Raw genomic sequence first — 144,179 nt, 5'->3', positions numbered from 1 at the left:
TTTTATTGGATGGTGGTTGCTAGAATGGGAATATTTCCTCATGAGTGTAACACTACACTCAGATGAGAAGCAGTGTATGACTTCCTTCTAGCCTTCTCAAGATGGTAGACTAAACTCATTCTGTGTCTCCACTTTTTCAGTTCATGTTCAGTCTTCAACCAAAGCACCTGCATTCCATTATCACCAGTCCACCGAACCCAGTTCTGCCAAGGCCACCAATGACCTCTTAATTTCCAAATCATTCTCTGAGATGGAAGAATGAGACTAAGAAAATAAAAGTGCAATTCCTTGAGTATTTCCCAATACTCATCTTAACAAATCTCCCTGTGGCTGTTGACACTTCCCTCTTCTGGAAACCCTCTCATTCTTGGTTTCTGAGGTTTTCACTCTTCATTATCCCTCTGCCTCTCTGGTCATTCCATTTGTATCTCTTTTGTGGAATTTTCTTTATCTGCCTGTGTCTTAAATATTGGTACACCTCACTCAGCCTGCACATTTTCTTTGAGTGATGGAGAAAGAATTGTTTGAACCTGGAAGATGGAGGTTTCAGTGAGTCAAGATCCCATCACTACACTCCAGCCAGGCCAACAAGAGCAAAAGTCCATCTCAAAAAAGATTAAATTGAAAAAAAAAAAAAAGGGTGAGGCCGGGCGTAGTGGCTCACGCCTGTAATCCCTGCACTTTGGGAGGCCGAGGGCAGGCGGATCACTAGGTCAGGAGCTCGAGACCAGGCTGGCCAACACAGTGAAACCCCATCTCTATTAAAAATATCTCTGGTGTTAATTGCCACTGGCAGGCTAAAGATACTTAAATCTTTACCTCTTGTTCAGATCTGGTACTTGAGTCTCAGGCTCAACATCCAACTTCCAGACAGACGTCTCCACCTAAATATTCGTCAACATTTTATACTCAATACGTCCATAATGGAAGTGATTAATCCCTCCCTGACTTCCAACCCTGCTCTTCCTCTTGCTCTCCCTGTTGCTATTTGCTGCTTGCGATAGGAAGCCTCTGAGAGAGTCCCCAGTGAATCCCTTGTGCAATCCGCCCCCGCTACTGCCTGCCACTGTTGAGTGTGAGCTGGACCTAGTTCCTTGCTTCTAACAAATACAGACCTTATTCCAGTTCCATCAATTTCAGCTCCAGGATTGAATCAAGGATCCCACACTGCTTCCTCATTCTCCTCCACATAATCTGTGGCAGTCCCTCATGTTTTTCTTGTCTTTAATGTTCTTGACAGAGTACTGGTCAGTTATGTTTTAGAATGTTCCTCAATATGAATTTGTCTCATGTTTTCAACATTATTCCTTTTGGGAAAGAATATTACCTAAGTAATGTTTTCTCTTTCTCAGTATATATCAGAGGGTAAATTAATCATGCCTTGACTCTAGTGGTGTTAGCCTTGATCATTGGCTAATGTGGTATCTGCAAGGATTTTTCTCTCTAAACTTCTTCTTATTCTCCTTGAAATTAATGAAGATAGTTTGAGATTGTGGTAGTATTTTCAAACTTTTGCTCAATGATTTTAGCATCTCTCTTATTTAGTGGATCTTACTGCTGTGTTTACATAGTAATAACTTTGTACGTCCTTCATATCTTCTACATTTGTTAATTGGAATTTTTCTGTAGGGAAGAGCTGTCCCTTCTCCCTATACATTTATTTATTTGGATTATTTATAAGTGTAGAATTCAGGATATTTATTGTATTCTATTGGTTATCATCCAATATTATCATTATATATTTCATTGCTCAAATTGTTACATGTTTGGCCATCAGGAACTCCTATGTCCTTAGGACATGCCCTTGTTCTTTTTTTGAGCGCTTTCTTGTTTTCTGGTACCACAAGATGTTCCAGTCTCCTCTTTTATTTTCTCTTTCCCAATTCTAGAATCAACCACTTTTTCAAGGAGCTCTGCTTTCTTTCTTTTTTTTTTTTTTTACTTGGAGAATAAGTATTTATAAACTAAGATTCTGCCAGTAGGTATGCTCATGGCTACTGGGGTATCATTACTCTCAGGCCCTCTCAGTGGACAAGCTAAGAAATACGTGTATGAATACTAACCCACACATACACACATCTATACTTATTTCTAAATCTATTTGTGTGTGTGTATATATGTGTGTGTGTTTGTGTATATATATATATAAAATCACGAGTGCATATTGATACCTCTGATTCCAATCCAACATCATGACATTCATTCCGTGCTTCCCCTTTATTTAACTGTAACTTCTTTCTCCAACAGTGAGAAACCTGGCTCTCATTATCTACAATACATTCACTTATTTAATAATGTACATAAAAGGTAGTTAAACAGTTACTAATCTTTACGTATGAGAAGCAAATTTCCAGATAACAGTATTTATATACAGTTCTTTTTCTCTTTAGTCTCACAGTGTCCAGTCAACATATTATTTTCACACATTCACTTCAGTGTGATTATGAATTAATTTGTCACACATTAGGTTCATTTGTTATTGATTACATTCCATTTTGGGTTTATCCCACTTCCTGGTTGATTGTAAGTGTTTATTGGGGAAAAAGTATGTATGTGAAACATTACTATGGGTCTAAGAGTCAAAACTATATTAAAAATACACTCAGAAACATGTTTCTTCCTCTTCCTGTCTACTAATCTATCCATATTCACTTCTTCCCATATTTTTCCCACCAACTTCTGTAGGTAACCAGTCTCTAGTCTCTGATTTATCTTTCCTGAATTTCTTTTGCACACATGTGCAGATACATGTGTATTTTCTTATGCCTTTACATCTAGTTCTTTCTCATATGAAAGGTAACATGCTATATGTGCCCTTTTGTGCTTTTCCTTCTCATGGAATAGTATGTCCTGGAAATCATTCCATATCAGCTCATGGAGATCTTCCTCATTCTATTTTACAGGAGCATAGTCCTCCATTGTGTAGGTGTGCTAGAATTTCTTCAGCCACTCCTCCAAAGTGTTGAAATTTAAGTTGCCTCCAATATTTCTCAGTTACAAACAATGTTACAATAAATAACTTTGGTATATATATTTTTGTATTTGGGGAAGTATATAGTCACGGTGGATCCTCACAGTGGGATTTCTGGGTCAAAAAACAAGTGCAAATATAATTTTGTTAGGTATGAACAACTTGCCTTTTATGAGTGGTACCGGGGCACATTCTTACCAGCAATTTGTGAGCTAGTATTTGTGCCCTCACAGCATCACTAGCTGAATGTGTTGACATGCTATTTAATTTTTCCCAGTCTGATAGTGACAAATTGTACCTCAGTATTTATCTCTAATTATAAGTGAATTTGAATAAGTTTTTCACGTATTTGAGGGCTATATATTTGTGTGTCTGTTCATATCTTTTTCTAATAGGTCTAGGTCCTTCTTCTCTCCATTTCTCAATCTCTGTATGTATGTCATGAATATAAAGTTTGTCAGTTGTTTTGGTTTTGTTTAGGATGTGTGTTTTTTAGTATTGAAAGGGTTTTAAAATTTTTTATGTAGTCAGATTTCTCAATCTTTACTTTTATTGATCTTGGACTTTGAGTAATGGTCAGAGAGTCTTTCCCTACACCTTCTACAAGGTAAAAAAGGAATTTACCCATGTTTTCTTCGCATTCTTAAATGCTTTCTTTATTCACATTTAAATCCATAACCCTTCTTGAGTTATTCTTGTGTATGGTATGATATATGGATTTAATTTTTATCTCCTTTCAAATGGCCACCCATTTATCCAGCACCATTTATTTAAAAGCCCTGGCTGGATGGCACCTAATAAACTAACTTTTAAATCTACAACAATAAGGAAAAGAAAGGAAATCATGCCCTAGAGTACATGCCGGGGAGGGATACTTTATAATGATTTTTAAAAGCCAATTTATCAAGAATACATAACAATCTTAAATGGGTATCAACTGCAGTGCATTTCTTGACTTCTTTTCTAATCTAACAAAAGTGCTATGGCTCTCATTTAACACAAGAGTTGGGCTGGAAAACTCATTTCTTTATTTGCTCTTCTGGAATTGTTTTTCATTTCAACCCACAGAGTCAGAGGCATATCACAGAGCTTCCAGCCACATCTACAGTAACATCTTGACATCCATGACATACTTTAGGTCCTTAGAAAACAGCTGGCTATAGTATTCATTTAATTCTTCCAGCTGTTAGTTTTTCTCTTTTGCCTTTGGCTTTTTAAAATTTTACCAATTCATTTCCATTCTCCAAGAAAAGCTTCAGACACCAAAAACCTCAATTTGTTTTAAAGGGAGTGGTTCTGGGATAGGACTTTTTATTGTGAAAGACTGAAAACACAAAGCAAAGCAGCTCCTGGCTACGTTATATAAGTGATTCAATTCCAAGTTTGTCCTGTGTACTTCTCTGCCTCCCACCCTGCAAAACATTGAGAGATGAATCATTTAATTTCATAAACACTTGGTGTTAATTACTGGATGATGAATTTTGCTATAAGTAGGATCAGTTTGACATTTAGGAAAGGCTGCACAATCCAGCTTTTAAGATGTGCATGAGGTAGGTACATTAAGTAGCTAGAATTCATACCAAAAGATTTATCCATACCTCTGAGCTGCTGAAATCAGTGAGTCAGCCAGAGTCTTCACTTCGTGTTTATGAAATGTCTTTCCTCCAGGGAGTTCTCCTCACATTCATTATCTCATTAATCATCCAACTGTTTCCCCTGGAGAAAGAAAAGTGGGGAAACATACGTTCTATTAGCTCTTTTGTTCCCAGGAGGAAACATAGAGGCTTAGAGAGAACAAATAACTTCCTCATCTGTAAAATGAGTCCTCTGGCCCACTCCATGTCTTTTGCCCTAGGTGCTTGGTAAGGATGAAAGATTTGAGAAAAGCTTTACTTCTTAGGAAAAAATAATTACATTTGGCTAGTCAGGCAAATTATTAGAGGTTGTACCACTATAACTTGAGTGAGAATTTTAATACAAATGAATATATATGGTACAAGAACCTATTGCTCTTTTGTGGCTCCTGATGTTTATTTTTCTGGTATATCATGGTTATGATCCCAAATAATGAGGCTTCTGTAATTTAGTCACCATTCGAAGGTATTGACATGCTTATTATACACATGAAGGAATGGAATTAATTAACATTTTGGGGATACCAGCTTTTCACACAAAATTTTATTTATTCTTGAGAACAACCAAAAAAAGAAAGCATTATTATCCTTATCTTAGAAGTAAAGATACAGAAGAAACTTACCAGGGATATCCCAGCCAGTAAATAGCAGAGCTGGCATTTGAATCCAGATCTTTTGATTTTTAAGTATATGTTTTCTCTAATATATAAAGCATTCACCAGAAATGACGTGTTTCATCTTAATTCGAGTAGATTCCAACATTTTAAATGATGTAATTCACAAAATGGGCATGCGTCTGTATTTGTTGTTTTAAAAATACTGTGCTTCTAGATAAGACAGGAGCATAATCTTTGCAACCACAAGCAGTGACTCTGCCTGGCAACTATAAAAGCACCTTAACCTCATGATCTGAATTCAGTAAACCTGGGTACACATCAGGCTACTTGCTGTTTGACCATGTTAAATCTCTGTCTTAGTTTGTTTGGGCTGCTATAACAAAATGTCTTAGACTGGGTAATTTAAACAGATATCTATTTCTCACAGTTCTACAGACTGCGAAGTTCAAAATCATGGCGATGGCATATGGCTGCTCTCTGCTTCCAAGGTGGTGCCCCATTACTGGATCCTCCTGCATCCTCCTGCATCCACCTGATGGTGCCCTGTTGCTGCATAAGAGGATGCTGTGCCCTCACATGGTGGAAGGGATGGAAGGGATGAGAGAGAGAGGCAGCTCCTTTGCACCTTTTATAAGAGCGCAAATCCCATCACTCCACCTTCATAATTTAATAACTTCCTGAAGGCCCCACCTCTTAAGACTATTACATTGGTGATTAAGTTTCAACATACGAATTTTGGGGACACATTCAGACCATAGCATTCTCTAAACTTAGTTTGTATTTCTCTAATTTGTGAATAATAATAGTTACCTCAGAGGTTGTTGTGAGGATTAAATGAAATAAAGTTTATAGAGTTTTTAGCATAATTAGTGGCACATAGCTCTAAATTAATAAATACTATTACAGTTAATAAATAAATAAATTATACCCTTGGTTATTTTAAGCAAAGAACATACAAGAGTAATTCACAACATAAATGCAAATGGACAATTAATATCCAATAAATTATGTTCAATTACAAGAGCAATAAAACATATCAGGAATAAAGCAGGTCAACATTTTTCACTCAAAATATTGGTAAGATAAAATAAAAAATAATATCCAGTACTCATAGGGAGTGAGGAGCTGGCACTCTTTAGACTGCTAGTAAAGATTGTAAATCTATAAAATCTTTTTAGATGGCAACTTGGCAATATGTATCGAAAGTTTTAGAATGCCCACATATTCTTTGATTGAGGAATTTCACCCAGAGGAATTCATCCTGAGGAATATCAAGAACACTATAATAAATGTACAAAGGATTTCATGACAAAAATTGTATGCATATTAGAAGTTGGAAATGATCTTAATGTTCAGCAATGAGGAATTGATTAAATATATTATGGTACGTAAATACTGTTAAATGTTTGGGGTTACAAAAAGAGAGACTTATTCAATTTGTCTCCAGTAAGTCAGTACCTATTGGAACTATAAATGCACAAAAAGAAGTTGAGAATCTTATCTACAGGATCATGCTTCATGGAACCAAAAACAATTCCCAGAAGAAGTGCAAGTGCAACCATCCATGAAGACCTCCCAAAGGCTACAATGAAATTCAGAGAATTTGAGTTATTCAGAACCCAGCAGCTTAGAAAACCAGAGTATCTGTTCTCCTGTCATCACTCTGAATTTGTTCATCCTGACTGCATCATGACTCAGCTCTACCTAATTACTCCTACTCTACCTACTAACCAACTATATCCTCCCCTGTGCTGTAAGATTTAGCTTCTAATAATCATAATTTTCTCTTACTTGTAGCATCTACTGCTTTATTTTCCTCCTGCCAACCTTTTCCATGAGGGTATTCTATCTTCTGCTCCCATTATCACTGACTAAATCCTTGTATAATATAAATTCTCAAAGGAATATGATCTTTTTGTATTAATTGCTGATATGGTTTGGCTCCGCATTCCCACCCAAATCTCATCTCATTGTAATCCCCACATGTCAGGGGAGAGGCCTGGTGGGAGGTGATTGAATCATGGGGGTGGACTTCTGTCTTGCTGTTCTTGTGATAGTGAGTGAGTTCTCACGAGATCTGGTTGTTTGAAAGTGTGTGGCACTTCCCCTTTGCTCCTGCTCTCTCTTTCTCTTGCTCCACTATGGTAACATGTGCTTGCTTCCCCTTCGCCCTTCTCACATTATAGTAAGTTTCTGAGGCCTCTCAGACATGCTTCCCATTAAGCTTGAGAAACTGAGTCAATTAAACCTCTTTTCTTCATAAATTACCCAGTCTTAGGCAGTTCTTTATAGGAGTGTGAAAACAGACTAAGACAACTGCCATCATCACTGACTGGGCAAGCTTTTGTGACAGTGGTCTCATAGGTCATAAGTCACTGGAACATTTACACGTTGACTGCCCTTGGAAAGGTAGAAGTTGAAAACAAGCCACATGGGGAATATAAGCGTGATTTTCTCGGCTTGCACTTTGTCAGCCCACACAGGAGATCAGATAATTTCTTTTTCTTTTTTTTTTTTTTTTTGAAACAGTCTCGCTCTGTCACCAGGCTGGAGTGCAGTGGTTCAATCTTGGATCACTGCAACTTCCGCCTCCTGGTTTCAAGTGATTCTCCCAGTTTCAAGCGATTCTCCTGCCTCAGCCTCCTGAGTAGCTGGGGCTACAGGCATGTGCCACCACGCCCAGCTAAATTTTGTATTTTTACAAACAAATACAAAAATTTTACACGGGGTTTCAACATGTTGTCCAGGATGGTCTCGATCTCTTTACTTCGTGATCTGCCCACCTCGGCCTCCCAAAGTGCTGGGAATACAGGCGTGAACCACTGCACCTGGCCCTCAGAGAATTTCATTTTTAAAAAATCAGAATGTTTAGGTTTTCTTGAAAATCTCAAGATCTACCAACACTTACTCTTTATTCCTGGATGACACAGCTATTGGCAAAAGCTAAGTATTGGCCAGCCCCTTAAGACAGGGCACGTTCTAATTCTTTGCAGTCTACAACAAACTCCCTGTTGTCTCTTACATCTACCAACTAACTTCAGTTATGTTAGGTGCTGGCCTGTATTGACCCTTGAGTTTGCAAACCCTGAGTTAAGGACCCTCCTCTGCTTCAATCATTTGGGACCAGAATGGTAACATCAGGTGACGAGAAGCGGCTCTCTATTTATAAGAAACAATATGGCCTTGCTTCCTCTGCAGAAAGCCATGGACATAAAACCTCAGAAAGGAGCTGTGGGTACTGCAAGCATTCTGACACTTGGCCTACCAATTACATAAACAGGACAAATGCATATATTTTTATAAATAGCAATATATATAATATTTACTTACAAATAGATATAGTCACAATATATTGTGGGAAAAAAGTTCAAATCAATAAGATTATATCTCACTTTGTTAAAAAGTAAATAAATAAATTTGAATACAGGCATTGCTTCTTATTGGAATCTAATCCTTTCCTGGTTTAATAGTTGGATAATACATAAGGAGACAGTGGCAGAATAAACTATATGTATATTCTATTATTTGAAATGGGAAAAAGCATACTCTGTTTTAAGCCCATCCAAGAACCCCCAAAATATTCCAAAGTTTAAACCCTCTTATGCACCTACAGAGTAACAATTCCAAGAATTTTTGCATAAATATACTGTACAAAATATCAACTACATAATTATTTCATACTTAATGGGCTTTTTAGTGGGTATGTTTTTATGTAATATGCAACAATACAACAGAATATCTAATAGAAATTAGTTTTCCTTATGTACTACAGCAGGCATAATTTTTAATATAAAATAAAAACTGCTGTGTGTTTTAAAGTTATGTCATAAATACAAATAGCATTTAGCTAAATAAAATAAACAAACATGGAAATTTTACAAAATGATTACTAACCAAATAAAGAGAGGCTTAGAGAGAGGGAGATGGAGATTGCAGGCAGGCAGATGTTAATATTGCTCAGTGGGTATGAAGCAGAATAGGAATGAGCTGGCAGAGAGTGAGTGGAGCATCAAATGCCTGTGGTTCACCTATTTTCAAGTCCAAGGATCTTATGGATGCTCATCTCTTTTTGGCACTTGAGACACTAGAGGTGGATGACTATGAACCATTACCTGTAATGGCAGATAAAGTTATGGACCAAAACAAAACAAACTTTGCAAGAGGAATTATTTTATCTGCATAATTTCATGTTTCCTAAAGACCCAGCAATGAGCATTTATTGCTCCTCTTCTTTCCCTTCCTGGGCCCTAGAATGAGCAACTAGTTGAACAAGTTTCGTGGTCACACATTAAGTTCTTTGTACCATCCACTTCACTAAATCTAGCCTTCTTCAGAAGATTTAGGATTTTTGCTTTGCGTTAATCACTTCCCTGAAACCTTGGAAGTCAGCAACATATTGCGGTACTAGTTTCTCCCATAGACCATTCATTGTTTGTTATGATACATGCCAAACCCAGTTGATAAATGTGAAGACCTTCTGAATGTCAAAACTCTTCTATAAATTCTGTGCTGAGGCAGTGTTGCCTGCATCATCACACCATATATCAGCATGTAAGTGCCACATACTGCATCACCATCTGCAAACAATATGCCTTGAAGGCTGCAGTGACTCAGGTCCAGAGGCTACAATAATGGCATCATGCTGGAAGGCAAAAAGCCCATTGCGATATTATCTCCATAATTGTCAATCCTAGAAGGACATCTGGGAGCTTAGTCTATTATCAAAAGAGCCTTCTTTGCAAGTTTTCCATCCGTGTGTATTCTGATGAATAGAGACAGTTAGCTCCTCATGTAATCACTGAAGGCTGCCTTGGTCATCCTATCTTTACGAGCTGAATATTACATAGCAGGCAATTCACTCTCTCTTAGCCCCTAAAAGGCACTGGGGCTTTTGAAGTGATACACAAGCAGAGGTTTTAGCTTAACTTCACATTCACTTAAAAGTAGCGTTAGACTACTTTGGATGCTTTATTTTCTGGCATTTTTGTCTCCTTTTCTGCAGTGAACATACAAGATGGCATACGTTTCCAAAGTAGATCAATTTCATCAACATTAAAAATTTGATGTGCAGTTCAATCACCTTTGCCAATAGTGTTCAGCGATTCACGGGCTCATACTTCTTCACAGGCTTTTCCGCATTCTTAGAAGACATTTTCATATAATAATGTGGGGATCTGATGCGATAATGCACTACATGTTGAAACTGCAAGCACAAGAGTCAACGTTATCAAAAGAAGAGCTGAGAATCTACTGCAGCAACTCTATTTTCTCCCCAGAATGTGGGCACAAATCAAACAGTCTTACTGCTGTAACAGTGCAGATTTGTTATAACAAATTTTCCTTTCAGATAGTGATTTTAAGAAAAAAATTTTATAAGCCCTTAAAACAAATATTTGGATAGTCAGATTCAGATGGCAAGGGATGTCCATTACAGTATAAGGAGAATATAAAAGGACATAAATCAAGGTTAATAGTAACCATCCCTGAAAGTTGGGACAGAATCATTTTAATAATTTTTCTTTTGGTTCCTCAATGTTTCTAGTCTATCTAAAATGAATAGCTATCAGTTTTAGAGTTTAAATGGAGAATATAGATACATTGCTAGATTGACCTGCCATCTAGCTAGACTAACACAGTATTTCATGCCTACATTGTTTTGGGCCTCAAAGAGAAAAGCTCTTCAGCAATATTTCCTATACACTTATACTACAAGATTTCAGTAAAGATCTAATAGGATATTACATGGGATTCTTTTTCCATCATTTAAGAAGGCAAAGGAGGTGTCAGAAAACTAACTTTTTAATCTTTAGCTCAACACCACATCAACGATGTAAGAGGCCATTATAGAAAAGGCCTTTGTAGAAGAGGCCAAGAAAGAAAATTAGGAGAATATGCTCTCACATTTTCCCTCCTTCTTCCACTGAACAGGAAGAAAGATGTTTCCCTTTTACCTCAAGCTTAAAGAAAAAGGCTTTCAGGAGAACATTTAGAGAGCTTGATAAGGGTTTCCTGGAATGTTTAGGGCACTGGTGTCTGACATACCCTGGAGGATTTACCCCCTGAGATAGGAGAACCCAGAAAGAGGCAAGGCTGGAGAAGGCTCTCCCTACACTTGCACCAATAGAGAGGCACGGCTCTGGCAGTTAAGTAAGGTATTTCCTATCCCTGACTTCTTCTGTCTTCTCCAAGTCAGGGGAATCTGAGACATGGTGGTGGAAGGTAAGGGTGTAGCAAGGAAGGAGAGACAGAAAATGGTAAGAACTGGAAAGAAGCAAGAGGCCTTCTTTACCACCACAGGCTTCCAACTCAGCCAGGGGAAGGAGAAAGGTTTCACTTCACATGAAGTACGGTCTTGATGATCTCAGTGGACTGAACAGAATGATAGCTACAAGGAGATTATTCCAGTGACTGAAAGTGAATGGAAACAGTGGTTTTTGTTTTGTTTTGTTTTTTGTTTTTTGTAGTTTTTTTGTTTGTTTGTTTGTTTAATAAGAAAACTGGGGCTGATTGCAGTGGCTCAAGCCTGTAATCCCAGCACTTTGGGAGGCCGAGGCAGGTGGATCACCTGAAGTCACGAGTTTGAGACCAGCCTGGCCAATATAGCAAAATCCCATCTCTATAAAAAATAATAATAATAAAATTAGCTGGGCATGGTGGCGGGTGCCTGTAATCCCAGCTACTCGGGAGACTGAGGCAGGAGAGTTGCTTGAACCCAGGAGGCAGAGGTTGCGTTGAGCTGAGATCGTGCCATTGCACTCCAGCCTGGGCAAAAAGAGTGAAACTTTGCCTTGAAACAAACAAACAAAAAAAACAACAAAACAAAACAAAACAGAAAAAGAGTAAGAAAACTGGGAGATTAAGTTTCACAAAAAGAGTGGGGAAAATCCAACAGCATTAAATGGTTAGTGATTGTGGTGTGGGAAGTGGAAGAATAAAGTTGCTTATAATCCTACCTTATGGAGTTCTGCTTGTTCATATTACTAAAACTCCTATATGCATCATATTGCTATCTTCACTGTAAAGAAGTTATGAAGAACATCATTCTCTACATTTCACATATGTGCTTTACTAGAACCCACAGGAAGTAATTTGCCCAAGTCTTTTTCCAGCAATAGTTCTCCATAGCAAACTGCTTTTATGCTTTGTGCAATGTGAATTAATGAACTTGATCTGCTGGCTGTGGAAACGGTTTTGGTCAGCTGTTAGATGCTCAGAATAAAATGTGTAGTACATTCCTAACAAATGCACCGGACACTCTGAAGTAACTTTGGGTCCCAATCTCAATCCTAGCTTCATCCTACCATTCCTACTCTTTTTCTCATTGTTCTTATTTATCTTTTTGTGTAGTATGTATTTATGTAAGCCATCTCAAATTTTTTCTGTACTATGGCAGGGCAATAAATACATTTATCACAAATGCCTATAGACATAGCTTAAAATAATTTGCACTAAAATTAATCTTGAACATAATTTAACTTTGTTCTGGTGATTATTAAGATGGTTTGGGATCTTGCTTTGCCTTAAAGACATCAATATGAGCATCCATTTTTCTTGTGCTGTAAGTGTTATTAAGCTGATAGAGGACTCCAATTAACAATGGTGGACCTGATAACAAAGTTTTCTCTGTGTTATTAGCCTGGGGTGGGTGGGAGGTGACTAATAAGGTTCCAAAATCATTTCCTTTAATGTGTAGGTATTTCTAAGTAAATATTCATCTATGTCTAAGCCATTTAATTTTAAAGAAGCAAATGCAGTTTATACCTGACAATGCTATTTGTACACATTTAAGATTATATACACACACACACATATATATACACACACACACACACATACATACATATACATATCAATTTGACTATTTAGGATGTGGACCAAATAGGGTTTCTAATTCAAACTGCAGTTTAAGCACAAATGATTACCCAATAATTTCAAGAAGTGTGAAGAAATAAAACAGTAGAAGTGGACAAAAGGGGACACATCAGTAGGCAAGAGGTTTGAACACATTTCTAAGAGACGGGAAGAAGATGGAAGCCTACTGAACGACGAAAGCAGATGAGAAGGCAAGGACCAAGAATTCAGGAAGGAAGGAAGGAAGGGAGGAAAGAAGGGAGGAAGGAAGGAAGGAAGGAAGGAAGGAAGGAAGGAAGGAAGGAAGGAAGGAAGGAAGGGAGGGAGGGAGGGAGGGAGGGAGGGAGGGAGGGAGGGAGGGAGGGAGGAAGGAAGCTGTCAACACTGATTGCAGAAAAGCTCCAAGTTCAGGGTCAGAGGTAGAGAGGAGGGCAAAGGCAGCTGAAAAGAAGGGGTTAATTAAAATTCTACTACACAAACAGGTGAAGGGAGGAAGGTATAATAAATAGCAGGGTAAAGAACTGTACATGAAAGTCATGCCCAAAAACCATGGAGACTAAAATGTGACATGATTTTGAGCAATTGAAGGGAAAATTAATAAAAAATAAAAATTAATTAGAACTGGATGCAAGGATCATTTGGCTTTGACTGGTGCCAAAATTGAAACATTGAACTTATAATCCTAAGGCATTAATTGTCTCTATAATGAACAATATTCACTTAGTTGTAATAATGTAAATATCGTATATTAATTTTCAGCTTTTGAATGAACCTACAAACCAAACCTGGGAAACTTAAAAATGTTACATAGCAGAATGTAATTGTTATCAGGAGACACAGGGTGAAAGGGGAAAGGTGAAGTGGAGGCAAGGCTAGGGGCTCTAATGGCCTTCTCTATGGGGAGCAGCAAAGCATAATCATGACTGCACAGATAATAGAGCCATCCCAGTTCCACCTCTTAACTAATAACCTTGAACAAGTTTCATAACTACTCTGTGCCTCATTTTCCATGTCTGAAAATGAGGATAATAATTTGTATTTCAGAAGTCTGATATGAGGAGAAAATGAATTTATTGTATGTAAAGTGTTTAGAACTGTACCTGGTGTACAGTAAGCACTCAAATGTTCAATATTATCTAACACCATTAATATTTATGAGATGCAGCCTCACTTAGTAAATCTAAAAAATAATAACAATTGTTGTATATTGGGAAGTGGGAGGGGAGGAAGGGAGGGGATATAGTTTAAATAGACTAAACACTTTTCAGCTTCTCAGAAGTTCGGCTAATAAGTGACATCTAAAGCTGACAGCTGAAGAAATAGCAGTGTTTCGTATTTCAAGTTAGAAACTCTTAAACCAGAAATAATTACAAGCATTTATTATTTTTTCTAATTAAATAAATAATTACACAATCATTCTTTTTAAAATAAAGTTATCATACATTTGGCAATCCTATGAATGCCGAAACCCCCAAAGCCAAACAAATCAAGCTGAATCTATTCTTTCACGAGAGAATTCAGTCTGCCAGCTTTAGTTGGAAGTGAAAAGTAATCTATGAGCCTACAGTATTTTCCCAAGTCTTTGCTGCACTTTCCAGGGTGATAGCAATGCCACACCTCTTGGCAGTGAGACTCCAACCTCGGGGAAGTATAATATTGGTGCCGTATGTCAGTTTCAAGCTGCACTAAAATTCTACTGGCCCTCGACCCAATTTCATATGGCTCGTGTGTCTGCTTTCCTGGCTACAGCTTGTGGGGGCAGCTTGTGTGGAAGGCTAAGACACTCTCTCTAAGAGATGGCTACACAGGTTATCAGTTTTCACACTTGTTGAAGGCAGGTGATCAGTGAAGGATTATTACCACCTGAGGAATAAGACAGCTCTTTGGACCCTTCTGGTCTCTCAGAGCTGACACCTTTTTCATCTCTTTGCCCGACACTCCTCCATACGATGATAATAATCTGTATTCTTCCTAAGGCACATGTTACAGGAAGATGTTAGATTAACACCTTCTGGAGGGACTAAAACCGCAACGATGTTTAAGCATACATTGAAGGTGGTTATTCTTCATTTTAGTGATAAACTTGGTTCACTTTTTCCTGTATACAGCTTTGCAATAGATAGTGAAACAATGTCAACAGGTATTGATCACCTACTATTTGTCAGGTTCCGTATTAGGAGTTGACAATCTAGTCTAACAGATAAATCAGACAAAAATGTAATGGAATGTAATACATTCTATGATGATCATAAACACAGGGTGCTCTTGGAACACACAGGAGGGAACCAACTCAGCCTGGGAAGAAGCGTAGAGCATCAAGTAAGGCTTGCAAATAAGGAGAAAATAGTAAGCAAAAAAGGAGAGGAAGGTCACTCTAGGTAGAGGGTACAGCACAGATAAAGAGCTGGGAAGGGTTTGTATGGACAAGTCCTACTTTCAGGGAGGTAGAAAAGGGCCAGATAATAAAGGGAGGGCTTCTATGATGTGCTAAGGAGAGTATGTTTTTCTGAAGGTCTCTAAAAGGGACATCAAAACACTTCAAGCAGAAAAATAATAAAATCACTTTGTTTTAAGAACATTATTGTGGCTATAAAAAGTGGCTAGCAGAAGGAAGGCAGGACGATCAGTTGGAAGGTAAATCAGACATGTATTATGGGCCGCTTTAAACCCTCTCAGCCCCACCTCTTCCTACTGGAGCCACTGCTGGAAGGTGTGCCACCACGTCTCACTCCTGTCCCAGGAATTTCTGAGGCTTTGGAGCATCCGTACCTCTGGGCATTAATGCCAGTACAATCCGGAATTGCCAGGGACTTACTATTATTGGACCGCTCTTGAACAACTGGGCTGGAAGCTGAGTGATCAATGCTTCTCCCTTTCACACACCAGATGAAAAGTTCCCACAGGACTCAGCAACACTGGGTTGTGGTAGTGGCCAACCCGATATAGCAAAACTGTGTTGGCATTCCTTCTGTCTGTTTCTTCACTTCAACTCCTCAGGATAAACAATCTCCAAATAAACCTAACACAAGTCTTTGTTCCAGATTCTGCTTTTGTGGAACCCAGTTTAAGAATGAAGGTTACCAGATAAATCCAGGATAAAGTCATGTGTACATGAAATAAGGTGTGGTAATGAAAATGGAGATAAGGAAATGGATTATTCATTCACAAAATCTTTTACGATGTGGAATCAACACCTTGGCTATGAGGAATAAGGAAGAAAGATAAGCCCAGGCCTAGGAGAATTCTCAGGTATCTGACTCAGGTGGTACAGCAGATGGGGATACCATTTATAGAAAGCCATACAGAAACAAAATAGCCGGGCATGGTGGTTCGCGCCTGTAATCCTAGCACTTTGGTAGGTCAAGGCAGGAGGCATTACTTGAACCCAGGAGTTCAAGACCAACCTGGGCAATATAGTGAGACCCTGTCTCCATAAAAATAATAATAATAATTTTTTTAAAGGAGAATGGTATTGAAGAAATGAAGGAAGAGTGTTCGTCTCTTGGATTTGTAGGAGTTCTTTCTATATCCTAGATACAAGTTTTTTATAGGGTATGTGGGTCTTTGAATCCACATTTTAAACCAAGGGGATGATATCCTGTGGCAGTTTTACACACATATACATACATGGCGTAAATGTGTAATATGCAAAGAAATGAAGAGGAAAGATGGACATTTGGGGAGCATCTGCCTGACAGGGGTGAGCAAAAGATTTTGTGAAATACACTGAGTTGTGGCTCAATATGCAGGAAAAAAGTGGTGACAGTGGATTAGACCGGGTTCTCTAGAGAGATGACCAATAGGATGAATGGAGGGAGGGATGGATGAATACCTAGAGAGAGAGGAGAGAGAGAGAAAGAAAGAGAGAGAGAGACTTAGGGGAATTGGCAGTCTGCAAACTGGAGACCCCGGAATTTCCGTAGTGTGGCTCAATTCAGTCCAAGTTCTATAGCTTTAGAACCATGGAAGCTGATGGTGTAATTCTCAGTCCAAGATCAAAGGTCTGAAACCCAGGAGGTGGTGACGAGGAAGAAGGGGGTACTGGTGTAGGTCTCGTAGTCCAAAGGCTCGAGCTCTGATGACCAAGGGCAGAAGAGTGTGTACCAGCTCTGAGAGAGGGAGACCAAATAATCTCTTTGTTCTATCAGGGCTCTTAGCCTACACACATTGAGGGTGGATCTCCTATACTCAGTCCACTGACTCAAATGCCAATGGCCCCTGGAAACACCCTCTCACACACCTAATAGCAATGCTTTGCTGGTTCTTTAGATATTCCTTAATTCAGTCAAGTTGACACCTAAAATTAGCCATCACACAGAGGACCCAAAGGAAAAAAGAGGCCAGAAGGGGTGGCTCACTCCTGTAATCCCAGCACACTGGGAGGCCAAGGCAAGTGGATCACTTGAGCCCAGAAGCTCGAGGCCAGCCAGGGTAACACGGCAAAACCCTGTGTCTACAAAAAAAAATACAAAATATATCCGGATGTGGTGGCATGCTCCTGTAATTCCCACTACTCCTGAGACTGAGGTGGGAGAATTGCTTGAACCCAGAAAGTTGAGGCTGAAGTAAGCCAAGGTCGCGTCACTGCACTTTAGCCTGGGCGAGACAGCGAGACTGTTTCAAGAAAAAAGGAGAAACATGTTTTAGAAAAGGAGGGGATGGCTTACAAGACAGAACCAGAGGGTCCAATAGACGAGAACTGAAAAGTGTTTATTAGATTTGACAACAGGAAGTCATTGGTAACTCTGGAAAACTCGTTTTCATGGAGAAGTAAATACAGAAGTCAAATAGCAGTGGATTATAGCGTAATGGGGGACCAATAAAGATAGGCAGAAGCAACAACAACATAAGATTCTCTGCTCCCCACACTGGAGATGGATGGATGGATGGATAGATGGATGGATGGATAGATAGATAGATAGATAGATAGATAGATAGATAGATAGATAGATAGATAGATAACCTGTTCATCATTTTAAAACTCAGACAATAGAGGAAAGAAGAAAGATTTTTAAAAATCACCCTTGGTGCCATTCATTGATAACAACTGCTACAATTTTGGTCTATCTCCCTTTAGACTTTCTCTTATTTATATGCATTACTTTTAGCAAAAATGTCACCGTATTCTATATACCACTTTATAATCTGTTTTCTTTGTGTAACAATAGGTAATGAACATCTTTCCAGGTCTATAAATCTTTATTTACAATATCATTTGTAATGGCTGTGTAGATGCCATGGCATGAATGTATCACAACTTAAATAACCAATTCCCTGTTAAAGGACGTAAAACATTTTTGTATTGACTACTCTGCAATACAACTACATACATTTGTCTATTTGCATAGGAATCAGTTTCTAGGAGATTGACTGGATTAAAGGATATGTTTGTTTCATTGAAAGATTCTGATAAAATGATGCACCAGAATGTTTATAGCCCAAGCATTCTGTAAAAGCATACCTTTGACAATGCTGCATCATTCTTTTTGTTATCTGCCTATGTGATTTTTAAAATGGCATCTTACTTTTTTGTATTTGCTTGTTTACTCGTAATGTTGAAGGTCCTCATATATTTATTGGTAGCTCTTGATGAATTGCCTGCTAATGACTTGTCCATTCATCATATTTATATCTTGATACAACAGCTTTATGTATTAAATATGACATTTGACTTTGACTGTTAGAGATGTTACCAATATTTTCCAGCTCTTCATTTGCCTTTTGATTTTGTTTAGGGCACTTTACAGCACTTTTGTTTTGTTAGTTTTTTCATTATGAAAAATAGGTATGTTCAAAAAAAACTAAATCTTATTTTTTTTTCATCCAATTTTAAGCCCTGGGGCTAATCAGTATCAACTGAAATATATTTTGGTATTTTCAAAAATACATGAAAAGTTATCTATTTTGTATATTCAGAGATATCTTTTTTCACTTATGGCCTTTGATGCCATGCTTAGAAAAGCTCCCCAAAACTATATAAATATTTGCCTTTGTTTCTTTCTTATATTTTTAGTGTTTACATTAAAAATTTTAATCTATCTAGAATTTATCCTGGTATTTGATGAGACATATGGATCTAAGTTATTTTTCCCCAGAGGGTTGGCTAATTGAGCCTCATTTATCAATACTATAGTTTTCTTTCCAAAATGATTTGAAGTAAACCTTTGTCATAAATTGAATTTTTGTATATTATTAAGTCTCTTTCTAAACTTTCTATTCTATTCCGTTAATTTGTTTGTTTTGGTGCCAGTACCATAATGTTCTAAGTATTGCCACTTTGAATTTTTAACAATAAGAACACTAATTAACATTTACATGCCGGGTGCGGTGGCTCATGCCTGTAATCCCAGCACTTTGGGAGGCCACGGCGGGTGGATCACGTGAGGTCGGGAGTTCGATACCAGCCTGACCAATATGGAGAAACCCCGTCTCTACTAAAAATACAAAATTAGCCGGGCGTGCTGGCACATGCCTGTAATCCCAGCTGCTAGGGAGGCTGAGGCAGGAGAGTCATCTGAACCTGGGAAGTGGAGGTTGCAGTGAGCCGAGATCTCGCCATTGCACTCCAGCCTGGGCAACAAGAGCAAAACTCCGACTCAAAAAAAAAAAAAAAAAAAAAAACTCTTACAAATAAGAATAACAATTACATTATTACTACATACCAATGTGCGATGTACCATATTAAATACTTTAAATAGATCATCTCTTTCACTTCTCATAGTATACAATGATATAAGCAACTATTAGTATCATCTCCAGTTCATTTTTTAAAAAATTATAATAATGATAAATAATTTATTAACCACTAGCTGGGTATCAGGCACTGTTCTAAGTGGAATTTTCACAGTCCACCTATGAAGGAGGCACTATTATTACCTCCAGTTTGTAGACAAAACTGATATAAAAAGAGGTGAAGCAACTTTTCCAAAGTCACCCAGTTATCAATGGATGAAGCTGGAATTCAATCCCAGGCAGCCTTATTTCAACCCAACCTATGCTACTCTGCTAAAAAATTTTACATGATAATAAAAGTAAATTTTATTATTTTTAACATTTAAAAGTAAATTTTATAAGACTTCATTACACATTATTTCACTGGAATTTTGTTGGTTCTTTCCTCGCAAATAATTTTATAAGATCCCTTGGTACTGGCTGTGTGCAGTGGCTCATGTCTGTAACCCCAGCACTCTGGGAGGCCGAGAAGGGCAGATTGCTTGAGTCCAGGAGTTCAAGACCACTCTGGGCAACTGGAGTGAGATTCTGTCTCAAATTTAAAAAAAAAAAAAAAAAAAAGAGTTTTTTTGGGGGGCCTGGGGGCGCATTCTATCACCCGGGCTGGAGTGCAGTGGTGCAATCTCAGCTCACTACAGCCTCGACCTCCCTGACTCAGGCAATTCTTCCGCCTCAGCCTCCTGAATAGCTGGGACTACAGGTGCACCACCACACCCGACTAATTTTTGTATTTTTGTAGAGACAGGGTATCTCCATGTTGCCCAGGCTGGTCTTGAACTCGTCAGCTCACATGATATCCCCACTTTGACCTCCAAAGTCCCAGGATTACAGGTGTGCGCCATGGCACCAAGCCAAGTATTTTCAATATATATGCCCTTTGCCATACAACTTGAAAATTTTTTATGGTCTTTTGAGTATATGAAATTTTTCACCATATAAAAACAAGCTATTTTTTATGAAGTTAAGCACGTCTATCTTGACGTTTTTTGCTTCTGAGTTTTTCTAACACATCAAGGTTACAAAATATTTTCCTAAATTTCATTCTATATTTTATACTTTTATATTTTAAAACTGAATTTATTTTCAAAATGATATGAACTGTAGATATAATTTTGTTTTTTTCCAGATGGAGAGCCCATTATGCCAGCATATTTATAAATAAACTATCCTTAGCCATCAAATTAAAATGCACTCCTACCATTTATTAGTTTCTCATAACACTCTGATCTTTCTTCTGAATAGTTTTATATCGTTTACTAACCTAGTTGTCCATTACCATTGCAGTACTAAGTGGATTTAACTATGGTAGCTTTCAGGTGTTGATACCTGAGAAGGCAAGTCTTCCCTCATTAAGTTAGAAAAGAATTTTGACCGGTCTCAGCTATTTTCCCCTATAAACCTTAGAATCATTTCAACCTATTAAAAAAAAAAAAAGGTGGAAAAGTCAAAAAATAAGATTATAAGTGGAAATGCAGTCAATTTATATATTAATTTGGGGAAAACTATTTTAAATATTAGGTATTCCCATCTAGGATAAATAATTCTCTACAGTCATTAAAGATTGATTCTCGACCTTTAATGAAGGTTTCCATAGTACCTGTATCCTTTCATTAAATTTATCCCAAGGGACAAGTCATATACTTTAGAACTATTGTAAAAATGTTTTTTTAATTTTTAAATGTTTAAGTTTTTTTCTTCAAATGCTAACTGGATATTTCTATGTTGAAGGAAAGCTTTTGATTTTTGTATATTTATTGTGTAACCAGTCGAATATTAATTCAATGAGATTTTTAGCAAGTCTCTGAAATGTATAGCCACATTATCGGCAAAGAATAACATTATTGCTTATTCTTTTTAAAATATATATATTAATTATTTAATTTCCTTGCATTATTGGACTTAGCTAAAATTTAAAAAACCAAATAGTTGTGGTGATGGAGGGTAAATTTAACGTTTTCTTAATCTAATGCAATGGTGTTGATATTTTATTATGTACTATGCTATCTGTTCATTGTTATAAAAAGTCTTTATCATGTTTAGGTGATTTTCTTCTATTGCTGTTTTATTTGGGTGATATTTTTTCTTTTAAAAAGTTCGAGTTCGAGATTTTTCAAAAGTACTTGGGCATGTATTCATTTCCTTGCCCTTCCTCGTATTCCTTCTGTGGGGTGTTGAGGTAAGAGTGAGAGTTCTGCAGCCATTTCAGATGCTGAGAGGGAAATTGTCTGTTAAGAATGGCAAAGCAGCCCTAGCAGCCCTGGACCACCCACCTCTAATTTGTGAAAGAAATATGCCCGGCACGGGCGTGGTGGCTCACGCCTGTAATCCCAGCACTTTGGGAGGCCGAGGCGGGTGGATCACGAGATCAGAAGTTCCAGACCAGCCTGGCCAAGATGGTGAAACCCCGTCTCTACTAAAACTACAAACAAACAAACAAAAAATTAGCCGGGCGTGGTGGCGGCCGTCTGTAATCCCAGCTACTCGAGAGGCTCAGGCAAGGAATTGCTTGAACCCAGGAGTCGGAGATTGCAATGAGCCGAAATGGCGCCACGGCACTCCAGCCTGGGCGATAGAGTGAGACTCCATCTGAAAAAAAGAAGAAAAGAAATAAACTTTTATTGTATTTTTTAAAAATTCTACTTTGAAATATATAATACACGCAACTTAAAATATATAATACACACAACTTAAAATATAAAGTGCACAGTTATGAGAATAACAAAATAAACAGCCGCTTGTTAACTACCCTTGGCTTTTTGCTCTATGCGGTGAATTTTAAAATCAGCTAGTTTCATAAATTAAAATTTTTATTGAAGATATATAATCGATTTGGGAGATTTCCTATCTAAGAATCCTCCATTTACTTCGATCTCATTTAATGTGTTCTAAGAAGGTTTTAATCTTCTCCATAAAAGTCTTGCAAATTTTCCGTTAGAATTATTTCTAGCATTTCATATTTTTCATTGCTATTGTCCATTGTAATGGTTGCCTTTTTTTTTTTTGTTACAGCTTCTGATTTTTTCTGGGGTATAGAAATATAATTTTTACTTATTAACTTGTTTCTAGAAACTTGCTAAACTTATTAATGGCATCACTGGACTTACCAGGATGCTGTGACACCCCGGGAGCGCTACTCAGAAGAGCAGAAGGCCTACTTTTCCACTCTGCCTGCCCGAGGATTGGCCCTGTGTGGCTTGGCTCAGCCCTCAGAGAAGCCTCGCTCTCCATACCCTGACTTTCCCTTCACCACACTCACCCTCAAGAAGCCTCAAAAGCCCAGCAGAGCCCACGACCTCTCCACCTGGATCCCCTGTCCCTTGATTTCTTCCCTGTGGGACCCCAATTTATGGTGGTACTTGATAGGCCTTTGGCAAAGCAAGAGGTTTTATTTTGGGTACAAGATGACTATTTTTGATAACATAGTAGAGATCTTCCATGAAGATAACAAGGCTCAAGGAAGTTAGGTTTGGACAAGACAAAAGCCCAGGAAGATCTAGAATTCTCATCTGCCTTCGAATATGGGACTCTTACATGTGTTACTATTTCTATGCAGTGCCCCAAGATGCTAATCGTTATACGGCCTCAAGGGCAAACATCCCCTAAAGAATATTTACCTCATAGGGTTCTTGCGGAGCTTGAATTAACACAGGTAAAACATTTGGGAAAAAACAAAGTTTGATTATAACATAGTGTGTTAGTCCATTCTAATATTGATATAAATTTCTGACTTTCCAGTTTCAGGCTTTTTTTTTTTTTGAGTCCCACTCTGTCGCCCAGGTTGGAGTGCAGTGGCACAATCTTGCCTCACTTCAATCTCTGCCTCCCGGGTTCAAGTGATTATCATGCCTCAGCCTCCCGAGTAGCTGGAATTACAGGCCTGCACCACCATGCCTGGCTAATTTTTGTATTTTTGTATTTTTAGTAGAGATGGGGTTTCACCATGTTGGTCAGGCTGGTCTCGAAATCCTGACCTCAGGTCATCTACCCACCTTGGCCTCCCAAAATGCTGAGATTACAGGTGTTAGCCACCACAACTGGCCGGTTTCAGGCCTTTATATATAGTACCAACAATGAACATTCTTATACATGGATCCTAGTATTCATATTTCTAAATGTATCTGGCATGAATATCAAGGATTAGAATTGTTGGGTTTCAAAGTATGCATATCTTAAACTTTATTGATTAATGTCCAAGTGTTTTATACATAACTTAGTTATACAATTTACACTTCTACCAACAGCGTCTTCTTGTCTTGTAAAAGAAGAAATTTCTCTTTGCTTTTCATTGTGCTAAGCCACGATGGTGCACGTGCAATGGAATCTGATTTGCAATCCTGCATTATGGATTAGATTGAACATTTTAAAATAAGTTTTTTAGCCTTTTGGATTTCCTCACTTTTGTTGTTGTTCTTGTTGTTGTTGTTGTTGACAGAGTTGCACTCTGTGGCCCGGGGCACTATCTTGGCTCACTGTGAACTTCACCTCATGGGTTCAAGCAGTTCTCCTGCCTCAGCCTCTTGAGTAGCTGGGACTACAGGCACGTGCCACCACCTCTGGCTAATTTTTGTATTTTTGGTAGAGATGGGGTTTCACCATGTTGGCCAGGCTGGTCTTGAACTCCTGGCCTCAAGTGATCCACCTGCCTCAGCCTCCCAAAGTGCTGGGATTACAAGTGTCAGCTGCCCAAATCCTTGGACAGGCAGAGTGAGGATTCCTTCACTTACAAAGTACTTGTTTTTCTACAGGAATGTCTGATTTTTTTTTTTTTTTTTTTTTTTTTTTTTAGATTTTTATATAGTCTGGATATGAGTCCTTTTGTCAGTTACATGTATTGTGAACATCTACTCTGTGACTTTGTCTTTTAATGATGTCTTTTCATGACTGGAAAGTCACATACATCTTAATTTTAATGTAGACATCAATCATTCCTTCTATAATTAACTTTTGGAAAAATGTGTAAGTAATCTTTTCTAACCCCAGACAGATTAAGGTACTCTCCTATGTTATCTAGTAAAATCTTCATAGTTTTACCTTTCATATTTAGGTCTATAATTCTCTTTTAATTCAAATCTGCATAAAATGTGAAGAACAGATTTTCTTTCTTTTTTAAAATAAAGATACCAATTTTTGGCTGAGTGCTGAGACCAAGGACTAAAGCTGGGAGACTGAAAAAATGCAGACCACTGGGGCACTGTTCATTTCTCCAGCTCAGATCCACTGTTGCACCAGGGGTCTAATCAGGCCTGTGTCTGCCTCCTTCTTGAATAGTCCAGAGAATTCATCTAAACAGCCTTCCTACAGCAGCTCCCAACTCCAGGTGGCCAGACAGGAGTTCCAGACCACTGTTGTTGTCTCCTGGGACATTGACACAGCAACCAAGTTTATCGGTGCTGAGGCAGCCACAGTTGGTGTGGCTGGTTCAGTGGCTGGCATTGGAATTGTGTTTGGCAGCTTGATCATTGGCTATGCCAGGAACCCGTCTCTCAGGCAGTAGCTCTTCTCCTATGCCATTCTGGGTTTTACCCTGTCTGAGGCCATGGGGGGGCTCTTCTGTTTGATGGTCACCTTCCACATCCTCTTCACCATGTGAAGCTCCATGGGAGCCACCTGTGCATCCCTGCTGCTACGACTCCATGCCATTCCTGATGCTGGGGTCTGCTAAGCTTTTACCATTAAACACAAAGTTTCTTTAAAAAAAAAAAAGATACCAGTTTTTCTCAGCACCATTTATTGCATAGGCTATTTTTCACCCACTATTTTACAATGATAATGATGTCGGTTTGGGGGTTTCAAGTATGATCTACTAATTCATTTGTATTCACTACACCAAGACTTCCACCACTGCACTGTTTTGATTACTACCGCTCTATAATAAACTTTGTATCTGATAAAACAGATCCTTTCACTTCTGTAACCGTACTCATTATTCTTGACCCTTTGTATTTCCATATATATTTTAGAAACAATTAGTCATGTTTTATACACACACACACAGAGACACACACACAACACACACATAGCCTGTTGGTATTTTTATTTGCCTTATTTGAATTTGTTCAGTTTGGGGAAAACTGGTATTTTTCAACACTGAGGCATCCAATCCTTACAATCATATCAATTAAGGTCTTCTTTAATTATTGTAAATAAAGTTCCACAGTCTTCTCTGTAGAGATTTTGTATATCTTTTATTAGACTTATTGTTAAGTATTTCAATGGTTTTAATGCTATTGTAACAAGTATCTTTTAGGAAAAAGAATTTTTACTTCTTTGTGGCTGGTATCTATTTGTATATTGATTTTGTTTCAGAATTACTCTAAGTTTTCTCCAGATTATTTATAATTTTCTAACCAAGCAATCATATCATCTCTGAATAATAAGAGTATTGGTTTTCTTCCTTTCTAATTCTCATGCCGTATCTTTTTCTTGCAATACTGCACTGCTTGAGACTGCAGCAAAATGTTGATTGAAGGTGGTAGAACAAGTACTCTTTTCTCCTTCCTGATCTCAAAGGAGATGTTGCCATTTTTTATCATTAGATATGTGTGTTATAGTATTTTTGTAGATAACCTTTATTAGAATAAGGATGTCCCTTTCTATTCCTAGTTTGCAAAGAGGTTTTATTATAATGGATGTTGAATTTATCATATTTTTTTCTGTGACCATTGAGATAATGTAATTTTTTCCTTTATTAAGTATGAAAATATACTGATGAATTATCTAAAGTTAAATAACCTTGCATTCCTAGCATAAGCCCAACTTGGTCATGATATATAATTCTTATTAAATAAGATTTTGTTAATATTTTACTTTGAAATTTTGCATGTATTTTCACAAATAAGATTAGCCTTTCTTAAAATGTCTGAAGTTATCCAGAATTCAAAAAATGAGTTGGGAAGTATTCCTTTTCACTAGGCTCTGTAAGAATTTGTAAGATTAATTCTTTATTAAATATTTGATAGAATTCACCAGTGAAGCCATCTAGGCCTGATGGCTTCTTTTTAGAAATGATTCTTTTTTTTTTTTTTCAGACAGAGTCTCGCTCTGTCACACAGGCTGGAGCACAGTGGCAGTCTTGGCTCACTGCAACCTCGGCTTCCAGGTTCAAGTGATTCTCATGCCTCAGCCTCTCAAGTAGCTGGAATTACAGGTGCTGCCACCATGCCCAGCTAATTTTTTTATTTTTAGTAGAGATGGGGTTTTACCATGATGGCCAGCCAGGCTGGTCTTGAACTCCTGACCTCAAGTGATCCACCCACCTTGGCCTCCCAAAGTTCTGGGATTACAGGCATAAGCCCCTGCAGCTGGCCTTAGGAATGATTTTAAATGTGGATTATATTTCTTGGGTGTTTACAGGAACATTTAATTTTTCTATTTCTATTTCATTAAGTTGTGTTTTTCTAGAAATTTGTTTGCATTGTACTACTCTGTTGCAGTAATGAGTCCCCATTTGTGCGCATCTTCCAGCATCCACACCTCTGGATGGTAGTATCTTCCCACATTAACTTTAGTTTCAGCTATGCAATTTGTTTTGGTCAATGAGAGACAACAGGAAAAATAACATAAGCAGAGATTTTAAAACTATTTGCTTTTTTGAACCCTAGAAGTGCTACCATGTGAACAATGCTGCACTGGACTACCGATGATGACACATGCCTCCACCACTCTAACCAAATGCCAGGAAGCCTGTGATACCCTGAGTAATGATTCTCCAAATATGTTGACATCCAAGCCCAGGCACCTACGAATATGGTAGATGGTGAAAGGAACTTTGTAGATGTGATTGTTATGGGTCTTGCAATGGGGAAATTATCCTGGATTATCCAGGTGGGCCTGATGTAGTCACCAGTGTCCTTATAGTAAGAGGGAGGCAGTAAGAGATTTGTCTGCAGAGGAGGTGTGGTATGACAGAAGTAGAGATTGGAATGATACAGTCACAAACCAAGGAATACCAGCAGCCTCCAAAAGTTGAAACAGGCAAGGAACAAATTCTCCCCTAGGACCTCCAGAAAGAACAAGCCCTCTTGATAGGTTGACTTTGGTGAGTCAGACTCATGATTTTGGACTTCTTATCTCCAAACTACAAGAGAATAAATTTGTGTTTAAGCCTCTACACTCAGTAATTTGTTACAGCAGTAATAAGAAACTAAATAGGTTTTGGTATCAAATGTGGAGTGTTGCTGTAACAAATACTTAAAAATGTGGGGGTGACTTTTGAATTGGTCAGCGGGAAGAGGCTAAAAGAATTACAAAAAGCAAAATGGAAAAGCCAGTATGTATTCCAGTATTGCAAGTATATGAGGTAATGCATGTTAACTACCTTCATTTAGCCATTCCACGATGTATACACATTTCAAAACATCATTTTGTAAACTGTAAATATATACAATTTTTATTTGTCAATTAAAAAAATAAGCAAAAACTAAAATATCCTGGGGGAAAGCCTAGATTGCCTTGAATAAACTGTTACTAGAAATACAAATGTTAACAACTCTGCTAGTGAGCACTCAGAAGAAAGTGAGGATACTGTAGAGAGGGCCCACATGATGTCAGAATACCTGCATTATCAAAAACAGACTGCCGGCAGGAATACATTAAGTGCGTGCTGGGGAGAAATGAGGAATTGGAAACTAAAGGAAGCCTAAAACAATCAGGATTCAGTCAGAGGACCCTATTCAAGCCTCCTGAAATCCTTGTGAAGAGATCAGGCATGTGACTCAGCTTCGTCATCAGAAGCCAGGAATAGAGATGGGATTATCCAGAAAAGACATGTGAAAGGTCTCTTGTCTAATGGAGCAAATTGTGTGCCAGTTTACAAGGATTCTGAGAATGTTATACTAGCAGAAACACTTGCAGCTTAGACCAAATGAAAAGAGAAAACAAAACAAAACAAAAAAAACAGTGTTAGACTCCGAAAATTCTATAAGCAAGAAACGGACTGATAAAATCATTTAACTGCAAACTTGTGCTATGCTTCACGAAAATGTAACGATGATTCACAGTGCATCCTTAGGTGCCTAACAAAAACTTATCTAAGGATGTTCCTTGTCTTATCAAATTATGGAAAGTCACTTCGCACAATACATATTCTGAGGTCATTAATATGATCTCTTCCTAGCCTCTGCTTAGGCAGGATCCTAACACATTTATAAGCACAATTTTTGACCAACTGAAGTGGTCCCTTTATGTTGATCATGTAACTGTCTACATCTTCCTGGCAAAACTCTTACTATATATACTCATTATATTCCTATAATTTTTATGTGTACATTTATAAATTACTAAGTTCACTAAGAATAATAGAATCAAAAAAGCCATAATGGGACTTTTAAAATGTCAACCATAATATGCTTACAAGGAACTCTTAAAAAAGTGGAAAGACAAAATACCAAGCATTCAATGGTCAGCTTTGATTGATGTCTAGGCCTCAAAACAAAACACCAATCCCAAAATAGCCTCTTTCAAAGTAAGCCAAAATAGTTTATTCAAACTCAAACCTGCTGAAACTTTTTACGTTTTAACGTTTTATTGTTACCTATAGTCACCCTATTGTGCTGCTGAACAATAGATCTTTTTCTTTCTATCTAACTGTATCTTTGTACCCATTGACCAACCCCTCTTTATACCTTCTTCCCCACTACCCTTCCTAGCCTCTGGTAACCATCATTCTACTCTATCTCCATGAGTTCAACTTTTAATTTTTAGCTCCCACATACGAGTGAGAACATGCAATATTAGCCTTTTTGTGCCTAGTTTATTTGACTTAACATGTCCTCCAGTTCCATCCATGTGGTTGCAAATGAGTTTTATTCTTTTTCACAGCTGAATAGTACTCCATTGTGTATATGTACCACATTTTCTTTATCCATTCATCTGTTGATGGACACTTAGGTTGATTCCGTATCTTGGCTATTGTGAATAGTGCTACAGTAAACATGGGAGTGCAGACATCTCTTTGATAATTTTCTTTCTTTTAAATATATATCCAGCAATGGGATTGCTGGATCATATGGTAGTTCCATTTTTAGCTTTTTTGAGGAACTTTTATACTGTTCTCCATAGTGGTTGTACATACATTCCCACCAACAATGTACAAGGGTTACCCTTTATGTTCTCAAAGAAGCATCCCTTAGTGCTTGTTCTTTTTATAAAAGCTATTTTTACTGTGGTGAGATGATATCTCATTGTAGTTTTGATTCACATTTCTTTGATTAGTGATGTTGAGCATTTATTCATATACATGTTGGCCATTTGTATGTCTTCTTTTTAAAAATGTCTATTTAAATCTTTCACCTATTTTAAAATTGGATTCTTTTTTCTATTGAATTACTTAAGCTCATTATATATTCTGGTTATTAATTCCTGGCAGACGGGTAGTTTGCAGATATTTTTCCATTCTGTGACTGGCTCTTCACTTTGTTGATTGTTTCCTTTGCTGTAAAGATGTCTTTTAGCTTGATGTGATCCCATTTGTCCATTTTTGGTGGAGGGTCTCGCCTCAGTGTTGATGGCTGCTGACTGATCAGGTTGATGGTTTGCTGCAGGTTCGGTGGTAGCGGCAATTTCTTAAAATAAGGCAACAATGAAGTTGGCCACAGTAATTGACTTCCTCTCATGAAAGATTTCTCTGTAGCATGCAGTGCTGTTGATAGCATTTTACCCCTAGAAGAACTTTCAAAGCTGGGGTCAGCCCTCTCAATTCCTGCCTCTGCATTATCAACTAAGTTTCTGTAATATTCTAAATCCTTTGTCATTTCAACAATGTTCACAGCATCTTCACCAGGAGTAGATTCCATCTCAAGAAACCACTCAAGAGTCTCATAAGTGGGCTCAAAATAGTCAACCATGCTATAAAAAGATGTGCTGTCATTTGGGCTTTGTTATTCCATTTATAGAACACAAGCAAAGTCTATGTAGCATAATCTTAATGGCCCTAGGATTTTCAGAATGGTCAATGAACACAGCTTCAAGTTACCAGCTGTATTAGCTCCTAACAAAAGAGTCAGCCTATCTTGGAAGCACTGAAGACAAGCATTGACGTCTGTCTAGCTATGGAAGTCTTAGACTGACTGGGCGAGGTGGCTCACACCTGTAATCCCAGCACTTTGGGAGACCGTGGGCAGATAACCTCAGGTCAGGAGTTTGAGACCAGCCTGGATAATATGGTGAAACCCCATCTCTACTAAAAATACAAAAAATTAGCAGGGCGTGGTGGGGCGTGCCTGTAATCCCAGTTACTTGGGAGGCCGAGGCAGGGGAATTGCTTGAACCCAGGAGGCAGAGGTTGCTGTGAGCCAAGATCGCACCATTGCACTCCAGCTTGGGCAACGAGCAAAACTCCATCTCAAAGAAAAAAAAAAAAAAAAGAAAGTCTTAGATAGCGTTTTCTTCCAACAGAAGGCTGTTTCGTCTACATTGAAAATGTTACTAAGCATAGCCATCTTCTTCAGTTATCTTAGCCAGCTCTTCTAGATAACTTGCTGCAGCTTCCCTATCAGCATTTGCTGCTTCACACTGCACTTTTGTTTTGGAGACCATTTCTTTCCTTATGAACCAACCTCTACTAGCTTCAAGCTTCTGCAACTTCCTTCTCTCTCTCAGCCTTCATAGGATTGAAAGAGTTAAGGACTTACTCTGGATTAGGCTTTGGCTTAAAAGACCGTTGTGGCTAGTTTGATCTTCTCTCTAGACCATTCAAACTTTCTTCGGATCAGCAATAAGTCTGTTTCGCTTTCTTATTATTCACATGTTCAATGGAATAGCACTTGTAATTTCCTTCAGTAACTCTTTTTGCATTCACAGCTTGGCTAACTATAGCACAAGGGGCCTTGTTTCAGTCTATCTCTGCTTTCAACATGCCTCCTTCACTAAGTTTAGTAATTCCTAGCTTTTGATTTTTTAGACGCCATTGTAAGATTAATTATTAATTAGCCTATTTTCAATACTATGTCTCAGGAATTAGGGAGATCCAAGCAGAGGGAGAGATTGGGGAACAGTTGTTCAGTGGAGCAGTTGTTCAGTGGAGCAGTCAGAACACACACAATTACTGATAAAGTTTTCAGTCTTAGATGGGTACGGTTTGTGGTGCCCTGGAACAATTGCAATAATAACATCAAAGATGACTGACCACAGATCACCAAAATGGGTATAATAATGAAAAGTATAAAATATTGCAAGAAATACAAAAATGTGACACAGACACATAAGGTGAACACATGCTTTTGGAAACATTGTACTAATAGACTTGCTCAATGCAGCATTGCTACAAATCTCCAGTCTGTCAAAAGCACAGTATCTGCTAAGTGCAATAAAACAAAATATGCCCATGTCTACCAAAATTATATATTGATCTTTTGACCTAGTAATCCCACACGTATTTTTTTTTTTTTTGCAAAATATGCTGACAGAAATACAAAACGACCTATTCATAAAACTTGCAGCATCATTGTGGTGGTAGAACACTAGAAACATCAATAGGGGATTGGGTGAATAAAATAGAGTCTACTCACAGTGGAGTACTCTGCAATTGTAAAAAGAAATGAAGGACTTATATACAGATAGAGTGATTTCCAGAATATATTTTGAAGTGATAAAAGCAAGATTGTAGAACAGTAATTATTATACGCCAATTTTTCTGTAAGAAGGGGAGAGAAAAGTGTATTGCATATTGGATCTGGGTCCCCGCCTAAATTTCATGTTGAAATGTAAACCCCAATGCTGGAGGTAGGGCCTGGTGGGAGGTAATTGGATCATGGTGGCAGTTTCTCATGAATAATTTAGCATCATCCCCCTGGCGCTGCTCTCCTAAGAGTTCTCATGAGATCTGGTTGTTTACAAGTGTGTAGCACCTTCCCCATCTCTCTCCCTCCCTCCTGCTTCTGGCCATGTGAAGTACTGGCTTCCCCTTCACCTTCTGCCATGACTGTAAGTTTCCTGAGGCTTCCCCAGAAGCTAAGCAGATCCCACCATGCTTCCTGTGCAGCCATGCAGAACTGGGAGCCAATTAAATATCTTTTCTTTATAAATTATCCAGTATCAGGTATTTATAGCAGTGCAAGAAAAGACTAATACACATGTGGTACCATCAGATTTAAAGGTGAACTTACTACAATATCTAAAGATGCTTCAACTAATTTAGTTAAGCCTGCAATTGCTTTTGAACAAGGATAAGTCTTTGCTGCTAGATAGTTCTTTGAGAAGAATCTTAAGGCAAAGGTAACTTGTTCGAGAGGTTCAAGAGAAGCAGCAGAAGGAACACAAAGAATGTGAGTAAGTGGTGAAGATGAAGCTGTGGAGACAGAGTGAGACTGTCTCAAAAAAAAAAAGTTTTAAAAAGAAAAATATATATATCACATGGACTCATCAATATACAAATATACGTAATACAAATATTATGTATCCATAATAATTAGAAATAAAAAATATTTTAAAGGTCCTCCACCAGAAAAGATTATGACTCACTGAAGGCTCTGATGATCTTTAGCTTTTGTTTTTTGGTAAGCAATATGTATTTTTAAATTAAGGTATGAACATGAACATTTCTTTTTAGACATAATGCTATTACACTTAATAGTCTATGTATAGTGTAAACATAACTTTTATATGCAATGGGAAACCAAAAATTCATGGGACTCACTTTATTGAAATAGCTGCTTTATTGTGGTGGTCTGCAACCAAATTTGCAGTATCTCTGAGGTGTGCCTGTACTAAATTTCCCTGCATGGAGGTTGCAATAATTTTTATATTCACAACAGACACATGTAAGAGTACATTTACCCACAGCCCCACCAGCAGAAATACTGTCAAATATTTAGATTTCTAATGATTAAAAATGGTATGTAGTGTAATTTTAATGAACTTTCTCTTTTAAGCCTGGAAAGTCTTACATGTTGAATGGTAACTTTTCATTTTCTGCAAACCATCTATCTTCTGGCAATTTTTCTATTGGGTTTTTAGAGACTGGAGTTTTCCTTACACTCTAAATGTAAATCTTTTATTCTGAGTTACATTTTTCTGTGACTTGTTTTTAACTTTGTTTATAATGACTTCTTTTGTATTAAGTTCCATTAAAAAAATCCACTAAGCTTTCAGTTGAATTTAAGTGTATTGGTTAAACTGATGAAAATTCACATCCTTTTTACATCTTTCTATTCATAAACATGTTAGCACTCTCCATTTATTTTTCTCCTATACTGACTATAACGTTCTCAGTGAGAATTTTTTAATTGACTTTGCTCAATACTTGATGTGCATGCTTGATTTTAAAGTTCCATGTTTTTCTCGTTTTAGAAAACTCTCTTCAAATATTGCTTTCTACCCCCTTCTATTTTAATTTTTCTCTCCAGATATCCTATTATAGGTTGTTGGATATTCATGTTCCATTTTTCACATCTCTTAAAACACTTCTTAGTACTTTTTGATAGTTTGTGAGGGTAATTTTCTGAAATTTATCTATTAGTTCACTAGTGTTCTCTTCAGCCAAATCTCTCTCTTTACTTCTAGAAGTTCAACTTGATTCTTTTACCAATCAAGCTTGTTTATTTTAAAAAGTCATGTCTATTATTCAGTATGAGTTCTTTCTTATAAATATATTTTCTTTTTGATTGATCTATTATTTCCAGTTCCTGGAGAACACATTCTATTTACTTCATTTCTTTACTCTCCTCATGCCTTTTTATTTCCTCTTTTGCTTTGAACTAAGATCTTACCTTCAGCTAGGCTGAGTCAAGGATCAATGTTCCAGCATTTTAAGGCTTATATATTGGTCTCAAATCCTTTCAGTTGGTCTTTGGTATCAGTCTACACTTAGCATTTTGGCTTTGATTCTTAATTTCTCATATCTGAGGATTTCCAGATTATTCTTTTAACCTCAGTTATATATGAAAATTATTTCTTGGTTATATTTCATAAAGAAATGCTTGATGTTTCTGTTAGAAGAACATGCACTCTAAATGTAGTAGCTTACTCAGACATGGTACCAAAAGTCCTTAGAATTTTTATTAAGAACAGTGGCTAAGATTCTGTAAACAACCTTTTGGAACCTACTGATAAATCACATGTCTTTCTTCTTTGTCAGTGTAAGTCATATTGGTAAATTTTCCAATATTGAACTAACCTTGCATTCTTGGAAAAAACACTATTGGATGACCTAAATGCCTTAAGGAAATTAAAAATGCTCTTGATAATTAAGAAAACCTAAATTATGATTTTCTCAATAGAGAAATTAATTATATTTAATATCCATGCATGATACAGAATCCTAATTTTACACAATACATGCAAACTGTCTTAATCTGATAACAAGGATAGTCTAAAAACCTAAGGCAGGCAGATAACAGTAAAAACCAGAAACATTCCCTTTCAAATTAAAATTAACTACCTGCTATATTTTGCCAGTGTACAGTCAATACTTTTCTAGCTTTATGCCTTATGTCATTTCTTGTCTCTGGAAACTCCACCCTTTTGGGGGAAAATAACAGTTCCACCTCCACTAAAATAACAATTGTGTATTTTCTGCCAGAAAAATGCATATATGCACATAAACACAAAATTTTGCATAAAACATCATAGGATTCACTACCTACATTTCGCAAAGTAGATTCCAGATTAAAAATTCCTAACTTACAGATCACCTCTTAAAACAAAATACTCAAAAATATTAATGGAGGAATAAATAAATAAGCAAGCAAATACACAAAAGAACATATGTTGATGCAAGCATTCATATTTGCCTATGAAAATTTCCCTGAAGAAACTAAGACATGAGACATAAAATACACTTGGGTTTTAGGTATTTATTTACAAAGTTCTTACTAATACAATTGCTTTTAAAATATAGCAAAGAGTCATTTACTATTCTCAGAAGTAGCACATACATGGCATAGAAAATCTATAGTCAGTTAACTATTAAAACAGATACTTGAAAATTAAGTGGCAAACATTTGTAGTACTCCCTAAAGAAATAGGAAATAAAAATGCATTTATTCATATGAACTTGATTATTCTGAATTACTGACTATAAAAAAGGCTATTGTGAAAGATATCACACTTTGAAATAGCAAATGAATTTTCAATTTTACATTTAATTATAAGACCATAATAAAAAGTTGAAGACACACATATCTATGTATTTCACAGAAGATTAGTAAAACTGATGGCAACTTCAGAATTATTTCATAAAGGGTACAAACAGTCTTTACCACAATTTTCCCATGGTCTTATCCTTCAAAATAAAATTCCACACACTATCAAACTAAATCAAGATTTGCTAGTGGCTAAAATCACCATAAATATATAGCACTCTCTCTGAAACAGCTACAAACATCTTGTTTTTGGAAAATATACAATGTTTCTCAATCTTTCTGTCCTTATCTCAATTTGCAAAAATATTTTGAAACAATCTCCTTTAAATGTTATTCTTGTTAATAAGGGCAAATCTTTTAAAATCCACATGCTAGATCTTGAAAACACTTGAGAAGAAAATAAACTGAAAAAGGAGTGGTTAAATACTTCAAACTGCACATGTGAAACAGACCCACTATCTAATCAGAATTCTATGCAAGTTTTTATCCAGTATTATGATGTCATTTAATCTCTGAATAAATTGAGCTGCACAAATATCTATTTCCATAAATTCATTCACAGATACTATACAAATAGATTCACAGCAGTATTTGGCACCCACCCATAAAATGTATTTACTCTATCAGGGTTGCAAAGCTACTAATATCAGCTGATAGCAACTTAAATTATTGGCCTTTGAATGACAGATTCAAACAAAAAGATAAATTACATCAAAATAACTATCATTTTTTTACATGAATTAACTTGAAAATGTAACAGGTAAACCTTACTCTTTCAAGAAGAAAAATCAAATAGCATACTTTAGTGTTACTTATCTTCCTTCCAGCTTTCACCAAGTGCTAATTACAAGTACCATTTAAGTCAGTTTCTTATTTGAGTATGAGGTGTTTATACATTTCTATAATTTAAGATTTTGGTAATGCTTCATATCAAATGAGTTGTAGATCTACTTAACGTATGACTTCTCCTTTCAAAGAAGGAAGGAAGGCTGACAAGGGAGGGAGAAGGGATACCCTGTAAAGACAAAACAAATTATTTCATATTTTAAATCTTCCTTTAAAAGAAATTGTAAAATACGGTTTGGTATCATGCCTATTATTTTTACATTTTAAAAATTACTATAACAATTAAGTACAAGACATCTGACAATTCTAAACTCTTTAAAGTTAGGGGAGTGGAAAAGGGAGAAAAAAGAAAACTATTATAGCATTCTAAAAACAAAGCCAAATAGCTAGACTAGTTAACTAGATATTAACTCAACTGAACAGATACTGGCCTATTGCCAGTAGTGATACCTAACTTTGTTTTATGAAATATTAATGATTCAGTGTTTCAGGTTATAAAAGAAAAAATTATAAATTGGCAAACAAGGTTTCTTCTTAGTTCATAAAGCAGAATTAAGAGGAATGAAATCATTTCATGGGAAATAATTTTCTAAAATTAAGTCATACACTCTCAAAGAGTGTTTGTAATATATGTACAACTCAGATGTACATATGTGAGTGTGAGAGTGTATATGTATATATATAATTTTGTTCCACTGTAATCCCAGCTACTCAGGAGGCTGATGTGGGAGGACTGCTTAAGGCCAAGAGTTTGAGACCAGACTGGACAACTTAGCAAGACCCTCATCTCTCAAAAATATTTTTAAACAATTTTTAAAATTTTGTTCTATATAAAAATTGAGTGAAACAGCAATCCTTCTGGATAACAGTGATTATTAAATTGCTAAGTTTTATATCCCTGACAAGTCTTAAAAATTTTAAAATAAAACAACTCTAACAAATAACATGCGAAGACTCAAGAATTAACTGTAAATGAAAATAAATTTTAAGGCTACTGTTTTATTTTAACATATATAAATGGCTAACTGTAAGAGCTAGTAAGGTAGTTGGCTGTAAGTTCTCATAAACAAGGTTGTAAAATGAAGCATTTAAAAAGCTGGGCTGATGAAGTATAACCATTCAAGTATCAACAAAATGATGATATAAATGTATAATATAAAAGTTGACACTTTCCTCACGTGGAACTTTTATGATTTGGTATATTAAAAGCATAATTTTCTGTAAATGCTATAAATCTAACATTAAGAATCAGATTTGGAATATAAATCCACTACTCATGACAATCATTACTATTCTTTAAAATGATAATTTTCCTAAATAAAATTTCTAATGGAACTTATTTTTCCTGGACTTAATAAACTCTATTAAACCTAAATTGTTATTAATTCAAAGCAGTCATTACATTGTGAATTCCAAAGTTCCCACCCACCCAATAAGTGATTCCTTGGAGAAAAAATATGTTCCTTTTTTTTTTTCTTTTTTTCTGCAGATACAAATTTTAAATAGCTAATAAGCTCACATTAAACTTCATGAAGCTTGTTTCCATTAGTGGTTGGCAAATCTCCTAATTCTTCACAAGTGTCAAAGATGAGTTGGAAATAACTTTTTTGAAATTTGAAAAATCAGTGTTTCCTTCTAGTATCTCTGAAAAACTAGCTCGGAAAGCAGAATGACGTACAGATCGAAACCAGGAGTACTGAGAGCGCCCACCAGTAGAGTTTAGGCGCTGAACATAAACATGCTTAGTAAATCCAATTACATTGCTTGTGGAAACAGAATGCGTAATCTGTTAGAACAGAAACAAGCAATTGAGAAGATGACATTAATGTCTTGAAGGTATTTTAGCTGCTTGTTATGTATATTGTCTATTAAAAGTGACATAACCATAAATAACAAATTAATTTTCTAAAATTTTCTATAAAATGCATTTACTTTCATTTGAAAGATGAAAATGTTTACAATAGTTGCTACAGGTGGCTTTGAGAAAGCTATAATCTAATTTTCACAAATTAATGCTTATCTGCATTTGTCAATTTTAATCGACCAAACTACTTTGCATATATTCATTTTATCAACTAAATACAGCTTCTCTCCCATTGGTTAAGGTTAATGTTGATTAAAAACCTGTATAAATACACTAATAGATTTAGCCATAACTCTTTGATGTGTTAACTAAAGACTTTAACCAACGTTAAAATATATATTACTAAGTATTATTTATGTGCCTTACCTGCAAAAATTTTATATAATAAAAAGAAATCACTTATAAAACACAAGAGCCCTCACAATGTGCCAGGTACTGTTCTAAGCACTTTACATATAATAACTCACTTGATCCTTATAACTACTTATGACTTACTTTACAGACAATGAAATTGAAACAGACCTTTAATAACTTGCCAAAACACATATAACTGGTAAATAGCAGAGCAAGGATTTGAACACTAGGGTTCCAGAATCCAGGCTCTTAACCACCACCCAAACTGCCTCTCAGTATATAACATCATATACATATGTGTGATTATATAATATATACATATATTATTTAGTCCTACAATGAAATTATGGAATAAGTAAGCACTATTAACATCTTTTCTCTCATCTGTAAAAATGCAGATGAGAGAATAAGAAACCTGGTACAGGACACACAGCTAAGAAGTGACAGTCACTTGCTTTTCTTAACTTCAGTAGGTTAATAATTGTATTAAGTACAGATATTTCACTCAAATACTTAGTAATAGTATTAAATAATAATTTAATAATTCTGAAACTTGGAAATTTGGATTGTTCAGGAAAAATTTTAAATATACATATATATATATAAAATATACATGAATTTAGAGCCCATAACATCCTCTGAAATTCAGTTTCAGAGATTATATTCTACTCATCACAAAAATAGTAAAAGGAATAAAACTCGGTCTCTGCTATCTTATTGGAACCGATCTATATAAACAGAATCATAGCTATTTACATTAGTAAAGTGACAGGCCAGATTGAAACGTGTTTCTTTTCTTAGAGATTTTAGAATACATTTCAATACCAATAAAATTTCCTATCAAATAAACTACACATTAAGTATGTCTCTAGTTCATTAGTAGTAGGGTTTTCTCATTTGCCTTTACCCAATAAAGAGGTTAGAAGTTTGGATGTACATATTTTAAAAATGACGTACGACTATGTTACGATGCCAAGGTTTAAAGCACTAGGGGAGAGACCTCCTCCCTCCCAGCATCATGCTTTCTGTGCTGATTCTTCAGTGCTAGTGTACAGAGCTGTGCTGTCCTTCCAGGAGTCACTAGCCACATGTGGCTATGAAACCCCTGAAACATAGCCAGTCTGAAATGCAGTCAGCTTTGTAAGTGTAAGGTGCATCCCACATTTTTAATACTTAGTACATAAGAAAGAATGAAAATATCTCACTGGTAATTCTTACATTGATTCGCATTCAAATGATAATATTTTGGCATATTGGGTTAAAATACATTATTAAAATTTTTTAAGCATGGAAAAAATATTTCCAATTTTTAAAAGTTAACAAATCCCATACCAGCTTCATAAATAAGTCATTCACCCCATTAAATCGAAATAACTTACTGCTAATGATGATGTGCTAGAAAGACGACTCATTACATGCTTATCATTGCTGGAAGGACTTCTTCCTTCCACTGAGCCGTGGGATGTCATAAAAGCCCTTCGAAGAGCTCTTTTTGGAGTTTTGGAGAAAGAGAATGCTCTTGTAACCTAGAGTTTAAGAGTTACAATTACTTAAAACAAGACAAATTTAATACAGTTGATAAGAATACTGAAACATAAAAAAGACAAATATATGGCAAAAGTTTTTCTACTGTAGTATGTGGCAAGATTAGAATCTCTTTGGCACAAAGCAGTGAGGAAATTTGTATACTATTTCAACTTTCATTTAGAGAGCAGTGAAGTCCAATGGAAGGAGGAGAAAAGAAATCTAGCCTGGGAGAGAAGAAACCTAAGTTCTTGTCTGATTCAACCAGTCTAGTTGTGAGATTTCTAATCCAAAAATCACCTGAACTTCCATTTCTTTATTGAAAGAGTGAAGGAATTCACTTGAATAATAATCTAACATGTTTTTCTTTTATACATCATACATGTTAAATGATAGGAGATACAAAAATTACTAAAATACAAAGCCTCCCCATAAAGGGAAAGAAAACAAAACTTGTAAATCTAGCAGTAGAGATTATGGCTGTATATCTCTCTTAGAACACTAAAATTCTAGTTCTACTTTTAAAAAGCCTATTATCAACATACTTATGTAATCCTCAACAACTCTGATAAGGTAAGTAACTTATCTTCATCACGAGAAGACTAAAATATACTTCTAGAGTCAGGAATAGATTCCAGGTCCCCTGACTGTCGTCTGCCCTTTGCTGAAAATAACTGTGGCAATATATTTAAGATGAGGGCACACATATTTAAATCTAAAACACCAACAGTACATTTCTACTGCAGGATAGTTCACAGAAGCATCATTATTACAAAATGGGAGGGATAACAAGTTATAGTTACTGTGGCAAAGAAGTCACTGAAGTAAAACTATTGTTTCTGTGGGTCATTTCCTAGAATCGAAGAACAGCTTTGTTCTATAAACTATCTTTATACTGGTGTTCGCAGTAATATTATTTGAATATAGTCTGGAAAATACATATTAGAGATATGCTAAATAATAATTTCACTAAAACGCACCTTTTTTGAAGTCTTTTTTATTGCTCTTGATGCTCTACTCAAAGTACTGTCCATATCTTTTGTATTTACTTCAAAGGATTCTGGATCAGCAGTATAAATAAGATTCTCCTATTGAAAAATAATACTTTTTGTTATCTTGAAAACACACAACTGTTTCTAAAAATCAAACTTTTAAGCATATTTATGTATGGAGTATTTGTAAATGAAGCTACTCAAGATTGTTCATGTGCTTGATATAACTTCTACCACGAAATGTACTAATTTAAGGATAGTGAAAAATGAGCATTCAGTAAATGAGTAATTCCCTGTAAGGGTCATGGATACCAAAGCAATTGGAAATAGACCTCAAAATAAAATCTAACAACTCTTAAACAAGTTAGAAATTTAGCAGACTTAAACTTAATGCTTAAGTATAAAGTCAGCTACAAAACCAAGACCACAAACACTGTTCTTGACATAAACTCAAATTAAGATTTAGACTTTCTCCTACTTTACCCTTTCGTCCTCAATCAGCATTTGTAAGGATTCTAAATCAGAGGTTCTAAACCTGTGACCAAGAGCCTGTAGGGTGACAATGAACAGAAACTGGGCACAAAATTTTGTGTGTACATGTGCAAAGGGCATCTTTCTGAAGAGGGGGTTCACAGCTTGTATCACATTCCTAAAGGAATCAAAGACGCCATATAACCACCAGTCTACTTTGTACTTCTATGAGGTCAGCCGCTGCTGATACGCTGGGGAGGACGGGATGGGGTGAGAGCTGGAGTGAGGTTGGTCAATAGGCACAAAGTTACAGTTAGAAAGGAGAAGTAAGTTCTGGTGTTCTATTGCACAATGGTGACTATAGTTAACAATACAGTATTGTATTGTATATTTCAAAATAACCAACAGCGGATTTTGAAGGTTCACACCATAAAGAAATGAGTATATTAGGTGATGGATACGCTAAATACCCTGATTTGATCTACACACAATGTATACATGTATCAAAACATCACATTATACCCTATAAATATGTACAATTATGTGTCAATTAAAAATAAATTTTTAAAAAGACCTCATATAGGCCAAGAACCACTGAACCACTTAAACAGGACAATTAATCTCTAAGTAATTAAAAATATTACTTGCTCAAATTATGGCTGAATTTTCAGAAGAAAGCAAGTTAAAGTGATTTTGCATAGTCCTATAACCAATTTGCACTTTAAATTTATAAATCTAGACTATGAATAGGCAAATTGCCTTGTTACCCTGTCACTATAAAGACTATTTTCCAGCACTATCATTCTGTGGTGACAGAGAAAAAACAACCTTGTGAAAGGTGTTTTTTCTGAAAATTTTTTCCATTTGCAAAATGTAGAACATATCTAGAATACCTAACCCATAGTAATCATAAGTCTAAAACAAAATAATGCATAGAAGTACTTTGAATGAAATGTTAAGCCTCTTTACCAAGTGTTAAATATTATACTCTACAATTATAATGCTTGATTCAGCTCTCCACCACTGATACATAGACAGTTTTTGTTATTCTAAAGCTTCTCTAATTTTGTCATTTGAACAACCACATGCTCTCTGCCTGCTACAGAACCTCTCTTTCCACTTGATCGATTTGCTATGCTTATCTTGTACAAATCAGGTAATAGTACTTGTAAATGTCAATATCTTTTCAATTTAATGTTACTTTTTGAGTTAAGAAAAATTTAGAAAACATGAATTACCCATAACTCTCTTAATCAATTACCATCTACACTTTGGTATATTTCTTAGAGATATTTTTCTACATGTATAAAATGTTTCTTCATAACAAAACTGGAATATTATTCAGTTTTGTACCTTACATTTTTCAATTAGCTGTAATTTTTTTGTCTCAAAGGATTTACTCTTAATGAAGACCTGACAAATCTCCTCTGATTATACCACAATTAATTTAATCATTCCACTATTTTTGAGCATTTAGAGTGCAGTAATGGGGAATTACTGTGTAATGGGTCCACAGTTCCAGTTTAGGAAGATGAAAAAGCTCGTAAAACAGATGGTGGTGATATGCACAACAGTATGAATATACTTAATGCCAATAAACTATACACTTAAAAATGGTTAAAACTGGTAAGTTTTATGTTATGTATATTCTACCACAATAAAAAAAGAAATACATGAAACTATATGTCTTTGTATATGAAAATATTAAACCACATGTTGGTAATTTTCTAAACCAGAACACTAGAGGTAGAAAAGCAGAATATGAAAAGTTCCTGATGGAAAAAGGGTATACTTCTTCAACCTATACTCTCACTGTCAGAACAGGAAAGAATCTATCTTGCCTCACTAGCTCTCAATGGTCTCCTTCAGTTTTTTTTTTACAATTTGGTTTGTGAAAACAATTGATATAATGCTATCTGTATCCGTATTGCCTTAAGTTTAAAGCAATTAGCTGCGTATATATTTTTTCACGTTTAACAGATATTTTATATCAAATTTTATTGGAAAAGAGGCCTTCATTTCCTACACTTTCTAACTGGCTACTGCCAGCATAAAGGAAAACTCTTGATACATATGTATTTATATTTTATTTGGCTGCTTTACTAAGCTCTGTTACAAATTCTAATAGTTTTCAGTTGGTTCTTGACAATTATCTAGGTAATCGTTTGTAAAACAACTGAATATTTGATACTTTACGTCAATCTGTAAGAAACAAAGCACTGAGGAATGTGACTTAAGCTCTGCCACACATATCTGAAAGGTTTTACACTACTAGGATTTCCTATATCTCATGGTAGAGGGATGACATTTCCTATACTACTGTATGTATGGGTAAGCTCAATTGTATCCTTACTTTTATGAATTTAATTCTGCTTTGACTGCATTCCATTTTTATTTCAATTTTTATCTCATTCAATCAACAGATATATACTGAAAACCTACTATTTGATAGAAATTTTTATGTCCATAAGATACAGAGGCAAATTCAGAAAAAGAATATTTTGACATTTAAATATATTTTCCTTAAAGAAATAAGTGATATGGTAATTACCCTGATTCGGTCATTATACGATGTACACATGCAACAAAACATAACACTGTACCCCAATATATGTACAATTATGTCGTTATAAATAAAATCAATTAAAAATCAAAATAGGCCGGGCGCGGTGGCTCACGCCTGTAATCCCAGCACTTTGGGAGGCCGAGGCGAGCGGATCACAAGGTCAGGAGATCGAGACCACGGTGAAACCCCGTCTCTACTAAAAATACAAAAAATTAGCCGGGCGCGGTTGTGGGCGCCTGTAGTCCCAGCTACTGGGGAGGCTGAGGCAGGAGAATGGCGTGAACCCGGGAGGCGGAGCTTGCAGTGAGCCGAGATCGCGCCACTGCACTCCAGCCTGGGCGACAGAGCGAGACTCCGTCTCAAAAAAAAAAAAAAAAAAAAAAAAAAAAAAAAAAAAAAAAATCAAAATAAGCATAGTCTTCTGTTAATGTTTTATTTTTAAACTATAAAGTAACTTATCAATGCTTCTTTCAATTGGTAAACTTAATGACTTTTTTAACTGAAAGCTGAAAGATCTAGTAAAATTAGCTGGAAAATAATTTAAAACAGTGATAATTTATTAACTGACTGGTTACAAAATAACACACATACCAAAGAGTCACCTATTCACAAAACAGCTTAGAAAGAGGTAAAATATCCATTTATGACTGCATTCTAAAGAGAAAATTACTTAGGAATCAATCTAATAAATACATTTTTGGCTAGGCATGGTGGCTCACACACCTGTAATCCCAGCACTTTGATAGGCCCCCAGGTGGGCAGATCACTTGAAGCCAGGAATTCAAGACCAGCCTGGCTGGCCAACATGGTGAAATGCTGTCTCCACTAAAAATACAAAAATTAGCCAGGCACGGTCGTGCACATCTGCAATCCCAGCTACTCAAGAGGCTGAGGCATGAGAATCACTTGAACCCGGAGGCAGAGGTTGCGGTGAGCCAAGATTGCACCACTGCACTCCAGCTTTGGTAACGGAGACTCTATCTTTAAAAAAAAAAAAAAAAAGAAAGAAAGAAATACATTTTTGAAGAATGTACATATGTCTCTGCTTATATTTCTGGAAAGTATCAAAAGTCATACCCCTGGAAAGACAGATTAGCCAGACAGGGGTATGAGACATATTCTACTGCAGTATACTATTGTCTATTTGACTTTTTTTCTTATATGCAAATATCATCTTTCAATTTAATAGACGGTAAAAATCATAGCATGACTATTAAACTAAACATTGGTAACTTACTCTTTGAATACTTACATGCAAAATGTATCCATTTTCATATGTAATGCAACTAAACTCCAAGTGTGTTTAATTTTGCTGAAATGCTCTTTATAATGAAGTTCCCTGAAATTTAAATCCTTAGCAAATGCTAATAAAGGAGCTTCTCATTTTTTTCCATTGTTATCTTAACTATGACTAAGTATTAATAACCACTGATGAACTAAAAATGAAACCAGTGGCTTCATATTTTCTCTCAATGAACTAACAAACTGCTTCTGACTTAGGGGAGGGGAAGATTGATACAAGATTTTTTACCTTTCTAGAAGATTCTGAGTTCAGAATGACTGAAAGGGTGAACACATTGCTAGTTCACTAGTGGCTTAGAATATAATATATTATTTTTGCTAAGATATAAATACGAAGTACTTCCTTTAGTGCTTTCCGCACAGAGGAAGGTAGATAGGGTAAATCACAGGCAAAAGTACAAAGTCGGGGAAACCTATCTTCAGTAGTCCTAGGTTTATTTGTTATTCATTCTTTCTCAATAATTATCATTCTGTCTTTAAAAACAAAAAAACGAAGAGAAAAAACTTTGTGCTTTTTAGTCTATTTCTAATTCTAAAATATAATACGTACTAGGACAAGGACGAAAAATTAAATAAAATAAAAGTGAAATTGATAGATTAGCCAAAACTCATTTTTATTTTTATTTACTTTTAAGCTCTGCTGGACTTGAGAACACACATTTTTAATAAATACTTACTATAATTCCAAAAACATTTTATGACTTATTCAAAGTATGTCAAGCATTAAAGAAGCTTTGGAAGAGCAGGAGTTTTTCAATCAACTCCAAATTCACATGTACCTGAAGACAGACTTGCTGAGTTCAATATTAAAAAGTAGTAGTCAGTCTCTCCCACTGAGATATATAATATTAATTTCAGGAGAAAGTGAGCCTCAGCTACAGATTTTGAAATCCTATTCTCGGGTGTTAATTCACAGGAAATTTTCTAGCATTTGACACCTTAAGCCAATTAACCTGTCTACTTGTGAGTTATCAGATACTTCTCCCCTTTGCCTAAGCTCTCCTCTTACCCTCGTCTTCAAATCCCCAGATCCTACCTACTATCACATGTCCCCTTCCTTTAGCCTGTGCCTCAGTGTTTTCCTCAAACTCTGTAATCATGCCTATAGCTTAGAGCTTCTGATTTGGCCAAATTAAAGTGGTACCAATAACAGACACTTACACTAACAACTTACTAGGTATGCCTAATAAATGGAAGAATAATTATAGCTTTAAATACAAATCATATTAACTTCATTATAAATATTATTGGCATACAAGCACAAACTTTTAATATATGTCCACTCATCGATCTATTTCTCATGCAGTTAGAAATTCTACTTACAAGTTTAAAAACTCAGAATGAAGATTGCAACTCTTAAGTAGCCAATGGTGATTTATTTGACCAAGATGTAGGATAAGTTTTGCAAATTTCAAATAAATATAAAGTTAGCAGCAAAAGTACTAAATTGTAGCACATGGCCTTTAATTATCAAGTTACTTTTAAACTAACCAAACTTCGGGAAAGGGTATCATTGCTTAAATTTATTTATTAATAAAAGCATACTTCTGACATTAGAGGTTAGAAATTGTAATGGCCTCCACAAAGCTACCAGCTTATCTTAGGCAATATATGAATGTTAGAGTACGGACCATGCAATTAAAGGTTACATATTGGCAAGAGACCAAAAATACATATATGAGGATTCTGAGACATAAGATCTTCAATAGATTTAAACTTTAATCTTTAGATTCTGAAATGACAAAATATGGGACATGATGTCCATGGGGAGAAAAACTATTAAGATGGTTTGACCAAGAATCAGTCAGTCATGCTCTTGGCCTTAGATTCAAACTTAATGGTATCAGACTAAGTTTTCTTTCAGCCTGATAAATTTAACTCTTACATCATTAATGAGTGAATATGACAAATGAAATAGTATAGAATAAAATAATTGTGCTTATTTTACTCTTTTAATTAAGAAAGCTCAAGCTACTTAGGGTACCAAAAATATATATATACAGGGTACCAAAAACAAAAACTACTAATTCAAAGAATCAGAGACTTTTTTATTTTTTTACATCTTGTATGTGTGTGTGTGTGTGTATTTACATCTTGTGTGTATACGTATATATATGTACACGTATAGGTATAACGTGGTTTATAAACTAAGTATTCATTGATGAAAACCTCCTTCCAAAGTGTTTAGAACAATTATCAGAATTTTTGTTTGTGTGTGTGTGTTTTTTTAGATTTCTATGGACCAAGAATATGTTCTTATAAATAAAAAATTGTTATATATATAAATAAATATATACTTAAATAATATATATAAAATTATAAATATATATTATATATAATATAAACAAAAAATATATGTATACACACATATATCTGTATACACACACACATATCTTCACATGGAAAATTCTCAGGGTTTATAAAAATTTACTATATGTAGAATTTTAAACGCAGGAAAGGGCTCAACTGAAGTCACCGAGTATCTGAATTTACACATGTATTTCTTAAGAACAAAATTTCAATAGACTGAAAGAATTTTGTGGTGTAAGCGTAAGTCAGAACATAGTTAAACGTCTGCTGCCATCTTGTGGCTAATTTTACTTATGAATTTCTTCCATGTTATTTATATTTCAGTTCTAGTATTATTAGCTATCATGTGGCTAGTAATTCAATAGATATAAGAAAAAATTTCTGTTATCGTTACATTTCAGTATTAGGGTTATAAGTTTGGAAATGACTCCATAAGCTATCTAGTCTGACATTCTGATAAGAGCAGGAGTAATTTCTGCAATAAGGAATTACTACAGGTAAAGAAAACCATTTTATATACGGATACCTAGAAAAAATGGATGGATACCTACAAAATAAATCTTATAATGAGCAGTTTTGAAAGATTTATAACAAAGTGGTCTCCATCATTTTTCTAGCTAGCATTCTATTGTATGTGCTAGCATTGTATTTCCCCCTCTGAATCTTTTGTGCAACAATTTTTTATTTATAAGAACATATTCTTGGTCCATAGAAATCTAAAAAAACACACATACACAAACAAAAGTCTGATAATTGTTCTAAACACTTTGGAAGGAGGTTTTCATCAATGAATACTTTATAAACCACATTATACCTAAATGTCTTCCAAGGTTTCACACTTAACTGTGATTACATGTTTCATTCCCACAGAAACACCCAATGCAATCTCAGTTACAGTACTATTGTACTGAAAAGGGTCATCTATTATATCAGCACATTCTCTTCAATCTACGTCATTTGTGCAAAGAGCAAGAGGTCTATATCTGTCTATCACATGTCTCTCTCATATATAGAGAAGAAGCAGCCAAATTATCTTTTAGGGACCTAGATTTCATCCAGGGATACCTGATTTCAGGCAAGTCATTTAACTTCAATATTTTGATTCTCTCATCTATTTTCAATCTGTATAGTATAATGACAATTATATACTTATGATAGCATTTGATTTTAAGAGGTTCACGTGAGAAAAATAGATTGGGAACATGCTATTAGCTATCTATTGCTTTCAATAAGATTTTTTTTTTTTTTTTTTTGGCCAGACGCGGTGGCTCACGCCTGTAATCCCAGCACTTTGGGAGGCCAAGGTGGGCAGACTGCCTGAGCTCAGGAGTTCAAGACCAGCCTGGGCAACACAGTGAAACCCCATCTCTACTAATATACAAAAAATTAGCAGGGTGTGGAGGCGTGCACCTGTAGTCCCAGCTACTCAGAAGGCTAAGGCAGGAGAATCACTTGAATCCAGGAGGCAGAGGGTGCAGTGAGCTGAGATCATGCCACTACACACTCCAGCCTAGGCAACAGAGTGAGACTCTGTCTCCAAAAAACAAACAAACAAAAATCAAAATGCTCTCTAATTTTTAGCCATGTCTAAGAGTACCAATGAAAAATCACAGGGTACATTACAAGAAGTCCCAAAATCTTCACTGAATCAGAGCCACGGGAACTATGAGACTATGAAGGCCTACTTTATGTAAGCCAAAAACTCAAACAATGTTTTCTGTACCTACACTATATAAAATATTTCCTAAAACAACTTATTAAATCAGTTTTTTTAATATACACAAAACTAAAACTCTCCATTCATAATAAGTCATTAAAAATGTACATGTTTAGTCTGAGTGCATTGTCATAAAATTGAAACTTTCATTATAATACTGTTTTAAGAACTTACAGCATCTGCTTTACAAATGGTGTTGGCTACATGTCGACACAGCATCTTTAGCCAGTTTTCTTTTGGAAGTTCATCTGATGTCATCTGGAAACTGAGTAGCACATTTGCCTGCTCTGTTGGTGGCCTCACAAGCAAGGCAAAAGCATTATGGCAATCTAGGGTTCCAGAATAACCATAAACATTAAGTGTCACTCCTTGGAAAATGACAAATGTATGCAAGTTTAGTTCCCTCAGAGCAATGAAATTCCAATGAAATGAACTATCTCTTCTCCACTTTCCTCATCTTCTCTATTTTTAATAAGACAACATCACCATATTAAGTTGAAGTACTAAAAAGACAATATAGTACACCACGTAAGGAACTAATGATGATAAGTTAATGACATTAATTAAACAGTATTTTCCACATCATTTAATATTTTCTATAAAAATATTAAAAGTGTTACAAAAGGTGCACGACCAAGATGCTAAAATACAACCTATTTTAAACAAAGTCTGCCATAATTAAAATCCAAAAATGAAGATTTTTAAAACAAATATAGAGTCAGCCTTCCATATCTGTGGGTCTGCATCTGTGGATTCAATCAACTGCTGACCGAAAATAGTAGAAAAAATAGTACAAAATAGATTTTATCTGTATTAAACATGTACAGACTTTTTATTCTTGTCATCATTCCCTAAAGAATATACTATAACAACTGTTTACTCAGCATTTACATTGTGTAGGTACTATAAGTAACCTAGAAATGACTTATAGTACATGGGAAGATGTGTATAGGTTACATGCAAACACTATGCAATTTTACATCCAGGACTTGAGCATCCCAGATTTTGGTAACCAACGTAGGTCCAGTAACCATCCCCCATGGATACCAAGGGACAACTATACTATGTAATCTTTAATAAATCCAGAATTTGTCAACTAAGTGAAAAGAGCAGTAAGTTGCTAAGTTTTCTTTAAGAATCATTTCTTGGCTGGGCGCAGTGGTTCATGCCTGTAATCCCAGCACTTTGCGAGGCTGAAGTGGGCGGATCACTTGAGATCAGGAGTTTGAGATCAGCCTGGCCAACATGGTGAAACCCTGTCTCTACTAAAATTACAAAAAAATTAGCCAGGCATAATGACACACGCCTGTAATCCCAGCTACTCAGGAGGCTGAGGCAGGAGAATCCTGGCGGGGGCTGCAGTGAACCAAGTTCACGCCACTGCACTCCAGCTTGGGTGACAGAGTAAGACTTCATCTCAAAAAACAAACAAAAAAACCCCACAAAAAAACAAAGAAAGAATTATTTCTTATAAAGGAAAAAAAAAAAAGAATAATTTCTTACGAACTGAAACCTTTCATTATTAGAGGAATCAGTAACGGAAAGAGCTAAACATTGTAAGAACATATGCCTAACATCCAAAATATGGCCATGCACATACACCACTGGGTGTCAATTAAATAGATGACACTGTTGTAGGTAGTTATAAATTTTCAGTAATTTCAGGCCTTCACAGAACCTGCTCTGTAACACTACCAAAGTTTAGAGTAAAACATTCCTTAATACACATATGACTCCCTATCAAGTCTACCAGTTACTCTGGGTTTATTTATTGCACTCACATCTATTCCTGATCCATACCTTAAACCTAGCCCTAAAAATGCAGCTGTTGGCAACAGTGAAAGTGTTAAGATACGGGGTACAGGTAATAGATTGGTTATTCTGTATTCTGAAGGAAACGAAAAAATAAATTTTGGTGTGGGAATAGGCTAGGCTAGGGTGTTATTTTAATACATAGCCATTTAAAAGCTCTTTGACCTTTAACAGATGAGGGTATCCTATAGGTTGAGATAGTACTTTCATTTGAGAAAATAAAAAGTCAGTTCTATTCCTAGAGATGGAGTTGGGATAGAGGCGCAAGAACAATTACTTTAGCAGTCTGATCAACTATATTGAAAGATAATTTACCAATTAAAAGAAGCCAAAATGGAGTAAATCAAACCTACAATGAATATAAACTATTTTTATATAACCAAGAATGTATCCGACCAGCATACCTTCTGTCTCTCTTATGTCCAATACCTTCTTAATCTGAGAAAGGGGCATTAGGTGAATATGCTTAAGAGAAGCTGGGGGTCGGGTTTGGCCATGAGGACTCCTAAAAGTGCCAATAACCTTGTGCCGTTTTCTTGCTATCTGATTATAGAAAATAAAAAAGTATCAGTCAATAAAATGAAGAAAAATAAGGCCCAAATACTTAAAAAATAAAATAGCACTAATCACATAAATCTATTATAACTCATTTAGTGATTATTCATTACAAAGTTGTTATAAGCAGAGTTACTATATAACAAAAGTCAGACATGTAATTGTATAGCAGAAATGCTCATGTTTATATAAGACGAGTTCAAACGTCAGGAAAACAGGCCAAGGGATATTTTGCAAAAGGTCCCAGAGGTATGAAAAAACTAGAAGCATGATGAGAAGAGATAGAATCAAGGAATGACAGAATCTTAAATAAAAGTCCTAGAATTCAGGAGAAGAGGAAGAGTTGGCTAAGCAAAACAATTAAGTGATTTTAAGTTTAATTTTTAAAAAGTAAAAACAGTAAGTGTTCATTTGATGACAAATGCCAGTACATCAGAGTTAAAAAAAAAAAAAAAAACCCTTAAAATACAGAAAAAACATTTAAAAGTTAAATATATCCTTAAATCCAAAATTAGTTGCAGTATAACATAATCTGTCATTAAGAAAAAACAGATTTTATCCATTTTGAATGTTTCTAACACTTATTAAATATGATGATGGTTACAGGTTTTTATCAGGTTAACAATGTACCATCATTTCCATTCCCAATTCACTAAGAGTTTTATTTTTCCTAAACAAACAAGCTAAAGAACAACAGTTTATTTAAGATTATGTTTTTATTTTATTTTTATTTATTATGAACTCTGAAGTCCAAATTTAATGTTATAAATAAAGCAGTTTTTGTTGAAGTGATTCTAAGACAGGGAGGCTACAAGAGATAGAACAAAAAAAGCAACAGATTCAAGAAGGTAGGGAAAATAAGAAGCCAGGGACTTGGGAGCTACAGAAGATGACCAATACCAGAAAGTGAATGGCAAGTTAATGAACCAATTACAGAAGACTTCAAGGAATTTGGAGGGGATATAAGATCAAAAATTTAAAGTAAGTCATAGCTCTCAGGAATAAGGGATGAAAACCAGAATGGAGCAGCAAAGAAATAAAGATAACCTAACCTATTAGATGAATAGAGCAAGCTGACTTAGGAACTCCAATATGAAAAACCTATAAAAGCTTTAATAGAAGCAAACAATGTATAGAGAAACTATATACAGTAAAACCCCATGATGATGCAAATCCAGATAAAATATAATTGAAAATTGACTCCGCCGAGCATCTGTTCTCAATCAGGGCAGGCTAAAGTCCTTTTTATGAGGGAAACAGGTAGTTGAGAATTATCTGCCTCATGATTTTTTTGACTTTCTCACTTCAGGAGATAGTCAATTGTGTGTAGTAGTTTGACTGTCTTTACTTTTGTGCTTTTTATAACATAATTGACCAAAAAAAAGTATTTTTCATTTAGTCTCATAACGACAAAACTCTGCATTTAACGTAAGTGAATTTTTGGTGAGATTTTATTGTACCTGTAACTGTTCTGCACATGAACTGTTCTTTAAGATTCCCTTGTATTTTATAGTATAAATAATAATGTATGTGATATATAAGAAGGCAACACTTTGATAGAAGTAGAAAAGGACAAAAGGAAAGCATGTAAGACTTTAAAGAAAAGGGAGGCAGGTGCAATAACTCATGCCTGTAATCCCAACGGTAATCTCAACACTTTGGGAGGCTGAGGTGGGTAAATTGTTTGAGTCCGGGATTTCGAGACCAGCCTAGGCAACATGGCAAAACCAGTCTCTACTAAAAATAATTAGACTGGTGTGGTGGTGGTGTCTATAGTCCCAGCTACTTGGGATGTTGGGATAAGAAAATCACCAGAGCCCAGGAAGTCAAGGCTGCAGTGAGCTGTGATCTTGCCACTGCACTCCAAGCTGGGCAATGACAGTAAGACCCTGTCTAAAAAAAAAAAAAGAGAGGGAAAAAAAAAAAGAAAAGAAAGAAAAGAAAGGAGAGGAGAGAAAAGAAAAAGGAAACTCTTTAATCATTTTGATGAAGGTAACAGAAAGTTTCCAGTGATAGAAAAGTCAAGAGTCTTCTTATTAATGTCTGTTTAATCAAAATGAACATTTTTCTCTTCTGAGATGAAGGGAAACCACACTTCTTTTTATCCCTCACTACTGTTGTTTAAAAATACGTATTAGAGGGATGAACACATTAAAACACACACGTAATTCAATTTGCTTGCAGGGGTAATACAAAAAGAAAATCTAACTTGAATAAGTAAGAATTTTAGAATTAGATTCATTATACCCCATCTGACCCCTCATTCACTCTAAAACCTGCTGATTTAAGAAGAATCGAGGAATCATAAAGAATTCATAATAGTAAATTATCAAGTTATCTCCCTCTTCAACAAAATACAATCGCATCATTATTGAAAAAAAATTAGTTAAATTTCAAAAAACTCAGAATTATTTTATAAATCTTGAATAAGTAAACATAGAAACAAGAAGTTATCAGATTTCTTGACCTAAGCATTTATTTGCATGGAAATAAATTTTCATTTTAACTTAGATTTGAAGTTATGAAAGTTTATACTTCTTAATATTAGACCTTCTTCTAAAGGCATTCTATTAATAGTATTAAATCATCAATTGTCCTCAATTTTTTAAAAAATGATTATTTGAGTTTACTTTAAAATTCTACATTATACTTCAATTAAAGCTTGGTTTTAAATATTCAGGGAAGTTACAAAAATCGGCAGTGTTATTATACTATATGAAGTACATCTTTACCTCTAGGCAATCATTGAAGAGGAAAAGAGTCACTTGTTCTCCTCTGTCACAGGGGTGCTCACCTAGAGAAATTGTTTCAACCCGTTGTATTAAGCTTCGGTGAGAAGATAAAAGATTAGCCTGTATAGGTTGAAAATATTAACAAAAGAGATCACTTGGTATCAAGTAATTTTTAAGAAGTTGTAATTTAAAAGAAAGTAGTGCCAAGATATTATTTATATTGAAACCACAGAAACCTCATTAACAAGAAGGAAAAAATAAAGTAATTATTGCTAAGAATACTTACTGGACATCCATCTACTTCATAAACAACATCAAAAATTTGCTTTTGAGCTTCTGTTTTTCTCTTATCCTCATTAATATGCCTGAAAAAGTGATTTTTAAAACTTTTAAAATAGAACATGAAAACTGCAACAAACACAACTTATGTCACAAGTTGTGTTTGATGTGAATGTCTTAATTTTGACAAGTGAATCAGTTAAAATATTCCTTAAAAGTATCCTATTACATTAAAAAAGTTTCCATGCCTACGGAGCCCAGGATGAGGAAAACAAACAAACAACTTCCAGCCAGGTGCGGTGGCTTGCGCCCATAATCCCAGCCCTTTGGGAGGCCAAGAGGAGTGGATCACTGAGGTCAGGAGTTCGAGACCAGCCTGACCAACATGGTGAAACTCTGTCTCTACTAAAAATATAAAAATTAGCTGGGTATGGTGGCAGGCACCTGTAATCCCAGCTACTCGGCGGCTGAGGCAGGACAATCACTTGAACCCAGGAGGCGGAGGTTGCAGTGAGTCAAGACCGCACCATTCCACTCCAGCCTAGGCAATAAGAGTGAAACTCTATCTCAAGAAAAACAAAAAACAAAAAACTTCCATAGACTCCTTCAGAAAAGTATGTTTTACTATTATTCCTTTCTATATTCTTTACTATACAGCCTATGCACTTTATAAAACACATTAAACCTGTAAAAAATTAAGACTAATAAAATTTTGAAGTTCTCAATATAAGTTCAAATAAGGTTTTATGGAAGTCTTCCCAAGTCATAGGCTAATCATTTCACTGAAATAAAAACTAAGGCTACTGCTCCAGACAAGATAGAATAACAGAGGACGAACTTACTTTTCTGCCTGAAACAACTAAAAAAATCAGTCAAAATATAAAGAAACAAGGGTTCTCAAGACACTTAACATCCATTTCTGCGAAACAGAAACAAGACAAGCCCTACAACTGTCCTGGCTTATAGCCTAGAGAAAGCAAAGAAAGCACAGATAGTGCCTAGCTATATCCCTAAGAGAAAGAAACAAATGTGGGAGTCCAGTGTGATCAGATGCCTAGTTTGAAGGGCAAATTACTGGAAAACTGCTGCACAGAGGGAACTCCCTCTGTTTTCGGAAGGCTTCCTTGTGTACACAGTTCTCAACATGATCACTGCATGTGTGTAAGAAAACTATCTGAGGTTAGGGAAGACATGTTAAAAAATTAGAGGTAACAGTGCTCAGTGCTCATATGGCATGGAACGGTGACATCAATCAGAGTGGAAAACTTCAAGATTAATGTGACCTCAGGGTAGAGTACTAAGAAAGGTCTTTCCTCAATAGTAGGGAAAATTAACCCCAGACTAAATACGGTTCTGATTCTGCCTAACAAAGTTTAAGGGCAAGACATGAAAATATCAAACTGTTTGCAAGCTACTTAACTACATGCCGGGAGAAACTAAAAAACATTTTTAAGAATACAAAAATATCTAGCTCTCAGAAAAGTAAAACTGATAATGTCTAGAATCCAATAAAATAATACCAGGTATGCAAAGAAACAGGAAAATAAGACTAATGAGAAAAAAAAAAAAAAAAAAAAAAAAAAAAAAAACACCTGAAACAGAGATGAGTGAATTAGTAAAGTTATTATACTCATGTCATAAATTCAAAAAACTGCAAGGAGGATTGAACAGTTTAAGCAAAAACATGAAAGATATTTTTAAAAGATCTTATTTATTGACCAAATAAAAGTATCATTTTTCATTAGCCTCGTAACAACAAAATTCTGCATTTAACACAAGTGAATTTTTGGTGAGATTTGATTGTATCTGTAACTGTTCTGCACATGAACTGTTCTTCAAGATTTTCTTGCAATTCATATGTACATGATATATAAGGCGGCAACACTTTGGCAGAAGTAGGAAAGTACAAAAGGAAAGCATATAAGACTTAAAAGAAAAAGGAAGCAGTGGTCATTTCTGATGACCCAAATCAGTCATATAGAGATAGAAGCTATAATGTTTTAGATGAAAAATACACTGGATGAGAGTAACAGCAAATTAAACGCTACAAAAGAAAAGCTTAGTAAAACTGAAGATAGCAATAATGTCAAAGTCAAAAATAAAATATACATTTCTAATTTTACTTTTCATCAGCGAAGCAAGAATTATACTTCAGGGCATACATACTGACCAGGTGGTCTTCAAATAATCAAGTCTGTTCTAATAATAAAGAGAAGGTTGGGAGTTTTATTAGAAAGAGAAATGTGATTATGTATTGTTTTTAAAGAAAGTTCACTGACACTAGTAAAGTTTTGGGGAACTGGCAAGCTGAGTGGTGAATGATAGTAGTGAGTAAAACTAGTTACAGAGTCATGGCAGGTTGCTTCAGCAACTATTAGGTAAAACCGATTGTAGGATTATAGCAGGCCATTTTAAGCCGCTGGGCTTGCGGAAAATTTAACTATTAGAACAGCTGCCATGTGCCCTGAGTGTTTTTCCCCTCTGGCCCTCAACTCTGATTTAGTTGGGTATAACAAGAATGATCCAATTTTGTATAATCAACGCTCACATTTCCCCCTTTGATCAAGATCGTTCTCTGAAAGCAAAGCTAATCAATCATCTTGAAGTTAGGCTTAATTGTCCCTCAGGGCCTGGACAAACCTGTCCTGGTTGTCTCCATCCCACATTGTGGGGAAGATATAGAGGGTCTATGTCAGGGAGCTGGGCCACATTTGAGTATCAAAAAGGACAGAAGGGAAAATTTTCTCAGGGCAGGTTTGCCTGAAGTCCAGCACTGAGCTCCATCTTGTTAGTTCCATAAGTATTAGCAGCCATCTCAAAGTGTTAAGCTAACATTAACCTGTTGGGAGAGCTGGCTTTACAAAGATTAGACAAGTAATAAAAACAAGGCTTAAAAATCATAACAAACAATAATATAATAAATTCAGTTTGTACAATCATTTTGAAACAGAACAAGAGCCTGATGACAACTAACTAAACAAATCAAAAGACTGTTGTGGGTACTGGATGAGACTAATTGTTGTCATTGAGTAGTATTTTAGAACTGGGTTGAACTAAAGCAAAGAATGCCAACTCTACAGAAGGGACCACCAGTACATTTTGAACAAAAAGTTGTGTTATAGATATTGCTAAAGTTACTAGTGGAATAAAAGGATTTCTTAGGGCAGGTTTTGTCAAGTTACTTACAGCAGTTACTGATTGTGAAATTTAATTACAGTATTATTTTGTCAAGCCAAAAAGACAGGCATCAAGAGGGGTAGGAGTGTCATCATATGGAGTCTTGACCCATTGTCTTGGGAAAGGCTGTCTACAGCATTAAAAAAATGTCAACTTCCTGTCCTGGTTTGCAGTTTGAATGTCTCTGATTAAAGCATAAGATATTTTGGTGAACATTTTATGTGGCCCATACATCAGGCACAAGACTTGTTTCTTAAAATTTATCTAGTTTCCATTGACAGGGCTTTAGAAACAGTACAGTTCCCATTTTTAGCAATTTTATGGAAGACAGTTGGATTGGAGAAACCCGGAAGAATTTAGGATCTAGTCTATAGGTAGATAACAAGAATTCAAAAACAACCAACAGAGCGACACTCTAAAAGGTATATTATAGCTTTTTATTAGAAATATAACTTTTTTTCTATACTGATCACATATAAATCTCAGATTTTTAAAACCTCTTGAGGCTAGGAAACCAAACCAAGGCATATTTTATATTTTACTTACAGTCTTAAGGTTCCTGGGTCTGCCAAGAAGTGACAGTTTTTAATTTACTCACTGTAAGGCTAGGAACCTTTGAAGGCAGGCATTTTATGCATATTGTCAAATATGACATTTCAGTCAAAGCCTTGGTAATATAACCTATGTTTTCAATTGTTTTCTGGTATAAAGAGAGCAGATTTCTATTAGACTTAGGTAAATAACTATATTGCTAAAAGAATGCTCAAAAAGTTTTCAAATTGTGGAGGAATCAAACAGAAAAAAAAGTTCTATCTATATTTACAAAAGCATCCTTTATCAAACTGTTGTAAATTATAGATAGCTTGAGAGAGAAGATTTTCTTAAGTCTGGAAAACAAAACATTTGCATAAAGAACCAAAGTCATTAAAACATTATCTTCATCAGTTATTCAATCTTATGTAATTCATTTTTGTTCTGCTTGATCTCGTTTCATGAATCCAACAATTTTTTAAATTAGAGTCTTGGAAATTTTTATCAAGTCCATTGATCTTAAAGTTATCAGAAACTTGACTTAAGGGCACTTGTTAGATAGAATCATTTTCATGATTATCAGTGCTTTTAGAGAAGAATTCAAAACCGTAACTAGATGATGAAAACTTAGAATAGCCATAGTCTAAGAAGCTGATGAAAGTTTGCAACTGACAACAAAATGCAGTTATCTCTATTAAACATGGCATTAAGATAACCAAAATTATAATAACAGACTTCTATAATTTATATAATTTGTGAAACATATCAACAAATACCCACAAATGCAACTAAAAGAAGATCTAGTATCACTTATCGTTTGTCAATGTCTTTTACACAGTTTATCAAATAAGCCTAATAATTTAATATCTCTCAAGATGAGAAAAATCTTTTGAGGCTTTCCAGGGGTTCCACCTCATAAATCTCAGTTAAGTTTAGGTAAAAAAGACTAAAACTAGAATTTGATTTTGGGGAAGTTTGTCGAAGATGTTGAAAGTCTCAAGACATTTGATCAAAACAGGATCACAGGTCACTTGTGAAATAATAGTCATTTATGTAACCAGAGTGATAATCAAAAGGCTTTAAAAGGAATACAGAGCTACATGGATTAAAAAACAAAAAAAACCTTAACCTTTTAAAATCTCAGTTGTTTCTTTTGTACATTACACATATGGGTTTTATTTTAAGTAATCAAAAACCTAATAAAGGCAACACAGGACATTTTCTTGATAAAACATAAAATCTGTTTCTTAGGCCAGTTATCAAAAAGGCAAAGAAAAACTTTCTGCAGTATGATTGTTCCTTCTTGGGGGAAGCTCATTTAGATAACCTGGAAGTTGAGCCAGATGAAAAGAGCACTTGAATTTAATTAGACAAAGGAACAATGTTACACAATAACTGTTAACAATTCAGACACATCACGAAAAGCCACAAGTAAAGGATCAAGGCCTTCAAGATGAACATTTTAGTGTCAAGATATAACAGCAGAGTTACAAACACAGAAAACAGTTATCAAAGCTTATAGAAAAAAGCTGAAGCAAAGAGTTATCAACCTATGCCTTCTCAAAAGGTGAAAAAGCAAAAGGTAGCAATGTATGACCTGAAAATCATGTGCTATGAGACATAGCAGAAGCTGAACCTCCAGCCGGGCATGGTGGCTCATGTTTGTAATCCCAGCACTTTGGGAGACCTAGGTGGGTGGATTGCTTGAACCCTGGAGTTTGAGACCAGCTTAGGCAAAATGGCAAAAGCACATCTCTAAAAATAAATACAAAAAATTAGCCAGGCACGGTGGTGCACACCTGTAGTCCCACCTACTCGGGAGGCTGAGGTAAGAGAATCGCTTGAGCCTGGGAAGTGGAGGTTGCAGTGAGTCAAGATTGTGCCACTGCACTCCAGCCCGTGACAGTGAGACCCTGTCACTGAAACACACACACACAAGTTGAACCTGATACTTGAATCTGAGAAATTTCAGGAAAATGCTACCTTAAGAAATAAGGCTGGGTGTGATGGCTCATGCCTCCAACTCCAGCACGGTGGCAGGCCGAGGTGAGAGGATCACCTAACAAAGCGAAACACCGTATCTACTAAAAATACAAAAATTAGCAGGGCATGGTGGCGTGCGCGTGTAATCCCAGCTACTCAGGAGGCTGAGGCAGGAAAATTGCTGGAACCCGGGAGGCAGAGGTTTCAGTGAGCTGAGATCACACCAATGCACTATAGCCTGGGTGACTGGGTGAGACTACCTCCAATAAATAAATGAATTAATTAATTAAAATAATCATTTTAAATAAAGAAGACAGTATTTTTAACCTGAAATGGGGAAATTAAATAGATGCCAGGAAGAAATGTAGGACAAAACAGAAAACGCCCGCAGTTTAGAAGATGGCTGATAAATAGATTCTGGAATTAAAAATTAAAACCTATTGCAATTGTATTAAAAGCTGATCAATACTTCAAGTAAAACTCATTGTTTTAAACATAGAGATTCAGACTTTGGTCCTAGATCAATCAGTGCACTCCTGACACCAATGTTTAATTTTTAGAAATACCTTACAAAGAAATCCTTTCCAACCCTGTCAACCTGATGACACATAAACCTTCCTTTATAAAGCCCAGCCTTCATAAACTCTCTGTGACTTGTTTAGATCCTTTATCATTTTCTCAAACACCTACTTAGTCCTATAATTTTTCATTTTTGATATTGGAACAACCATTTTGCCTTAGAACAAAAATTTATCACACACATTTAAAAATTATTATTTAACTAAAAATACATCTTTATATCCATAACTATCTTTGCATCTCTCTCTCTCTCTCTCTCTCTCTCCCCCCCACTAGTTTCTCCTCCAATTTTAATTTTCTTCTTAAATTTATATTTTGAAACAAACTTTAAATAACCTGTGAATTTGACAAAATCATTATTTTTTAATTAAAAAAACGCATTGTCCTCTTATAATGTTATGTGTATTAATAGATCTAAGCATAGTTAGTATTTTTATAAAATTTACGAATCTAAGAACCAGCCTATTTATATTCAGCAATTTGTTTTCATTTTTCTCTTATTTGGATATGACTCAGGCATTTAATGAGCTGTCTATTACTTAATTTAATGTAACATAACTTAAAGATTTCAAATTACTTGCAAAGTTTAGTTATAAATGTTTATCCCATTTACAGTTACATAAATTTTTTAGCAATTATGCCTAGATTCATTATGAAAATTGAGGTATTAGAGCTAGTCATTATTTTAAGTTACTTTTTACTAATCAGAATTATAACCTGTTAATATCAGATATTTACCTAAGTAAGAACCTAAAGTGAAATACATGGGTATGTTGTAAATAACTCAGAAGATACAGCTGTTTTTATTAAATCAATAATATTAATTTAATCTCACATATCAAAGAATTACATGAAGATCATTTCAATTTAGGCTGGACTTAAAGCTCCATGACTTTAAAACATTTGGCAGCAACAAACATAAAACTGTCTAACTACTAATTCCAAGCAAAAATGTATTTTGACAATTTTGAAAGACTTTTTTTTTTTTTTTGACAGCATCTCACTCTGTCACCCAGGCTGGAGTGCAGTGGTGCAATCTTGGCTCACTGCAACCTCCACCTCCTGGTTCAAGCGATTCTCCTGCCTCAGCCTCTGAGTAGCTGGGACTACAGGCACACACCACACCACCATGGCTGGCTAATTTTTGTATTACAATAGCATCAAAAAGAATAAAATACTTAAGAATAAGTTTAACAAGAAACCCACAAAGCTTATCCTCTGAAAAACCACAAAATACAGTTGAAAGAAATTAAAAGTAAATAAATGGAAATATTCATAAATCAGAAGATTTAATATTGCTAACATAGGCCAAGTGCGGTGGCTCATGCCTGTAATCGAAGAACTTTGAGAGGCCAAGGCGGGTGGATCACCCGAGGTCAGGAGTTCGAGACCAGCCTGGCCAACAAGATAAAACCCCATCTCTACTAAAAACACAAAAAATTAGCCAGGCGTGATGGTGCACACCTGTAGTCCCAGCTGCTCGGGAGGCTGATGCTGGGGAATCACTTGAACCCAGGAGGTGGAGATTGCAGTGAGCCGAGACCATGCCACTGGACTCCAACCTGGGCGACAGCGAGACTCCGTTTCAAAAAATAATAATAATATTGCTAAGATAATACTCCTCAAATTGATGTACAAATTCAATAAAATTCCTATACACATTCCCCACAGTTTTTTGTTGTTGTTGTTTTTCGGAAACTGACAAGATGCTCCTAAAAGCTACATGCCAAATTTATGGAACTCAGAATAGTGAAACCAATTCTCAAAAAGAACAAAGTTGGAAGACACATACTTCCCAATTTCAAAACTTAAAGTACAGTAATCAAGGCAGTGTGATACTGGAATAAGCACAGACATACAGATCAATGAAACCGAACTGAGAGTAAAGAAATAAACCCTTACATTTATGGTCAGCTGACTTTCAGCAATGGTACAAAAACAATTCAGTGGAGAAAGGATACTCTTTGCAACAAACACTGCTAGAATAGATTTCCATATTTTAAAAAATGAACTTCAATCTATACCATGTGCCATGTACAAAAATTAACTCAAAATGGATCATAGACCTAAATGAGTTTTACCTAAAGACTAATCCCACAAACATTCTTAAAGAAAATAAGAAAAAAATCCTTGTGACCTTTGGTTAAGCAAATATTTCTTAGATAAAACTATAAAAGCACAATCCATTAAAATAAAATTTGCTAAATTAGACTTAAAAATCTAGAACTCTTATTTTTTCAAGAAATTGTAAAAAGAAAAAAGCAAGCCAGAAACTAGGAGAAAATATTTGCAAATCATGTATCTTTTTTTTTTTAAAAAAAAAGTCTTTTAACTCAAATATATAAAGAACTCTCAAAATTCAATTACAAAAAAAAAAACAATTTTTTTTTCAAGTAGACAAAAGATTTGAACAGGCATATCACCAAAGAAAGTAATACGACAGCAAACAATCACATGAAAAGACATTTAACATCATTTGTCATGAAAATGCAAATCAAAACCACCAGGAAAGACAACCAAACATCTATTAGAATGTCACAAATTAAAATGACTGGCCAGGCCAGGTGTGGTGGCTCACACCTGTAATCCCAGCACTTTGGAAGGCTAAGGAGGGTGGACAGATTGAGGTCAGGAGTTCGAGACCAGACTGGCCAACATGGTGAAACTCCGTCTCTACTAAAAATACTAAGCTGGGCATGGTGGCGGGTGCCTGTAATCCCAACTACTTGGGAGGCTGTGGCAGGAGAATTGCTTGAACCTGGGAGGGGAAGGTTGCAGTGAACAGAGATTGTACCACTACACTCCAGCCTGGGCAAAAGAGTAAGACTCCATCTCAAAAAGTAAGAATAAAAAAGTAAAAAATAGGCCGGGAGCAGTGGCTCATGCCTGTAATCCCATCACAGGCCGAGGCAGGCAGATGATGAGGTCAGGAGATCGAGACCATCTTGGCTAACATGGTGAAACCCCGTCTCTACTAAAAATACAAAAATTAGCTGGGAGTGGTGGCATGTGCCTGTAATCCCAGCTACTCGGAGGCTGAGTCGGGAGAATCACTTGAACCAGGGAGTCGGAGGCTGCAGTGAGCCGAGATCGCGCCACTGCACTGTAGCCTGGTGACAGAGACTCCATCTCAAAAATAAATAAAAAATGAAATCACTGACCATACCAATTGTTGGTAAGGACGTGGAAACTCTGGAACACCACACACTGTTGGTGGGAATGCAAAATAATACAACCGTCTTGCCAACAGTTCGGCAGTTTCTTAGAAATGCATACACCTTGCTGGGTGCAGTAGCTCCACCTGTAATTCCTGCACTTTGGGAGGCCAAGGCAGGCAGACTGCTTGACTCCAGGAGTTTGAGACCAGCCTAGACAACACAGTGAAACCCTGTCTCCACAAAAAAAAGAAAAAAGTAGCCAGGTGTGGTACTACAGCACCAGTAGTCCCAGCTACTCAAAAGGCTGAGGTGGGATGATCACTTGAGTCTGGGAGGTGGAGGTTGTAGTGAGCCAACATTATACCACCACATTCAAGCCTGGGTCACAGAATGAGATACCACCCCCTCCACCAAAAAAAGGAAAAACCTACTATCTGACCTGCCATTCCTATTCCTAGGAATTTATTCAAGAGAAATGAAGGCACATGTCTATACAAACTTGTTCACAAATGTTCACAGCAGCTTTACTTGGAATAGCCAAGAACTGGAAACAACATGAAAATGGATGAATTGTGATATAGTCATACAATGGAAAATAAAAGAAAATTAACTATTGAAATAAGCAACAATAAGGACTAATCTCAAAGTAATTATGCTGAGTAAAAAAAAAAAAAAAAAAAAGCCAGACAAAATATTCCATGTGTATCAAATCATAGAAAGTGCATATAGGCATACCTCACTTTATTGTGCTTTACTTTATTGTGCTTCACATACAGTGTTTTTTCTTTGTTGTTGCTGTTGTTGTTGTTTCACAGATTGAACGTTTGTAAGCAACCCTGTGTCAAGTAGGTCTATCATGTCATTTTTCTAACAGTACGTGCTTACTTCATGTCTCTATCACATTTTGCTACTTCTCTCAATATTTCAAACTTTCTCATTATTATTTTATCTGTTACAGTGAGCTGTGATCAGTGATCTTTGATGTTACTATTGTAATTGTTTTGGGACACCACAAACAATGCCGATGAGACATCAAACCTAATTGATAAATGTGTGTGTATTCTGAGAGCTCCACCAACTAGCCATCCCCCCCGCCTCTCTCTCCTCTTGCTTCTCCATTCCCCGAGATACAACAATATTGAAAGTAATAGCCAACCCTACAATGTCCTCTAACTATTTAAGTGAAAGGAGGAGGCACACATTTCTCACTTCAAATCAAAAGCTAGAAATGGTTGAGTTTAGTAAGAGAGGCAAGATGAAAACAGAGATAGTCCTAAAGCTACGCCTCTTGCACCGAACAGCCAAACTGTGAATGCAAAAGAAAAGTTCTTGAAGAAAAATGAAAAGTGTTACTCCAGTGACATGAATAATAAGTAAAACAACCTTATTACTGATGTGGAGAATGTTTGAGTGGTCCAGACAGAAGATCAGACCAGCCTTAGCAATCCAGAACAAGCCCCTCTCTAATTCAGAACAAGTTTTTAACTCTCTTCAATTCTGCAAAAGCTGTGGGAGGTAAGAAAGTTGCAGAAGAAAAGTTTGAAGTTAGCAGAGTTGGTTCATGGAAGTTTAAGAAGCTATTTCTGTAACATAAAAGTACAAGGTGAAGCAGCAAGTGCTAATGGAGAAGCTACAGAAAGTTATCCAGAAAATCTAGCTAAGATAATTGAAGATAATTGAAGAAGGTAGCTATACTAAACAACAGATTTTCAGTGTAGACAAAACAGCCTTCCAGTAGAAGAAGGTGCTTTCTAGGACTTTCACAGCTAGAGAGAAGTCAATGCCTGGTTTCAGAGCTTCATAGGACAGGCTGACTCTTTTGTTAGGAGTGACTGACTATGTTGAAGCCAATGATCATTGACCATTCTGAAAACACTAGGGCCCTTATGAATTATGCTAAATTGACTGTCTGTGCTCTATAAATGAAACAACAAAGCATGGATGACAGCACATCACCATGGTTTACTAAATTGTCTTTTCTTTCTTTTTTGTTTTTGAGAGAAGAGTCTTGTTCTGTCATCCAGGCTGGAGTGCAGTGGCACAATCGGTTCACTGCAACATCCAGCTACTGGATTCAAGCAATTCTCGTATATCAGCCACTGACTGAGTAGCTGGGATTACAGGCGTGCATCATCACACCCAGCTAATTTTTGTACTTTTAGTACAGACGGCGTTTTGCCATGTTAGTCAGGCTGGTCTAAAACTCCTGGCCTCAAATGATCTGCCCACCTTGGCCTCCCAAAGTGCTAGGATTACTGGCATGAGCCACTGCACCCTGCCCTACTAAATCTTTTAAGCCCACTCTTGAGACCTACTGCTCAGAAAAATATTCCTTTCAAAAGATTACTGCTTATTGACAATATACCTGGTCATCCAAGAGCTCTGATGGAGATGTATAAGGAGATTTTGTTTTCATGCCTGTCAGCTCAACATCCAATTCTGCAGCCCATGAATCAAGGAGTAATTTCAATTTTCAAGTCTTAAGAAACACATTTCATAAGGCTATAGCTGCCACAGATAGAACAGATCCATCAGAAGAGTCACAAGAATCACTAAGTCAATTGAAAACCTACTGGATGATATCCAAAAGAGCAAAGAGTATTTTTCCAAGTAGAAGTGAGCACTGGGATATTTTAGTTCCAGGCTGCAGTGGACAGCCACAACAAAACCTCTCTTTTATTTTCTTTTCATAAGTAAAACACTAGACTTTAGATTCAGCTGAGATATGGTGTGTTACAAAGCAGGCCTTTCCTACAGGGGTTACAGAGGCCGGCGTTTCTTCCGTTGGTAGGAATGGCGTGAGCTGTATTGTGGGGCAGGCCACTGGTTTGCATGCTGTATCATTAGAGGGCATAAGCCAATTGATCTTTTGCAGTTTCTATTAAACTTGAACTGACGAAAAAAAAAAAAAAAAGAAAGAAAAAGAAAACCTACTGGAAAGCATTCACCATCTGGGTTGCCATTTAAGACCTTACGTCGGGCAGGTAAAACTGAGAGTGAGAGATAGGAGGCATGGGTAGAGACCTCAAGGGAAGTAACTGTCAAGGGTCAGAGAGCCTGCAGTGGTCAGCAGCAGAGACGTGAGGGAGACAAAACCAAAAGCCAGAGCTCAGCCAAGAAGGAGGTACAAATTAAAACGAAGGAAAAAAAAAAAAAAAGAACATTTGTCAATAGTGGGAGGTCAAAATATCGACATTAATAGTTTGGAAGAAGTTGATTCCAATCCTTACGGATGACTTTGAGGGGTTCAAGATTTCAGTTGCAGAAGGAATTGCAGATGTGGCAGAAATAGCAAGTGGACTACAATTAGAAGTAGAGGCTAAAGATGGGACTGAATTGCTGCAATCTCATAAACCTGAACAGATAAAAGAGCTGCTTCTTACATATAAGCAAAGAAAGTGGTTTCTTGAGATGGAATCTACTCCTGGTGAAGATCCTGTGAACATTGTTGAAATGACAAGAAAGGATTTAGAATACTACTTAGTTGATAACATGGTGTAAAAATCTAAGAGAACTGACCCCAACTTTGCAGTTTAATATGGGTTAAATTCTGTGCAACAGCACTGCATGCTACAGAGAAATCGTTCATGAAAGGAAAAGTCCACTGATATGGCCAACTTCACTGCTGTCTTATTTTAAGAAAGTGCCGGCCGGGTGTGGTGGATCATGCCTGTAATCCCAATACTTTGGGAGGTTGAGGTGAGCAGATCGTTTGAGTTCAGGAGTCTGTGACCAGCCTGGGCTACATGGCAAAACCCCATCTCTACAAAAAACCATAAAAATTAGCTGGGTGTGGTGGTGCACACCTATAATCCCGGCTACTCAAGAGGCTGAGGTGGGAGGAGGTGGAGGCTGCAGTGAGTTGAGACTGTGTCACTGCATTCCAGCCTGGGTGACCAGAGTGAGACCCTGTCTCAAAAACAAAAACAAAAACAAAAAAAAGAGAGAGAGAGAAACAATTACCACAGCCATCCCAGCCTTCAGCAACCACCACCCTGGTAAGCAGTCATCAACATCAAGGCAAGATCCCCCACTAGCAAAAAGACTATAACTTACTGAAGCCTCAGATAATTGTTAGCATTTTCTTTTTTCTTTTTTTTTTTTTTGAGACAGAGTCTTGCTCTGTCATCCAGGCTAGAGTGCAATGGCGCAATCTCAGCTCACTGCAACCACCACCTCCTGGGTTCAAGCGATTCTCCTGCCTCAGCCTCCCAAGTAGCTGGGATTACAGACACGCACCACCGCGCCTGGCTAATTTTTATATTTTTAGTAGAGACAAGATTTCACCATCTTGGCCAGTCTGGTCTCGAACTCCTGGCTTCATGATCCACCCGCCTCAGCCTCCCAAAGTGTTGGGATTACAGACGTGAGCCACCGCGCCCCGCCTGTTGGCATTTTTAACAATAATTTTTCATTAAGGTATGTACATTAATTTTTAAACATAATGCTACTGCACAATTCACAGGCTATAGTATAGTGTAAACATAACTTTTATACGCCCTGAGAAATGAAAAAATTTACACGACTTGCTTTATTGGGATATTTCCTTTATTGTCACGGTCTGCAACCTAACCCGCAGTATCTGAGGCATTCCTAAATTACAGTGATAGACAGTTGCCTTGGGAAGGGTAAAACAGGATGGGCCAGAAAAAGAGATTACCAAGGCGCATGAGTAAATGTTGGGGGTGATGGAAATGTTCCTCATCTTGATTATAGTGACAGTTTCATGGGAGCATATGTGTGCTGAAATTAATCAAACTATATTTTAAATATGCGTATTTTAAGAAAAAAGTCATATTTGAAGTAACTAAAAACAAATATCTATAACAAATATTGAAAATCTAAGCATGTATAACTGATGTTGCTAGAATCCAATTTTAGAGGTTTTTTTAGTTTGCTTAAATGGCAAGGACTAGTGAATTGGTGCTGTGTCATTATTTTCTGCATCTGACAGGTTACGGTGGTTTTAATCAACCATAATAAGCATTAAATCTCTAGCTAAATGTTCAAGAATCTTGAGAATTTAGATCTGGTAAAATTCTATAAGGCTTCTAAATCAGCATCACAATTTGACATTAAAATATTAGCTCCTATAATTTAACATTTATTGAAAATCTATGAGAAAAGCACTTAGGGTAAGGATATACTAAAAATAGAAGTTCTCAAGAAACTTAAATAATGTCTTACTGATTCAGTCCATTATCCCTCCAGCAGCCAGCTTGACACTATTCTAAAGAAGGCAACAGGTCAAATGACTAATCATTTGCTACTTTTCCTTACTTATTTTATAATCTTTGCTTACCAAAATATATTATATATAAATAACAAATAGCATAGCCACTTGTAGAGTATTCTACACTCCAAACAGATAAATTGAGCAGGTAACAACATCTCAGTTTCTTTTATAAAAATATGAAAATAATGACTGCCTACTTCATAAAGTTGGTTAAAAGATCAAGGTAAATAAAAGGTAAATAATGTGTGTCAGAGTATTTTAAACCATAAGGTGTTGAAAAATTACAGAGAATTGCCATTATAATAGTCTCAATACCGTTATCCCGGTCCCAGGGGAAAAAAATCAAAAGCATGATGGCTGGCTGGTGAACGTACAAAATACATAAGCAAAAAAGAAAACAAAACAAAAAAAGTATATACACTTGGCCCTCCATATCTGCAGATGCTGATTGTAGGGGACTTGAGCACCTGCAGATTTTGGTATCTGAGGGAGTCTTGGGACACCTGTTTACATAACCCTTTCAGCAACAACAAAAGCTGCTAATAACTAATTTGAGCATTTTTGTCTCAAATAAGAGAATGAGAGAGAGGTCTCCGCTGAATCTCCTCTCTAGAGCTAGTGAAGTTTCTCCTTAAGAGCCCTTCTGGAAGCCTTTTAAGAAACTCTCATACAGAAGCACCCTGGAATCTCAGAAATTAATTAAATCTATTAAATACACTGATATATAAAGTCCATTTAAAGTACCTTCTCTGAGGCGAAACAGAAACAGCCAATAGCAAGAGAGTTTTCCACTCTGCTCCTAACATTTCTGATCAGTCCTGCTTCCAAGTTAGACCTACAGTAAGCAGCCTAAGTTTATGATCAAACTCCCCAGATCAATTTCATTGAATTTATACTTTTAATACATTTCCAACCAATCTTGCCAATTCAATTCCACAGAACTCTAGGTAGAAAACAAAAAGTTTAAAAATTAATATGAAAAAGTATTATAAACCTTTAAATTTCACTGTGGTCACATTCTCAAGTTACATTTGGGCAATCCACATTAATATGAAGACAGAAACAAGCTATGACTAGAGTTATATGAAGAAAATGTCTATTAGGGAATTTGTAACATTTTCAAGTTTCTAAACTATTATTCTCTGTGCACAATAGTTTAATACCTTCAGAAATAAATGTTTTGATTAATGAATGTATTCTTAAAACACTTCATTTTAATGTGTAACTACACTATTAGAAAAATAATTTAGACATTTTACAAAAATTTGCTATTGATACTTTCCTATTTATGATTCTAGTTTTCTATCAATTCCATTCGAAATCTAAGGCACGATCAAAAATTGAAAATAATGCACTTACATCATTACTTCCTTTAGTGATCCAATAGCTTTTTCTAAAGTGCTTTTGTCTGGATTTTCATCAGCTGTATGCTTCTTAAGATCTGTAATAACACAATGTTTTTCCATGCATAAAAAATTCAGTGATTTCTCATCTAAGACTAAACTGCTGTCCATCTTGATATAGCTAATTTTTAAAGATAATATTCAATCTTCACTTTAAAAAAGTTTTAAGCACTGTTCCCTAAAAGCTCTCTTATTACACATCTGTTAAGGTTTCCATTTTTACTGACTAAATTTTCAGAATATGTAATCCTGATTTTCTTACACTGCTGTTCCAATCCCTTCAAGTAATACTTGGGGACTCCTAAAGTCCTCAAACTTTCTCCATAGTGCTAAATGAAAACACATGATCCTCAATAAGCTCAGAAATCATAATGTATTTTGTGTTTCATACTGGGGCCCCTGGCTACATCACAGAGAGCATCTGCTATCTTTAAGCACAGATTTTGGTACCTTAGAGATTTATACTTAACACATTGACTCTTCTAATCCAGGTTGTTTATTTGTGTCCCCTGTGCCATCCTTGGAATATTCTTATCAAATCTATGTTTAATCTAGTACCACTGTCCACCTAATCTCTCATGTGGAATAATAGTAATAAAGCCTAGAAATCATTTTATTTAAACGTTTATGAATTTCTACAAGTACTTAAACAATAATGAAGATATGCAAATTAGAAGAAAACCACAATGTTTTGGAAACCTGAAGTCTGTTCATATATTCTCCTTATAATTTGTAAATCAGAATAGTTTTAAATAGTGGACAAATCTTTTTAAAAGCCAGTAATTCTCAACTATGTAACTCTAAAAAACAAAAAAAAAGTCAAATTTTTAGTTAGTACTATAATTCACATACTAACCAAGATTTTTACAGAAAATAACAGATTAAACAGTCACAAAATTTGCCTCCTTGTCTGCTGTAAATATTAGTGTAGATTTAGCTTAGGAATTAAATATTTTATTATAGACTTTTTCCTGTGTATAATTTAGTTATCCTCCTTTTTTTTTTTTTTTTAATTATTTTTAGAGACTGGGTCCCTGTATGTTGCCCAGGCTGGTCTCCAACTCCCAGGTTTACCCTCAGTGTTCCAAAGTGCTGGAATTACAGGCTATAATTTTGTTTTCATACTTAAGAATAAAATAAAAATGGATACTGTCCTTAGCCAGCTAAATAGAATATATACACACATTTTTTACCACAGGCAAAATTTATGCATACAAATTATCTGCTGTAAAATTCCCTTCTATTGATATCTATAGTTCAGTTCTAGAATAAACAGGTATGTTTCAAGAGTACTCTGAACAATCTAAGGTCAAAAAAAGTAAGCATAAAGCCAAGTATATAGAACTTTACTAAAATTCAAAAACGGGCTACAAAAACTTGGGACGTACAAATTATCTTCTCCTCGTGATTTTGTGGGCAAATTTTGTATGTACTTGGATGTAAAATGATTTTGAATTAGTGACACACCATGAAATATTAAGAAAACTTTTAAATGAAAAGACAAAATATATATTACTAATCAACAAATAAAATATTTCAGGCCAAGCTGAATTTTAGTAGCACCAGTGACTATTTTTTAAGATAATCCATAAAGTAAAACATATATAAACTTTAATGCTGAAATCTAAGAAACTCTAAAAATGAGAAGAAATTCAACTTTTTTGGAAAAAACAATTCTATTAAAATATCTGACGTAGTTTGAAACAGATCAGACAAGTACCGTTTAAAAGTAATGCAACACTGGGTAACCTCTGTACTGGTCGGATAAGAAGTTCAACAAGGCTCTGCCGTCCACATTCTGGTTTTGCTTGGTTTATCTGAAAAAAATTTATTCAACAATTTCAAAAAAGGTTTTCTGCAAAGATTATATGCCCTACTTTTACTGGATTACACTTTATCATTAGTGTCCCTGATACAAAACTAATAGAGAAGAGGTGGAATTTCTCTGTGGTATATTACTTGGCTGAATAATTTTCCAGGGCCTGAAATGGCCTCTTGGCCAGCCAGTGGTTAACATCTTACATAAAAAGTGAGTTCCTCTACACACTCCTATATATCTCACCTTAAATTTCTCTTAAGTCTACATCATTCACAAGAAAAAGCACATTTAATAATATTAATTATGCTAATACCATTAAATAAACAAAGTAAGGAACTGATAAGAAAAAAAATCATTGAAAGCAAAACAAATCTCACTGGAAAATCATTAGGTGTTTTGAAAACTAAAATACATAAAACTTTTTCAAAAACTTTTTGTAGAGATGGGAGTCTCACTATGTTGCTCAGGATAATCTCAAACTCCTAGCCTCAAGCAATCCTCCCTCATCAGTCTCTCAAAGTGCTAAGATTACAGGCTGACATTGGCCAGTGCACCTGGCCACAACTTAAAAAAAAAAAAAAAAAAAAAAAAAGGCCACATATAACATTCTTATTCCTTCAACCATCTCCTGGCACCTAACACTGAATATAACAAACTTTCCAAAGCTAAACATCATGGTCACCCACAAGTACAACTAAAACTAACAGCTATTAATAGATACATTTTACTAAAGTTAAAATTTACTTCATTGTTTCATAATTTTAGTGAATTACTTCAGAAATAATTCTCAAATTTTTATTTGAAAGAAATATACATTACCTTGAGAAAAGCATGAAATCTTGGTTTCTGTTTTTCACATTTAATAATTGTTTCCTTGCTCATTTCAAAGAAGTTTACAAAGGGAGGGTAGGTTTTTACCAAATCTTTTGACTAGAAAGAAAAGGGAAGAAAACATTATTTGTTATGCATTTGTCACCCTTAGAGACAATGTAACTTAAAGTCAAATAATTAATAGTCACAATCTGAAATATTGGATACAAAGTTTAAAGTAAGTTTTGTCTCAAATTAAATATAGGAATTTATTTCATAAATTTCTCAGTAAAGAAATGCTAAACAAAATACATCAATTGGTATACATAGTCTAAAACATGAAAACACCCAGAAAAAAAACAAAAGATATGTTAAAGCTTATTGTATTGATACAAACATGATAAAGAAAACGTCTATGAGTTTAAAAAATATTAATTAAATTACAGCTGATCTATGTAGATTCCAAAAGCATGGTATTTATTCAAAAATCCAAACCGCCATTAAAAGACCAGTTATATTACCCAAAAATGCAAGCAAGAAAAGGAAAAGTGTTGGCTGATTGACAAAATTAAAAAGTATCAAAAAAAAAATGAGAAAAGAATTTGTAAATTTTTAATTCTCAACCAAACTGAAAACACACCTAAGAGATTATTTTGTAAGGTAAGAAGTTAGAGGCCTCAAAAAATAAAAGTATAAATGCCAGTGCTCAAGGCACTGAAACTTACAAATCCTATTTAAAGAGATTCAAAGAAACATATAAATTCTATTCATAGAACCTTGTCGAAATAAATTTATAAAACTTAAGTTGTGTGGTTCTTATCCTAGTAAGAGGCAGTTCATTAGAAGCCTTTAAATAGAAACAGACATGACAGCAAAAAGTGTTATCAACTAAGAAGGGAGAAAAATAAAAACTTCTTTGTACATCTGGTAGAATTCAGCAATACTCACAATAGCAAAGACATGGAGTCAACCTAAGCGCCCATCAATGATAGACTTGATAAAGAAAATGTGGTACATATACACTATGGAATGCTATGCAGCCATTTAAAAAAAAAAAAAATGCGAGATCATGTCCTTTGCAGGAACACAGCTGGAGCTGGAGGGCATCATCCTTAGCAAACTAACAAAGGAACAGAAAACCAACACCACACGTTCTCACTTATAAGTGGGAGCTAAATGATAAGAAGACATAGACACATAGAGGGGAACAACACATACCTGGGGCCTTTTGGAAGGTGGAGGGTAGGAGGAAAGAAAGGAACAGGAAAAATAACGAATAGGTACTAGGCTTAACACCTGGGTGATGAAACAATCTGTACAATTAACCCCCATGACACAGTTTTACCTATGTAATAAACCTGTACATGTACTCCTGAACTTAAAATGAAAATTAAATAATATATAAAATGAAAATACAATCTGTGGCCATTTATGAAGGGCAAATAACTTGATACATACTAAAACAATTATAGTACAGCATGATAATTGGCATTCTTCTAATAATCTTGAGCCATTAAGGTGTTAAATTGCATATAGAAGGCATGTTTCAGAAGACAAAGAACATTTCCAATATATTTTATAAACACAATCATGTCAAAGTTTTAAAACCTCTCACATTTAAATAGGTAAATTACATTCCTTGCCAGTCCTTGATGAGATCATATTTTAATCTGAAAACTTAAAAAGGAAATACAATACTTACATATTTCAGAAAAATGTCACCAATGCTTTTGCTCTCATCCCAATTAACTATAAGGTCTTCGAGATCATCCTGAAATAGCACGAGTTGAAATATTTAAAATTAAACCTGACAGCTCCTTATACAACTTTTAAAATTTCCGAGATACTCTTTGGAAAGAAGCACTTTACAAAGTGTCTGAATTTGATGTGTAAAATAATGAACATCCCATTCTTTCTCTTCAACAAGGAATTAACTTTTACTACAAAAAAAAAAAATCCTTTGAAAAATAATTTTTAAAATATAAAGTCAATAAGCCTAACTTTCCAATATGATGTGATAACTCAATATTTTTTTCTTATTAACTATAAAGCTGATCGGTGTTATTAATTATAGAAAACTACTTTCAATCCTGCTGCTGAAGCATCTTATTTAACATCAGTCATTAAAAACTGTAATCTCTAACAGGGGGTCAGTAAATTTAAAAGTATGAATAAATGAGTGTGGCTGTGTTCCAATAAAATTTTTTTTAACCAAAACATGCAATAGGCTGGATTTGGCCCATGAAGCATAGTTTGTTAATTCTTCATGGTCTTTCTAAAATATTACTTCTTTGTAAAAACTTAGAAGAACATTTAAAAGCTTAATAATAAACAAACAAATCAGATGATAAAATGAGATGACAAGAAATGATATGCCCTAATTGAAATTCTAAGTGATTTTAAAGTAGACATCAATCGACAAGCTCTTATACTAAAGACCCTCTAAAGTTTCATCTGCTGGGACACCCTTTCAGTGGGATCCCTGAGATTAAAATTATTTTTGTAATACTGCTAAAGCATTATTTGACTTTTTCACTCATTCTCTCACAAGTATACAGTTGTTTTCTAGAAGCGACATGATATGTGATATTGCAACAGACTGAATGCAGAAGCAGATATGAAAACCCGTCTTTTATTAAGGCAGACAGTAAAAAAACTACAATACCACCACTCCCCTTACTAATTATTTTTGTTCGGGAAATTATTTTTCTTAAAGAATGGTACTTGTGTTGCCATGTAATTAGTTATATTTTAAGTGAATTAATATAAAATTAGATATCCCACATGCAAAAAGATGAACTTAAACCCTCACATCAAGCAAAACAACTTTTGAAGAAAACAATCTTCAAAATCTTGAGTTAGGAAAAATATTTTTAGATATGACACTGAAATCACAGTCCATAAAAGAAAAAATGAATACAATGAACCTCATCAAAATTTAAAACTTTTGTATTTCAAGAAAACTCGTATCCAGAATTTATAGAGAAGCCTTACAACTCAAGAAGACAATCCAATCAAAAAACAGGCTATAGACAGTAGCCATTTCACAAAAAATAATATACAAATGGCTAATAACCATGTGAAAAGACACTTATAATTAATCATTGGGGAAATACAGTTAAAGCCACAAGAGATGTCTCCTCACCCACTAGGATGGTTATAAGGTAAGAAAAAAAAGATAAGTGTTTTTCAAGAATGTGGAGAAGTTGCAACTCTCATTCATTACTGGTGAAAATAACAACTGATAGGTCTGAGCTTCTCAAGAGGCTGACGTGGGAGGATCACTTGGGACCCAGAGTTTGAGGCTGGCCTGGGCAATTAGGCATGAACACATCTCTAAATTGATTAATTAATTAACTTTAAAATGATGGGAAAACCCTGGCATTTTCTCAGAATTTTTAAATATAAAACTACCATACACCTCATCAATCCTACTCCTAGGTATCTACTCAAGAGAAATGAAAACATGTCCACATAGACTTGCACACCACACTCTCACAGAAGCATTATTCATAATAGCCAAAAATGGAAACAATCTAAATGTCTATCAACTCATGAACAGACTTTTAAAAATTAGTATAGTCATATAATGGAATTATTTGACCAGAAAAAAAGAACTTCTAACATGCTACATTTAGATGAACTAAAAAAAACATGCTAAGAGGAAACCATATATATAAAACCACATACTATATAAACACATTTACACTATATAGTGTATCAAATAGTATATCTATATGCTATGTGTATATACATAGTATCAATGTATAACATATTGAAGATATAAAATGTCTAGAAAACGCAAAATCATAGATACAGAAAGTACACTAGTGGTTGCCTATGGCTGGGCGTAGAAATAAAGATTAATTGTAAGTAGACATCTTATTTGGGGTGGGTAGTGAAAATGTCCTAGAGTGGATTTATGGTGACAGTTGTACCACTTGGTTAAGTTATTAAAATAACTGAATTGTATCTTATATTTAAATTTTTTTGTTTGTTTGTTTGAGACAGGGTCTTACTCTTTTGCTCAGGTTGGAGTGCAGTGGCACAATCACGGCTCACTGTAGCCTCAACCTCCCAAGCTCAAGCAATCCTCCCACCTAACCTGCCAAAGTAGCTGGGACTACAGGCATGTGCCACCACAGTCAGCTAACTTCTTTATTTTTTGCAAAAACAGGTTCTCACTATGTTGACCAAGCTGGTCTCAAATTCCTAGATTCAAGCGGTATTCCTGCCTCAGCCTTCCAAAGTGCTGGGATTATAGGCAGGAGCCACCAGGCCTGGCCTGAATTGTGTATTTTAAATAGGTGAATTTAAAAACATGTAAGATGTACCTCAATAAAGCTGTTAAAAAATAATACATCTTAAATAATATTTTAAAATTTTGAATACAGCAAATACCAATATATAAAATCCACATAAGTAAAACTTCCTCAATTTTTAAGAATGAAAAGGGATTCTAAAGACAAATAATTTAAGAATCACTGTCCTGTATTAGTAGATTCAGTAAAGTTCAAAAAGGAGAAAAACTACTTTCAATAGCATAAAAGTAAACTCAAAGCAAGAATATTTTAACAGCCCACACACATCAAGAACTGGGAAGACTGAACTGTTCAGAATTGCACTTGAAAGAAAAAAAAGAAGAAATATTATAAATAAGTCTAATCTTGGGGCAATACGATGCAGTGAATTCTGGCACTGACTACTGAGGTTTAAATACTGGCTCTTGGGCTTGTTACTTCTGTGCCCTTGGACAAGTTATTTAAGCTATATGTTCCTCAATTTTCTATTCTGAAAAATGAGGAAAGTAATTATTTCTACATCATAGAGGATTTTATGAGCATAACTATCTGTTAGGGATTCCTCTAAATGCTTTACAAGTATTAATTCATAAACCTGTAAAATACTTATATAAGAATATTGCTCTAAGAAAGCAAAATCATCTTTAGGCACTGTGAAATATAGTCTGCTCCGTTTCTGGTTAACTTTTAATTCCTAATGCTTGTTGACTAAAGATTGCTGTCTTAGGCCGGGTGCCGCGGCTCACGCCTGTAATCCCAGCACTTTGGGAGGCCAAGATGGGAGGATCACAAGGTCAGGAGTTTGAGACCAGCCTGGCCAGCATGATGAAACCCCGTCTCTACTAAAAATACAAAAAATTAGCCAAGCATGGTGGCACGTGCCTGTAATCTCAGCTACTCAGGAGGCTGAGGCAGGAGAATTGCTTGAACCCAGCAAGTGGAGGTTGCAGTGAGCTGAGATCATGCAATTGCACTCCAGCCTGGGCAACCAAGCAATACTCCATCTCAAAAAAAAAAAAAAAAGATTGCTATTAGCTCAGAAACTAAGTAATAAAGGAACTAAGGCTTAGAGAGATTAAGTAACTTTCCTCAAATCACACAGCTGTGAACCAGTATTCAAAGAGCTGTGAACCAGTATTCAAACTCAGGATTGTCTGACCCAGATTCCATGTTATTCCACAGTCGGCCCCATTAGAAAGGGGGACTCAGTTTGGCAGGCGAGTCCCCAATAGCTTTATTCATAACACCACTATTTCTTACAACATTTCTAGGGAAAATGCCCGATACAATTTAGGACAGAGACTGAGATGTATTTCTTCCCCCTTGTCTATAATACATCAGAAATTCTCATAAGATTCTCTTAACTTTTCCTCCAAAAGAAAGGACAATTCTACAGTTCTAAGACAAAGCAGATTCCAAAGCCTGGGCAAGAATATTAGAAAAGTGGGGAAGTCATAAACAGATGGGGCTTAAGAAAGCTAAGCTACTTACTTCTTTTCTTCCTTGTTAAGATTTATTCTGCACTGTTAAGTAGGTAGTAACAGTGCAGAATTAATCTTAACCAGGGTTTCTCTTTTGCTGAGCTCACTGCACAGTAAGCCAACATACCTGGGTACCTAAAACAAGTACACAATTCTTTGAGGCTTACACTAAAATAAGAAAAGATATATTAAAACAACAACAACAACAAAAAGAACTCCTATCAATCCCTCTCTCTTTTGTTTCATCATAGTTGTGTAAAAGTAGAATATTGGTTTATTTTTTGTTTTGTTTTGAGACAGGGTCTCACTCTGTTGCTCAGGCTGGAGTGCTGTGGCATGATCTTGACTCACTGCAACCTCTGCCTCCCGAAGAGCTGGAACTACAGGCATGCGCCACCACACCCAGCTAATTTTTGCATTTTTTGTAGCGATGGGGTTTTGCCTTGTTGCCCAGGCTGGTCTCACACTCCTGGGCTCAGGCAATCCACTCGCCTCGGCCTCCCAAAGTGCTGGGATTACAGACATGAGCCACTGTGCCCAGCTAAGAGTAGAAAATTATACAGCAAGGATTAATGATGTTTAATCCTGAAAAAGAAAAATTCATACTGAGGAAAAGAGAGAGATGTAGATAACAACCTCAAATATTTTCATCTTACTCGAAACATCAGCTCACAAGATCTTGGAAGCAAATTAAGAATGAGGCTACTAAAGTAGTTTACATAATACTTAGATAAGAAAATACACTGAGTGCTAGTCCTGATTTTGAAATTTAAAGGTAACATGACCATCATTCAGTAAACATTTACTGACAGTAATCTAAATGCTAGACACTGGCTGTAAACACAATGGGTAAAAAAGTTTTAACACTACACAAAACTTCTGAAGATTAGTTTACCCAACTTCATGAGTCAGTTATTATTATCCCATTTTATAAACAGGAAAACTGAAGCACTTAAAGTCACCTGACTTCAAAATCAATCAAATCTGCTTTGTTCAGGCCAAGCACAGTGGTGTAATCCAAGCACTTTGAGAGGCAGAGGCAGATCACCTGAGGTCAGGAGTTTGAGACCTGCCTGGGCAACGTGGTGAAACCCCACCTCCACTAAAAATACAAAAATCAGCCAGGTGTGGTGGTGCACACCTGTAGTCTCAGCTACTGGGGAGGCTAAGGCAGAAGAATCATTTGAACCCGGGAGATGGAGGTTGCAGTAAGCCAAGACTGCACCACTGCACTCCAGCCTGAGCAACAGCAAGACTTCATCTCAAAAAGGAGAAAAAAAAAAAAACCTGTTTTTTCCACTACATATTCTTAACCACTATGTGATATTATAAAATAGAGACACCAATGTTTTCAGGAATGCTGTATTGAGATGATATGGAAAACTGTACAAATTTAAGACACATTTACACGGTGTCATTTACATACTAAAAGAATGTACCTCAGCATGATTTTAAAGAAGCAAAATAGCATTAGTAGTTAGGAGAAAAGACTTTGAAGTTACACAAATAAAGGTTCAAGTCTTGGATCCAGCATTTATTAGATGACTGCCTCTAGAAAATTATTCTCTGTGTGTACTGGTTTCACATCTCTAAAATGTGTACAATAATACCAAGTTTTTGCTCAGTAGATGTGGTAATGCTCAACAGATGCTTGGTTTCATTTAAAACAGGAAAAAAAAAACTGCTACGTATTAAAAGGACAAAGAAAATAAACCAAAATTTTAGGCATATTTGGATAATGGAATTATGGGTATTTCTCTCCCTTTTTTCTTTTCTCTTGAGTTTTACAAATGTTTGACAGCACGTACTGGTTTCACAGTAGAAAAGAACATAAGCTTTAAAATGGTTAAATATTTGACAAACCTGAAATCAGCTAAAAAACCAAATAGTTACAGTAAGCTCAGATCAGGCCACTGCACTCCAGCCTAGGTGACAAAAAAAAAAAAAAGAAAAAAAAGAAAAAACTGAAAAACGAATAGTTGAAGTACCATCTTACAAAAGAAGCTTAAAGAATTAAGTTACACATAAGAAAACTAAAGGGTGATAAACGTTCAAAGTTTCACTGAATCAAAGAATATGATTTTCTAAATTAAGATTATGACTCTGCAAACATAAAATAACACATTTTGTCATAGAAGGGTGTCCAGACTAGCTAAATAACTGACACAAATTCAAATTGATACACAAATTTAGTGGCAAAACACCAAGACAAAAACCTACTTGACAGGCCGGTCACAGTGGCTCATGCCTGTAATTCCAGGACTTTGGGAGGTCGAGGTAGGCGCATCACTTGAGGTCAGGAGTTAAAGACCAGCCTGGTCAGCATGGCAGAATCCCAGATCCACTAAATATACAAAAATTAGCCAGGTATGCTGGTGCATGCCTGTAGTTCCAGCTACTCGGGAGGCTGAGGTTGCAGTGAGCCGAGATCGCACCACTGCACTCCAGCCTGGGTGACGGTATGAGCCTCCATCTCAAAAACAAAAACAAAAAACAAAAAAAAAAAAACCCCACAAAACCTACTTGACCTTCATTCTGCTTTTGTGCCACTCAGTAAGTCTTTTAAAACAAAAAATATTCCAAAAGTACTTTCCTCTTCAAAAATTCAGAATCCTAATTGGAATAGGATTAACTAGCCTGAAACTCTCTAGCTTTCTAAGCTTTTTAAATAGACTCCTTCCAAGTTCTCTTCAGATCTAGAAATTAACTGAAATATGACCAGCAATACCGATAAAACACAAAATATGAGCAACTGGTAAATGTCATTTTTAATAATTTATAGATCTAATATTTTTTGTTTATAATGCATACTAAAAAACAATCTTATATATTTGAAAACATCCTGTAATTCAGATTGGTTATTTTATTGGAATGTGGCATAAACATTAATGTGAGTTAATTAGAAAAGAAAACTGATAAACTTTGCTCAAGTACTACATAGATAAAGTAAGAGGAAATAAAACTAAACTACTTACTTAAAAAGTAGTTTAAGAGTTCAGCTAAATCTGTCCAGGAATTATTTTACTGTAAGAGACTGACACCTGGAAATCACAGGCCCTTCACCAAAGGAAAATCATTAATAAGAGGACAGCATTGTCTCACATACTTTTGGCATTTACCTACCTATAAATGGAGAAGGGACTTAAATGAACTCTTAGTCCATTAGAAGTTTAGAGTTTTCAAAACAAGCCAAAGCAAAACAAAAATATACACCCCAAGAGCAAAAGCAATAGGAACATTAAAAAAATAGTACTGGGAGTAACATGTCTCTACAGAATAGATTTTATAAAGCCTTAATTCCTTGTTTGTAGGATTAACTGAAAATTAAAAAACAGCAAACAACGGCTGGGTGCAATGGCTCAAGGCTGTAATCCTAGCACTTTGAGAAGCTAAGGCAGAAAGATCAGTTGAGTCCAGGAGTTTGAGACCAGCCAGGGCAACATAGCAAGACCCTGCCCTATCTCTACAAAAAACTTTTTTTAAAAAATTAGCCAGGCATGGCAGCATGTAACTGTAATCCCAGTTACTTCAGGGGAGGCTGAGGTGAGAGAATCACTTGAGCCCAGGAGGTCAAGGTTGCAGTAAGTCATGATTACGCCACTGCACGCTAGCCTGGGTGAGAGAGTATTCTCCATCTCAAAAAAAAAAAAAGGCAGGGCACGGTGGCTCACACCTATGATCCCCTCACTTTGGGAGGCCGAGGCGGGTGGATCACTTGAGGTCAGGAGTTCAAAATCAGCCTGGGCAGCATGACAAAACCCATCTCTACAAAAAAAAATACAAAAATTAGCTGGGATGGTGGCACATGCCTGTGCCCAGCTACTCAGGACTTTTAGGCAGCAGGAGAATTGCTTGAGCCTGGGTGGCAGAGGTTACTGTGAGCCGAGATAACATCAATGCACTAAAACCCGGGTGACAGAGTTGACACTATCTCAAAAAACAAACAAGAGCAAACAACAAACATTATGAGGCATTGGAACACAGAAAAATGACTCAAAGTTTTAGGTACAAAACTTATTTAGCTGACCAGAAGTACCTCAAAGATCATAATAAATATGTACAATCTGAAAAAAATTACTAATCTAACATATACAAATTTACCTTTATCTTAGTGTGTACATCAAAGATATCTGGGATGCTACCAAAAATAGTCTTAATCTCCTCTGGTGCAAGGATACGTCCACCACATTGTCCTTCCTCTTCCAATGGTACTTGAAATAGCTAAAGGAGAAAAAAGACTAGTTTAAGTAGATTGTGGGAAAAAGGAAAGACCTAAAATATAGACAGTGATAGAGGAGACATAAGATGTTAATAGAGAAGGAAGTAATAATAAAAAATATTCTCCCTAAATTTGAGACATTTTCCCCATATTTTCTATTCTATTTTATTCTATATACTCTATTTATATACCTGTGCATATGTATATACATATGCTCTTGTCATGAAATGTCATTAGAAGCAAATAAAAGTTCACACAGTTCTGCAATCAATCATTAAAATCGTTAGTATGATACAAGAGTAATTTCTACTTTTGTATTTAAGTTACTAAGGATGAAAGCAACAAGCAATCTGTTGCCTCCAGACATACTTAACACATGTGCTAAATGTTTTAAAATTTTTAGAAGCTTGGCTTGGGGGAAAGACTGGATTTGAAGCTAGAAGATCTGTTTGTATCTACGTTGCTGCTCATATCAACCTAAAAAATAAAAGAAGAAAACTAAGAACTAATAAATGAGTTTGGCAAGGCCATAAGATACAAGGTCAGAACATGCATATGTGTGCACAGACACAAATCAATTTTACTTCTATATACCAGTAACTTACAAATGGAAAATTTAGAAAGTAGTATCACAATAAAAAATCAAAATACTTAAGTATAAATATAATAAAATACGTTCATGATGCTAAACACTACAGTATACTGATGAAAGAAATCAAAGACAACCTAAATAAATGTAGACATATGGTCATGGATTGAAAGAATCAACACAGTAAGAATGTCAATTCTCCCTCAAACTGATGTATAAATTTAATGCCAATCAAAGTTCCAGGACTTTTTGCAGATATAGAAAACCTGATTCTAAAAATTTATATAGAAAGGCTAAAGAAGCTTCTTACTGCAAAGCTGTGGTGTTCTAGATTGTATGGTATTTGTGAAGGGAGAAACATACATAGATCAATAAAACAGGGAATTCAGCAACAAACTCATGCAAATACGGTCAAGTAATTTTAGGCAAAGGTACAAAAGCAATTCAATGCAGGAAGGATAGTCTTTCAACAAATGGTATTACAATACCATCTGCCATAAGCAAAAAATGAATCACAGCCTAAATATAAAACTTTATACAAAAATTAACTAAAATGGGTCACAGACATAAACAAAAAACCTAAAACTATAAAACTTTTAGAAGAAAGCAGAGGAGAAAATCTTCATGACTTAAACTTAGGTAAGGAGTTCTCATACATGATATCACAATCTATGAATGAAAAAACTGTTAAATTAGACTTGAATAAAAATTTACTTTTCTTCAGCAAAAGACACTTGAGAGAATTAAAAAAATATGCTATGAACGATGAAAAAGTATTTGCGAGTCATGTTTGACAAAGGACTAGTATCCACAATATATAAAGAATTCTCGGCCAGGCACGGTAGCTCACGCCTATAAGCCCAGAACTTTTAGAGGACGAGGTGGGCAGATCATGAGGTCGGGAGATTGAGATCATCCTGGCTAACACAGTGAAACCCTATCTCTACTAAAAATACAAAAACAAAATTAGCCAGGCGTGGTGGTGGGCACTTGCAGTCCCAGCTACTTGGGAGGCTGAGGCAGGAGAATGGCGTGAACCCGGGAGGCGGAGGTTGCAGTGAGCTGAGATCACGCCACTGCACTCCAGCCTGGGCAACAGAGCAAGACTCCGTCTCACAGAAAAAGAAAAAAAAAGAATTCTCCCAGCCTGGCCAATACGGTGAAACCCCATCTCTACCAAAAGATACAAAAATGAGACAGCTGTGGTGGCGCATGCCTGTAGTCCCAAGCGCTCAGGAGGCTGAGATGGGAGAATCACTTGAACCCAGGAGGCAGAGGTTGCAGTGAGCCAAACCAAGATTGCACCACTGCACTCCAGCCTGGGCAACAGAATGAGACCCTATCTCAAAAATTCTAAAAAAAGAATTCTCAAAACTCAGAAGGAAACAACCAATTTAAAAGTGGGCAAAAAACACGAAGTTATTTCAACAAAAAAGATATACAGATGTCAAATGAAGATAATACGTTCAACATCATTAGTCTTTGTGAAAATGAAAACTGAAACCACAATGACTCTATCTTTCCAATATTTCTCAGATCTATCCTCTTATCTTCACTGATACTATCCTAAAAAGTTCAGATCTTCAAAATCTCTCACGACTGCTGAAATAGCCTCCAAATTGGTATCACTGATTCCCCAATTTCCCCTCTTCAATTCCTCCTTCAAAGTGAACCAAGTTATCTTTCTGAAATGCAAGTCAGATATTATTGATCTCTCATCTCATAAAAAAAATTATTCTATGGCTTACAGATAAGATAGCACACCGCTCAAAGGCCTGCTCTAGATTGGTATAGGCCATCTCATCTCAACTCTCACGGTATCCATATGTCTACTCCACCCTTGCTATCGATAATACATTGAATGATCACTTGTACTGTTTACTCAGTCTCAGAGACTTCTCATCTATATCTTCTACTTGTACCAATCATATTCATACTTTAAAATTCACTTCATTGTGAATATTCTCACTGTTTTGATTTTATAATAGTAAGGACAAACTAAACATTCACTATATTAAGACCATGCATGTGTCTTGGACCTACCTCTTTCCCTAGGTCTGTTTTTATAAATGCTGGTGATAAACCAGCTCTGACTTATATGATCATGTTGTATGACCATCTGAGGGCTGTGATTCTAGGTTATCTTTGGTCAGCCTTAAGGAAAACGACAGTACAGCTAATCTAGTAACTTTTACAAACAATCAGTGCTAATTTGCAAACTTCTGTCAAAAAAAGGCATTACTAAAGGAGGGAAATTTCGTATGTACCAGTTGCTATTAAATAAACTGTAAAATTACCATATTTTTATTTTCTAGAAAAAAAGTTCACTTCTATCATTACCTTCTGTATGAAGCTTTTTCTGATGCACAACACACAGAAAATTCCAGCCCAACACCTTCCCTAAACTAAACGAGCAGTAAAACTCTCACTTTACAAATCTAATACCTTAACTCCTTTATTATGCTGATACGTTCCATTTGGTAAGTATAATTGTGTATGTTTTATCTCCTCTTCTAGTAAAAAGTTCTTTAAAACAACAAAAAATATATATTTAACACTTAGCATAGTACTTTATATTAATTAGGCATCCAAGTAGTATGTGGAATAAGCCTCCGGATATTTATTTAATTTTGAGGATAAGTTATAATTAAGTTATTCCAAATCCTATCCCCCTAAAAAGGAAAATATCAGTCCTAAAACAAAGTTCTTTAAGGAGAGTATTATCATGGGCTGGGCACAGTGGCTCATGCCTATAATCACAACACTTTGGAAGGCTGAGGCAGGAGGATCACCTGAGCACAGGAGTTTGAGACCAGCCTGGGCAACATAGAAAGACCCAGTCAGTACAAAAAAAAAATTTAAAGAGAGAATACTATCATGAATTTAGGCCACAATCTTTTAAATAAAACCTTTGATGAGTTTATACTAAGCACAGTGGTATGAAACCTTCTCCAGTCTAATAATTTCATGAGCTTTTTTAAAAGGAGTTTTAGTGAATTTAATTGATATGCAAATGAGAATTCTGAAACTTCAATGCATTTTACCATGGCCTGAAAGGATTTACATTTCTAAGCAATAAATGCTACTAAAATACATGAATAGTATATGCCAAAGGGATTTTTTGCTACTCAACCACATTTTGAATCACTATAAAAACTTCAACAAGAAACTCATCTATCTAGCGTGATTTCCCTTGAGAAAGAAGAGCAAAGGTGACTTCAGATAAATCTAACACAGCAAAGAACCTCATAAAACCCTGACTGCTGCTAAACAAATAATTAACCGTGAAAAATAACCTCTCTATGACCATCAAGTAAGAAGTCTTTCCATTTCTTATCCATGCATTTTATCAATGGTACAAGCAACTTAAAGGCTATTAAATTGGACCTTAATGAGTTATTTTGTGAATTCAAATAAAGGTCAATTAAAAACTAAACCCAAATCAGAAACTCCCTATTGTTTTCTATTGAAAGATAAGCTTGGTCTTTTCAACTTCGTTTTCTTAACAGTATGTCAACCTATCTCTTTTATTACCTAAAACAGACTTCTTCCTTCTTTCTACAGATACCAACATAATGACCTATTATTGTCTTTCAGAATCTTAAATTTCAGTTTATTCCTTAATATCTTCTATAATCTCATCCTACAAGGATTCATTAGAGCTGTTTTTCTTCAGAAATAACTTTATAGTACATTTTAATATTGATAAGCAATGAGTTAACATCTATTTATAACTAACCACTGCATATTTCATGTGTCACATGAAATGATTACTGAAAAAAACTACTTATATCAACACTGTTATGCTTCACTGCTATTGTATAGGCAATGTTTTTCACATATATACAGTAGTAAAAGCAATGACTCTTAGAACACATAATTTCAGAAAAAGTTATCTATCGTTTCCAAATATAAATGTAGTATCTTGACAAGGAACCTGCAAAATTCTGAATTAAACCTGATAGATACCCTCTGAGATCACCTACTGAGTTCTGTTCGCTTTAGTTATTAAAAATAATTAATAAAAATAAAAATATTTCTGAATAAATAAAAGGTAATATTAAAGTTATGACATTTCCCTAACAGCAGCTTTTGTCACACATTTCCATTTTTAATTTCCATGTTCAAATTGTATGTTTATATAATTTTCTTGTAAGAAAGAATATCACCTAGATTTTGTTTACTTAGGAACACTGGAACAGAAATCATTTTCCAATCAAACTCATACTTACCTGAATAATTGTTGCCAATATATTAACATAATTACTTTCAGTTTGATAAAGCTCTTTTGCAACTTGCCACCTTGCTGACTGCTTTGAAGGAACTGGAGTGGAGTTTTTAGAAGACTTAGTACAAGACTTTGGGGTGTCTGAAATGTTAAAAGGTGGACAGATTTAATGGAAGCCAAATATAAATACCAAACATAATGTACACTTAACAAGATAAAAAGGAGAGAAAACCTACTGTTATAAATGTACCACCATGCAGATTTCCATTAAAGAAATTTTTTCTCATAGGCTAAGGCCAGAAAAAAAAATGGTCAAAAATATCACTGACTCCAATTGGTAGGCATTCCACTAAATGGCCTGTACTCTTCAAAAATGTCAAGGTTATTAAAAACAAAGAAAGACTAAGGAACTGTTCCAGGTTAGAGAAGACTAAAGAGAGACAACCTAACAAATGTGTATCCTGGATTGGATCCTAGATCAAAAAGAAAAAAATTTTTTCCTTTTGCTAAAAAGGACATTAAGACTTTTTAGGATAACTGATGAAATTTGAAGTCTACAAAATAGTTCATAGTATTAATGTTAATTTCCTTACTATAATAATGTAATAAGTAATACAGTTATTTAAGAAATGTGTCTCTATTATAGGAAACAGACATTTAAGTACTCAGAGCTAAAGGCATATCATGTCTGCAGCTTACTCTCAAACAGTATATATATTAAAAATACACACGCATGTCTGTATTGTATTTGTGTTTAGAAAAAGAGATTTTGACTGAATGAATGCTAAAGCAAACATGGCAGAATATGTCCCTTTGGGAAATCTGGGTAAAAGGTATATGAATCTTTGTACAGCTAAATAATAAAATAGAAAGGGAGAGGTAAAACTACTTACATGTAAAAAGGAGGAAAAAGTTGTTGTGATTACACCATTACAATAACGAAAACTTGTCACATACATATGTCAAAAAGAAGCCCCCCACAAAAAACTCAATATTAACTGAAAATTCTTTGTTAGTTCAAACTATCTTAACGTAATATAAAACAACCAGTATAGTGGAAAGAGGATGCAACAGTGTATTTCATATATATTTCATGAAAGAAAAAAATTTGCAGCCAGGCATGGTGGCTCACACCTGTAATCCCAACACTTTGGGAGGCTGAGGACGACAGATCACTTGAGGTCGGGAGTTCGAGGCCAGCCTGGCCAACATGGCAAAACCTCATCTCTACTAAAAATACAAAAATTAGCTGGGCATGGTAGCACATGCCTATAATCCCAGCTACTCAGGAGGCTGAGGCAGGAGAATCACTTGAACCCAGGAGGTGGAGGTTGCAGTGAGCCAAGATCATGCCACTGCACTCCCACGCCAACTGCACTCCCGCGCCACTGCACTCCAGCCTGGCAACTAAGTGAGACTCCATCTCAAAAAAAAAATATAGAGATACATATCTTTTTAATGTATAAAAGCTTAAAATACATTTTCTTACTGTTAATATGGTTAGAATACTTTAACATTATATATAGAATCACCTAATAGCAAGTTTTTCAATAGGAAAAGGAATATATGACATAAAATAGAAATGGGTGACAACCATAATATATATTTCTAGCATATCAATTTTATTCAATGATAAACAATTTTAAATGCTTTTATATGAAAACAATTATGTACTATAGAGTTCTGAGTATTTTTTTTTGGAGATGGAGTCTCACTCTGTCCCTTAGGCTGGAGTGCAGTGGCGCCATCTCGGCTCACTGCAACCTCCACCTCCTGGGTTCAAGTGATTCACCTGCCTCAGCCTCCTGAGCAGCTGGGATTACAGGCACACGTCACCACACCCTGCTGATTTTTGTATTTTTAGTAGAGATGGGGTTTCACCATGTTGGTCAGGCTGGTCTCGAGCTCCTGAACTCGTGATCCGCCCTCCTCGACTTCCCAAAGTGCTGGGATTACAGGCATGAGCCACCGTGCCCAGTCCGAGTGCTTTTTAAAGAAAACAGAATTCAAAAAAATTTCCCACTTGCCAAACACTATTTTAGGCTACACTCACCAGACCCAGAAGCCTCTGCCATTATAGAATATACTTCAGTGGGAAAAAACTGAGATGCACTGATCTAATTTAATTATTTTGTGTCTAGGCAATGACCTGAAACTAGGGAATCTATTTTATAGAGCGCCTAATATATGAGTATACTTGTCATATCTGTTTACTTCAGTGGTTTATTTTCTTGCCTAAAATGCATATTCAAGTTTCAGTCCTTTATGATCTCCTCTTACCATCCCATGCTCTTGTCCATTATGATTATAAAACTAGTACATTCTCAGATCTAATCATGTTCTCCCTCTCAAGCTGGTTCAACTTTTCCAAACGCCTACTGGACAGTTCTGCCTTAATGTAACTTGGATTTCTCTAAAACTGCACTACCTTCCTCTAAAATATACATTTCCTATCTATTCAATGCCGAGGCAACATTTCTTTCATTTAAATTACTAATTTGCCTTCATCTCTTTTTATTTCCTATTACTTCATTCTACCAATATTTCTCCTGTGCCTCTTACTTTTCTTTCCAACCACCACATACTCTGGTTCAGCACCTTATTATTTCATGACCGAAGCCACTGTAATAGATTACATCATGGTCTGTCTCCAAACTGCCGTCTTTCTAATCATTCTTCAGAACAACTCTCTATGAATTATCTATTCAATCAATTTCTCTGCTGCTCAAGGAGTTTCTAAAATTCCTTGTTGATGACAATATACAGTTCAGATATTACAGTCTTATTTGAAAGTGATCTAATACTAGGCCTCAAATTAACATTTTTAATTTAACTATTACTCTTCCACATTCCAAGCAAACTATCCATTATTCTATCCATGATTCCCTAAAAACTCAATTTGTATGCTATTATCTGTATATTTGCTCCTCTTTATATTCTCAAACTCATTTTAATTTTCTGGGCCAACCTTAAATTCACTTTCAATTCTTTCCTTAAGTATTTAACGAATACCCACTTTATACTAGGATCTGAGAATAAAACACAGAATCAGACAGACAAGGTTCATGTTCTCTTAAAGATTACTTATTTGATGCAAATCAAATAATAAAGAAGTAAACAAGTACTATAATTTCTATCGTAAGAACTACTACTAAAAACAATAACCAGGTCACAGGGTTGGCAGAAAGGAGTGGGGGAATTTAACTTTACAGACAATCCACTCAGACTTCCTTGAGGCAGACAGAGTAACTAACAAAGTCCTGAAGTACAGATGTACTAAAAATATTTGAAGAATAACAAAGATGGTATGACCGACGCTTAGAGAGTACAGGCATTATCAGAGAGCATAGTACCACATGAGATTAGGTAGATGAGGGCAAGATTACATAGGGACTTAAAACCTACAGTAATGCAAAGCCATTAAGTGATTTTAAAGCAGAGGAGTGATATCATCTAATTTATATATTTTTAAAGACTTTTCTAAGTGCTGCATATGCAAAGGCACAAATTAAAAGGGAGAGATTATTTAGGAGACTACTGCAATCATCTAAGAGAGATCCTTTTTACAGAAAAGACTGATGAAGAAGAGCAAAGGAACAGAGGAATTAAGAGTGGCAGAATCAAGAGTTCTAATTTGGTTATGTTAGGTTTAAGATATCTATTAGACATGGACAAGGAAGTACAAAGTAGGTAGCTTGACAGGGAAGAGGACAAATTTGGGAGTTATCAGCATACAAATTTTTTTCAAAACCATATAATTTACTAAGATAATTCAGGGAGAGTACAATAGAGAAGAAACAATGATTCAGGAGGATCATACAACATTTAGAATTGAAAAAAAAGAAGTTAGGCCAAGGAGAACGAGAAATGAGAAAGTAGTATCATAGAAGCAAAGCAAAAAAAAAAAAAAAAAAATGTGTCCATAAAGGAGTAGCTATTCATGTGCTGAATGCATAAAAACTATCTCCCCAACAAGGACTGCAGATCAGCTAGAATGGGTTGAAAGGACAATGAGAATCAAGGAAATGAGACAATAGATCAAGGTATACTGATGTGAAAGCGAACAGAAAAATGGGACAATAAATGAAAAGTGTCATGAGGTCCAGAGGAGATTTGGATTTGTTTCTTAAATCTAGAAAACACATTTGTTTACAGACTAAAAATCAAAACGAGAGGGAAATACTGATAACCAAGGAAGAATTATAGGAACCTTTCTATATCAGTTCAGCACAAAGTGAACTCACCCTCTTCTGACTTCATTCTACCTATTTTCTCCATAATTTATGTGACCTCCCCTGTGATTTTGTTTGCTTTTTGAACAGCACTATCACTCTCTAGTTATATGACCCTGGACAAATTACTCAACTTCTCTGTATCTCAGTTTAGTCATCTGTAAAACAGGAATAATAAAATCTATTATAAACACACAAAATATATAAAGCATTTAGCATGTAGTAAGCAGTCATTAAATTGCAACATTATTAAGCTTAACTATTCATGTGTCTTTTCTCTACAGCTAGAACAAAGGTAATTAAAGGCAAAGACTTCCACATTCACTATATCAGGGATTTATCTACATTCTAACAATTATTCCATTCCACTAAACTTTAAAGACAAGTTTTTAAAAAGATGAATTACCTCCATAGTTAATGCTAGACTCTGGTGTGTTGGAGATATCTAGGAGTGACCCTATAGAAAGGGAATGCTCAGCTGATGGGCGCTTACGGGGAGGAAACGGTGACACGTCTGTCTCTCTTGAAAGCTGAGCAAGTGTTTCTTTTAAACGACGTCTTTTGCGATTGCTGTTAGGGGTATTTAGAGAAAGCATTGACACTGATTTCTTGAGCTCAGGAGTATTTGCCTGTAATCAAAAGCAAAAAAGCTCAATTTACTTCCAAGGTTCTTTACTGAGACAGGAACAAGAGAAAAATATATTTACAAGTCTGACAAAATCTGGATTTGCACAATAATTTTATAACCCTACACTCTACCAGGCAATTCAGAAGTTTCGTAAAACATAATAGTCAAGAGACCACTGTAATTGTCTAACCCTGAGCACCTCGTTTTTCTTCATAGCCACTATCACCATTACATTTTCATCTGTAAACTTGTTTACTGTCTGCTCCTTCATTAGCCCGTAAACTTCACGAAGGCAGGGATCATTCACAGTCTGTTCACTGTATCCCTAGCACAGTGCCTGGACACAATGCTTTCTAATATGTGCTGAGTAACTCTTCATTTTTAAGAGTTCTCTCCCTAAATCTAAAGCACACTTTTTAAACTTTAAGAACTATACATTTTGAAGTCTGAAGAGAACACAATATGGTACTATATAGATTTTACAGAAACAACTCATCTCCAATATTCCACTCAAAGTTATTAAATCCTAAACTAAAGTAAATCTTCCCATAAAGCCTACTTTCATAACTTTATGTCATTTTGGTGAGTGATACCACTCTTCACCAAGATCCACCCTAAAGACTAGATTTTCCTTGACTATATTCTACTATCAAACTCATCTTTTTAATGACATCTCTCCCCTTATCCTTCTTCAATGGCTCCCAATACTTATAGGATAATATCCAAGCTCATTAATGTATTAAAACCTTTATGATTCTATCTATCCATTATCTGTTGGCCTTCCTTCCCACAGTGTATTTTAAATCCATATTAAACTACTTGTTATTTTAATGTACTCTCAAAGCTTTCATACCCTCTCCCAATTGGGGTTCTAATGAATGTCCTTATCTAGTTGTCCTACTAAGTTGGGTCAACATTTATTTGACTGTTTTAATCCCTCCTGAGTCTCTCAGAGTGAGGCTACCTAAAATATATCACTCAACTGCGGCACACATCATTCCCCATCGTAACTATGTACAAATCTATCTTTCCATTAAAAGTCTTAAGTTTCTGAAGATAGCGATGTTCTTGTTCATAATGTTATCACCAAGAATTAGCACAGAACAACATATATTGGGTTAAAATAATACACATTACATTGAATAGTTCCACTTAAATCTACACAGACTAAGATAACTTGATATCCCAATTGTTTTAATCATTCTGAAAGTCCTAAACATGCTCTCCAAATCTTCTGGACAGAAAAGTGTTATTTTCAAACAATCAAGCTCACAGAATAACTAAGGGGTTAAAAGCATACCTTTTCATATAAATACATAGTTTCTCCAGCTCGGGCATCCATTTGAATGCTTCCCCAGAACCACTAGGTGAGAGAAAAAACATTTTAATAAACAGTTTACATTTATTTTATCAGAGAAACTATTAACAGTGTTTTTAAAAACCAACCTCATTCTAGAATTACTTGCCTCTTGCTTGACAACATAAAGTTTCTTTGAAGGTTCAAAGGGAAGATCTTTTACTATATTCTCTTCAACTACAAGGTGAGTGCATCTTTCATCTCCAAGCGGTAAATATTTACCTCCTAAAGAGGAATGCACATAAGTATAGGTAAGCCGAGCTACTTATTTCCAAACTCAAAATTTTTAAGAGGTATATTGACCAGGAAGTGATTAAGCAGGCTTAGGGACTAAAATATATATAACTTTCACATTATGCTAAATTTTACCTTGCATTTCAGTCATTTCTTCCATATTGGTTTTCTCTTCATCTGAAAATCCCAGGAAACTTAAAATACAATCTTGAAATGGAGGAACTTTAAATTCATTTCTAAAGTCATCAATGGCTGCACAGAAATCCCTAAAAACAAAATGCACTCTTCTAAAACCAGTTTAATTTAAATTCAAGTGTTAGGTATATCAATTTACAACCTATAGCAATTCTTAAGGTCTTAGCATAATCTATCTATTGGAACGATTTAACATTTGGTCCTGAAATGTTCACAAAAACTTCAGTTTAAAAAAATTGATGTGTCCTCAGTCATCCCAAAAGTAACTTCTGACAAAATGTGATCACAGATAAGCTTTACAAGAGATTCAAATTTTTTCTCTATTATTTGAAGATTTATATGTGCTGTGTTCCAAGGTTTTCAAGAAATCTAAGTAATGATAACTTTCATGAAATCTTAAGTAATGATGAAGTGCCACAGCAAGAAATCATGAGCTTGGAAACCTAAGCAAAACAAGGCAATAAATTTTAAGCACCAATTAAAATGTAACCAGACAACATAAAATTTTAAAAATATGTAACAAAATCCAAATACCCAGATTTAGCTATTATCTAATAATTTCAGAATGTTCATAATAGTCAAAATTACTTCACAAGGTAAAATCCAAAGATATCAAAGATATCCCTCAATTTTCAATTTTTTAATAATTTTTTATAACTTTGTTCTTCCTAGATTTTATTCCCCAAGCTACTCAGACTGAATTCATTTTTTCTATCTATGAAATAACTTTTTTCAGCACAAGGATTTATCTTTAAACCAGAATGTTTAATTTACATAATGAACTACTGAATTTCTGAACACTTACTGTTCATTCCGCCTTTCCCAAGCTTTATAAATCCATTCTGGCTTCATAATTGGAGTACCTAGACTCACAGCAACCTAAAAATATAAACATTACAATGAATTTTCTCCTTAAATAACTGCATTCAAGGAACTTCTAAACAATTAACATACTTAATTTTTTGCAGTTTTAGATCACTATCTGCTTTGTAACAAAATAATTTAAAAATTAACAAACTGTCTTCCAATCATACAAGTTAGGGTAAAATAACTTTAAAACAAGTTCCATGGTGTCCAAACTGTTTCCTTATTTTATTTTAAATAAATATATCTCTGAAGTTCATCTTCATTAAATTTCTATTTCTCCATTCTTCACGTTTAATTCCTTGAAAGTATGACCCTCAAGATGGCACTACAGAAGAAGACATCTGACTAAGTCACTAAAACCTTATATATGAGTTGAAATATTTAGGGTAAATTGAAGAGTACACTAAAATTATCATTTGCTACACAAATACACTAAGGGAGACTAAGAAAAATCATAAAACTTGCTAAGACATTCAACTACAATCTTAAACTAAGATTCCAATCCTAATAAGAGTATTTTCTCCTTTTATAATATTAACAAGTTAAATCTTAGAACCACTTTATAAGAGCAGAGCTCTGTTCTTATAAAGGGCACTTAGGTGGCCAGGCACAGTGGCTCACACCTATAATCCCAGCACTTTGGGAGGCCAAGGTGGGCGGATCACCTGAGGTCGGGAGTTTGAGAACACCCTGGCCAATATGGCGAAACCCTGTCTCTACGAAAACTACAAAAATTAGCCGGGCATGGTGGTGTGCACCTGTAGTCCCAGCTACTCGGGAGGCTGAGGCAGGAAAATGGCGTGAACCCGGGAGGCAGAGCTTGCAGTGAGCTGAGATGGCACCACTGCACTCCAGCCTGGGCAGCAGAGTGAGACTGCGTCAAAAAAAAAAAAAAAAAAAAAAAAAAGGCACTTAGACAAGAGTGAATTACCTACTCTCACAATTCCTACAATGTTATTCATCTACCAACCCCCACGATCCTAGTCATCTTTCAACACCTCACTCAAGTTCCATTGCCTACTTAAAACTTAACCACTCTTGGCGGGCATAGTGGTTCACATATGTAATCTCAACACTTTGGGAGGCCAAGGCAGGAGGATCACTTAAGCCCAGGAATTCGAAAGCAGCCTGGGTAACAGAGCAAGACCCCATCTTTATTAAAAAAAAAAAGAAAAATTTAACCAGTCTTATGATTTAAAATTTTTTACTAAATATACTCATAGCAAAAATTGAGATTCTGTTCTTTAATTGTGGAAGAAATAGGTAAAAGACTGCTATTATTAAACCCATCCCAAAATAATACTGTATTGAAATACACAAAAATACCCAAGTTTACATACCCTGAATTTTTCTCCTTGTGTACAATTTGCCACCAAATGTGTAACTTTTGAATTAAAGTCTTTTCGAATGACTCCACCCATGTGATGGACCAATGTCACCAATCGGACCTCAAAAGAAAAATTAAGCAACATTGATTTTCTGGTTAATTTGAACAAAATTTTAAACTATGTTTACCACTCATTTAGCATTGACTAAATACTTTCTATTTATAAAATACAGGATTTTTATAAAGCTATTAAATTTTATGTCAAAATAAGTATAAAAAAAGATTAGTTTGCCTATTAACACAGGCAAAATTATAGAGGTGGTATTAGTAAAGATTTCACACAAAAGTAAATTAAACAACCACCTTTCCTATGGCCTAAATACATTGCTTTTTAATACCATACTGTGTAAATATAATGTTTTTTTTTTTTTAAATACCAAGTTTTATCACATCAAGACTCTTCCTACAAAATTAGAGTAATACCCATCAGTTCCAACAACAAAGTATTGTGAACCAAAGAACTTTCTACGAATTCTCTAGGGCAATAGAATACTTTAAGGCTGAACTTGTAGTAAGAAATTGCAATGTATAAACAAAAACTTTAAACAACGTAGCCAATATGGTAACAAGAGAGTCAAACAGAATTGCTATGAAATCTTTCTATTAATTCATATCAAGCCAGCCTAGACAAAACACTGGTCTCTTTATAAGCTGCTTCAGGATTTGTTTCTTCACAAAATTTAAAATCTGGTATAGCCGTAATTTTATCCTTCAATATTTTAAAAAGAAAACCATAATACTAAAAAGGAAAAAAAAAATGCCAATTTTAATTAATTTTGCTATAAAAAATATGCTTTGAATTTGTTTCATAATACTTACTAGTTCTTCTTTTTTCCTAAATCCAGTAAAGCATAGTACTAGATTCATCATACTTGTACAATACAATGGGCGACATGAGAATGGCAAAGGCTGAAAGATACAATTTTAAATGTGAGCTTTCTCTTTAGTAGAAAATACAACACAACTTTCTCAAGCTAAACGTATTTCCCCTCTTGCCATTCAACTTTCCCAATCCAAAGATTTACTGGCATTTTTCAATATGAAACAAAAAAACTGCAAAAAGACAGATTGCAAGTTTCCCAATAAAACTATTTCCCCTGATTCCTTAATCATATGCAATATACATAATCTAGACACACTTTACTCTCAGAAAATTAAACAAATATTAAATGCACTCTGACAGACATGAAGCAAAGTCTATAAGCAAAGTTTTCAGACTCCATACACTACTATAAATGATTCTAATTAATGTTATTAAAAGAGGTCAGAGGCATTTTATAATAAACACTGAGTAAATATAACACATACACTTAAATATTATTCTAATCTTTAAGCTAATAAATGGTGACATTCAGTAAACAATTTACTCAACGGTTGTGGGTGTGTGTGTGTATAAAAGAAAGAGAATGGTTTAAAAACAATAAAAGAATAAACTTGATTTTCATCATTATATATGATTATTTTTCAAAATTTGGTCTTTTAAAGTTTATTTGGGTTTTGAAACCAACCACTCCAAATCAAAATGTTAGAGAATTAAAGGTTAACATGTGCTTAGTATTACTAACATGTATAACAATAGAAGTACAAAGACGTAAGCAATTTTAAGTAAATAAGGCAAGCTTAAGAATGCCAAGACAGCCAAATAGGCCCTAACTCTCATACAACTCATATTGAAATGCTGTTTAAAAACAAAAAGCGGCTGGGCACAGTGGCTCACACCTGTAATCACAACACTTTGGGAGGCAAAGGCAGGTAGATCACATGAGGTCAGGAGTTCGAGACCAGTCTGGCCAACATAGTGAAATCCTGTCTCTACTAAAAATAGAAAAGACTTAGCCAGGTATGGCGGCATGCACCTGCAGTCTCAGCTACTTGGGAGGCTGAGGCAGGAGAATCGCTTGAAACCGGGAAAGTGGAGCTTGCAGTGAGCGGAGATCATTTATTTATTTATTAAATAAATAAATACAAAAAGCTAAAATAATTTTCGAATTTTAAGTTATACAGTAACTGATAAAAATGGAACTGTGGCATCTGTTCTGTGTTGAGAAAAATAAAATTTTACGTATATGTATGAATTTCTGGAACCCAAGTTTAAGCAAGCAATCTTCTCTAAGACATTGTGATATTAAGATTGTGTATAGGCCGGGTGTGGTGGCTCACACCTGTAATCCCAGCACTTTGGGAGGCCAAGGCGAGCGGATCATGAGGTCAGGAGATCAAGACCATCCTTGATCTCCTGGTAACACAGTGAAACCCCGTCTCTACTAAAAGTACAAAAAATTAGCAGGGCATGGTAGCGGGTGCCTGTAGTCCCAGCTACTCAGGAGACCGAGGTAGGAGAATGGTATGAACCCGGGAGGCCGAGCTTGCAGTGAGCCAAGATCACGCCACTGTACTCCAGCCTGGGCGACAGAGCAAGACTCCGTCTCAAAAATTAAAAAAAGACTGTGTATATGTCTGTGTATATGCATATGTACAGTTATCATTATTTAACTTTAAAGGCTTTAGCTTTTCACTACTAAGTTTAAAATGGAGGAATTAAAGGACCACATTAGAGTAGCTACTATTATTCCTATTCTAAATATTTTACTCTCAACAATCAATGAGATTTTTCCAAATAAATTTTTTGCTAATTAAAATTCATTAATAAAAATTTAAACTTGAAAAGTCATAATAAATGTATATGCTTACCTCTCCTTTTTGTGAACAATTTAATACAATTGGTGGTCCAATAACTCTACAGTCAGCCTTGTAGAGGTCATTAAAGACAGAATCCTGAAAGTCCATGACTACGAATACATTTTCAAATTCTGGAGAATCCAAACCTTCAAATTCTTCCACTGACTCCATCTTTACAAAGCCCACTTTAATGTCCTTTTAATCACATAGTTAGCAGAAATAAAAATTATTTATATATCAAATAATCCATCTGTCTCGCTAAATAAGGCTTAATTCAATATCAACTTTAACATGTTTATATTTGTAGAAAGTAAGTTTCAATCACACAATAATCAGCATTACACTTAATGAACAACCATATTTCTTTATGTACTTACATTTTTACATATACATATCTCCATTCAAATTAAGTTCTTAAATTTTAAAGATCAATATTATAAAGGCATAATTCTGACTTTTTACTTATTAGTCATAAATCATCGAGTATGCATAAGTTCCATAAAATTAGAATGCTAAAGTTTTTAAGTACATGCATTTTGATATCAAGATGCATTAGAAAGATATCCACTACTGACCAAGAAAATGATACCATACATAAAGTTCTTATTGTATAAATTAACTATCTTCAGAAAAATAGGAAAACATTACTATACCACTTAATACTTACAGAAAGGAAAATGAGCATAATCATTTTAGTAGACATGTGAGAAATAAGAGAAAGATGTGCAATATGTAGCAGCTGTAGCATGGCAAATGTAGGACATAAAAAGGCAAGTTACTTACAGTAAACACTTTATACATCCACGAAAAATAATGAAGATACTGAAGTATCTATATAACTCTTGTAACTCTTGTGTTAAATTAAAAATAAAAATGAAAAAAATTTAAAAAAACTCAAAATGGGTCAGTATTTGAATTTTATTTGCAAGGCTAGTGTGATGTGCTAAATTATGTACCCCCAAAATTCATGTTGAAGCCCTAACCTAGAATGAAGAATGAAGCCCTTAGAATGTGACTATATTTGGAGATAAGGACTTTAAAGAGGTAATTAGGTTAAATGAGATCATATGGGTGGGCCCTAATCCAATCTGGTGTCCCAATAAGAGGAAACTCCAGGGATGCAAGGACACATACAAGAAAGGCCATGTGAGGACAGCAAAAGGAGACTGCAAGCCAAAGCAAGAGGCCTCAAGGGAAACTAAACCTGCATACACCTTAACCTTGGACTTCTAGCCTCCAGAACTGTGAGAAAAGAAATTTCTACTGTTTAAGCAATTAACTATGTGGTATTTTGTTACGGCAGCCCTAGCAAACTAAAACACCTGGATTCCAGAATTAGATTATTTCATATGCTGAAGCAAATTCCCTGACTATAAATTACCGTGATTTATAATTTTGGAAATACAGCAAGAATTTAGACTAAATATAAAATTAATGAGAAAAATGAAGCTAAGGAGTTTAAAAGAAAATTATCAGATCTTTGTAGATTTTGTGTCATTTAAAGTTAATAATGAAATCCTTATAAAGTAATTTGGTATTATTTAAAATATATGCTACAGTTTTTTTTAAAGTACACCCGAACACCGAATTTTTAAAGTATAAAACAGTTTCTATTTGTTAAGCTTCAGATTGCACAAAATACACCTTGTGCCTAATTCCAATCACCAGAAAGCAGAATAATAATCAAGGGAAGTGCAGCATGCCACATGCAATGAGTTGCTTTGACCTACCATATTAATAACACTTTTTATTAATTTTTCATCCGATTTTCCAGGGCAACTTTCTTTTATCTTTATAACAGGGACTTCCATTATTTTAACAGTCTGTGGAAAAGACACTTAAGTATGAGGTTAAGAAAGCTATGAAACTATTAACACACTGATGGAAGAAAAATTGCATTACAAAAAAAAAAAAAAAACTAAACTAAACTAAACCCTAAAACTCCATACCTTTAAGGCTTTTATAAGTTCTTCTTGTTTTCCAGCTTCTTGAACCAATATCACTCTTGTTTCAATCTGAGGCATCTCTTCTGTTAAAATTTAAAATGTTTCAATATGTTTATCATGTATTAACATCACAATCAATAGCTCCTTATCGCTCTTTTGGCTATATCTGGTATGTATTACATCTTTGAGGGAATCATAACTTTCTCTAAATTTAATAGAACTCAACTCCCAACTTATAAAAATATTTGGCTATATATCACTTTAGAGAGAGAGAAACGATATTGTAGCAGGGAATAGAAACATCATTCCTCCTAGCCAGAGAATGCGCTATCTTACATAGTTATCCTCAACAGTGCATACAATTTTAGGAAAGACCCATTTATAAAGTGGTAAAGGAAAAAGTAGCTCTTCACCTAACTAATCATGACTGTGTAACTTCTAGCAAACAATGTTGTAGCTAGACCGCCCTCACATACAGAAAACGGAATATCCAAATTAAGATGCCTCCCTTTTCAAAGCTGCAAAGCATACAAATAATCCAAATAATACTCAGAAAAATGACATAGTTTAAAGGAATTCTGTCAACAAATATTCACTTAATACCTGTGCTCTAGCATTACAGTTGGTATTAAAATTAAATCATAAGAAAGTCACTAGTAAGTTTGGAATTGAAATTGATTGTTTTAAAGCAGGTAACAGGTTTACCTTCTACATATGAAGTAGATTCAATAAGTAAGTTTTCCTTGGAAATCTCAGTAACTTTAGAATCAAAAATGGAAGAGTCTGCCAAGCTAGTCCTCCCAGTAGTGGATGTTAATACACTATTTTCAGCCATGATTTGTATTCTTCTAAATCAGCTGAAAAAATAAAATTTGAATAAAAATACATAAATATGGTCATTGGGCAAAAATAAGTATTAGAGGCTCTTCTGTACCTAGAATTTATAAAAAGTATTATTACCCATTTTTTTAATGAACCAAAGAAAGTCACTGAACTTCTCTGAGCCTCTTTTTCTGTAAAATAAACATACTAATACCTGACTCACAGGAATATAATAAAAATAATGTATCAAAAGCACATAGAACATTACTAGACATACAACACTCAACTGTAATCATAAATATTATTCTACCTCCCTTCTCCACACCTTTGCCCTCAACCAATTTCTCTTCCTATATTCACTTGTAACACCACCATAACACACCTCCCACAAAAATCCCAGCCGAAAATCTGAGATCTATCCTTATTCTTTCCTCTCCCACATTTCCCTCCCCAAAATTCCTATCAATCCTACCTCAAATATTTCTGGGATCTGGCCCCCCTTCTCTATACGCTCAATACCACAATGGTCACTTGGTCTAATAAAACAGGTCCACACAACTTTACCATCAGTTTCTTTAGAAATCATTCTCCACACGGTTTTCAGGAATATGCACCTAAATACAAACGTGACCATATCACTTCCCTGCTTAACAACTTCTGTGAGTCCTCCTTATATGTCCAAGTCCAAATTCACCACCAAGTTCACAATTTGGTCCCAGCCTAACTATTCACCCTCACCATCTGTAACTCCCCCAGTCCCTATACAATCTATGCAACAGCAACAATGAATTTTTCAGCTATTTTTCACACACAAATCATAATTTACATCACATCTATTTGCATTTAGTGCACGACTCTCCAGCTAGCTTGTCTTCTAACCCCCAATCCATCACTCTTGACTCATACTCGGTGGATGTCTCTAAACCTCTCCTGTATAATTGGGCTGCTCCCTTGTCAGTATTTTCGTAATTCTTTAAAAACACCTCTACCCTAAAAGGTTTGACAAAACAATTATGCATTGATGAGTGCCAATATAACTCTGGACTATGAAAGAAAATCCTTTTTTAAGTTTTCCAGTACTTAAGAAGAGTTTAAAAGCTAGACAGGGAATAAAAGGTTTAACAGGTTTTCATCAGGGTGGGTTCGGTGGCTCACATCTGAAATCCCAGCACTTTCGGAGGCCAAGGCAGGAGGATCACTTGAGGCCAGAATTTCAACACCAGACTGGGCAACATAGCAAGACCCCATCTCTACAACAAATTTAAAAATTAGCCAGGTGTGGTGGCAAGTGCCTATAGTAGCTACTCAAGAGGCTGAGACAGGGGAACCACTTGAACCCAGGAGTTTGAGGTTGTAGTGAGCTGTGATCCCACCACTGCACTCCAGCCTAGGTGATAGAGCAAGATCCTGTCTCTCTAAAAAAAATTTTTTTAGAGATTTTTATCAATTTTCAATAAGTCAACTTTACTGAGAGAAAATTTCTAAAATATTAGGCAAATATACAGAGGACCCACCTTTAACAAGAGCTCCATGTCAGACTTTCCCCTTTCCTACTTCTTCAGATTAATAAAATATACAAATACCTTCCTCTAGAGTCTTAGCAAAGTAACAGTTTAAACTGTATGCTGTGAAGAAACAGTAAGGTATCATAACATCATTTTTGGATGCTGAAAATAAGGAATGTAATAACCTGCACACTAATAACAGCACAGGTCTTATCGTGTCATGTGACACTTCAAAATCAGGCAACTCAGCTTCCTGTCTCAGCCCTGCACATAGCCAGTGATGGAACACACGTAGTACTACAACTCAAATCTAGTTAATATGAAAACTGATTAGATGTCTTAAAGTGAACAACAAACAACTATTCTCATGTAATATTCACAATATGGATATTTCTTATTGCTTTACCATACATCCATGTCAATTATTATTCTAAGGCTCTCCAAAGGAGCGGTCCAATAATTGTAACAATCTTAATTTAGAATCAATGATAAATTCTATCCAGCCCTATTATTTTAAGTCTTCTACACTCAACCCTTTCCAATGAAAATGCATTAATGTGGCTTTCATTCGAAGTCCCCTTAAAAGGTGGTTTAAAAAAAAAGTCAGGAGATGAGCTAACCTGCTTTAAGGACTGGAGGAGGGAAATCAAAAATATCATTTGAAAGGCCGGGCGCGGTGGCTCACGCTTGTAATCCCAGCACTTTCGGAGGCCAAGGCGGGCGGATCACAAGTTCGAGACCAGCCTGGCCAACACAGCGAAACCCCGTCTCTACTAAAAATACAAAAATTAGCTGGGCGTGGTGGCAGGCGCCTGTAATCCCAGCTACTCAGGAGGCTGAGGCAGGAGAATCGCTAGAACCCGCGAGGCGGAGGTTGCAGTGAGGCGAGATCCTGCCACTGCACTCCAGCCTAGGTGACAAGAGGTAGACTCCGTCTTAAGAAAAAAAAAAAAAATTGGGCCGGGCGCGGTGGCTCAAGCCTGTAATCCCAGCACTTTGGGAGGCCGAGACGGGCGGATCACGAGGTCAGGAGATCGAGAGACGATCCCGGCTAACACGGTGAAACCCCGTCTCTACTAAAAAATACAAAAAAAATAGCCGGGCGAGGTGGCGGGCGCCTGTAGTCCCAGCTACTCGGGAGGCTGAGGCAGGAGAATGGCGTAAACCCGGGAGGCGGAGCTTGCAGTGAGCTGAGATCCGGCCACTGCACTCCAGCCTGGGTGACAGAGCAAGACTCCGTCTCAAAAAAAAAAAAAAAGAAAAAAAGAAAAAAAAAATTGAAAATATTTACGTTTTTCTCCTATGCATCCCTCTTTAAGAGGGAGCACAACAAATGATCAAAAGCAGATGATTAATAAAAGGGAGGGAGCGTAGCAGATGATCAAAAGCAGATGATTAATAATTAAAATTGTCCCTGATGACACTGTATATGATCAATTTATTGCCAAAACAGCTTCAAAATTTATAGAGAAAAAGAGATGCATGGTAACTTGATGACTAACATCCAACAGTCTGATTAGAAATTGAAATATATTAATCACTTTTTTTCAAGTTACTGTATTCCAGAAGCCTTTAAAATAAGCACAATAGGATCAGTGTTCATAAACCTACACGGCTTCTCACCCAAGAACAGACCCAAAGAGCTTCTAGCTAAACACACTATAACACATGCCCCCTTTTATCCCAGAGATAAAATTTGCCATGTAAACAAACATTCAAGTTTCCTTTTACTTAAATACTTTTTAGGTAATCATCTTCCAAGGTGAAGGACTAAAATGCAATCCTGGGTATAATGGTGGTGTTATTAACAATAACGTTACTATTAACAACTGACATTTACTTAACGCTTAATACGTGGCAGACATTGTCCTAAACCTTTTAATCTCTGCAGTAATCCTAAGAGGCAAGTACTATTATTATTTTCAATGTATAGATGAAGAAACCTAGGAACAGAGAGGTTAAGTAACTACCCCTAAGTCAAACTATTAGTAAGGGGTAAAAGAGGTATTCAAAGCCGGGCTGAATCCAGAGGCTGCGCCTTTAACCACTAAGCCAGACACATCTGTGCCGGGTGGCTGGGGAGGAAGAGGGGCGGATGGCCTGGATTTATCTTGCAAAAACGAAAAACTAAACTTCCCGCAAAGAAGCCAGGATGAATCCTAGAATAAAACCACTGCACACTCTGAGATAAGCCCCCAAAGGCTTCAAGTGCCGGCCTCCAGAGCCACAGGGCTGCGCGGCTTGCCAAAATCCCTTTCCCAACTCCCTCCCTTCACCCACACTCTTCCGTCCAAAAGAGCCAACAGGTGAGGGCGAAGATGCCCAGCAATACTGGGGGCTTCGGGCTCCCACTCCGCGTCAGGGCCCAGCTGCTGGGGATGGGGTGCGGCGAGGCAGTTCCCGGAGCCGGGAAGCCAGAGCTGGGGCGCTCCGGAATTCGCGGTCACTAGGGGCGGGGACGTCGACCGCAGGCAAAAGAGCCCTTGGCTCTGGAGCCGCTCGCCCACTTGCACCTCCCTCACTCACAAAGAGTCCTTACCACCCTCAAAAAAGCCCTAGGACTTCCAACTCTTCAAAGGCCGACTCCTCTCACAGATACCGCCATTCCTTGCCGGCCGCCGCCACAACCGATTCAAAAAGTAAGCTGCTCTCTCTAAGAGCCATGCCGATTGGCGTGTGATGTCAACCTCTTTCCCATAGGCCGGAGTCTCCAGAGGGCCGGTGATTGGTCGACGCTCTTCACCTCCCGGCAGGCGCCGCTTGATTGGTTGTGCGTGTGTTTCAAATAAGCCCAACGGCTCGGACGTCGGGTCGTCAGGAGTTTGCAGGGAAGTGCCCGGATGTGGCCAGGAGGTGGCGGTGGTGGCTCCTGAGCTCTTATAGGAGTAGCAGGTGTTTCTGTGACTACCGCGTATTTACTCAGTAAACATCCTATTTCCTGAGGAAAGTTTGGGTGGATTCTCCTCGGCCCCACCCAGCTTTTTTTTTTTTTAAACGATACCAAATCTTCTAAACTTAAATCAGTGCCGCCAGAGATAAATGTTTCCCTGCTGGTTGCTGTGAGCTGTAGGATTTTCCTATCGGGATGCTTTCTGCTTTACGAATGTATTTAAATTTGAGTTAAGGGATTTTGACTTTGATAGTTGTATTGGCGTGTGGCAGGGCCAAGGACCGGTCCTAGAACTCGGGCTCCCCAGGTGGACTTCGAATCAGCAGCCTCTTATTTAAATCCTATTATTTAAAGCACTGCGCTCCCATCTAGGGAATATCGCGGGTTAGAATCAATTCTTAGAAATTTGAAAAATTCTCGGATTTTTAAAAAGATAAGCTTGCATTTGATAAAAATATGCCACTAGATTCTAGAATTTTTGGAGCCAAATTGCCTCCCCGTTGCCCCCCCTCCGCCCACTAAGAACTTGTACTTTCCCCTAAAGTCTAGTCAAGAATTTATCAAGTTTTTCCTGTGATTAGAGTTGCTATTATGAAAATAATTTCTTTGTTCTCTAAATATGATACCATATAACACAATCTCTTAAGAAAAATACACCCCCACCAGGTGGGTTTATGCATAGTTCCCACCTGAAGGCTAATATAAATAAAAGAAGAAAGGGGAATCAGATGCCAGAACCTAAATACCAATAAGAAGAGGCAAACGTGTACTTTGGGATGGAACACTTGTGAGCATCTCAAGCAGGTCGTGGGGACTTAATAATTTTTTCTAATTTTGTCAGGCAATCTTAGAATGCCGGAAAAGTTTATAATGCTGTCCACAAAATGAATGAAGCAATCTGGTAATTATTGGTTTCCCTGCTTATCAGTATTTAAGTCTGACCTTCATTAAAATGCTGTGATAACTGTTAGGGCAGAAGAAAAGAAAAACAAGAATTGAAATTTCCATTTGGAATGTGCTTGCATATTTGGAAGTTGGGTGTGCCCAGCATTCCAAAAATGTTCATCACTGAAAACATATTAAGCTACTGTGAGAAGCAGCCCTACTTCCTTTGTGCACCGCTTTCTGCTCAACAGACTTTCCAAGGCTAATGATTAACTGTGTATGGTATCATTGCCATGAATTTTCAACTTCCCTAACAAAAGCTATACTTGATTTCTTTTAAGGGATGTGTGGCAGTTAGATTAACAAATAAAATCTTTTTCACTCTCTTAGGTCTTCATTTACTCAGCAAATATTTACTAACTTTAAGACAGCCATTGTGCTTGTTGGGGTTTTAAAAATGAATACGGCATAGAAAACTGCCTCTCTGGACCACACAATCTGGTAAGGGAAATTAGCAGATAAACAGATAATTAGAGTATAAGGGAGAGAAGAAAGAGAATCAACATACTGATAGATTACTATGCACTTTATACCTTATTTAATCCTTAAAACAACGCACAAGTAGGTATCATAGTCTCATGATACCATGAAACTGTAGGAAAGGTTTAAGTAACTTACCCAGTCTCCTAATAAATATTTTAGCCTGCATTAGAACCCAGAAATAATAGATGAGTGTAAATAAAGTCTAGTATAGATCTGTCTGCAGGCTCAAAGAAAGCAATGTGGAGAGGAGTATTTCAGAAAATTGTGTGCATAGGTGATCATATGCCACTTAATTGCACCTAGCAGAGGGCAGGTGTCTGATAAAGTAAAACATGATCCCTAATCTTCAGGTCTTTTCAAAAAGTTAGTACTGCAAAGGCAAATGTTACACATTGCTCTCTAATAAACACAGGAATCTCACATGTAGGTACCAAATATTTCTAGAGTGAATGAGCTAGATCCAAGTTCATTCATGATATTTGAGAGACTGGATGTCCTGATTAACCTATCCATTTAATAACTATTAAGCACCCATTAGGCACTATGCTAGCACTGAGAATATAGCTGTGACAAGACAAACATGGACCTTGTTCTCATGATACTTCTAGCAGATAGCTGTATTTGTGGTGAAAATTTATTGTATGCATAGGTTTCACAGAATTCAAATACCTACAAAACAATGATGCAAGTAACTTAGTCTTACTGAGTCAGAAACTGTTTCAAGTGCTAGAGTGTTTCAAGATCAGCATTATGAAAAATGTTTAAATACTATATAGGGCATAGGCAATTGAACTGAATGGCATATTAACCTTGAAATTTTTAAAAAAATTAAATGCTTAATATTAGCTTGTTTACTTGCACTTTAGGCTCTCATAAAAGCTCAGTATATATAGGAGACAGTGAACAGTTTGGTGTGCCTGGATCATTATACACATGAAGAGGAGAGTGGAAGACAACTGGCATATGCTAGTTTAGGCTGGGTGTGGGGCTCATGCCTATAATTCCAGCACTTTGGGAGACTAAGGCGGGAGGATGCCTTGAAGCTGGGAGTTCAAGAACAGCCTAGGCAACAAAGTGAGGACCCCGCCCCCGCCCCACCCCCAGTCTCTACAATAAAAGTAAAAATTAAAATATTACCCGACTTTGGTAGCATGTGCCAGTGGTCCCAGTCCCCAGGAGGCTGAGGCGGGAGGATTATCTGAGCCCAGAAGTTCAAGGCTGTAGCGAGTTATGAGCTCCTCACTGCACTCCAGCCTGGGCGATAGAGCAAGACCCACCGGCCCCGCCCCCATCTCTTAAAAAAAAATAAATAAATGCTGGCCAGGTGCGGTGGCTCATGCCTGTAATCCCAGCACTTTGGGAGGCCGAGGCAGGCAGATCACGCCGTCAGGAGATCGAGACCATCCTGGCTAACACGGTGAAATCCCGTCTCTACTCAAAATACAAAAAAATTTAGCCAGGCTTGGTGGCGGGCGCCTGTAGTCCCAGCTACTCGGGAGGCTGAGGCAGGAGAATGGCATGAACCCGGGAGGCGGAACTTGCAGTGAGCCGAGATCGCGCCACTGCACTCCAGCCTGGGCGACAGAGCGAGACTCCATCTCAAAAAATAAAAATAAAAAATAAAAAGTAAAATAAATGCCATGTTAAAAGGAGCTTGGGAAGGGCTCCACTGCCATGACAGAATTTAAACTTTATGCTGAAAGCACTGAAGATCAATTAAAAACCTTGAAGCAAGAAAATTATATGGTCTGGCTTTTTTTGTCTTTTGTTTTTTGTTTTTTGAGACGGAGTCTTGCTCTGTCTCCCAAGCTGGAGTGCAGTGGCCGGATCTCAGCTCACTGCAAGCTCTGCCTCCCGGGTTTACGCCATTCTCCTGCCTCAGCCTCCTGAGTACCTGGGACTACAGGCGCCCGCCACCTCGCCCGGCTAGTTTTTTTTTTGTTGGTTTTTTTTTTTTTTTTTTAGTAGAGAGGGTTTCACCGTGTTAGCCAGGATGGTCTCGATCTCCTGACCTTGTGATCCGCCCGTCTCGGCCTCCCAAAGTGCTGGAATTACAGGCTTGAGCCACCACGCCCTGCCAGTCTGTGCTATTTTTTTAAAGGTAGCAATCCGGACGGGACGCAGTGGCTCACGCCTGTAATCCCAGCACTTTGGGAGCCCAAGACGGGCGGATCACCTGAGGTCAGGAGTTTGAGACCACCCTGGCCAATATGGTGAAACCTTGTCTCTAAGAAAACTACAAAAATTAGCTGGGCGTGGTGATGCGCACCTGTAGTCCCAGCTACTCCAGAGACTGAGGCAGGAGAATCGCTTGAACCCAGGAGGTGGGGGTTGCAGTGAGCCGAGATCAAGCCACTGCACTCCAGCCTGGGCAACAGAGCGAGACTCTGTCTCGAAAAAAAAGAAAAAAAAGTAGCAATCCGGGAACACAACACAACCTCACTTGAAATAGAAGAATGAAAGAGAAGAAAGACCAGTGAGAATACGGTTGAATTCAAACTCATAGGAAATGATAGTCTGAACTAAGATAGAAAAGATGAATTGGAGAGATAAAGAAGGAAAAATTACTTGGACTTTGATTAAATATAGAGGATGAGAGTGGAATCAAAATACGTAAAAATTACTACATCCATATAAATTTCTGAAAAATAGCAGTATCATTAAATAAATAGAACAGTTTCCAAATTCAGAAAACTAGTTCTCTGACTTTCTTCTTTTGATGAACCAGCCAATTGAATTCACAGTTCCTTGAATTTTTGAATCCCAAAACCTCAATTCAACACTTATTTTGAAGGACAATATCCTAAATGTTTTACACTCAGAATTGCTTTAGCTCTGAAATGTTAACTTCAAACATTCCATTCTGATTACAACATTTTCTTCCCATCTCCTAATCCCTTTCACACATGAATCAAGGATGTTTAGCCTTCAGTTTGCCCTAATGATAGCAGCCCTTTCTAAGCGATGGTCATTAAGTCAACTGCTGAAAGACCACCACTTTCACTGTCTTACTTCTCTTCCTGCCTCTCTGATCTTTCCTTCTCAGTTTTCTTTGCTTAGGTATTATTTTTCCCCAAACCATTATTCTCAGGCAACCCCCTTTCCCTAGGTGAACTCATTCATTCCCAGGGATTTAAGTTATATGCATATGGTTCCGAGTCTCTCTTTCTTGCCAGACCTTGTTGAAACCTACTCTATAAAGCCAGTTGTTTACCAATTTTTTCTGCTCCTGTGACCCACAATCCTATCAAACTCTATATGTGCTGAAGTGAATTCTTCACTTTCCCCAGCTCTCCCTCTTTTCTCTCTTCTGCTTCTTGTATTTCTCTCTTGTTTAGTAGAATTCCCATTCACTCTGACTCCCAAGTTGGATCTCTCAAAGTCATCTTCCTGTTCCCTTCCTCCTCTGGGTCTCCCTGCACGACCACCCCCAACATCATTCTCCCAATTTGACCTGAAAAACATTTTTAGAATCTGAATCTTCCCCTTTCAGTCCACTGCCCGAGTTTAGGCCTTCATTATCTCTCATCCAAACTATGGCAAGGACAGCCTTCTAGTTGGTCTTTTGGGAACTAATCACTCTCTCTACTTCCAGTCATCATTCACAGAATTATCTTCTTTTAGAAAACTAAATATGACGATGTATCCCCCTGCTTAAAAACAAAACTAAACCAAAAGACATGGTTTCTTCACTGCTCACAGGATAAAGTCCAATATAGGATGGACTTCCCAAGAGGACTGTAACCTAATTTTCTATCACCCTCACCCCTACCACATACGCACCCTGTGTTCAGCCATACTGAACTTTTCATGAGTCCACAAACATTCCTGGTGATTTCATAAATCCCCACCTTTGAATATTCTTTTCCACCTGCCCTGCCTCCCTTTGTCTGCATGAAAATTCCTATTCATTCAGGACCCCACTCAAGTATCACCTCAATGAAGCCTTCTTTGACTATCCCATGGAGAGTAAACTGCTTCTTCTGTTTTGTAAGAGCTTAATACTGTTTATACCTCAGTATGGCTCCTGTCACCTTGTATTGTAAATATTGGTTAACATGGCTGTCTCCTCTGTTAAAATATGAGCTACTCAAGAATAGGGAAAATAACCATATCCTTTTCATCTTTGTACCCTGGCACTTGTGCTCTCAAAAAATATTTATTGAGGCTGGGCACAGTGGCTCACCCCTGTAATCCCAGTACTTTGGGGGCTGAAGTGGGCGGATCACTTAACCTCAGGAGTTTGAGACCAGCCTGCAGCAACATGGAGAAACCCCATCACTACCAAAACTGCAAAAAATTAGCTGGGCATAGGGGTGCACTCCTGTGGTCCCAGCTGCTCAGAGTGGGGGACTGGGGTGGGAAGATCTCTTGACCCCAGGAGGCGGAGGTTGCAGTCAGCTGAGATCATGCCACTACAGTCTAGCCTGGGCAGCAGAGCAAGACCCCATCTCAAAAAAAAATTTGCAAAAAATAAAAATTACGGAAAAAAGGGAAAGCGGAAAGATAACCAGATTTTTTAGTACTTTGATTTCTGTCTATATCTTATTTCATGTCAGAGGCTGGCTGGGGTTTCTGCATCTTTTTTTTTTTTTTTCCATCAGTAAATTAGCAGCCATGAATACTCCTTCTCTACTTGTTACTGTTGCTTTATCAATTGTTCATGATGTCAAAATAGGTCAGTAAGTTCATGTTGACTTATTACTGCCTATTTCTACTTATTAACTTGGTTATAGTTTTGTGTATAAATTGGAATAAATTATCTGCATACTAAATATTAGAATGTGCTTTCTAACCCTATGTGTTTCTCTCTCTCTCTTTTTTTTTTTTTTTTTTTTTTTTGAGGTGAGTTGGAGTTGGCTTTGTCACTCAAGCTTGAGGGTAGGCACCATTATAGCTCACTGCAGTCTCAAACTCTTGGGAGTTCCTGGACTTCAGCAATCCTCCCACCTCAGCCTCCTGAGTAGCTGGGACTATAGGTGTGTGCCACCACACCCATCTAATTTTTTTTTTTTTTAATTTCAAGAGATGTTGTCTCACTGGCCCACACTGGTCTCGAACTTCTGGGCTCAAGCAATTCTCCCACCTCAGCCTCCTGAGTCACTGGAATTACAAGGCATGAGTCATCATACCTGGCTAACCCTATGTTTCCTAAAAATATGTGGTAACTGGGCCGGGTGGGGTGGCTTACGCCTGTAATCGCAGCACTTTGGGAGGCCGAGGCGGGTGGATCACGTGGTCAGGAGATCGAGACCATCCTGACTAACAATGTGAAACCCCGTCTCTACTAAAAATACAAAAAATTAGCCAGGCATGGTGGCGGGCACCTGTAGTCCCAGCTACTTGGGAGGCTGAGGCAGGAGAATGGCGTGAGCCTAGGAGGCGGAGCTTGCAGTGAGCCGAGATCGCGCCACTGTACTCTAGCCTGGGCGACAGAGCGAGACTCCGTCTCACAAAAAAAAAAAAGAAAATGTGGTAATTGTTTCCCCATGATTACAGGGTATCTTAGCCCATTTCATTTCTATAAAGGGATAACTAGCTGGCCACAGTGGCATGTGCCTGTAATCTCAGCTACTCAGGAGGCTGAAGTGGGAGGATCACTTGGGCCCAGGAGTTCAAGGCTGCTGTGAGCCATGATTGCACCACTGCTCTCCAGCCTAGGTGACACAGTGAGACCCCACTCTAAAACAATTTTTTTTTGTTTGTTTTTAAGATGGAGTCTGGCTCTGTCATCCAGGCTGGAGTGCAATGGTGTGATCTTGACTCATTGCAACCTCCATTTCCTGGGTTTAAGGAATTCTCCTGTCTCAGCCTCCCGAGTAGCTAAGATTACAGGCACATGCCACCACACCTGGCTAATGTTTGTATTTTTAGTAGAGATGGGGTTTCACCATGTTGCCCAAGCTGGTCTCAAACTCCTGACCTCAAGTGATCTGCCCGCCTCAGCCTCCCAAGGTGCTGGGATTATAGGCCTGAGCCACCGCTGCCGGCCTCACAGCTTATGGTTCTGCAGGCTGTATAAGAAGCACAGTGCCAGCATCTGCTTCTGGTGAGGCCTCTGGAAGCCTCCATGCATGGTAGAAATGGAAGGGGAGCTGGTTTGTGCAGAGGCATCACATGGTGAGAGAGGAGGCAAGAGTGAAAGCAGGGAGGTGCCAGAGGACAGATTCTTATTTTCAGAAACAAGGTCTCATTCTGTTGCTCAGACTGGAGTGCTAATCATAGCTCACTGTAACCTCAAACTCCAGGCTCACCTGCCTCAGAGTTCTGAGTAGCTGGGACTACAGGCATGAGCCACCACACCTGGCTCAGACTGTTCTAAACAACCAATTCTTACAGGAACTAATAGAGCTAGAACTCATTCATTACTCCGAGGACATCACCAAGCCATTCATGCGAGATCTCCCCCATAACTCAAACACCTCCCATTAGTGCCACTTCTAACACTGGAGATCAATTCAACATGAGGTTTGGCGGGTCAAATATCCAGAGTATAACAGGGGGTAATATTCAAGGAATGTGGCTTAAAATAATGCAAGCCAGTGTTTCTCTCTTAAATCCCCATAGCTTAATTGCTGAAACCTGATTTCTTCCAAGTCAATTTTCCAAGATTGCTTATGCAAATTGCCTGGAAGTAGCTACCAACACTGTTTACTTCTCTCTGTGCAGACGAAGAGCTTCTTGTCTCTTAGCGTGAACAGTTCCCCACTACTTCTTTGTTTCCCTGGTTTTTTGTCTTAGCCATCCTCTTCTGCAGTACAACTACCAGATAGAGACACTTTGACTCGCATGCTGTCATTCTCAAGTGGGACTCTTCTCCTTGGGCCACCAGCACTTTGCAGAGATTTCACACCTTGGGGTCCCCGAACACTTCTCTACAATAGGCTTCCCCCGTCTGCTTGAGAGGCTCTATAGCTTTAGAATAGGGAGCCTGATTCCCTGGGTTTCAGACCTGGCTTTTTCATTTCCTAGCCATGTGACCTTAAGCAAGTTGTTTTACATCCCTATGCCTCAGTTTGTTCTTCTGTAAAGGATATGATAGTACTTATCTCAAAGTATTGTTATGAGAATTGAAGGCGTTAATATAGATAATTGAAACATCGTGGCACATAGTAAATATTCAATAGATGTTAGCTGTTAATATTCCCATTACTTCCACTGCTATTATGGTTGCTACTACTCTTACTGCTATGTTATCTCAGCTGACCTGTAATTGCCTGGTGGAAATGGTGGCTCTCTACACTGCCTTCCCACCCCTGACCACAGGAGCAATGGCACCTATGCTGCTGTTTCTCTTTCCCCACCCTACCCTATCCAATACAACACCTGTCCCCGCTACACCAAGGCTGACACAGGAAAGACCACCACTGAATTATTATTATTTTTTTTTGAGATGGAGTCTCACTCTGTTTCCCACGCTGGAGTGTAGTGGCAAGAACTCAGCTCACGGCAACCTCTGCCTCCCAGGTTCAAGCAATTCTCCTGCCTCAGCCTCCTGAGTAGCTGGGACTACAGGCGCCCGCCACCACGCCCGGCTAGTTTTTTGGTTTTTTTTGTTGTTGTTGTTTTTGTTTTTGTTTTTGTTTTTTTAGTAGAGATGGAATTTCACCATGTTGGCAAGCCTGGTTTCAAACAGCTGACCTTGTGATCTGCCCACCTCGGCCTCCCAGAGTGCTGGGATTACAGGCATGAGCCACCGAGCCTGACCCATCATTGAATTATTTTCTCACCAAGAGGAATAGTTCCTTCTTCTATACCAAATCTAATCATTCTTTTTTTTTTTTTTTTTCCAATTCAGATGTTCTTACTAAACCCTCTTCTCTTTTCAGGAATCCTTGCTGCACCTAAGCTGTCTCCTCCTGTCTGGAAGACGTGTACTGCTTGCTGTGGCCCTTGGCCAGTCTTCTGCGCCCTTCCAGCACAGATCCTAGCCAAGATTCCTTATGTTAAATGTTAGCCTCTTCCTCCAGGTCCCTTCACTGGAAGTATTATAATTATTGAATTCATATGTCAAGGGGACAAAACCTGTTTAAAGCTTGTATGGGATATATATATACACACACACACATATATGTATATACACACACATTTATAATGTAATCACAATGACCAGTTCATTGAATGCGAGAACTATAAAAAAAATGTAATCTACAATACCTAAGATGCTGAATGAACACGTTTTAGACACAAAATAACAAAGGAATTGAAGTACTTAGTATATTGAAGAATATGACATATTTTCCCCCATGCAATACAATAATTTTTGATGTGGAGGATGGAACTTCTTGTGGAGGAGCAGCTTCTCCATCTGCATCTCCAACCGGATTTGCTGCCACTCTGGACCATCCTTCGGGATCCCCATCTCACCTTTGTTCCTCTTCCAGTTTACTCTTTCCTCTGTATTCATATTTCCTTTCCTCTCTCCCCTCTCTCCTCCATATCCATCTTTCTTTTTTTCATCTATACTCCCTCAGGGAAGCAGAGAATGGCGAGTTTAGGAAAGTTAGTATGTGATATGGTGTATCTACCCTCCTCCCTACCAATCTCGTTCACAAATGTGCACACTGCCAGTACAATCATTCAATAAATCGGAGTAAACAAGATTTCTCACACCCTTATAGTTTGTTCTAGTCTACTAATGAGAACTGGTACATTTGAAAAATTATTAACTTTCTTACCAAGATGATCTAAGCAACAATTATTGTGGTGGGCTTTGTTTTTATTACCTAAATTTACAATAAAATATAATTTATAGATTTTACTTCCAAATATGAACTATTATATAATCAAGCAGTAACACCGTTTTATGGTAAATTTAAATCTTTCATCAAAGGATTAAATGTTTTACTTTACCTAAATATTAACATCGTAATGTCACCTAGATCTCATGTAATTGTTTTTCTCCTTTTATATTGCCATCCCTACCCTGCAACACATTCATTAAGTACATAGCTGTACATAATGCCACACTAGGTACAACTACAAACATTCAGTAACCCCCAAGAATTTATTATTTAAGATTATTATTTCAAAAGCTTTAGTGAATAATCATGGAGTTCTGTCCTTCTTTGGAATTATTAACATTTTCCAATTAAAATGTCATATTTCCAAGTTGGTTACATCTTCTAACCTGTCATCTGTGCCTATAAAATAAGCTTTAGAAATTATAATCACAGTGAGCCAGAAGAAGCTATTTTGCACACTTCGATAGTCAGTAAATTAGTATAGGAATTGTTACTTTATTCATTTGAACCATTAGGCTATAAATCACTTGACACAGATTTGCAAGACTCTACAAATTTAGCACTTAAAGTTTCATTTGGAAGAATAGAATTAGCTTTCTTTGAGGGAGCAAGAGGTTTCCAAATATGACAAAGCTATTATTTCAAATTATGTAATTTGATTAGTAAAATTTCAGATACGAGAGGAAAATAAAATCTCGGCTCCTTAGCCTCTTTCTCTATTTAACAGATGAATTTTACCGAGGCCCGCAATATAGAGGTTACACTCCTTTGCCAAGGTCAGATAACTAGTTACTGACAAAACCAAGATCAAAAGTTGTATTTCCATTAGTCTAGTCTTCTTATTATAGATGTTTATATTTTATATTGTACATATAAAAGTACCGATATCTTTATTCATAATACATATATGTTTTGCCTTTGAAATAATTAAGATGGTTTCAGTTATATAAGAACCTTTTTGGTCTTATTCACCAAGGTATCTCCATACCTCCAGCACTTAGCAACATGGCACATTCCTGACACATAGTAGTCTCAAAATTTGTTCCAAGAATAGCATAGTAACTGATGTCCAAGAATTCATATTGCCTTCATCTGATCCATTCTCTAGCCTGCATTCAGAGTAACATAATGCAAGTCTAAACAGATTATGTCATCATCTCCTTAAAACACTTCAATCCTACTGGGCCTGCATAGTCTGACCTCTATCTGCTTCTCCAATGTCATCTTATACTATGTTTACTTCCTTTCTCTTAGGTCTAACTATACCTGCCTTCCTTCTAAGCAGTTTTTGCACCTGCTCTTCTCTCTACCTACCCTTCTAATCCCCATTCCTTTAACCTAGAGTAGGTAACTGCTACTCATCTTTTAGTGCGGGCTCACTTCCAACTCTTTGAAAGGTCTTTTCTAACTACCCACGTTATCAGAACCCTCACTCACACCCCCCAGCACCATGAGTATCTCTTCTGTGGTACTTGATGTAATTACTAGATTAATGTTTGTCTCTTTCACTATCTAAGCCACATGAAAGTAGGGACAATGTCTTTTTGTTAACTATTTTGTCCACAGTGCCTGACAGATACAAGGCACTCAGATAGTGCTGAAATAACGAGGGAATGAATTAATACATAAATAATTTTATTCTTATTATAATATCAGTGGTGCTTTTTCCAAAGATAGTAAAGTTTCAATTATTTTTACTTTTATCTAATCCATTATTTATGACAAATTTTCCTTTTCTTTCTTACTAGGTATGATGGATGAAGTGGTGTATTTCCAAAATTAATAAATTTACATCTTTAATGGACATTTGAGTATCTTACTTAAGAATGACATGATTTTTGTACCATAGCCAGCCCAGCTATCAGTGGAAGAAGGTTAATGCTGATGCTACTAAACTAATTCAATTAAGACTTGCCATTGTTTATGAATGTAGGCAATTATCCATATCAAAAATTCCATTTTCTTACAACCTATGCTTTCATAAATTATACATAAATCTACATCTATAAATTGCCTCTTCCACACCATCAAGTAACTTTCAAACATGTGAGGTATCCCAAAGTGATAATGTTGGCCAGTTTAATTATGACAATAACTCCATCTTTGTAGAATAATATTTTCTATGACAATAATTTGAATACCCTGATTTACTTAGCAATAAAATTGTTACAGTTCAAATGAATTGAAAAATGGAGTTGCTAGTGCAGTTGAAATAAAAATGGAACCTAGACCGTCAATTAATTGTGGATATTTGATCTGGACTGTATGCCCACTTCAAAATATATGAAAGCCAAATTGATATCACTAAATGGAGAAATAGATAATTTCACAATTATACCTGGAGATTTTAAGACCTGTTTTTCTTTTCTTTTCTTTTTTTTTTTTTTGAGACAGAGTCTGGCTCTGTCGTCCAGGCTGGAGTGCAATGGTGCAATCTTGGCTCACTGCAACCTCTGCCTCCCAGGTTCAAGCAATTCTTCTCCCTCAGCCTCCCGAGTAGCTGGGATTACAGGCATGCACCACCACGCCTGGCTATTTTTTGTATTTTTAGTAGAGACGGGGTTTCTCCATGTTGGCCAGTCTGGTCTCGAACTCCTGACCTCATGATCTACCCACCTCAGCCTCCCAAAGTGCTGAGATTACAGGAGTGAGCCACCACGCCTGGCAGACCTGTTTTTCATTACTTGATAGAAAAACTAAATAAAATCAGTAATGAGAAAGATAACCTGAACAACCTATTAACCACTCACCTAGCAATTGCAGAATATGTATTTTTTTTCAGGGACATATAGTACGTGTTTTAAGGGTAAACCATACTCTGGACCATGAAACATGTCTCAGATTTTAAAAACTGAAATCATACAGAGTATGTTGTCTAACCACATTGAAACTAAATTAGAAATGAATAACAGATGCCGAAGAAATTCCCAGATATTTAGAAATTGAACAACCCATTTATAAAAGCCATGGGTAAAAGAAGAAATCACTAGAAAACATTTCTAGGTGAATAGTAAAAACCAAAACATTAAAATTGTGGGGTACAGCTTAAGCAGTACTTAGAGGAACATTTTTTAGCTTTAAATGTTTATATGAAAATTTAAAAAGAAAAAAATCGAGAATCAGTAACTTAAGGTTCTACCTTAAGGAGAGAGGAAAACAATAGCAAAGAAAACCTAAAATAAAAGCAAGAAAAGGGCAGAAATCAATGAGACAGAAAAGAGACAAAAAAATGAGAAAATTAAGAAAACCAAAAGTTAGTCTTTGAAAAGATCAACAAAATTTATAATCCTCAAGTTAAATTGATCAAGGACCTCGGGCACAGTGACTCACACCTGTAGTCCCAGCTCATTGGGAGGCTGAAGTGGGAGAATTGCTTGAACCCAGGAGGTCGAAGCTACAGTGAGCCATGTTCATGCCACTGCACTCCATCCATCCTGAGTGACAAAAGGGAGACCATGATTCTAAAAAAAAAAAAAAAAAAAAAAAAAAAAAAAAAAAAGGAACAGAAATGAATAATATTAGCAGAAAGGTTGGGTTATCACAACAGATTCTACAGAATTTTTTTTTAAGAGACTAGGTCTCCCTCTGTTGCTCAGGCTGAAGCATAATAATGGTGTACTCATAGCTCACTGTAGCCCTGAACTCTGGGGCTCAAACCATCCTCCTGCCTCAGCCTCCTAAGAACCTGGGACTACAGGGGCAACAATCTTTAACTGTGTGTTTTGTTTGTTTGTTTGTTTGTTTTTCTCAAGAATCTTGCTCTGGGCCGGGCGCGGTGGCTCAAGCCTGTAATCCCAGCACTTTGGGAGGCCGAGACGGGTGGATCACGAGGTCAGGAGATCGAGACCATCCTGGCTAACACGGTGAAACCCCGTCTCTACTAAAAAATACAAAAAACTAGCCGGGCGAGGTGGCGGGCGCCTGTAGTCCCAGCTACTCGGGAGGCTGAGGCAGGAGAATGGCGGGAACCCGGGAGGCGGAGCTTGCAGTGAGCTGAGATCCGGCCACTGCACTCCAGCCTGGGCGACAGAGCGAGACTCCGTCTCAAAAAAAAAAAAAAAAAAAAAAAAAAAAAAAAAAAGAAATATTTAACACTATCTTTATATAAACTAATTCAGAAAATAAAAGAGAAGTGACCATTTGTTTTATGAGCTTAGTAATATACCAATACAAAATCCTGAGAAAAGAACACTACAGAAACAAACACCACCTCAATATCCCTTCTGAAGGTAGCTGAAACATAAAAGTTAACAAGGCCGGGCGTGGTGGCTCATGCCTGTAATCCCAGCAGGTTGGGAGGCTGAGGCAGGTGGATCACCTGAGGTTGGGAGTTCGAGACCAGCCTGACCAACATGGAGAAATCCCATCTCTACTAAAAATACAAAATAAGCTGGGTGTGGTGGCGCATGCCTGTAATTCCAGCTACTCGGGAGGCTGAGGCAAGAGAATTGCTTGAACCCGGGAGGCAGAGGTTGCAGTGAGGGAGATTGTGCCATTGCACTCCAGCCTGGCAACAAGAGTGAAACTCTGTCTCAAAAAAATTAATAATAAATTACTAAATAACAAAGTTAACAAAGTACTTTTGGATCAAATTCAGCAATATGTAAAAAAGATCATCCATTATGATCAAATAGGGTATATTCCATTCAAAATCTAATCAATGTAACACACTGTATTAACAGAGTAAGGAGAAAAAGACCTTGTGATCATTTCAGTAGATGTATAAAAATGATGTAATAAAAATAAACACCCTATGGAGACTAAAAAGATCAGTGGTTGCCTGGGGTTAGGGGAGAGAGAGAGAAGAATAGGTGGAACACAGAGGATTTTTAGGGCGATGAAACAACTCTGCATGATACTGTAATGGTACATGCCCTTATAAGTTTATCCAGACCAATAGACTGTGTAATACCAACAATGAACCTTAATGTAAATTATGGATTTTAGGTAATAATCATGTGTCAGTGTTGCATTTCATTGTAACAAATGTACCACTCTTTTAGGGGATGTTGATAATGGGGAACCTATGCACCTGGGGGATAGGCAGGAGGTATATCTCTGTACTTTCTGCCCATTATTGCTGTGAACCTGAAATTGCTCTAAAAAATCGTCTATTCAAAAACAAGTAAACATTCATGATTAAAAATTCTCAGCAAGCTAGAAATAGAAGAGAATTTTCTCAACATGTCTTCTGTGAAAAACACTGCCAATATCCCATTTAATAGTAAAATATTTAATGAACAAGTCAAAAATGCCCATTCTCACTACCTCCATTCAACATCTTATTGAAGGTCCTATTCATTGCAATAAAGAATGAAAAACAAAGAAAAGATCTAAAGATCAGAGGGAAAGTAGGAAAACTGCTTGAATTTGCAGATGATCTAACCAGTTCAGAGAAAATTCTAAGGAATCTATAAAACTACCCTTAGAAATATTTGAGTTTAGTAAGGTTGCAGAATGCAAAAATAATATACAAAAATCAATGATTTTTTAAAATATAGCAATCATCAATTGAAAAATGAAATTAGGTAACAACTTCATTTATAATTCATCAAAAAATATAATATGACCGGGCACTGTGGCTCATGCCTGTAATCCCAGTATTTTGGGAGGGTGGGAACTGGGAGTATCACTTGAGCCCAGGAATTCAAGACCAGCCTGGGCAACATGGTGAAACCCTGTCTTAACAACAACAACAACAACAACAACAACAAAAAACATTAGTGGGAGTGGTGGCTTACTCTTGTAATCCCAGCTACTAGAGAGGCTGAGGTGGGAGGATTGCTTGGACCCAGGAAGTAGAGGCTTCAGTGAGCCATGATTGCACCACCGCACTCCAGCCTGAGTGACAGAGTGAGACCCTATCACAAAAACGAAAACCAAAACCATAATATACTTGGGAATTAATTTAACAAAAGAAATGCTAACGCTCTACACTGAAAACTAGAAAACATTACTGAGAGATATTAAAGACCTGAAAAATTGGAGAGATATACCATAGTCAGGGATTGTAAAATTCAATATTGTTAAAATATCAAACACAATTTGGGGGATAGAATAAATCCCAATCAGGATCTCAATACACTTTTTGTCGAAATTGACAAGATGACTTTAAAATTTGTTGAAAAGCAGAAGACCTAGAATAGCCAAAGTAATCTTGAAACAGAATAAAGAGGACTTCCATTACCTGACTTCAAGACTTAACGTAAAGCTACACTAGTCAAGATAGTGTTGTACTAGCATAAGGATCAACAAATAGATAAAACAAATAGAATGTCTGAAGACTCCTACCCTTATACAACCTTCTGACTTCTTATAAAGGCACCAAAGCAATCCAGTGGGGAAAGGAGAGTTGTTTTGACAAATGGCATGGAAAGAAAGAAATATTCACAAAGAATGAATCTCAACTCTTATCTCACACCATACATATAGATGAATTTGAGATAGATTATAGACCTAAACGTGAAAGCCAAATTGTAAAGGCTTTGGAAGAAAAATAGGAAAATATCTCCATAACTTGAGTCTGGGCAAAGATTTCTTAGAAAAGTCACAGAAAGCAATAACCATGAAAGAAAAAACTGATAAATTAGGCCTCATCATAATTTCAAATAAAGAAACCACTAAGAAAATAAATTATGCAGTCCACAGACTGAAACAAAAATTTACAAAACATATAGGTATGCACATGTTTTACACATACACATATATATCTTCAACATATATCTAGGAGATACAAATCTAGATATATAGTTATAGATATTTATGGGATATAGATCATATAGAAAATGATATATATAGATATATATGTATATCTCTGTCTAGATTTCTTGTACCCCAATAACAAAATTATTATATACCCCAATACAAAATAACAAAAAGCTAATAAACAATGGATAAAAGTTTTGAATAGATGCTTCATGACAGAATATAAACTATGGCCAATAAGCACCTGAAAACATGTTCAAAGTCATTAATCATCAGCAAAATGCAAATGAACACAAATGAGCTAGCACTATACACACTCTAGAATGGATAAAATTAAAGAAGCTATTGTTTTTAATTTATAAAAATTGAAAAATATTTGGTAAGGATGTGGAAAAATCAGAACCTTTATACATTGTTGGCAGATAGAAAATTCTTCAACTTCTTGGGGAATAGATCTGGCATACACCTATCCTACAACCTTGATACTTACCCTAGAGAAACCATCTATGAAAAGACATATGAGAGTGTTTACAGCAGTTTTAAAACTGCAAAAAACAAGCAAACAAGCAAACAAGGTGTGATTTGCCAAGCACCAGAGGGTCACAGAAAGACATAAATTCCATATTTTGGACAATAGGAGTGAGTTAGTGGAAACCTAAAATTGTCATGATTCTAAAAGTTTTTAACCTTTACCCTAGAGAGAATGAACTAATGGGTACCTTATGAAATAATTTGTAGGGTTACGTGAGGATTGTATGAAATAGTGTTGATTAGAACAGTGCTTAGAACCGTGCCTGATGCCTAGAAAGCACTCAATAAATGCTCTTACTATGATCACTTACTTGGCAAATATTTACTAGGTACTTCTAAGCCAGGCACTATGTTAAGCACTGGGGATAAAATGACAAAACAAACTGATATAGCCTGATCTAGACAATTTAAATCCAATCATGCTGCTTTCTTTTCTGTACAACTGGAGTGCACAAGGCAATACCATAGAGCTTGCTACCATTCATGATAGAGAAGTAATTCTATGTTAATATATATGACAAAGAAAATGTTCTCCTACTTTGGGAGGCCAAGAAGGGCGGATCACGAGGTCAGGAGATCGAGACCATCCTGGCTAACACGGTGAAACCCCGTCTCTACTAAAAAAAAAAACACAAAAAACTAGCCGGGCGAGGTGGTGGGCGCCTGTAGTCCCAGCTACTTGGGAGGCTGAGGCGGCAGCAGAATGGTGTAAACTCAGGAGGCGGAGCTTGCAGTGAGCTGAGATCTGGCCACTGCACTCCAGCCTGGGCGACAGAGTGAGATTCCGTCTCAAAAAAAAAAAAAAAAGGTTCCCCTAGTGTATACTAATGTGAAGGTTGTAATGCTTGATATAGTCACAGATGTGGTCAGGAAAAAAAAAATAACTAATGCTTTATCTCTTATTATTTTTACCTTCTCTTTCACACACAGTTGAACTTATTTTGTAGGGGCTATTAAAATATTAATCTATTTTCTCCTTCATTAAGTGTAATTTCCTTTAATTTTTAACAACATTTTGCATGCTTCCTTTCTTTTGAAGAGCAAATGAAACTTTTACATATGTTATCAATATTTTCAAATTCTGTTGTTTCATTTTTCCTAATTAAAATCATTTTTGTTGTTGTCTTATCTTTTTTTCATGAATGTGACTAATCAAGGAATTGGTGTATATTAAAATCACTGCTCCTCACCAGGTGCAGTGGCTCACACTGATTATCCCAGAACTTCAGGAGGCCAAGGCAGGAGGATGGCTTAAAGCCAAGAGCTTGAGACCAGCTAGGCAACACAAGACCCTCTCCCTACAAAAAAGAAAAAAAAAAATCACCACACCGAGAACACCAAAGTAAAATTAAAAGCCAAGAATGTCCTACCAACTGTTAGTAGTAGATACCTCTGAACACCATTTCTATGTTGCTTCGTTTTTTAAAATTGTGAACATGGATTACTTTTATAATTTAAAACTTGGAAAAACAAAACAGCCCAAATTGTGCCATTTTCTTCATTAAGCCTTAGACTTCCTCTTGGAGGCCAGTGACATATATCCAACAACCTTCCCATGAATTTTGAAGGTCTTTTACTAACCTTTCCCCAAGCAGAATGAACAAACATATTTTAATGCTATGAAAATAAGGAACATAAGTTGAAAGAACCATTTCCTTTAAAAAGTCTTGGAATACTTTAAGGTAGAGACCACAATGCTTATCTGAAACTTCAAAATAATACTAATCATCATCTACACATAAACTTTACAAATAATTGTGAAAATCTCAAAGAAAAAGCTTTGAGTGGACAGTCTATTAGTCTATTCCATTATCTTGTTAGGGCTGTAATGAAAATACTATTTTATTAGTACTATCTTAGGTCTCTAGAGAAAAATCAAAATTTATGTGTAACAACATTATCACAGAGAAAATAATTTTAAGTAAAACAGACTTCGAACTATCCTTGAGCAAGTTCTGGCTTGATTTATTTAGTGCACTTTAAAATTCCTCAAGACAGAACAAATTACATATTATTGTGGCACAATTCCTCTTATTGAATCAGGAAAAGGTGACTTAGGCCTCAGCTTTGTTTCCTACACCATAGAAATGAAGGGCTAGGTTCTAGTTGGTTAGAAACCATAGATAGAAACCATAGATGGCTAGGTTAGAAACCATAGATGGTTTCTCTTTGACTTAAGGCACATTCCTGGACTTTGCCTCCACCTGCTTCACCTGGTGGTCCTTTTTATATTTCTCTCATATGGACAGGTACTGCCAGGTATGAGGCGTCCCAAGATGCTCTCCCTTTCTTTTTTTTTTTTTTTCTTTTTGAGACTAAGTTTAACCCTTGTCACCCAGGCTGGAGTGCAATGGCATGATCTCGGCTCACTGCAACCTCTGCCTCCCAGGTTCAAACGATTCTCCTGCCTCAGCCTCCTGAGTAGCCTGGATTACAGGCATCCACCACCACGCCCAGCTAATTATTGTATTTTTAGCAGAGACGGGGTTTCTCCATGTTGGCCAGGCTGGTCTCCTGACCTCAGGTGATCTACCTGCCTTGGCCTCCCAAAGTCTGGGATTACAGACGTGAGCCACCGTGACCAGCCTGCTCTCCCTTTCTCATAGACCCTGAATAGCTTAGACTGAGTCAAAGTGTGCAGGGCTCCACCACATTTATAAAGGGTGAAAATCTGCTCCACAATACTGGGTCCAGAAAAACCTCATTTTCTGTAGTTTTCTAATGTTTACCTATATGGGCTACTCATCAGGATCAGTGGGAAATTTAAACCACCATAGTTGATTTCTAAAGGAGTGAAGATAGTGCAGGCAGGTCCCACCTTCTTTCTAGGATCATAAAAAATCTGTGGCGTGATGTACAATCCAAAAAATTTAGGGGAAAGGACTCTGGTCTTTAGTCAATTTTGACCACCTCTGAAGTATTGTCAATGCTTCATAAATTGTTAGCAGGCAGCCACCTCTATTGCTTTCACTTGAAGCCAAGTAAGAGTATCTTATTTCCCAAATCCAGGACGCTTGTTCAGTTCCCAAGCATCACCAAGCTACCCTCACTGAGAGTTTCTTCCTTCTCCTGGAGTGCTATGTGGGAGTGATCAGGGATTCCTATCACTCTCACATCTGCCTTCAACATGCTTCAGGAAAAATACACTGGAAGTCAGATCAGAATCTATCTTCACCTCAGAATCTGTGTTAGCCCTCTCCTTCTTCTTCCTTCCAGTGCTTCTGAAGCACAAAATGGTTTACTTCCTTGAGGGAAAACAAGGGAAATGGGGCTGTTGATAGGGTCTTCAATATCCTGGAGCTTTTCAAAGAAAGGAACTCTCGCTCCTAGATGTACTTTGGGTAATGATAATTCATTCCATTAAGTATCCAAACATGAGTTACTATGTGATACTAAAAACAAATTAAATTTAAACATTATTGATTAATGTAAACATTGAAGCACATACGTTTCATAATTATTAAAATCGCAAGTCTTACAGGTTATCTTAAATATTATATACACATCTAACCAGCTAAAAAATACAAACATATTGATTATAAAACTTATTGTTACTTTTATACCTCAAGCAGTTAATAAGTATTAATAACACCGATTTCAATTTGTGATGTTTTTGTTTTTGCTTTTGAGACAGAGTCTCCGTCTGTCACCATGCTGGAGTGCAGTGGCACAATCTTGGCTCACTTCAACCTCTGCCTCCTGGGTTCAAGTGATTCTCCTGCCTCACCCTCCCTAGTAGGTGAAACTACAGGCAGCCACCACCACACCCAGCTAATTTTTGTGTTTTTAGTAGAGACGGGGTTTCACCATGTTGGCCAGGCTGGTCTCAAACTCCTGATCTCAAGTGATCTGCCCACCTCAGCTTCCCAAAGTGCTGGAATTACAGGTGTGAGTCACAGCACCCGGCCTAAATTTGTGATTTTTGTTATTTCTACACTATTCTCATTATTTCTCATTCTGTTTAGGATTGAGAAATATTAATCCTAATTAATATTTATGATTAATATCTTAAATATTAGGATTATAGAAATATTAATTATATTAATATTAATAGAATTGATTTAGGATTAATTACATTAATCCTAAATTATACTAATATTAATTATATTAATATGATTACAGAAATATTAGTTACCTATAGGGTTATAATTCTAAATGTAAAAAACAAAAAATGTCAATGCAGATTACTCAAGATTACAGATTCTGGTTTGTCAGCATATTGGACCTGCTTGTACCTTTCAAATCTGAGCTGCTGACCTCCAGGCTGTATTGCCTTTCCTATGAATTTTTTGTGGCATAGACACTGATGTGGAACTTCGGTCCTTGGGCAGATCAAAGCAGAATCAATAAGCACAGTGGGGATAAATCATGGAATGTTAGAGCTAGAGAATGCACTGACATCAGTCTCTGCTCACTTCATCTTCTAAATGAAGAAAAGGAAGCAGGCCGGGCGCAGTGGCTCACGCTTGCAATTCCAGCACTTTGAGAGGCCCAGGTGAGTGGATCATGAGGTCAGGAGATCACGACCATCCTGGCTAACATGGTGAAACCCTGTCTCTACTAAAAATACAAAAAATTAGCCAGGCATGGTGGCACATGCCTGTAGTTCCAGCTACTCAGTAGGCTGAGGCAGGAGAATCGCTTGAACCTAGGAGGCGGAGGTTGCAATGAGCCGAGACTGCACCATTGCACTCCAGCCTGGGCAACAGAGTGAGACTCCATCTCGAAAAAAATAAAGAAAAAAAGAAAATGAAGCAAACACTCGTAACAAAGAGACTATCACGATGATCTTTGTAATAGTATAGGACTCATAAGCCTATGAACATGAACAAGGGTAATGGCAATAAAAAAGAAAGTAGCTGGGCCTGGTGGCTCATGCCTGTAATCTCAACACTTTGGGAAGCTGAGGCAGAAGGGTTGCTTGAGTTCAGGAGTTTGAAACCAGCCTGAGCAACATAGCAAGATCTTGTCTCTATTGAACATTTTTTTAAAGGCCGGGTGCGGTGGCTCACGCCTGTAATCCCAGCACTTTGGGAGGCTGAGGCGGGCAGATCATGAGGTGAAGAGATCAAGACCATCCTGGATAGTGTGGTGAAACCCTGTCTCTACAAAAAATACATAAAAAATTAGCAGGTCGTGGTGGCAGGCACCTGTAGTCCCAGCTATTCGGGAGGCTGAGGAAGGAGAATGGCGTGAACCTGGCAGATGGAGCTTGCAGTGAGCCAAGATCGTGCCACCACACTCCAGCCTGGGCAACAGAGCAAGACTCCGTCTCAAAAAAAAAAAAAATTAAAATTAAAATATGGTTATAAAAAAAGTTTTAAAAAGAAAAAGAAAAAAGAAGGTGTGTATGTGAGATACAGGGCAAACAAAAATGGAAGACTTTCTGATGATTGATTATATGCCAGAGAATAAGATAAAGTTTGGTTCTACAATTGTAACAGTTCTATAATCAGTAACATGGTATGAGGAGCTGATTTTATAACAAAGTATAGTATACTTACAGCAGAGTTTGCCTTGTTTCTCAAGGCAGTAAGATTAGTACAGCCACTGAATGGAGAGTAGACTGCCCTTGAACAGGGCTGTCTTATATCCCCAACAGAATTGTTAACAAATTAGTTTTTCTTCATACTATGCAATAACTTTAAGTATTTTAATAACAGTACCATTCAAAGTATGATCTATAGACCAGAATCAGTATGCAAATTGTTACCAGTTCACGAGTACAGAAATTGACAAGTATTTAGAAACTTTAATAGGAATTTAACATTGTTGTGGCATCCAAGTGCACAATAAGAGCATTTGAACTTAAATATCTGTCTGCAAGTATTTAAAAAATCCTAGTTGTTGTTTATTCCAATACTATGCACAATAGCAAAGATATGGAATCACTCTAAATGTTCAGGAATAAAACTTTGGTAGCAATATGTCTGGGTCCATAGCCCAGCTCTGCACTGTCTAACAGTGACTTTGGGCAAGTTACTTCACCTCTCATTCCTCCTCTTAGTTTGGGATAATAACATTACTTACCTCTCTTTTAACTTGCCTGGCAAAGCACGTGCTCAATAAATAATAGCTATCATTATTAGCACAACCCTACCATTTGCATATGAGGAAACTGAGGTCCAGGAGGCCCAAGATCACATGATTGGTCCATAACTGAACTAGGACTAGATGCTGGTGATCTTTCCTGTTCTCTTAGCTGCCTTTCACAACCCTATTTTGCAATTCTGTGAGTTCCTAGCAATGCCTCACCATTGTGTTTATTTTGTCTTCTTAGAAAATATGAACAAAAATATGCATCAGGTTCCGTATATATTTTTATTTTGTGCATATGTAATACTTTGTTTTTTATGTTAGGCCTATGCATTCATTAATTATGGAAATGCAATGATGTAGACCTGTAGATGAATAGAAAGGAGAAAGAACAAATGTATCTATGTTGTAATTCCTGTCTATTCAAAGGAATCCAAATATATTAAATGGGCTGGATTTACAAAACATTAAAAATCATCAGTGTGAATTTGTACTGTGAATGGTTATCTCAGGGCTTTTGGTTATAAACAACAGAACCAAATAACTGTAGCAAGTTTTTTTTTTTTTTAGACAGAGTTTGGCTCTGTTGTCCAGGCTGGAGTGTAATGGCATGATCTTGGCTCACTGCAACCTCCACCTCCTGGGTTCAAGTGATTCTCCTGCCTCAGCCTCCCAAGTAGCTAAGATTACAGGCATGTACTGCCATGCCTGGCTAATTTTTGTATTTTTAGCAGAGATGAGGTTTCGCCATGTTGGCCAGGCTGGTCTCGAACTCCTGACCTCAGGCGATCCACCCTTCTCGGCCTCCCAAAGTGCTAGGATTAAAGGCATGAGCCACCATGCCTGGCAACTTAAGCAAGTTTTAACAAAAAATCATAGGGACAATCGTGCACTCCCTAAAGCCATCATGAGACTGTACACAGAGCCTCTGGGAACAGTGAACACAGACTATTCCGCCAGGACCTTTTGCTTCTGATGCTGCTGAGAGTTTTGTACCTCTTGATCAGACTCTGCACCTTTGACAGACTCTGCAAAATCACAGTGTTTCCTTTGGAGTCAAATCTTACTTGAATTCTACTAAGTCAAGGTCCAGGGGACATGCTGGGTTCTGAGAGAGAGACTGGGAAAGTGAGATTTATAGCATCCCGCTTGCAGAGCTAGCATTTGCAGTATAGGAAGTTACCAACATTTAGAAAGAGTGTTCAAAAGATTCTGAGAGGCCACAGGTATGCCAATGCCCACTATGATGTATATGTAAAAAAATATCTCATTCATATGTCCCAAACATTTTCACTACAAGGCATACACAGAGTCAGATGGCTCACCTATTAAACAATAATCAATAAAATCAATATTTCTGGGGGAGTTAATAGGAGTTTAAAATTTTTCCTTTTTATTCTCTTTTCCTGCTTATCCATTGCTTTTCTTCTTATTCTTTTTCTTCACTTGTCTTTTTCTGTAAAGTTATTTCTCTAAATATATTGTTCAGAAATCTGAATAAAGACAATTATCATTAAATTTGAAGATATTTAATTCATTCATTAAAATTGAGTGAATTTACCAATGCTTCATAGTATTAATTTATTCAAAATATTATTTAAGCACCTACCATGTGCAGGCAATATTCTAGACATCCATGATATAGCAATGAATAAAAGGGACAAGAGTCCCTGTCTCTCTGATGGAGAGAGGTGGAATTTTAAATTACCTCAAAACCTTACAAAAAATAACAGAGTAGGATTATTTTTCAATAAGAGAAAAGCAAAAGTACACTATATAATTCAATTTTCAACAACAAAGCTCTGAGTGTCAGAGGCATTCGAACCACAGCAACTCCATCTTGAATAAGGACTGAGAAAAATAAGGCTGAGACCTACTGGGCTGCCTTCCCAGGAGGTTAGGCATTCTTTGTCACAGGATGAGATAAGAGGGTAGCACAAAATATGGGTTGTTGGGGTGATCAGACCTAACACCAGGTCGTGGGGGTGATGAAATCGGGCAGAGTCAAAGGATTGAGAAAAAGACAGTTTGAGAAGTAAAGTGGGACTGGGGGCCATCGGGACTGTGGAGGCTGCAAAGGCCCCAAGCTCTGGGAGTCCACACTGTTGGTAATCCAACAAAGAAACAGGTGGTAAGAATGTGTAGGTCAAAAAGGCAGGTGCATGATCTACAGCTGTGACGGTTTAGCATTTATAAGGAACATATTCTGGTACTTGAGATCATGGGAATACAATGGATCTAGGAGCCTAGGAGGGCTAGAAGCAAGGAGCCAGCAAGTCTAGACCCATTCCAGGGGACATTATGTTAGACATGCAAGCCCTGCCTCAGCTTTCTTCCCAACACTCAGCTTTTTCCCAACATGTCCCCCTTCTCTTTTTTGTAAAAGAGAAGGTATCATTGTTACTATCATTATTACTAGCATAAAAGGTGGCCTCTTCTAATTAAGCAAGGCAATTGTAGGCTGTGCAGCCCTTAATTGCCGGTTGGTGATCCAGCTTCATTTTTCTTAGCACTTTTTCAAACTGGAATCACTCTGGTTTGAATGCTTCCCATATACCCCCCCTTTCCCTTTTACAAGAGGACCTTTAATCCTAGGGGTTGCAGAAGGTTGCAGGTCCGTCTTCTGTAACTTCGTCATGCTGAATAGGAGTGATGACATTCCTTCCTAACTATTAGGGTCTCTTTATTCAGGGTAGAGAAGAGCTGAGTCAGAAGGCATCGGTCCATTAAGCATTGTGACTCCAGTCGGTCCTTGTTCCATCTTCACATTCAGATTCAACTGGCTCATGGCTCATACTGGGGGAACCCGGTCCATGGTTGCGATCCATGGGTCACTCCTATCTCCTGTTCTATGGTCATAGACATCTTGAGGGCATCCATACGGTTTGTTAATCTCCTCCAAAAACACAAGCATACCCCCACCCCCACGTTAGTAAATCTACTGAAACAGAAGCAAAAACTTTTGTGGCTGTAGCCAGGAGGCCACAGATAATGAGAAACAGGCCCCTTCTAACAGAAGGCACAGGGAAAGCAAATTGAGGCTTTTCAAACCTTCAATTTGTGCTGTACAGGTGGGTCCACTAGATGCTGTGGCTCATGATAGATCTTCAGATGTTTGGTGGGCACCCACACAGGCACCTGATCATCACCTTGAGAGACACAAGCAAATCCTCTTCCCCATAAAATTATCTTTAGGCAGGGATTGGAGGAAGTAGATTCAGAGGCAAGGAGAATTTGGGGGCCTAATGGCTTCCTGATGTTTGATAGGTGTTCCCTCAGAAATTAGGAATTCCCTTTCGCTCCATATTGCTGTGTGGGCATGGAGGACTAGGGAAGCATATTTAAAGTCTGTATAAATATTTACCCTTTTTCCTTCTCCTAATTCTAGTGTATAACGGCCCCTGCTTTTGCTAGGATGTCTCTCCCTAACAAAGGAGTAGGGCTTTCAGGCATAATTAGAAAGGCATGTGAAAAGAGTAAAGTTCCCCAGTCACAACTTAGTGGTTGGGAGAGGTATCTAGTGACTGCCTGTCCTAGGACCCCTCAGATAGTGACAGATCTGGAGGACAGTTGTCCGGGACAGGACAGTGAGACTGAGAAGGCTGTGCCAGTGTCCAGGAGACAGTTAACCTCTTGGTCCTCAATGGTCAAGCATACCCAGGGCTCTGTGAGGGTGATGGCATGGGCTGGTGCTTGCTCCAGGCACTCTCAGTCCTGCTGTTGGATCATCTGGTTAGTGGCTTCTGACTCAGAGGACGTTTGTCTCCTGGGGCAGTGGGCCTTCCAGTGATTCCCTTGACACAAGGGGCATGGATGAGGGGGGCCTATTTCTATTCAGACACCTTTTTTAAAGTGTCCTTGTAGACTGCACTGGAAGTAAGCCCTATTAGGCATTCGATTTGCCCAGCCTTTCCCTTTCCCAGAGCCTCCAAAGTCCGCTTGTCTGAGGGCCAAGACTAAAGTGGTGGCCTTTTTTAAAAATCCCGTTTGTCCCGTTCCACCTGCTCCTCCTGATCTCTATTATAAAAAACCGAGGTTGCCAAGTTCTATAGGGTTTCTAAGTTTTGCTCCAGGCCTGAGGTGGACTTTTGAAGTGTTTTCTAACGTCTGCAGCTGACTGAGTGATAAACTTACCCTTTAAGATTAGTTGGCCTCCAATAGAGTCAGGTGACAGAGAGGTATGCTTCCTCAATGCCTCCCTTAGTCTCTCCAGAAAGACAGTAGGATTTTCTTCCTTTCCTTGTGTTATAGTGGACATCGCTGAATAATTTATAGGCCTCTGCCTAGTTTTCCTTAGTCCTTCGAGCACGCATGTTAGCAAATGTCTGCAGCACCAATCTCCGTGTTCTGATTCTGTGTCCCAGTGAGGGTCTACACTGGGAGCTGCCTGCTAGCCTGTGGGGAATTGTTGTCTTTCCTCTGTTGTCATCCTATTATTGACCTGACTGAGATACCAGAGATCACCAAACTCTTGGACTGCAGTTATGGCAGCACTTCTCTCATTTGGAGTTAGTGTCTGATCTAGCAGTAACATTATATCTGTCCATGTCAGATTAAAGGGTTGTCCCAACCCTTGTAAAACATCAATAGAGCCATGAGGGTTAGCTGAGAATTTACCTAGGTCTATTTTAATTTGTTTCTAATCTGAGAGGGAAAAAGGTGCATACACTCTGACTGGGCCGAATTCTCCAGAATATATCTTAGGGGCGTTTTTGCCTTGTGGGGAACGTTTCCCATCTGAAAAAAAGAACATAGGGATGCCAGCACCCTAGTCATTTTCTGATGAGCATTAGTCCTAGAGTGTCCTCTATGGACCTAATCCTTATTCCCTTCCAGGGTGTGTAACCACCCATGGACCTCTGCTTATCGGATTCATTATGCTTACTGATGTAGCAGTCCTGCAGCTGTGTTCCCACCTTTCTTGACCACAAAGAAAGGGGTTTGGGCTGCTGAATTCTAGTGGTCCTTTACCAGCATGCCCAACATTGCCTTTGGGGTCAGAGGCAAGTTCTAGAGCTGGGCTGGGTTCCTGAGTATTTCATAACAACCCAGCTGCCCCATCAAGATGCACTCCCGTAAACAACAATTCTTAGGCAAATTTATCTCAGAGAGGGTGTAGGTAACCTTTTGTGTCAGGATTAAGATAGAGTTTTTTATTCTGTAAGTACTTTAAGGCTTGGCTGAGTGCAAACAGCTCGCACATTTGAGCAGACCAATTATTAGGCAATTTTTCTAACTCTGTCTCTATAAGACTCTCCCTATCAATTACTGAATACCCGTTGTGGTTTTTTCCTGTCAATCACCTGGGAGAAGACATCTATCCTCCTGTCCTGAAGGGAGTGCCTCCTAGGTCTGGTCGGACCTTTGTATGGTAAGTAAGATTTAAATCCCTTGTTAGGAAACCTGCTGGGTTAAGGGAATTTTCAGTGGCTAATATTAAATCACCTTTTTCTAACAGAATTGCCCCATACTTTAAGATTTTTGAGTTAGTAAGCTACCTTTTTGCTTTCTTTTCTTAGGATAGCTCTGAACTGGTGAGGTGTGCTCACAATAAGGTTTCCTCTAAAGGTTATTTTTCTACTTTCTTCTGTTAGCAAAGCAGTTGCCACTACCAATGGCATGCATTTGGGCCATCCACGGGTTACTGGGTTAAGGATTTTTGATAGGAAGGCTACTGGTTTTCAGTGGTCTCAGTGCTTTTGGGCTACACCCTTGTTTACACTGACAACAAGGTAGTATTGGAGTATTATAGGGTCAGGGAGAAGACCCTCAATTATCAATTATAGGTTTTAAATTTAACCTGGCTTTTAAAGGAATAGGGTATACTGTTTTTTCTTTAACTACTTGCATATCTCTTTTTCTTTCTCCTTTGTAGATGGATTTTGGAAACACAGTGGAAGGATGTTTGCTCATTGCCCCCATTTGCCACTATAGGAATATGCGCCTCCCTTTAATTTACTAAATTCATTTTCATCCTGATCTATTATGTTGTTGTAGACCCAGTTGCAGTTGTTAAAGTACTGAGTTATCAGTTCTAAGGCCCTGGCCAAGGAGCCAAGGCTTGGAGATTGTATTGCGTGGGGGTAAGCTGGGTAGGAGAGCATCTCAAAAGGAAAGGTGGTCCAATTAGCTATATTCTGCTCTCCCTGCTGGATTATAGTTACCGGAAATTCCCATGCTTCAAGTTCTCCCTTGGCTCTAGCCTTTTGAATAGAATTTTGTATAGCACCACCAATTGCTCCAGGTTTTAATGTTGCAACTATGGGAGCAGTAAGTTTTGTAGCTAATTCATCTTCTCACCCATGAAGGGGAGAGACAGGAGGTGGCCTTTCACTTAATTCAGCAGGTAGAGGCAACAGGCTGGTAAAACATACTTTTTTCAGTTTCCCTTTCTTTTATTTTCCTCCATTTCCTGTTCCTCACATTCAGAATCTGAAGTTAGTTTTTCACATTTGTCCTCTTCTGCATCTGAATCTGCCTCGTCGTCTGCTTTGAAATGGCTCAAGAGCTACTTTTATTAGTGCCCACATTGACCAAACCAAGACTGGAAATTTTGCTCCATCTTTATATGCTTTTTTAAAATCTCTGCCAATTCTCTCCCATTCATCCAACTCCATAGTCCCTTGTTCTGGGAACCATGGGCAAAACTGCTTTACTGCACTAAAGAGTGATAACAAATTACTAAATATCACTCCCCCTCTTCGTAATAAATGCCTTAAGAAATTTAAATAAGCAGAATATCTGCTTTCACTTTGTCCCATTGTTACCCTGATTCTTCCAAGTGCTCAGCTTTCCCACTGAGCTTCTTTTAGACGTCCTCGGGTGTCCTTTGATGATGCATCCTCTGCTTTTACACACTTTAGCATTCCTTCACCAGGGGCTTTGTCACCCCACATTGGGTGCCAGGAATGTTGGGGTGATCAGACCCAACACCAGGTCGTGGGGGTGACAAAGTCCAGTGGAGTCAAAGGACTGAGAAAAAGTTTGAGAAGTAAAGTGGGACCAGGGGACCATTGCGACTGTGGAGGCTACGAAGGCCCTGAGGGCTGGGAGCCCACGCTATTTATTGGTAATCCAATAAAGAAACAGGTGGTGAGAATGTGGAGGTCAAAAGGGCAGGCACATGATCTACAGTGGTGACGGTTTAGCATTTATATGGAACATGTTCTGCTACTTGAGATAATGGGAATACAATGGATCTAGGAGCCTAGGAGGGCTAGAAGCAAGGAGCCAGCAAGTCTAGACCCATTCCAGGGGACCTTATGTCAGACATGCAAGCCCTGCCTCAGCTTTCTTCCCAATACTCAGCTTTTTTCCCAACAATAGGTCACAAAGACCCTGCTGATAAAACACGATGCAGTAAAGAAGCTGGCCAAAACCCACCAAAACCAAGGTGGCAAGGAAAGTGACCTCTGGTCATCCTCACTGCTCATTATATGCTAATTATAAGACATTAGAATGCTAAAAGACACTCCCACCAGCGCCATGACAGTTTACAGATGCCATGGCAATGTCAGGAAGTTACCCTCTTTGGTCTAAAATGGGGAGGAATCCTCAGTTCTAGGAGTTGCCCACCCCTTTCCCAGAAAACTCATGAATAATCCACCCCTTGTTTAGCATATAATCAAGAAATAACTCTAAGTGTACTTGGTCAAGCAGCCCATTGCTCTGCCTATGGAGTAGCCATTCTTTCATTTCTTTGCTCTTTTTTTTTTTTTTTTTGAGACAAAGTCTCACTCTTGTCGCCCGAGCTAGAGTGCAATGGCACAATCTCAGCTCACTGCAACCTCTGCCTCCCAGGTTCAAGTGATTCTCCTGCCTCTGCCTCCCGAGTAGCTGGGATTTCAGGTGCCTGCCACCACATCCAGCTAATTTTTTGTATTTTTAGTGGAGATAGGGTTTCACCACATTGGGTAGGCTGGTCATGAACTCCTGACCTCAAGAGATCTGCCTCTATGAGTGATGTCTTTCTAAGAGGAGAACAGATAGAAAGACCAACACACAGAGAAGACAGCCATGGGACGACAGAGGCAGAGACTGGGGGCATTTACAAGCCCAGGAACACCAAGGATTTCCAGCAACCTCCAAAGCTAGGATGAGGCAAGGAAGAATCCTCCCTTAGTCCCTGTCAACACATTGGCCATACCAACACCTAAAATCAACACCTTGATTTTAGCCTCCAGAACTTTAAGATAACTATATGTCTGTTGTTTTAAGCTACCAAGTCTGTGGTACTTTGTTACAGCAGTCAAATGAAACTAAACTAATCACTGAGGGCAAGATGCAGGAAACTGGGAGGTGAGGTACCAGGAGTGGTCCCTGCAATGTGTGTTTATGGTGGGAGGAGGAAGCAATATGATACTTCAGTTCAGGAAGCAACACTGTGGTTTTCCTGGAGTTGCCATGAGCCGACTCCAGGAAAAATTCAGCCTGGTCCGGGCTGGTCCAGGATGAATTTTTTCATAAACTCATAAATCTCTGGGGTGATGATATAACAGGTTGGTTTCAAAAAAGAGAGAAAATATTCATTTTATTCTTTGAACACAACCCTAGATTTTCTCTGTTAAGTGAGTATAATACCGTTTTGGTTGGCAAGATCAAGTATGAGCTTCAAACCATAACCAGTAGAGGGCGTTATGCAAAATGGGCAGACACATAAAGGTAGTCATTGACAAGCCATTTTTTGAAACATATCATGTAGTGATTTAGACCTTAATTAAATGTCAACATTGCATTTAGACCAGAGAATGTTGCTGAATACAATGCAGAGTAGACCAAAAAGAGTTTAAAGACTTTTATTACTTTGTATCAGTCTTTGTATTTTATACTTACATAGTTTATATTAATGGCTTGATGCTTTGTTTCAGGGTTTGATACATCATGTGTCCCTGGTAATATACTTGTATCATACACTTTGCATTATATAGTTTGTATAAGTAGTTTAATATGTTATGATACTTGGGTTACCCATCTTGGCTGTTTCCAAGTATAGCCCTGACACCTCCTGTAAGGGTCCAACCTCTAAATTCAATGGTCTGCTGGACATCTCCATCAGGGTACTTTACCTGGAGCACATCACATGACTCAATGACTCAACTCATATTTTTTTTTAAATTTTTTGAGATGGAATCTTGCTGGAGTGCAGTGGCGCGATCTTGACTCACTGCAACCTCCGCCTCCTGGGTTCAAATGATTCTCCTGCCTCAGCCTCCTGAGCAGCTGGGATTACAGGGATGCATCACCACACCCAGCTAATTTTTGTATTTTTTAGTAAAGATGGGGTTTCACCATGTTGGCCAGGCTGGTCTTGATCTCCTGACCTTGTGATCCACCCGCCTCAGCGTCCCAAAGTGCTGGGATTACAGGTGTGAGCCACCATGCCCGGCCTAAACCCATTCTTTTATCCCCTCACCTGCTTTGTCTCTGATATTTCTTATGCCAGTTAATGACACTGCCCAAACCAGAAACTTTGAAGACATTACTGGCTCCATTCTCTCCCTCTCCCTTTCAAGAATCCAATTAGGAAATTCCGTCAATTTAACTTCTCAATGATTTCCTTGCCTCTCTGTATTCACCACTGCTCCATGCCTCTAGTTCAGACAGACCCCTCTCTGACCACTTCCTCTTGGCCTCTTGTCAACTTTTCCTTCTCCTTCTCCTAACCAGTATATGCCAACGCCCTCTGGCCTGCTTTTCTTCTGACCAACCCTAGATCCTTCCGCGCACGCGTGCGCGCGTGTACACCCACACAGACACAGACACGCAGAGCTTCTGTCTCATTCATTGTCATGGCTTCAGTTACAGGCTGAAGATTAACATTTACACCTCCAGCTTGTGTCTGGGAGCCTATGCACTGTCTCCACTTAAATCTTTTATAGATACCTCAAACCTAACTCTTCCAAGCTGAATTTATCATTTCCCCTTAAACCTTTCACCCTTTACCATTCTTTATCTCTGAAAAGACAACACCATTCTCCCATCTGCTTCAGCAAGTGACCTGGAAATTCATCTTGACTCCTTTACTCTCCCTTTACAAGTCCTCTCGATTCTACCTCTCAGGTATCTTTTGACTCTTTGTTCTCATTTTCATCACCTGATACAAGTTTATGCTAATACCATCTCTATCTTGGACACCTTGAAAGCAACATCCTTGACCGGGCGCAGTGGCTCATGCCTGTAATCCTAGCACTTTGGGAAGCTGATGTGGATGGATTGCCTGAGCTCAGGAGTTCGAGACCAGCCTGGGCAACACAGTGAAACCCCGTCCCTACTAAAATACAACAACAACAACAACAAAAATTAGCCAGGCATGGCAGCGTGCACCTGTAGTCATAGCTACTCAGGAGGCCGAGGCAGGAGAATTGCTTGAACCTGGGAAGTGGACGTTGCAGTGAGCCGAGATCGCGCCACTGCACTCCAATGTGGGCAACAGAGCGAGACTCCATCTCCAAAAAAACAAACCAAAAAGCAAAACAAAAACAAACAAAAAAGCAACATCCTCCCAACTGCTTCATTCTCTCCCCACAAACATACCCTCTACCAGAGTGATCTAATGCACACCCTTCAACGCCTCCCCACTGCCTAAACGATAATGTTCAAACTCCTCAATGATGTAACATATGTAGGAGGCCCTCCATTATGTGATCTCTAACTCTCAGGTTATACTCTCATTACGCTCCACCTCCCTGCATCTGATGCTCCAGAAATATTGAACTACGTGTAGTTCTCTGCTCCCATCACACTTCAGAATTCCCATATAATGTCTTCTTTCTGCTTGGGATGGTCTCACTTATTGTCTGCCTGTACACACACTCCTTTTCAGCCTGCAAAACTTGTTCAGTCATCGCCATTTTTGAGTATTTTTTGAATATTTCTTATTCTTCATTTTTCTGGAACAGAATTAATTTTGACTTCTTCTGTGTTACATCTCTGAACTTTGTACATATTTGAAACTATCTACTTACCTGACTTTCTCTCTAACTAGAGCCCTTTTTCACAGGGAAAAGAACTATATTTTCATCATGACAACATCTACCACAATGCCTTACAGATAGCAAAACTCAATAAATGTTGAACTAAAGTTCTGCTTGTCTTGGATGAAGAAAACCACTTTACATGGTGTAATATATGGCACTTTGGGAAAATTATTTCAAGTGATAAAAGTAAAGATTTTGTTAAGCAATGATATTGCTGTGTCGTATATTTAGATGCTAATAAAAATTAATCTAAGACAATTCCATAAAAACGGAAAAGTCAATTGCTGCACTCAAACTATACCTTATTGCCATAGAAGCACAGTATTTTGACTCTTTTTGTCATCATTCATAATTTATGAGTATGTCTTATCTCCCCTATCTCTAAAATATACCCCAAATCTGTCCCCTTGAATCCATTGTTAAACTAACTGTGGCTCCAGGCCACCATCGTATCTCATCTGGATTACTGCAAAAGCCACCTGACAGGTCTTCTCCACATGGCAGCTGTTGTGCTCCTTTTTAAATATATGAATAGATAAGATCATGTCACTTCCCTGTTACAAAACCTCCAATTGCTTCCCATTGCACCAGAATATTCAAACTCCTTAACACGGCCTATGTGGTCCTAAATGATCTGCTTTTGTGCACCTATACTACCTCTGTGACTGAGCCTGTCCCGCCACCTCTTCCACACTACTCCTGCCTCACTAGCTGTTAGCGTTCCTTGATGGGGTTAGCACCTTAGAGCCTCTGCACCTGTTCCCTGCACCGCCACAACCCTGCATGGCAGTCTTCTCCTGTTATGCAGATCTCAGCTCAAATGGCATCTCCTTAAAGAGGCCCCCTTTCTCACCCAATTTAAAGCAGCTCCCAGACACCCTGTTCTGTTTTCTCTTCTTCTTCTTCTTTTTTTTTTTTTTTTTTTCTGAGATATAGTTTCACTCTTGCTGCCCAGGCTAGAGTGCAATGCTGCAATCTCGGCTCACTGCAACCTACGCCTCTCAGGTTCAAGCAATTCTCCTGCCTCAGCCCCCCAAGTAGCTGGGATTACAGGCGCCCACCACCACGCTCAGCTAATTTTTGTAGTTTTAGTAGAGGCAGGGTTTCCCCATGTTGGCCAGGTGGGTCTCAAACTCTCAACCTCAGGTGATCTGCCCATCTTGGCCTCCCAAAGTGCTGGGATTACAGGCATGAGCCACCATGCCCAGCCGTTTTCTCTTCATTTTTAACCACTTAGCAGTAGAGCTGAGTGGTAAAGCACATGAGCGCTAGGCTCAGACTCTGGGCTCACATACCAGCTGGATGGCTTGGGCAAAGCACTTCATCTTTCAGTGTCTGCTTTTAGAGTAACAATGGTACCTACTTCGTAGAATCGTTATGAAGCTAAATTAGTGAATATATTCAAAGTGCTTACCATAGAATTACTTCATAGCAAGGCAAATTAATGCATGTTGCTTATTAATTTTTGTTTGTTTCTTTATTGTTTGGCTCTTCCTTTTGTATCTTGCTTATATCCTCCCCTGAACCCTCCCACCCTCCAAGCATATAAAAACAAAGAGTAGAGAGACCTAAGGTAAGTAGAGACCTTACACAACTTCTTTATTTCCCAATGCGGGCCAGGTATGTTTGTTGAATGAATGAAGTATTGAAAACAAGTGATGAAGGTGTTTATGTTTATCTCAAATTAGTCTCATTAAAAAAAACTCTCAGATCTACAGAGGCTCTCAGATTTCTGATCTGAGAATTACTGCAGTTTCTTTGTTCTTTCTTAGTTTCTATCTCTTAGTGTACTGCTTAAGCGAAGTCACACTTCACTGAGAGGCAGAAATAAATATTGCTACTGTCACTTACAAACTAGAGGAATATGAACAAGCTGCTTGGCTGTGCTAATCCTCAAGAGGCTCATCTATAACACTGAGAGTGTTACTGCCAGTGGAAGAGGGAAAGCTGAGTTAGGTGTGGGGATTTTTGGATTTGTTTGCTTGTTTGTTTTTGGTTCGGTTCGTTTTTTTATTAGCTCTAAGATCTATGTTTTCATGAACATATAGTCAAAATCTAGGAGAAAAATATTGTCGACTAAATAAAACTTGAATTTATTTTGCAGATTTCCTGAAAGCAAGTAATGTAACTAAATCCAGTAGTCAGCTTGGTTTATATCTCCAGGATTATTTCTGATCACCCATAAAGATTAGCTTCTGGCTGGGCATGGTAGTTCACAGCTGTAATCCCAGCACTTTGGGAGGCCGAGGTGGGCAGATCACCTGAAGTCAGGAGTTCAATACCAGCCTGGCCAAC

The 144,179-nt window shown here is 37.0% G+C and overlaps 1 protein-coding gene, 1 non-coding gene and 1 pseudogene across 6 annotated transcripts; 2 read left to right on the top strand and 1 right to left on the bottom strand.

Moving 5' to 3' along the window:
• The first annotated feature begins 24,948 nt into the window (after window positions 1-24,948).
• Window positions 24,949-25,395, top strand: LOC126947546 (ATP synthase F(0) complex subunit C1, mitochondrial-like; annotated as a pseudogene).
• A 10,181-nt stretch (window positions 25,396-35,576) lies between these two features.
• Window positions 35,577-107,287, bottom strand: ECT2 (epithelial cell transforming 2). 5 transcript variants are annotated; one of them, XM_050778283.1, is made up of 26 exons: window positions 107,114-107,287; window positions 104,584-104,694; window positions 102,953-103,104; window positions 102,251-102,330; window positions 102,032-102,124; window positions 100,314-100,496; window positions 98,442-98,531; window positions 97,576-97,683; window positions 96,174-96,247; window positions 95,309-95,439; window positions 95,049-95,164; window positions 94,883-94,945; window positions 93,361-93,583; window positions 88,727-88,863; window positions 83,788-83,907; window positions 75,607-75,675; window positions 73,914-74,024; window positions 72,996-73,092; window positions 71,232-71,313; window positions 55,216-55,294; window positions 54,930-55,049; window positions 52,047-52,185; window positions 50,005-50,159; window positions 41,453-41,560; window positions 40,328-40,474; window positions 38,251-38,516 (listed from the first exon to the last, which is right to left on the bottom strand). In XM_050778283.1, exons 3-26 carry the CDS (start codon window positions 103,080-103,082, stop codon window positions 38,295-38,297), a joined length of 2,877 nt encoding a protein of 958 aa, XP_050634240.1. In that variant the 5' UTR covers window positions 103,083-103,104; window positions 104,584-104,694; window positions 107,114-107,287; the 3' UTR covers window positions 38,251-38,294. The 5 variants fall into 5 exon arrangements, with proteins under 5 accessions (XP_050634243.1, XP_050634244.1, XP_050634240.1 ...); XM_050778286.1 differs by lacking the exons at window positions 38,251-38,516; window positions 104,584-104,694 and adding an exon at window positions 35,577-36,899 and having other exon boundaries at window positions 107,114-107,286; XM_050778284.1 differs by lacking the exon at window positions 104,584-104,694.
• Window positions 86,448-86,578, top strand: LOC126949503 (small nucleolar RNA SNORA72). Its single transcript, XR_007723782.1, has one exon. It is a non-coding gene; the product is annotated as a small nucleolar RNA SNORA72 (small nucleolar RNA).
• Window positions 107,288-144,179: the final 36,892 nt, after the last annotated feature.

This window comes from Macaca thibetana, chromosome 2 (genome assembly GCF_024542745.1).
Source record: "Macaca thibetana thibetana isolate TM-01 chromosome 2, ASM2454274v1, whole genome shotgun sequence".
Classification (NCBI taxonomy): domain Eukaryota; kingdom Metazoa; phylum Chordata; class Mammalia; order Primates; family Cercopithecidae; genus Macaca; species Macaca thibetana.
The sequence above is the reverse complement of the archived record's forward strand: the minus strand, read 5'-3'. Positions and strand labels throughout refer to the sequence as shown.

Coding starts and splice junctions, on each gene's coding strand:
- ECT2 (XM_050778283.1), bottom strand. CDS start 103,082: ATGGCTGAAAATAGTGTATTAACATCCACTACTGGGAGGACTAGCTTG. Junction 98,532..100,313: donor ATTGTTCACAAAAAGGAGAG/GTAAGCATATAC, acceptor TGTATCTTTCAG/CCTTTGCCATTCTCATGTCG. Junction 95,440..96,173: donor TGGGAAAGGCGGAATGAACA/GTAAGTGTTCAG, acceptor TTTTGTTTTTAG/GGATTTCTGTGCAGCCATTG.